This window comes from Semicossyphus pulcher, unplaced genomic scaffold (genome assembly GCF_022749685.1).
Source record: "Semicossyphus pulcher isolate SPU_LCO1_2020_fin unplaced genomic scaffold, fSemPul1.0.p SCAF_20, whole genome shotgun sequence".
Classification (NCBI taxonomy): Eukaryota; Metazoa; Chordata; class Actinopteri; order Labriformes; family Labridae; genus Semicossyphus; species Semicossyphus pulcher.
Genome location: NW_027211694.1, coordinates 734,157 through 863,528, shown reverse-complemented (window position 1 = coordinate 863,528; position 129,372 = coordinate 734,157). Strand labels below are relative to the sequence as shown.

At 44.5% G+C, this 129,372-nt stretch overlaps 6 protein-coding genes and 2 non-coding genes across 9 annotated transcripts; 5 read left to right on the top strand and 3 right to left on the bottom strand.

Moving 5' to 3' along the window:
• The first annotated feature begins 10,691 nt into the window (after nt 1-10,691).
• nup50 (nucleoporin 50) lies at nt 10,692-18,901 on the top strand. Its single transcript, XM_069671085.1, has 8 exons — nt 10,692-10,841; nt 11,995-12,073; nt 12,224-12,307; nt 12,404-12,614; nt 13,973-14,623; nt 15,952-16,036; nt 16,819-16,937; nt 17,966-18,901. The coding sequence occupies exons 2-8, from the start codon at nt 12,005-12,007 to the stop codon at nt 18,163-18,165; spliced, it is 1,419 nt and encodes a 472-aa protein (XP_069527186.1). The 5' UTR covers nt 10,692-10,841; nt 11,995-12,004; the 3' UTR covers nt 18,166-18,901.
• A 4,672-nt stretch (nt 18,902-23,573) lies between these two features.
• Nucleotides 23,574-41,073, bottom strand: kiaa0930. Its single transcript, XM_069671103.1, has 10 exons — nt 40,896-41,073; nt 32,538-32,686; nt 29,662-29,766; nt 29,470-29,547; nt 29,274-29,375; nt 28,067-28,207; nt 27,628-27,816; nt 25,597-25,756; nt 25,271-25,426; nt 23,574-24,070 (listed from the first exon to the last, which is right to left on the bottom strand). Exons 1-10 carry the CDS (start codon nt 41,038-41,040, stop codon nt 24,030-24,032), a joined length of 1,266 nt encoding a protein of 421 aa, XP_069527204.1. The 5' UTR covers nt 41,041-41,073; the 3' UTR covers nt 23,574-24,029.
• Nucleotides 41,074-43,318: 2,245 nt separating this feature from the next.
• On the bottom strand, nt 43,319-49,667 carry fbxo7 (F-box protein 7). 2 transcript variants are annotated; one of them, XM_069671165.1, is made up of 11 exons: nt 49,582-49,667; nt 48,391-48,513; nt 47,966-48,172; nt 47,429-47,465; nt 46,231-46,473; nt 45,976-46,117; nt 45,778-45,861; nt 45,587-45,682; nt 44,734-44,910; nt 44,602-44,642; nt 43,319-44,434 (listed from the first exon to the last, which is right to left on the bottom strand). In XM_069671165.1, exons 2-11 carry the CDS (start codon nt 48,510-48,512, stop codon nt 44,126-44,128), a joined length of 1,458 nt encoding a protein of 485 aa, XP_069527266.1. In that variant the 5' UTR covers nt 48,513; nt 49,582-49,667; the 3' UTR covers nt 43,319-44,125. The 2 variants fall into 2 exon arrangements, with proteins under 2 accessions (XP_069527266.1, XP_069527267.1); XM_069671166.1 differs by having other exon boundaries at nt 47,975-48,172.
• Nucleotides 49,668-50,178: 511 nt separating this feature from the next.
• Nucleotides 50,179-54,284, top strand: rtcb (RNA 2',3'-cyclic phosphate and 5'-OH ligase). The gene is made up of 12 exons (XM_069670925.1): nt 50,179-50,350; nt 51,071-51,149; nt 51,251-51,318; nt 51,401-51,500; nt 51,638-51,794; nt 51,993-52,149; nt 52,263-52,422; nt 52,535-52,710; nt 52,860-53,048; nt 53,133-53,243; nt 53,532-53,651; nt 53,847-54,284. The coding sequence occupies exons 1-12, from the start codon at nt 50,258-50,260 to the stop codon at nt 53,952-53,954; spliced, it is 1,518 nt and encodes a 505-aa protein (XP_069527026.1). The 5' UTR covers nt 50,179-50,257; the 3' UTR covers nt 53,955-54,284.
• On the bottom strand, nt 54,028-66,872 carry xpot (exportin, tRNA (nuclear export receptor for tRNAs)). The gene is made up of 25 exons (XM_069670926.1): nt 66,748-66,872; nt 64,695-64,848; nt 64,295-64,377; nt 64,112-64,168; nt 63,953-64,022; nt 63,636-63,854; nt 63,327-63,511; nt 62,657-62,825; nt 62,107-62,343; nt 61,728-61,766; nt 61,586-61,648; nt 61,375-61,499; nt 61,143-61,287; nt 60,935-61,054; nt 60,750-60,844; nt 60,598-60,667; nt 60,280-60,518; nt 59,904-60,189; nt 59,559-59,748; nt 59,353-59,469; nt 59,157-59,272; nt 59,024-59,071; nt 58,859-58,930; nt 58,544-58,600; nt 54,028-58,453 (listed from the first exon to the last, which is right to left on the bottom strand). Exons 2-25 carry the CDS (start codon nt 64,779-64,781, stop codon nt 58,427-58,429), a joined length of 2,916 nt encoding a protein of 971 aa, XP_069527027.1. The 5' UTR covers nt 64,782-64,848; nt 66,748-66,872; the 3' UTR covers nt 54,028-58,426.
• A 1,121-nt stretch (nt 66,873-67,993) lies between these two features.
• rpl18a (ribosomal protein L18a) lies at nt 67,994-71,400 on the top strand. The gene is made up of 5 exons (XM_069671128.1): nt 67,994-68,045; nt 69,331-69,510; nt 70,438-70,567; nt 70,887-70,996; nt 71,253-71,400. The coding sequence occupies exons 1-5, from the start codon at nt 68,028-68,030 to the stop codon at nt 71,343-71,345; spliced, it is 531 nt and encodes a 176-aa protein (XP_069527229.1). The 5' UTR covers nt 67,994-68,027; the 3' UTR covers nt 71,346-71,400.
• On the top strand, nt 69,126-69,255 carry LOC138599912 (small nucleolar RNA SNORA68). The gene has a single exon (XR_011308745.1). It is a non-coding gene; the product is annotated as a small nucleolar RNA SNORA68 (small nucleolar RNA).
• LOC138599911 (small nucleolar RNA SNORA68) lies at nt 69,949-70,078 on the top strand. Its single transcript, XR_011308744.1, has one exon. It is a non-coding gene; the product is annotated as a small nucleolar RNA SNORA68 (small nucleolar RNA).
• Nucleotides 71,401-129,372: the final 57,972 nt, after the last annotated feature.

Below are 129,372 nucleotides of genomic sequence, written 5' to 3'. Positions count from 1 at the left end.
ACCCCGGCCAGGTCTGCTGCTACATCAGCTGCTACTTTTCATTTCACGGCTCAGCGGTGAAACTCTTGAAGTCTTCTCTGTGGTGGCTTTCGATTCCAAGCTGCTCCCAGTTTTTAAGCTGTGTTTGCTCTGAAAGGGCTCAGACTTTACTTTTACTGTAGCTGCTGCTCTTCCTCTGTTTGTGTTTGAGGCTTTTTATTATATTTTTGGCTTTATTTCTGCAGGGCTACAGCCTGGATTAAAAAGATTCGGAGGTCAATTCAGGTCCCCACAATGCCCCCCCTCCTCCCCCCATAGCCTACTTTTCTATTTGTTTTGAATAAAAGCTTTATTCAATTATATAATCTGTCAACTTGATTCATCCATCTGTTTATGCACATTTTCTTATGTTTTAAATCTGTATGATGTTATAATATGTTGTAATATTAACAAGAACTCTGTTGTACTCAGGTATTTTACTTAGGCCTATAATTTTTTTTTATAATGTCCTCTTTTAAGATTGATAAAGTTTTATCATCACAAACAACAATTATACATAATATTATTTTTAACTGTATAATGTAAATGTAGTGTATATCTGCAAAGTCTGAAAACTCCTAATCAGAATGGAGAATAATGTTTTACTAAACCTACATCGCGTGATGTCATCTTACTTTAACATTTCATTAAGCGAAGGTCCCGTGATATATTTATTGTATGCTACAGTTTATATGAAGACAGCAGGTAAGTTATTTTTCTGTTGATGGATTTCATTCATTTTCAATTACGCTTTAAAGTACAGTGAGAGAAATACAGGCAGAAAGTCAGATAACAGATTTGATATCAGCTGGACGTTAGTTTTATCTTATAGTCCACCTCGGGCCAGGCCTGGACGGGCCATCTGTCAACACTGGCAGAACCCAGCCGCTCGGGCCCAGGCTCGGATCACTCACAGCAAATGTTTAACGAGGAATATTTGGAAAACAAATAACCTCCAGCAGGCTGCTCCGCTGGCTGCAGGGCTTTTATTTTGGTGGTTTATGAGGGAGGCGTTTGTTGACTGTAACAGAAGTCTCAGAATCACAGACAGCCCTGAATACCAATGTGTGACCTCTAATCAGACAAAACTAGGACTATTAATAACCTGATATATAAAACAGAGACCGGTTCTTGATTTCAGCTGTCGGTTTGTTAGAAAAGACGAAAGCAAACACATTTTTTTATAAGGAAACTGAAAGATTACTGCTTTTAAAGCCATTCATGTGAGGCCAGAGCCGACAGCTAACTAAGGATGTAGGCCTACTGTCAGCTGTGTAAGGAAGAAGTAGGCTACTTACCTTAGACTCTAGTATACCAACAGAATCTACTAGTACAGCCTATAAAGTTAGCATAACACTTTTAAGCTAGCAGCCATCCAAACTTAGATTTCAGGTTAAGTGATTAACACACATTAAACTGGTTAAAGTACAACATTAGCTAACGAGTCAGGCGGCTAACCTTTGAGGACATCAGCTGCCAGCAGAATCAAATAAGCAGTGAAAAGTAATAAAACATTACCCAAACCTCTATTCCATACTGTAACAGGCTATAAAGTTAGCATTATATTAGCACATTCAAGCTAGCAGCCATACAAACTAAGATAACAGTTTATGAACCATAATATTAGCTTAGCCAAGGAACCCGTTGCATTAGCAAACTGGCTAAACAGCTATCATGACATGAGCTAACAGCAGACTGAAATAAGTTACCTGACCACCAAGCTAATGTCTTCCATCATCAGCTACTGTTTCAGGCAATAATGTTAGCATAACATTAGCCCATTCAAGCTAGCAACAGGTTATGAAGTTAATATTACATTTGCTTTGCTAAGCAATTAGTTGCATTAGCTAACTGGCTAAGAAGCTATCATCAAGTGACATGAGCTAACAGCCGACTGGAATAAGCTAATTTGCCACTAAGCTAATATAACATTACCTTAGTGTCTGGTATTCCAACATTATCTACTGTAAAAACCATAGAGTTAGCATTACATTAGCTATCAGCCTTCTGAACTAAGAAAGCAGGTCATGAAGCTAACTTAGCTTTAGCATGACTTTAAGAATCAGCAGTAAAAGTACATAAGTACTCTCAGCTTCACAAAGATAAAGAAACACAGATGATAAAACGTTATCAGCACAGACACTCTGCTTACGATCACATCACGCGGTCTCTGTGAGCTCTCTTAAATGGGGTTGTTTCTCTTCTTTATTGAAGGAGTCAGTTCCTTTAAATATTGCACTCCCTGTTAAAGTCTCCTGCGAGGTTGAGAAGGAGAAAGAGGGGCTCTGATTGTCCTTATTGACGAGCTCTCAGTGAGCGATGATAAGCCGCAGGGTTACAGATTAGGAGCTTTTTCATTATTTGTGCTGAATATCTTCTGTTCTTCGCTGCAGTATAATTAAGAGCGGATAGAAAAGCACATAGCCTCAAAGATGAATTAATATGAGGAGAATAAGAGAGTGTGGTAATCTTCAAATTCAGCCATTAACCTTCTCATTATTTCACCACTGAGCTTCTTTCACCTGCTGGCCTCTCACAGTGTGTTTCAGCATTAATATGAGCATGTGTGGTACAAACAGCAGCAGCAGGATGACAGTTAAAGGTGGCCTAATATCAGCACAGACACTCCATCACTATAGTGCTGCTCTGACATTTTTATTCGGTCTTCCAAATGGATGGTTGGCAAACAGCGGCGCAGCGCGCAGACGGAGCAGAAGCCAAGAACAGATCCTTCACTGCTGATGAAAAGATACTCTGACATTTGTAAGGGTTGTGTCTTTGGGCTTATGAGAGGTTGACATAAATGTCAGCCAAGTGCAGTCAGAGAGCTGGCAGCAGACATCAGAGCGGAGGAAACACACACTGCATTCCTCTACCTACAAAACAAAAGGCTGCACATCTGTCTGTACACGATATACGGCTTCACCTGAAACATGAGTGTTTGCACTTTTATGAATATATAGATACTGAATGTACAAACATTTAGATACGCAGATACACCTAACAATACTTAAAGTAAACGGTTCTTATTTATGGTTTTGACAAGTTAGTTTTAATACCTCTTCTTATAATTTCTATATATTACTACTTTCAATACATCGTTTCAATATATAAAAGTGAACATAGCCTCAGGAGAGTTTGAAATTATTCAAATACCTGATGTATTCCCTCAGTAAACATGTTCCTAATGAGTTTATGGCCTCAGTCTCTAGTTTCAAGTCATCTTCAACACAGCATGATGTTCATTTAGTCACTGATGCTCATTGAGAGTCACACAGACCAGAGAGAGGGGAGGGTTTAGGGCGGGGCTAAGATGGCAACGCCCACAATGCAAAGCTCAAGTCTTTAAAGACCTCCATCCTCAAAACCACCTTAGCTGCATGTTAGCAACTGTCTCCTTTAAGAGATGGAAAAGTTAATTACCCAGAAATAACGACATATTTTACGTTGTATAACAAAACGTGAAATCCTCTGAAGCTCGTGTTCATCACAGAACTTATTTCAGGCATCTGACTTCGAGACAGGGAAACAGGAAGTGCAAAACATTGAAACTAATTTTCTGCAGCACTCTGTTGGAGTTAGCTACCTAGCTTTGCAACGTAGTGCTGCATCACACAGGAAGTAACTCTCAGATATGAACAAAAGCTTCTGCTAAATGAAATTGTAATTGTAACATTGTAACATGTCTGTGCTCTGGTTGGCAGTTTGATCTTTTGACAAGACAATTAAACTGAAATGTGTCTGCAGGTGTCAGGCAACATATCAACGTGTGTCCTAAAAGTAGAGCAGTCAACGTTTAAAGTAAGAAAATATTAATGTTCAAAGTTCAAGTAGCTCACAACTTTTAGTTCAGCACTTGAATAAATGTAAAGTAAATGTTCTTCCCCTCAATGTTTGTTTTTGTGTCAGAGCTACGTTAGCATAGCGCCGCTTTAACTGCAGTTTGATTTGACAAATCTGCACTTTAGAAAATGAAGATTAAGCATGTTTGTTTTGAACTGACATGAATGGAGGCCAGTGGGCGGCTGACAGGAAGTAAACACAGAAGCCTTTCATAATGTGAACTACTTCATCTGCTGTGACAGTGTGGTATTAAAGTGAGCATTAAAGTGCTACCTGTATTATGCATCATGTCATTCAGACTAACGGCGGAGCACTAACTTACAGCCGTCTCTCTCTCCAAACACCACCACCCTCTCTGAGTTAATTGTCGCCGAGCTGAGGCGGTGACCCAGTTCTCTCGCTCAGAGCTTCTTTCACTTCAACAATAAATAAACATAAGTTTTTTTTCCTGCGAGTGGTCTCCGCTCGGCTCTGGCGACCAGCCGAGAACATTACCGAGCAATTCTGCAGCACAAAGAAACAGCGCTGCTATTGAACGAGTCGTATTTGAACAGAAATAAGGCGGCTGAGGTCCCATTCTGCCGGTGTGAATGGGAGAAGAATGTATTGTTCGGCAGGAAATTGTCATGTGGAGATAATGTGCTGACATAATAATGATTCTCTGCGTTTGTGTGTGTTAGAAACGTGCAGCGGAGAGTATAGCTCCTGTTTGTTGCTTTCTTTGTTTTGTAGTTTTTCTTTCAACAAGCTGCAAAGAAACATAAAGAAAAAAGTGTGCCTCGTGTAAATGAACATGGAGCAGCGTGTGATTAGACTTCTACAAGCTGCAAAGCAATAATTATCATAATCAGCTGCACAAGCTAACATTTAACAATTAGGTTTGAGTTTCTCTGTATTATTACCGTGATGACATGGAGATATGCTGTTCACAAGCACTTCAGCAACAAGCAAGCGCTGTGGTTGGTTTAAAATGAAAGTAAAGCAGCATTAAATGAAAAGCAGATTATAAGAAATGTCCATTAAACAGAGGAAAGGCAGACGCAGTGTTTGACAGGCTGCAATTTCCTGCAGAAAGTGGAAAATTTAGCTGCTGTAAAACTCATTCTTGGCTCACAACTGAAGCTGTCAAGTTATAACTTTAGAAATTAGAACTCAAGTCATCAATAAGTTCACTGACAAAAAATAAAAAAATACATTTTCAAGAAAAATATGACGATGATGAGCAATAAACCAAAATCCTCTCATCACTAAGGTTAAAAAAAGATGGATGTACTTGCTGTCCAAAATATGATTAGTTAGCGTTAAACTTTTAGTGAATATTAGCTATTCAATTTAATAATTTAACAGGTAAAGAAGTTAAAATAACTTTAGCATGGCTAAGCTATTTGCTATCTAACATGAACCAAGAGGGCATGAAGCTAACATAACATTAGCAGGGCCAAAGTATCAGCTATCAGACAAAAAGGTCACATAGGCACCTAGCTTTCTATCAAACATCAGAACACTGGGGATAAAGTTAACAGAACACGAGTTTCAACCAGTCAATTACATTGTGATAAAGTTAACTTTAGCATGGCGATGCATCTTGCCATCGAGCCTTTGATAACATGAAGCAGATCTAAGAAAACGTTTCAAATTAAAATATCAGGTTAGTACATTTAAATAACTTGAGAAAGGCTAAGCTAATGGCGTCTATAATCACCTGAGCACGAAGTTAACATAACATACTTGAGGCTAGTCACACTAGCAACATTAGCTAACTGGGCCAGCAGGCTGCATAGAGTGAAGATTCAGAAAAATGTGTTTAGCTTTTAGATCTTTAAATTAATAACATTTAACAAAATGTCTAAATGGACATTAGCTCGCTAACCTATCAACCAATACACAGAGGGACGCACTAAGAAAGTAAACAGTGTCATGTGGCTGGCAGTGTTTTGGGCCTCATGACACAGTGACGCTTTAAATTCCTTCAAACTGTTTTGTAATCCACGTTCAGGTGGTGATGCAGCCCTTTGGCAGCAGTCGCTCACTTGCTCAAAGTTTGAGGATTTAACAGGAATGAATTATTAATCAGCATAATTCAATCATCTCAGTCTGATTGTTCTGAACTCCCTTTAGTGTTCGCCAAGCCGCTTCATATTAACCCAAACAGACAGTTAGTAATCAGGCCGCTTTAAAGCGTCTGACGGGCGAGTTCATTCATCACTTGGATATTTCCCCAGGTGCAGGATCAGCCTCACAGCCGGTTATGAGCTGTGATCCGGAGCAGCGGGGAGGAAGTACTCTTAAAAACATCAGACGACAGGCGGGTAATACTGTGAACTGAGGCATTAAACACAGAGTACATGTAGGTACTGCATCTGAAGCACACAGGACTGATGAAATACTGCAGGAAGAAATGATCATTCTTTGGGGTTACCTGCAGATGAATATGCAGAGGCAGTCGGCTACATGAAGCTAATAATACTGCAGTATTTTAACTGTAATACTGTAACTACATAAAGCTGAGAATACTGCAGTACTTGTTCCACAGATACCTTTATTTTTCCCTTTAGTACCTCTCTCAGCCACTAGAAGGCATTAGGTTGTTTTCTTCCCCATACATGAGCCCTCACTCAGAAGTCCATTCAGAACTCCATCTGAAATTTAGACGTTTTTTCCTCAGAAACTCAAAAGGCAGATATGATCCTTTAAGATGTCCTCTAACCTTTTTATTAATGGATACAACATTTTGGATCATTAAGAACATCAGTTCTGCTTCCTTTTAATTTGTCACTGTACTAATTGCTGTCCACATAGCCAGTCAATTAATTCAACCTAATTAAAGCTCCATTTGCAGAAGACTAATTGACACGTAGATCTGTCTGCTCAACGGCCAATTAGAGATGAGATGCATGAAGTAAAATGATGGCAGATCTTAACGATTCAATCAAAGATAAAAAATTAATTAGAGGCAGGAATCTGAAGACCGCTCTGCAAGTACAAGATGAGATTATTAGGAGAGGTTTAATTTTATCTTCACCTTTACACTTGTAGAACAACACACCAAACTCCATACAGAAAACATGTGATTTAAGAGATTTCATTTAATGAGGCTTGTTTGCTGACATCAGTGACAGAAGAAGAGAATGACGACGTAAATCAAAGAAAGAATGAATGAATGAATAAACATTATGTGCAGAACTCCATTGTGTTTTTGTATTAATTTAAGACTCATTGTAAAACTGCCCCCTGTGTTGCTGTTGTTCCTGTGTTGTTGGTGTCTCCTCATCCCACCTGATCATCAATAATCGCTGATGTCCGACATCTCTTCACGCCCCCTGATCAATAACTTATCAGCTCTCGGGGGAGACGGAGGCTTTAATCCCGCTCACACCTCTGAAGTTTGTCCCATACAAACCAGCTCAGAGGACCGGTGCCGACTCGCTCTGAACCCCGCCGGCTGCTCCAGACTTCAGTGGCTCCCTGCTGAGAGAGAGGGGCCCCCACACTGAGCTGAGGGGCCCCGTCATCTAATCAACACGCTGTGATTCGCTCTGCACAGCAGGAGGAAGCCGATTCTGAGAAACCTGCAGACTCTGAAGGGGCCTCTGGAGCACCTGATATCTGCTGTTAGAGGAGATATATTCACATTTATGGTTGCTTCATGTTAGTGTATGAAATGCAATCACAGTTCAATGTCTGCTGTGTTGAGAGGAGGAGAAGGTGTCTGTCTACACACCTGAAGTAAATGTTAGCATTTTATTAGCTGTAACAATCGTTCTCTTTTCTTAACGCAGTCAGATATTTGCATCTTTACGTTTTCTGTTTGTAATAATCTCTCTTGTTAAAATGTCGATCATTTTAAGCAACATTTGCAAATGTGAGAAAAACTATTATGAACTCTTTTGTTGGACGATTTAGTTTTACAGGATATTTTCAAAGTAAGAGTCTGATTCTGTGAGTCTGACTCTCAGTGTTAGCTTACATGCAGATAAAATGTTTACTCTGTTCTACATCTTAGCTTGTTAGCATGCTAGCAATTAGCAGTAAACACATCTGAGAATGCCACCTCTGCAGGTATGTGTTGTGAAACCAAAGCACCGCACACATCAAATATTGATGAAGAGTCAGAGGATCGCTAACGTTATTACAGCTCATCCTCAGGGGAGCGTGAACGATAAACATTTCATCCCAATCTAATCTAAACAGTTGTTGTGATTCGTCCCTCAAACCTTTAAATGTTAGCTTCTTTGTGGTGCTACAGGAAAGGTCAGAGGTCGCCCAGGTCAGCAGGATTTATCCTCCGGGGATGATGAATTTCTGTAAAACAAATTCACAGTAATGTATGGTTTAGTTGTTTGTTAGCATGTTGCTAACGAGGCTAAAACACTGTTAGAGCAGTTAAATGAGAGGATGGCTTGTTTAGTAACACTGTGTGGCTACTTGGTGGAAGGATACACTGTTGTTTGTCAGAAAAATAGATCCAGAATGAAAGTTTGTTTGTTTGTTTTACAATTTTGTTTGTGTACAAATAAAATAAGACAGGAAGTGGACAGTGAGGTTTAGAGGTGCTGGTAGGTGTTAGACATTTGGGCATGAGCAGGCTAGCTGTTTCCCCCTGCTTCCAGTCTTTATGCTAAGCTAAGCTAACTGCATCCTGGAGTTATTAATTGAACTTTAGAAGACACTTATTGATTTCTTGCTCCCTCTTTCTTAACATATTTTATGTTGTGTTCATTTATTTGTTTGTACTTTAGTTTGTGTTAAAGAAACTCTGAAGTCTCACATGTTGATATTTGTGTCCTTGCTTCGTTTTTTTTTTGAGTCAAACATAAAAACGTTGAAATGTGAGAAAATAAAAGTCTGGATTTGATTCGAGCTCCCGTCAGTCGGTGTGATGTGTTCGGCCTCTCTCTCTCTCACGCTGGCCGGCCTCTTCCTTCTACATTATACAGGTTCTCTCTTTTTTCTGCTGCCAACTCTTTCCATTTTCTCCTCGCCAGCTGGTCAAGGGTCTCCTGCTGCCGCTCGGGCCCACAGCTCACTTCCTACTTTCTGCAGCACCTGTTCCTATTTGGCAGAGCCGAGCGGGATGCTGAAAGCTTGGAGACGAGCCATCTGCTGCCCGGCTCTGCACCATTTTACCCCCCGATCCCTCGAGTCCCTGCATGCATCCTGACTTCTCCTCTTTTTTTGCAGCTCTCAAACACACCGAGCTGCTGAAAGACGGAGAAAAAGCTGGACTGGATCGGCTGGAAAATCCCAGAACTGAAATGTAGCTGAAGGGGAAGGCCGCGAGGTTAAATCAAGCAGGACTGGAGGAGTGGAGCTCGTTTAGCTCCTGCAGGTGGATCGACTGATAACTGTCATGTTTCAGCTCAAAGCCTGAACGTTATTCTGACCTGCAGAAACAACAGCTCATTTTGAATGTCTCACACTGTCAGACCGTGTTTATCTCACAAATCAGGGAGGATCAGGGATGCATCTCATCAAGTTACAGATTAAAGATGTTTTACTTCCTAATACGTTGATTTTGTGGGACTATTTCAGACAAAAATAATCTCTTAAATCAAACGTATAAAGTCTGTAGAACAAGACATGAAAAATAAGTCTTGACGGTTTGAAACATTTACATTGTAATTTTTGATGCTTTCATTCTGCGTTTAAGGATTTCATTTGACAAATAGATTTAAAAAATTGGGGTTGATTTTTTTTCATTGTGTATTTAATTTAATGTTTCTGCAAATATCTTTTCAAGAAATGAAAAAAATGTTTCTGTCAGCAGCTTAAACATTTTGGATTATTACCAACATAAATAAATGATTGATGTTGGCTAAATAAATAGAAGGACAGACTGTAAGTGTCTTTCATTTGTGTTTCTTCACATAGAAGCCAGGGAAATATTTTGGCTTCTTTCTATCGTTTTAAATGATCACACTCATTTTACAGTTTTTGAGAAATTGTGCAGAAACTTCATTTAGTCCAACAACTCTTTTAGTATTTAATTAATTAACTCTTTGGAGTATTACTCATGGTTCAAACCCCTGCAGATGCATGTGTGTAGCTGCTGATTCAGATTGCGAACATGTGTGAGAATACGTTTATCAGGAGGGTAAATGAGCCAACTGAGACTGCAGAAGCTCAGAGCCCAGATGTTCTTGTTCTCCCCTCACGAAGGTCAAACTTGCCTTTGAACAGCAGAAGTGTTCACACAGTGAGGAAATACTCACTGTGACTAAAGGTCCTGCAGAGGGTAAAGTACAAGTACAGAAGTTTTATCATCAAAATATACTTGAAACTACAAAAAGAAAAAGAACACTCACTGTGCAGAGGTTATAATGAGTATCTTGTTTCACTTTAAATAATAAATATAAATAAAATATATATCATAATCTATTGTTGATAATATTTTGCACTGATAATTTCAATCCTTACTTGTAATAAATTAGTTAAATAAATACAGCGCAGTAAAGGTAGACAGTAAAGTAAGAGGGAATCATTGAAGTAAAGTACAAATGTCTCCACTTAAGAAAAAGTGCTTTGACCAAACTGCCTCTTTTTTATATTTACTCAAAGTAATAAAAATTCCATTTTATATAAAAAATACATTGATTCAGTTTGTTTCTGCAATAATATACAACACATCTTTTTAATGTTTTAATTAACCAATCATAAATTTAATTTACAGTCGTTTCTTATACGACTTTTAACGAATCTACGTTTTTTCTGTATACTAAGTTTATAATGTATAAATAAATCAGTTGTTATGGACTGCAATTCCCATGGAAACGCAAAGGCTGTGCGCGTGCGCAAAAGGGTGGGGCGCGCCAATCCATGCGGATATACCGCTATGTAAAATGGCGGCGTGAGAGGCTCGTTCAAAACACAGCCGCGTTACTTGAGAAGGAGGCTAGCTAACATTGTGAAAGGATCTGCGTTACGTGAAGCTGCGCGAGAATCATTCAGAGGTAGAGGAAGGAATTGACTTTCCTGAAAAGGTACATCATCTTTAAATCCATCAATAATTTAAATCAGTCTGTATGAGGAGCTAATGTTAGCTTTCAAGCTGTATGTAACATGACGTTAGCTGGTAGCTGCTAACGTGCGGGCCCGGTTTGCTTTTATGCCGTTAACGTACAGTTAGCTCGCCGGCTAACAGCCTGAGGATGGATGCTAGCTGATGGAACTCACTAGAAGGTTATTCATTGTCTTTACACCGAAGAGTTAAATGTTTCATCTGGTTGATCTGACTGTAATCTTAGTTATCACCTGTCTCATCGGTATAGGTTGCTAGCCTGGTAAGGAGAGCTACCTAATTTAAGCTAGGTAACTGTTACCTATGTTAAATTCAGCATGGCAGTTTGTGTATCCGTTGGGTTTCCTGGACAACAAACTGTAGCCGAGTCTTTAATTCTCAGATCACATCGTTACCAGATGAACGAGGTCACTTCATGTTATTGTTACACAAGGGCATCAAATGGATCCCTCCAGAATATTCTCACAACACAGAGCCTGAAGCCACCGGCCTGTTCTGACAGGAAGTTAGGAAATGCTTTGCTTAATTCTGAATTACTTCTAGTGTTGATGTGTAGTCACACAGTGACAGTGTGTAGTATTTCAGTATGAACAAACTTCCCTCTCTGGCTGTATTTTATGCAGCTGACTTCTTATTTTTCTGTTAATGTGTTTTGTTTCTAATTTTCCACTCCGGTAATTTGAGTTAAGAAACCCAGCTGCTCTGTTTACTTCAAAGCAAAGAGATGACATGTTTAAATGTCTTGTTCTGTTCAACCTTAATCTAAAAAACAAAATGAGTTTCAAGTTTACATGAACAGAAGAGAAATAACGAAAACATATTCACACTGAAAAGCTGGAACCAAATAATTTTTTCACCTTAAACTGACCTAATAAAAGACAAAGTGATCATCAGATTTGTTGCGTCTCAGCTTGATAATAATACAGTAATATAAATATGCAACATACACCACATTTAATCCACGTATCGCCAGGATCAGGATGGCTTTGCTACTTCGTAAGGTTGCACCAATTATATCACCGTCAAAGACATTCGAGATACCACTTATTAAAAATACTCTAGCAAGTGTTCACTTTAAAAATACTCACGGCCTGCTAACTGTGCTTCTGTTACAGAGTCGGTGGGATGGCGAAGAGGATCGCTGATAAAGAGTTAACAGACAGGAACTGGGATCAGGAGGAGGAGGGAGAGGAGGTGAGTCACATCAACAATCAGACTGATGCAGAAATAACAAACCTGCTTATCACATCAGCAAACAGTGATTATACTCTGTTAGGTAGAGCAGTCACCTGTTGGAAGACGAGGTCTTGTTAAAGGTGTTGTACCTGTACTCTCCTCCTTCAGGCCGGGACGTTTTCAGTTGCGAGTGTGGACGTGTTGAAGAATCGGGCGATTAAAAAAGCCAAGCGCAGAAACATCGGAGGGGAGGTAAAGCTGTAAACGTCTGCTGATGGTGAAATGACACATCACATTAATGTCTTTCTAAGCGTGCTGTTACCTTCTAAACGCTGTCTTGTGTTTCAGGGGGAGGTGAGCGGAGCCTTCAAAGGGTTCAAAGGTTTTGCTTTGAGCGCGGGGGCGCCGGCGCCGAGCGTGGCCTCGACTCCAACAGCGTTCTCTGGTTTTGGGAACGGAGGAGGATTTAAAGGCCTCGGCGGTCTGACCAACGGAAACAGCATCACTCCGTCATTCAGAGGGTTCTCATCTCTAGCTGCAGCATCCACCGCTTCACCTGGTGAGGAGACGACAACCTTTAGCACCGTTCATTTCTGTGTTATTTTGGGTTTCATGTGACCAAAGGTTGAAGGTGAAGGATGAGTCACATGGGAGTGTCTGCGTACAGGTCAGACAGGCAGAGCAACCGCAGCAGGCTGCTCCTCTGTGCTGCGTCTGTCACTGTTAAATCGACCTGCTGAAGTGTGACGAGTTTATGCTCGACTGTGAGGGAGGGACCTTTCTGCGGGGTCGGGTCAGCTCCGTCTGTTTGATTCCAGCTGTAAGTGGAGATGTTGTTTGCAGCGACCGACCAGCAAGAGTCAGACTTGTGATGTTTGTTTGTGGAGAGCTTTAGTTTCTGTCTGCGTGGATCAGGTGGATCATGACGTGGTCGAGGCCTCGCTCTCCTCAGTTATTTAGAGAGATAGTTCCCTGATTTCCACACGTCGATTGTCTGAGCTGCAGCCCAGAGACACAGAACACCTGAGCAGCCTCGATAAATATATTGATGTTCTGGATATACACCTGCAGCACTCTCATCAGAGGCCTCTCTCGTGAGCGAGCGTCCTTTAAAGTCAGACAGAGACACAGAGTTTTGTTCTGTTAAATATAATTAGAGGCTTAAAAACGCTCCAGGAAACTCTCTGCATGTATTCTTTAGATGAAACATGAAGGATTACTCTGAGCTTTGACGTGTCTCACTGTCCCCCCTGTTTGAAGACACAGGCGTAAATATTCTTCCTGTTTCTTCCTCTCATGATCACAACAATATATTTCAGGGCTGATATCTATTGGTTGCAGAAATGATGATTAATCAATGAAAATCATTTTTACTTTCTGATTTATCGACCACTGACCTCAAATCAGACTTGAATGGATCCCCGGGGCCTCGTTACTCTCGTTCTGTAAGAGCAGAGAGAAATCATGTGAGAAACGATATGTAGAAGTGTGTGTGGTGTGCTCTATAAGAAACGTTAGTATTACTGCTGCAGGATGCAGCGCTGAATGAATGATTACTAATATTAATAACTGATGTTGGAGCTGACGGAGGAAGCGTCTCAGCGTGTTGGTGTGTTGTGTTTCAGGATGCAGAGCAGCTGATTCCTGATCACGCTGATCTCTGGTTTATTTAAAGCTCTCTGCTCTCCTCATCCTGCAGCTCAGTGTTGACGTGTAATGGAGGTGAAGAGCTGCTGTATTGTGTCCCTCCTGCCTCTGTGTCGGGGTGTAATGGAGCTGAATCAGCGGGGGGGTCGCTGCGTTTGTGTCTGCCTGCTCTTTCATTTCATGTCGTCGTGTCGCCTCGGGGCAGGACGGGGGGGCTGCTGAGGGGGGAGGGGCTGCTGTCACACTCACATCTCTCCTCCATCACCTCAGGTCTGACGTTCAACGGCCCCGCCTCCGCTGACATCATGGCCAAGCAGACCAATGGCTCCGCCCCCAGCCCGGCTCAGAGCTCGGGCTCCTGCAGCAGCAGCAGTGTGAGCAACAAGGAGTACAGCCGGCAGCTCACCGCGCTCAACTGCTCGGTGCGCGACTGGATCACCAAGCACGTGAACGACAACCCTCTGTGCGACCTCAACCCCATCTTCAGGGATTATGAGCGCCACCTGGCCAGCATCGAGCGCCAGTACGGAGCCGGCTCTGCTGACGGAGGCTCCGAGGACAAGAAGCTGCCATCCACAGCCTCCTCTCCTCCTCCTGCCTCCTCGTCTTCCTCCTCCTCAGGCAGCAGGAGCAGCTCGGCGGCTCCACCAGCATCTTTGTTCTCCTTCGGTAAAACCACGACAGACGACTCGGCTCGGGAGAAAAGCAGCAGCAGCAGCAGCAGCAGCGTCGGCGTCACGTTTAACTTCGGTCAGAAGGTGGACAGCTCGGTGCTCGCCTCCTTAGGCTCCAAAACAACTCCCCCCAGCTTCTCCTTCTCCTCCAGCGCCTCCTCCAGCACGACCTCCCTGTTTGGAGCTCCTGGATCTGCTGCACCGCTGTCCTTCAGCGGGACCAAGACCAGCGACGCTCAGCCTGCAGGTAAGCTGTCAGGAGAATCTGATGATGTCTGTTGGAGTCATTTAAGGTTTATAATTGTTCAGTCAGAGTCACAGGAAGCAGAGCGAGCTCAACGTGTCTGCAGTTATTCCATCTTTCTTATTAAAAAAGCTGCAGCAAGAAAGTGTCTTCATAATCGAGTCCTGTCAGTCAAACAGTTTCTGCTTTCGGCTTCTGACGGTGAGATGACGGTGTGCTGCTTGTTTTCTTTAACAGATAAAATAATAATAATGAAGTATCTTTGGTTTTAGACAGTGTGTCAGACTGCAGTTTAAAGATGTCACATGTGTGTCACATAAATAAAGCAAATAGTTTGGCAATAAGTCCGTGGAGTCAAAGGTGACGTCTTCAAATGTCATGTCCGACCAGAAGTCCACAAATCAGTTTGCTATGATGGGAAACATTGAAGGGGCTGAAACCTGCAAACAGTTGAGAATGTTTATAATGATCATTAACTTAACTTCCGGTTTTATGTTCACACGACGGTAAAAATGATCAGTTTCTATAAAACTGGATTCAGAGTCAAAAGTATTCAGACAAACTTTCTAAGTTAAACAAGAGACTGAAGCTGTTTCAGGCTGAAAACAAATCGTTGCTAAAATAGTCGTTAAATATTTCCTGACAGACGACTCGGGTCTGTCAGTTAACCTGCCAGCTGTTTCAGCTTAAATCTCATGTTTTTTAAATGAGGGCTGGTTTGACAAATATTCTACACGTTGTAATCGTTCAGCTCAGTCCGTCTCAGATGAATATTTTGTCAGGATTACATCTAATAAATAAATTAAACATAAAATATGAACCCAAACATCTTCAGGTTCCTGTCGTGTGAATCAAACAGGAGATCATCTTAAACCAGACATCAGCTTGTTCAGCCCTCGTTGGGATGAATGGGTGTAAATCCAGTGGTGACCTCTGTCAGGTTGTCGGTGTTTGTCTCACTAACGTGGATTTAATGTTTGTAATTAGCAGAAGGAGATTAACGAAGGTGTCGAGTCCACTGAAGCAAATCAGGATTATCTTCTTTATCCGCTAATCTGAAGATTGAGCCACAAATCAAAGTCGACCGATTCCTCTTTTCTCACGTCAGTCCGAAGCTGAGATGTTTAAAATCAGACTCCCGTTTCTCTAACTCTCAGCCTTAAAGAAGAAATGATCCACATGTGTTCTTGTTTTCTGCCTGAATCTAAAAATCATCTTGTTCAGATGTTCTTCTCTCTGACAGCTGACGTGACGTGCATCCTGTCAGTCTGACTGTGTCCTGTTGGAAAATGTGACTTAATTGATTAATTGATGATTTTGTCGTTTTGTAGACGAGAATGGAGAGGAGGAGTCGGAGGAGCCGCCCAAACCTGAGGTCAAAGAGGTGAAAGAGGACGACGCCTTCTACTCCAAGAAGTACGTCTCACTGTTCATTAATCCAGTATTTAAGTATTGTTCACACAGTGAAATAATCCTTTGTTTTAAACGCCACCTTAAAGCTGAATTTGATGCTGCGCTCAGTCTTTAGTCTGTCACTGAATGTTTAAAAAGATTTCCTCGTATCAAACAGTTGATTAAATCATCTTTAAGAGACATGAAGGGGAAAAACTGTCGACTGTTTCCTGTAGAAATTAAAATGATTCCTGAAGTCAGACAGAAATTTACAGAATTCATTTAAAGATGTTTTGAGCCCTCAGGTTCCTGCTGTGAGCCTTTGTTTGGATCCCACAGACTCAGTTTGATCTTTTGGTTTATAAAAACATAAAAACAAGAACCAAATAATGGACAGTAAATGTATTTAACTTATATGAACACTTAGTTTACTGCTCGTTAGTGTCTGGACTTAATAGAGAAGTGTTAAAGGATGTTAGTCACATTGTTTCACGGCTGTTCCACCAGACTTCATTCAAAAAACCTGAGATTTTAGCTTTAACACTGCAGCATAAAAACATGTCGATATCAAACCTGGAGTTTCTTTAATTATTACTTTTGTCAGATTCAGAAGTTTGAAATAAAAAATAATTAATCTTTTTAAACAAAGATTAATTATTTTTTATATTATTATTTTTATTTATAAATATGAACGTGTTCAGATGATTGTTATACGTGTTGACTTTAAGTGTGTGTGTGTGTGTGTGTGTGTGCGTGTGTGTGTGTGTGTGTGTGCGTGCATGTGTGTGTGTGTGTGTGTGCGTCAGGTGTAAACTGTTCTACAAGAAGGACAATGAGTTCAAAGAGAAAGGAGTGGGGACTCTGCACCTCAAAGGGACGGAGGACGAGAAGACTCAGATGATCATCCGCGCAGACACCAACCTGGGTAAAGACATGCACAGAGAAAACATCAGAGTGTGTCGAAGGGAAACTGGGACACATCGGGTCCTCTGGAAGTTCAGACGAGTTCCGTGTTTTTAAGAGAAGCAGAGGAGGGGGGGTGCTAAATAAAACATCTGAGGAGCTTTGAGGAGGATCTATAAAGAGCTGGAGTCGGTTCTGTTTGAGCTTTTTGTCATCACTTCCTTAAAGCTGATTACAAACCGAGCCTTCGAACAAATCCTCCTAAAGATCCCCAAACACTGAGCTCCATCCGTTACACTGAGACGTTAAACCAGAGGCCACGCTGCACTTTTCATTTTAGCTTTAATGAATCATTTTGTCCCAGAATCAAAAGTCATGTTTAACTATCGAACAGAAAAACACATTTGAGTCAGATACTGTCCCGTCCTCTCCGTCCTCGAGCTGTAAACTGATCGTCATTCATTATTTAAATACACATAAATATGCAGAAATGTTCCAAACACAAAGAAAACTCCCAGACAGACTAAACGGGACGAGTCGTGTGTTTCTGTCAGACTGTGGGAGTCAGCTGAGCTGTGATCCAACAGCTCCACCTGCTGGGCACACACAGGAACTGCTGCCTGCTGACATCAGTGTGTTTCTGACAGACTTCCATGTGTTTAACATCATTGATCCAGTGAGATTAAAATACAGGATGAATAATACTCTCTCTTTCTTACCTGGGTGTGAGACGGGTTCACTTCCCCTCAGCCCAGCAGGTAAACAGTTACAAAGGTGAAGCTGCTCCTGCTGCAGTCCATTAAATCCTGATTGTAATTAATGTTATGAGTTTATTAAACATAACAACAGACAGTGCAAAGAAGGTAACTTGAATATAAATTAAATTAATTTAGACTAAAACCTTTAAAACTACGGAAGCCCTAAGCGGACATGCATCCATACATTTTATGTATTCAGACTTCCAGAGATAACGTTTGTTTTCTTGAACGGTTCTAACGTCAGGCTTTTTTAAAAATGATCCTGATGTCTGACCTTTGTCCTCTTCATCAGGAAACATCCTGCTGAACATCATCGTGCAGTCGTCCATGCCGTGCTCTCGGGTCGGGAAGAACAACGTGATGGTGGTGTGCGTGCCCAACCCGGCCGTCGACGACAAGAACCCCAGCTGCCCCGTCCCCCTCCTCATCCGGGTCAAGACGGCCGAGGACGCCGACGAGCTTCTCAAGACGCTGGAGGAGAAGAAAGGCTGACTTCCTCCTCCCTGAGCTTTTAGCAGATTCACCTGGTCATCCTCCGGACTCATCGCCCTCATCACGCCAGTTTTATCCGCACACACACTCGTAAACACACTTGTACTTAACTCACCCGGTAAATCACTTTCCCTCAGACCCTCACTATAAATTGGTCGTCATACTGTGAAATCTGTTTATTTTGAATCACATCTAAAAGCAGGTCGTCGTCGTCGCTCTCCGACTCGGCTACATTCCTCCGGTTCGACGCTGCTGCTGCTGTTTTTATTGGAGAAACAGAACGACTTCTCTCTCAGTGTTTAATTTTACTGTTTTAATTTGGTCGTCGAGTGACTGAAAGTGTGAATCCAGATGAATTATTGATGTACGATCTTTACCACTGAGTTTATTTTGGGGAACCCTCCGAATAAAAAGGTCCAGTCGATTTGGTTTTACAAATTAAATACTTGCAGTAACAGTTAATTTTTTAATGAACGTGTCGAGGAGTTAGCGTGTCTGCTGAGTGTTCTTGTTGCTCTGGAAACTATTTATTGTGTCAGCAGGATTTGTACTCTCACTGTGTGAATGTTTCCCCCGAAGAGCTTCTGAAATCTGTTCTTTTTATTTCTGTAAACATGGACTCTGTTGTTTTTCAAGTGTCCTTTGTGTGGCCTTCGGTTCGGCCTTCGAGATGAGGCATGCTGTCATCGTCTGAGAACATTTGTAAAGACATTTATTGGGGAATAAAAGAAACAAACCACAACGTCTGCTGCTTCTTCATGACTCTGTTTTACTTTGACTTTCAGCTCCATAAAGAATCTTAACGATCACTTCCTGTTTGGTGGAGCGCCATGAACGTCCTTAACTCTGTTACCATTTAGAAATCAGCCTCTGGTTTAAATTAAACATCCTCCTGAGGGCAGGGACGGGCAAAGGTAAAGTACAGGTGTGCTTATATAGATTTTTATTGAGTCATTAAAATCTAAAGGGTTCATCTTGAAAGCAGGAATGTGAGTGACTAAATTTCATAGTAAAATCTAGTTTTTACATTTATATTCATATTCAAGTAAATTGAATATAAAGGGAAAAGAATCCGTCTGCAGAGCAGGATTGTGATCAGTAACGTTACTGGAAATAATTTAAATAGATTTAAACTGCATGATTAAAATATTCCAGTTTATCTTCTGGAGAGCAGGAATAGGATTGTTAAAGTTAATTGTTTTTGTAGTTTAAAATGCAGTCCAGCTGGTCATCGTCAGGAGACCAAGAGGCCGACCTGTACAGTTCATGGGAATCCTAACAATATAAAAGTTATTTAAATTTCAAGGGTTCAAACTCTGGAGAGCAGGAACAGGATTGGTAAAGAGGGGAATCATCAAAGCAGTTTTAAATTGAGTGTGTAAAACGTAAAGGGTTCATCCTCTGGAAAGCAGATGAGTAACTCGATATCATTGAATCATTAAAATATTAGGGGTTCCTCGTCTGGAGAGCAGGAATGTGAGTTGATTTTAGAGGAAGGTAAATCCTCTCAGCACATTTAAGTTTTTCTTTTCTGGGTGTCAGCACAGGAGGGACGGAGGAGTAACTTAAACATAAAGGGTTCATCCTCCGGAGAGCAGGAATGGGATTGTTTAATTTTATGGAAATCATTGAACTAGTTTAAAGTCGAGTCTTTAAAACGTAAAGGGTTCATCCTCTGGAGAGCAGATCAGTAACGTTACTGGAAATCATTGCATCATTAAATATTAGGGGTTCCTCATCTGGAGAGCAGGAATGTGATGTGTGACGTTAATTGTTTTTGTGGTTTAAGAGACCAGCTGGTCATCATCAGGAAACGGAGGGTTTATTAATGAGTCGGGCAGGAACAGTAAAGGTCGATTAGAATCTAAAGGGTTCATCCTCTGGAGCGCAGACCAGTAACGTAATAGATTTAACCTGAGTAAATTAAGTAACAAGGGTTCATCCTAATGAGAGCAGGAATGGTAAAGTTAACTGGAGTGCTTCTGGAAACTTAAATTGGGTCATTTAATTATTGATCATCTGGAGACAAGGATGGGACGGAACAGTTCAAAGATATACTAAATCATTTATATTTACAGTTCATCCTCTGGAGAGCAGCGCTGCGATCAGTGAGCTCATCCAAATCTTGTCAGTACAAGTTTAACTTTTAATAAATGTAAGTGGAAAGTTTTCCTGAGGGGGGGGCTCGACTAAAATCAGAGTCGTGATCATTTTTTACTTTATCCTCTGGCGACCACGACAGACACATCAGCCTTCACAGTAATGAAGCTGCTGAGACTGCAGCTTCCACAGAGAGAGTGAAAACAGGGAGAGGAGACGAGCTTTTCTGATAATGTGTATTTCAATAAATAAATAGATGTACAGAGTTTATAAAGTAAGCAACAGAAGGATGGAGACTGAGAACATGCACAGTAACTGTGTGTGTGTACAAAAGCAGAGATGAGCTGTGATGGAAAACAAAGTGTTTAACAAACAGGTCGAAAAAGGTTCTAAAAGCGTTTTACAGTGCAAACTGTCGAGTTGCTCTTATCAAAGGGTTAAAGCAGTCTCTGCTATCGATCAGCGTGGATACATTCAGCCGGAGAGACTAAACTACACCGTCGTCAATAACACTGAGGAGACGAGAGCGGCTCGTGGGAACGGAAAGAAGAAGAAAGAAGGAGACATAAAACAAGAAGAAGAAGAAGAGGGAGAAAGAGACGGAGAAGAAGAAGAAAGAAAAGAAGAAGAAGAAGAAGAAGAAGAAAGAGGAGAACAAGAAGAAGAAGAAGGAGAAGAAGAATAACAACAAGAAAAAAGAGAAGAAGAAGAAAGAGAAGAAGAAGAAGAAGAAGAAGAAAGAGAGGAAGAAGAAGAAGAAGAAGAAAGAGAAGAAAGAGAAGAAGAAGAAGAAGAAGAACAAGAAGAAGAACAAGAAGAAGAAAAACAACAAGAAAAAAGAGAAGAAGAAGAAAGAGAAGAAGGAGAAGAAGAAGAAGAAGAAGAAGAAGAAGAACAAGAAGAAGAACAAGAAGAAGAAAAACAACAAGAAAAAAGAGAAGAAGAAGAAAGAGAAGAAGGAGAAGAAGAAGAAGAAGAAGAAGAAGAAGAAGAACAAGAAGCAGAACAAGAAGAAGAAAAACAACAAGAAAAAAAAAGAAGAAGAAGAAAGAGAAGAAGGAGAAGAAGAAGAAGAAGCAGAAGAAGAAGAAGAAGAAGAAGAAGAAGAAGAAGAAGAAGAAGAAGAAGTGCCCTGTGGAACATTGAAACACAACACACAGAAGAACACTGAGTGTGACTTTGATCAGGATGGCTTCGTCTCTGAGTGCAAATAACTGATAAGAAATCAATAACAACAACAACAACAACAGCAGCTGATCTGAGCTCCCGTCTGACTGCAGATCAGTTAAAGAATATTCTCGTTTACACAAAGAGACACTGAAATCTTCAACAGAGCGAGAGACCGATTCAAGGTTTCAGATTGATCGTCACGATTCTGAATTTATGTGAACATGTTGAACATTTTGTCCCTAAAGAGTCCGTCTGACTTCTGAAGACTTGTGATGAGCATTTTCACGACCTTTGTACGTTTGTATAAAATCGACCTTTGACCTGTTGTGTGCTTTCAGTAAAGTAAACATGAACATGAGCAGAAAAGCTTCAGGTTCAGTTTGGAAACAATCATTAATTTTAACTTTAAGCTGCAAACTTTTTTATTCTTCCCATTTTTTTGTTGATTTGCTGAACGTCATTTTATTTATTGTTTTTGTTTGTTTTTCTGTCTCACCAGAAATAAAACAATAATACTACAGATCAGTACAGTGTATCTGACAACTTCCAACACTGTGAAAAATACAAAAAGATATATTTTTAAATTGTTTGAAAAGTGTCTAAAAATATTTGAAATGTTCATCACAAGTTTCCAGAAAGTTCCCAAAGTACAGCCGACTGATCGACTCTGTTCAGAAGAAAGTCAGAGTTTGTTTGTTTGTTTGTTTATAATGTTTTAAGGACAAACAAAAGTCACAGAATATTTCAGCGCGTCAGTAAACTCTCCGTCTCTCTAACAACACATCTACTGTGTGACGACGACTCGCTGCTTCAGCAGGCGGGTCGAAGCGGTTCGACGGTGAGCAGAGATTTCCTCTCCTACGCGCCTGTCCCTTTAAATCGATGTGTGAAGTATTTGTCTACATAATTATTATTAAAGATCTGTTTATTAATATAATGATGCTTTTATAAGTGCCTTTACTCATTTATTACAGTCAGACAAAAACTGTTTGTTTTGTTGTTAAATTTAATTCTTCATAAAAACTTTTTTCCTCAAACTTTCTCATCCTGACGTTTTACAGACAAAGGTGTAATTTTTAAGAATTCAAATAATAAAATTCATTTTATTAGTTAAAATAAGTTTAAGTCGTGTAACACAAATCTTGAATCTTAAAGTCTGTATCTGAGGATCATCGATTCGTCTGTTAGATTTAATTAACTCATTAATTAAACATTTCCACAATAAATTAACTGAATAAAAACTCTTTAAAGATGAAGTTACAGACTTTGGGAACTTTTGCCGGACGTTTGTTCTCAGACGTTATTTTAGTGGCAGTCTGGATCGTGTTGAATCTTTCAGGTGTCTCTGCGTCTCAGCAGTTTAATGATCAGTGACCTCTGGATCCTCGGCCGGTCGCTCCTGACGGTAAAATGCTGAAACGAACACGAGGAGAGAAAAGAGGAGACGTTACAGTTACAGTCAGATTTAAGGCTTCAGGAGCACACAGGGACAAAAACAACACCGACAAACGTCTTCTGTCCACGTGAGGATCCAATCAGGACGCTTCCTTCTCTCACTTCCTGTTTGTGTTCATCTTCCAACACTTTCTGTTCCCTTAAAATCTTCTTCACTTTGTAACTTCAGTAGTTTTTCAAGTCTCTTCCAGTTTGTGAGTCGACAAAAGCCTTTAAAAAGTCAGAGCTGGGTTATTGTGATTTCTGTTAGTGTAAAAACGTGTACAGTACGGGTCGCCACGCGGGTCAGCTCATGTCACACTGCAGGGCGGGGTCGCTTCAACGAAACATGAGACGCTTCTTCAGGTCCCTTCCTCTGTTTGTGCCACATTAGCTTAGCATTTAATCTTTTATATTTATTATTGTGACACAATCTGAACCATGTAGAAAACAGTGATTTAATGTGTTCACCTGTTAGCAAAGCAACGTTCAAGTTAAATACCTGCTTTATAAAAGGTGTTTAAATGTACTTCTTGTTGTTATTGGAGCCGATTATTCGGACAAAATAACCAAACATGAAGATTTTTGAGACTAAATGAGTAACTTGGAAATCAATCTGTCCACGAGTTGACTGGTGTATTTCCTGTGGTAGAGATAAAAGCTCTGACCCCGCCTGGTTAAAAGAGTGAACGGTTTCCTCTCGATAAAAAAAACACTTTTATTTGGAACATGTCAGACGCAGAATCCCTTTCACATCCGGCATCGTAGATATATTAAAATAAAAAACTCCACGAGGTCCACGAACAGAAACAGAACGTGTCGTTAAAAGCAGAACCTTCAGTCAAAGGCGTCTCAGTGAGTAAAGCAGCAGGATATTTACAGGAAACACACATTCGTCACTTCCTCCTTCTCCTTCCGGGTCAGAGTTCAGCCAATGCCTTCGCACACTGAGGTCATGTGATCCCGTGGAGACGACCTGGGACGCAGCGGGAACTGAAAAGAAGAAGAGGCACTTCTCGAATGGCTGGTTTGTTTGTCGTGTTCGTCTCCTCTGACTCGGGGTTTGGTTGTTGTTCTCAGTGTGGACACCGGGGGGCGCTGCTGCTGTGGCCTGATGCAGGAGGCACTTTGTAGTGATGCTCTGAGAGAGTCGGGCTCTGCTATGTCATCAGGATGGGCTTCTGCCTCACCTCCAGGATGTCTGAGGCAGCGGGGAAACACAGAGAGGGAGAGTCAGAGAGCTTAACTAGGTGACTAGTTATTAACCAACTATAACTAACTAGTAACTCACTGACTGACCTTTTAAACAGGAAACTAATTCAGTTAATTAACTAACAAACTTGCTGACTAACACACCAAATAAGTAACTAAACAGTGAAACAGTAACTAACTAACTAACTGATTCATTAATAAACGGACGTATTTAATATTTATCTGACCTAGTAAGCGCCGAACAAACGAGGTCATTAACTTAACAAGTAACTGGTTAATAACTGACTGATTAAAGTAACTGACTTACTATGTAATTAACCCACATACTAAGTAACTAAGTGACTAATTAACACACTACATTGGACACTAACTAAATAAGTTACTGTTTACTTTCTGCATTAACCAACAAAATAACTAACTTACTGATTAATTAACTAACATAATGAGATTATAGTGATTAACTGACAGTCTAAAACACCAAGTAATTAAATTACTACACATGTGACTGGTTAGTAGCTGACTAACTTAACAGACTACATAAGTAACTAGCTGCCTGACTAACTGTAACTAGCTGCTGAACTGACCTCAGCTTCGTTTCCCTGAGAGTGAAACAGAAGCATCGACACAAACTATAACAAACTAACATATCACGCACTAAACTAAACTAGTAACCAGCTGGCCGACAAAGTAAGAAACTACATCAGTAGGTAACTAGCTGACTACAGTGAGTGGTTTACCAGGTGATTACCTAACATACTAAGTAACTACCTACCTGACCACGTCATGAATTTACTGAGTACGAGGACGAGATGCAAACAGAACGAGCCGTCAGACGTGTGACTCAGTAAGTCGTCTGCACATGCTCAGTTGTCTGCTCACGCTCAGATCTTACTGCAGCCCTCAGGAGTGACTGACAACTAGGAGACATTACTTCATCATAACACCGCACCGTGACCTTTGACCCTCTGGCTCGGTTACAGTCACAACGCACACTTTGAATATTGTCGCTGAGCTCACTGCTGCAGTGAGTCCATGTGACCTCTGCTGCAGAGGATTGTGGGTAAGAAGAGCTAAAAAAGCATGCTGAGTCCTAAATGTCGCAGGACGTCCTGGTAGACTTTACAGGCCCATTAAAACATGAGTATGTTAGGAGTCTGGATGTCTGAACAGTCTGTGTGTGACCCCTGACCTGCGGTGATGCGGTGCAGCGGCAGCGTGACGTAGGTCAGGTGAGAGTAGAGCAGGAAGTACTCTTCAGTCCGGTTCAGTTTGAGCCAGGATCCGACCAGAGAGCGCCCGGTGCCCGACAGAGAGCGAGAGCGCAGGTTTGTGGCCGTGTGAAGATCTGAGGCACAGAGATCAGACTTTAGTTAGTCTAAACTGATATCAGACACGTCTTCATTCGTCCTGCCAGCGCCCCCTACAGGCTGCCCTGATCATTACAGTCATGGTGATTTATCTGCTCAGAGAGACCTCCTGATAAAACCAGTGAGACCAGCCCGAGTTCCTCCGTACCTTCGTCGTCCTCCTCCCTGAAGAACTCCTCGCTGTCGTTGGCCGAGTGAGACTTCTTCATCTCTGCGTTTCGGTTTCGGGGCACTTTGCGTCTGAGCGACGGAGAGAAGAAGGAGGGCCGGTTCCTCTCTGGAGTCGGAGGTGTGCTGAACGACGTCACCTGCAGGACGACGACAAATTAAACTACTTCATATTTATTCTCTATTAAATAAAGTACATTTACTTCTATTTCATTCTTTCTACTTCTCCTCCGCTACATCTACATCACTGATTACTCACTTTTCTCCTCCCCCTTCCTGTCCAGTGAAAACACTGCGTCATGTAATCATGCATCATGTGACATAGCTTTAGCTTTATGCTAGCAGAGACAGGACGTCTGAGAGACGACTCCTGCAGGGAGATACAGGTTATAATGAGGCACGTCGTCACACAGGTTTTATGTCCAACAGCAGGGGGCGATATCAAAAAAACTGTTTATAACTTCAGCTGTAAAAACTAAACTGCACTCTTTATGTTCTCAAACTCTGAGAAGTTATTTTGTCAGATTGTTTCTGCACAGAAGAGAAACGCTGTGTTTGACACGTTAGCCCTGTGCTAAAGCTAGCGTGTGGTGCAGCTAGAAATAGCTCACACAGTAAATCTGGGGCACGTTGTTTCATCCCCTCAGGGTCGTATCGTCACATCTGACAGTTTGTTCCAGGAGACGTGAAGAACACACAGCAGAAGCTAACTGTGCTAACAGCTAAAGTTGGTCAGAGCTAAACACGGTGATGTCCTCGGCCTCCAACATCAGCTCTCGTCCGCTGTCACAGAAGCAGACTGAATCCCGTCAGCGGCTTCTCACGTCTCATGTGAAGGTTTTTATTCGTAAATAAAGCAAAGTGTCATTTCATGGTGACCTCCGAGAATCCATCAGACGTCTGTGAGACACATCCAGAGGTCTGGTGATGAATGATTCATGATCCATCCTGCAGCATTTATTATTGATCACGACCTGATTTCGTGTCTTTGTACGGAGCTCATTGAAGCTTCGAGCTGCTCGCAGTCGACTCGGAGCTGCTGAGCTGAACGCTTCCTGCTCGCTTTCTCAGGAGGAAGTGAAATCAACTTCAGTTCACTTTAAAAACTGATGAAATGTTTGAGTTCCTGCTCTGAAAGATCCTCTCCTGGCTGCCAGAAGACAGACGTGTAGATTTCTTTAAATACTTAACAAGATGTTTTTAATAAAACAAACATAATACAAGTTCATGCACGTTCCTCTGCAAACTGGAGGTTTGTCTTCAGTTATATTTGTGTTAAACTTTAAGCAGGCTGAACATTAACTAAAGACTTTCCTGACAGATTTAATGATTCAGTGTTTTATGTCTGCTTTCCTGTTTTTTATAACTTCTTAAAACACTGAAAACAGCTAAAGATGATTTGTGTCCTCGTTGACACACATTGTTCATAATAATATTGTTTGTAACAAAATGTAGCATTTTATTTTATTAGCACAAGCTCTGTTAGCTGCTAAAGCTAGCTCAACTACTGTACGATAGCTGTGTCCCGATTCAGCGGCCGAGGAGCACACTGTCAACGATTTTGGTTTCAGCTCAGTCGAATAGCTCGAGATACACGTGAGAAAAAAAACCTTGAAACAAATTATCCTCAAGTTACGTGACGTTAGTTATGTTAGCTAGTTAGCCAGCTAGCTACCTGTTGCTAGGCAACAGGAGCAGCGTTTGGTGACACAAGGGTAAGGGCGGGGACAGCTGGTGACGCAGACGTCTCAGTTCAGCCTTCGAGGTTTACACAGGTGACAAATGATTCATCCTCTGTAGGTCGTGTCCTTCGAAGGCTGCAGCCTCCGAGTTCAGACACAGCTGATGGTTTTAACCTCGTTCTGCCCCGTTAGTAAAGTTATAAACAAATAGTGGAGCAGAAAGGAGAATCAGTCCCTTTGATATTCAGAGGAGCAGAAGTAGAAAGCAGAAGAAAGTAAATGTACTTTCACCCACAACTGCATCGACTTTACATCGTGTGTGTCCTCACCCGCTCGTGCATGGGTGACACCTGGTCCTCCTCGGTGCCACAGGGGGAGGTGTCGCCTGTCGGCACCCTGCTGACGGCCATCTCAGCGTGACCTTTGCCCTGCGGACCCTTCATCCTCACAAACTCCATGTTGTTGTACTTGTAGAAGCCAAAAGACATCCGCTGGGCCATCTTAGCTGCAACGCTCACCTGAACCGCACACCGGACACACACACACACACACACACACACACACACACACACACACACACATATTCACACACACACACACACACACACTCACACACACACACACACACACACACACACACACACACACACACATTAAGACCCTCAGTGTGGAAATAAAAGCATTAGCATTATCAGGTTGGTAAACATAGCGAGCATGTTAGCACGCCGTCTTCAGCTCACACATCCCCTGCAGGTTGCAGCGTCTCACCCGGTTGTCGTAGACCTTCTTCAGGGCCTCGTAGCGGATCGAGCCCTGGAAGATGACCCCCTGGAAGGTGTTGCTTTTGTCACTCGCCACCAGCTCCACACACACCATCTCCCCCTCGCCCACCGTCATGTCACTGAACACCTACACGACAAATAACATGCATTACTTTACCTGCAGAAGCGTCCCTCGTCTGTCTTTGTTTCTTTTGGCTTCAGGAGCAGAGACTCAGAAAAGGCTGCTAGCCGTTTCAGCTGGCATGGAGCTGTTTGGCTGAGAACACAGTAAGCAGTTATTTCTCGCTTCTGAGCACCAAAAACTGCTCATTGATTTCCTCCCAGGAGAGAAGTCGCTGTGATCTGATGTTTTTTCGCTCCTGAAAACCTATAAAATGAGGTGTTAGAGCCGGAGCTTGTTTTTAAATGGAGTGAAAAAGCGCCGAGTCACACTTCATTACACCGTCCGCATCGACTCGTGTTGCTCACCAACCAGGAGCAAAGCACCGTTAGCTGCAGAGGATGCTGACGGCTCAGAGGAACGGCTTCATGTCTGAAGGGAAACAGCTTTTTTCCACACATTAACTTTTACAACTTGCTCAGTCCGTTTGTTTTTAATAATCACATTTTTTATCCGCGGGCTGTTTTTGTTCCCTTCTGTTAACCAGCTGAAGCCGGCGTCTCATATATCGTTAATGTCAGGACACCGCGCTTCAAATATCTACAAAGCAAAGTATTCAGATCTTTACTCAAGTAAAAATAGAACTATCATCGTGTACAAATACACTGTGCGAGTGCATCAATAGAAAATCAATGCAAATTAGGTGCAGAGGACCGAGTATGGAGCCCTGAGGCACACCAACATCACAGATTTAAGTATGCAACATCTTGTTATTGGTCCTTTAATTACAAGATAGTTGTGGAGCTAATTTTAACTGCTTTGTAGCTTATATTTCAGTATTATATCATAATTAATATGTTATTAACATCATATATGATCAATCTGCAAAGTAACAAAAGTAACCTCATAAATGTTGTGAGGTAAAAAGTACAACATCTGTCCATCGTGTGTAGAGAAGGTTAACTATGAAGTCCAACAGAGTAAAGAACGAGTACACGAGTTAATGTACTTCAGTTTTGTTTAGTTACTTTAGTTATTTATGAGTCTGCAGTTCAGCTCATGAAGGGTTAAAGTAAGTCCTACTGTCAGTCACCTCCTCGAAGTTGTCGATCATGAAGAAGATGTTGGGGTAGCTCATCTTGGACTCCTCTCCTTTGCTGTCCATGGCGTGTTTGCTGGGAGACGCGAACACTTCCTGAGTGAATAAAGAACCACTTCATTAACCCGCTGAGATTAACGACGCCTGAATCCAGTTAATTGGACAGCAGCAGAGTGGCGTGCGGTCCTACCTGACACTTCTTCTTGTGGATGTGGATATCTCCTGCGTCTGAGCGCGTGCAGACCGCACACGTCACCACGTAGTCCAGCTGGAAGGAGGACAAGTTAGAGGTGATGTTAGGCAGCAGCGTACAAACATGCTTTAGTAAATCTCCACTGACAGACTAGTTAAAGCTGTAGCTCTCAGTGTGACGGATGTTCACCTTCTGCAGGATGAGGTTCAGGTAGACGCTCTCCTCCCAGTCGATGTCTGGGTCTCCGAGGCCGGGCAGCTTCTTGGAGTCTCTCCTGTAAACCTCCACCTCCACCTGAAACACAGCAGACGCACTGATCACAGGTCGGCCTCAGGTCAGGTGTGAAGGGACCAGGGCTCTGGAGACTTCCCGTCACATCCGTTTAAAGTCAGAGCAAACGGGGAGCTGCAGCACGTCAGCCACAACAGAGTCCATTATGTGAAGAATCTCTCCTTATTGATCTGTTTCTATGACAACATCAGGAGGATGCAGGTATCAGCTCTGTATCCCAGGTGCTTTTGTTCCACAGCGGCTGCAACGTTAAAGAAGAGCCTCTGAGCTCAGTGCGAACACGACTTCAGCACAACAAACGAGCAGGAAGCAGTTTGTGGCTCTCGCCTCACAAAATAACCAATAATGACAAAGTTCTCCCTGTTATTGATTAATTACACGTCCAATCAAATTCTGTGGTTGAAGCATGAACCATAGACTGTATCAAAGATGGCCGACGCGTCTCCTCCTCCTCTCGTTGTAATTATTTAAAGCCTAACCCCCCCGGAGCGGGCGCAGCCATCATCTGTATCCAGAGTGTGCAGCAGAGATCTCACAGTCAGACAGTTGTGATGGTTTCAGGGTTTCCCGTCTCATGAGCTGAAGGTCAGTGATCTGGTTTTACTGTGGCCACAAAGCAGAACAATGTAAGCCTGGACAGGAAGTGCCCGTCCCTCACAGGGAAGACACATCAAACCTCCATTTGTTTCCTGCCTTTCAGCACAATCAGCAGTTTCACTTAAAGCTGCTGTTCCTGTTGAAGCAGGAGGGTCTGATGTGGAGTCAGCTGCAGCAGAGACACAACACGCTGTGGAGGTGTGACAGGTCCAAACATCTAACATGAGGACATGTTTCATTCACGCTTTAAAGCCAGCACACGGACGTGTGTGTCTGACAGATATGAACACATTAAATATTAAAGTTACAGAGTGACAAGATTATTACTCCTGTTTCACTGCTGCTGTCGGAGCCACAGAGTCCTGAGACGGAGAGTAATAACATCACTGTGATGCCACGCCGGTCCTCAGGAGCACACACACACACACACACACACACACACACACACACACACGCGCGCACACACAGACACACAGACCGACACACAGACAGACAGAAACACACACACGCACACAGTCAGCTGTTTCTCTGTACAAGGAGACAGAGGGATGATGATGATGATGGTGATGAAGATGGGAGCTTTTAACCCCACCTGGATGCAGAACAATGATGTGTTACCATGGCAACCAGGGGATGGAAAGTGATGTAGAACAAAGTACAACAGAGGCCGACAGAGCGTCCGTCTAGACGAGTGTTCAGAGAATGTAATCATAACGAGCAGCGGACAGACGGCGAGTTCGCTCTGTTATTATAAACAATCGACTGTTGGTTCACTTTCATACTTTTAAAGGTTGTAAACATAAACGAATACGCGTCAACAAACCCGAACACAGAAGAGAGAAACATGTACATCAGCAGGTTCTACAAAGTGTGTCTGTTCCTGCTGAAGCCGGACTGTGCCTTAGAAACGCCGGCTGATATGTGAGTGAGGACTTCAGCCGTCTGAGCCGTCAGTCTCACAGGGCGTCATTATGTTTGGCCTTTGTGTCGTCTCATCACGACGAGGAGAACAAAATGTCAGACTGACTGCTGATGATGTTTCACTGTGGCAGAAAGGTAAAACATAATGTTAACAATAAACAGCTTCTCATGTGGAGTCAGCGTGGGTAATGACTAAATCTAATGTGAGATATCTTTCTGATAGAAGTCAGAAACCTCAGCGGCAACATGAAACCAGTTTAACCCGACTGATGAGGAAGTGTAACGTCCTGCAGAGCTGCAGAAACGTGTTAAAGAAACGTTCTTTTCACGTCCGGTAACATCACAAGGATCCCTCTAACGTCCTCCGGTAACTGTCGGAGCCGGACTGGATAAAGTGAACATCAATAACCAGAGGATCTCCTGATAACTGTCTCTGAACGAGATCAGTTCCCTCGGCCCTCCTGCAGCAGACGAAGGCGTCAGCAGACGGTCGTGAAGTCGCATATTTTAGCGTCACATTGAACGTCTCTGTTTCTGAACTCTGATCGACTCTGAGCTGAAGATGTTTCATTCAAACGTTTTGGACACTGACTGTAACTCACAGTGTCACTGGGGACAGATTTAAGTGAATTAAAAAGAAATCATCTTTTTATCAAACCGTTATCTTTTTATGTTTATGTTTATTTAATATTAAGGCCAATATACACGTGATTAATAACCTGCACTGTACAATGCAAATCAATTACAATATTTAAAGCGGACGTTTTATTTTCTTTGAACAATAATCAGGTTGATTTAGGAACCCCACCATGTGGTGTAAATTAATGACTTCATCTTTGAGGCTTTTAATACTTTAGCAACAGTTTTTCACTTCATCTTCAATCTCAGGGCAAATTTGAGATTTCATTTATTTTGGAGGTAAAATTAATCTCAACACATTTAACATACAAAGAGTTACCACACCTGTCACACCTCACACCTTTCCAACGTTTGTTTTTCTTTGACTGAAGCTTTGAAGGACACATAAAAAATTAAAACCTTGAGATGTTCTGAATTACTTGAAGGCATCCGCGATGTTCACCTTAATGTGAGGTGTGAAATAAAGAGGAATAATAAAAGGTCAATTTAAGGCTTTTTCAGTCATATTTTAATATCCTTTATTTCTCTAAAATCTCCTAAAAAGAAAAATTAAGGATTTATTAAGTAACAATGGGATTAACGTCCTGTGATGTCCTTGAATGATAAACGCTCCTCACCTTTTTCCCCTCGGTGTTTTCGGCGCTGACGTAGGCGAGCTTCCTGCGGACGTAGAACAGCATGTCGTCCTGTCGAGGAGCCCACTTCTCCATGAAGTATGTGGAGAACATCCAGGTCCAGAACACGATGCGGTCATCCTTAAAACAACCTGAAACACACACAAACAATAACGTTAATTTCACTATTAAAACACAGCGACAGCCTGAATTATAAACGTCTCCACCATCTCGTCTCACGGTCATGCTTTACTGCTGCATTCAAGTGCTGTTGGAATAATCGGAAAAATGCGATTCTGACTTCCAAACATGGAAAAAGAGATCACAAACTTCTCCTTTAATGTTATGATTTATTTTAGACGCCGTCACCCAAACAAACTCCTGTGGGACTTCCTGCTGTTTTTTCAGAATAAAAGTTCTCCTTGTCGTCGCTTTAACGTCTCATTTCTGGATTATCTTTCGTCCCGAGCTCTCAGAGTTAAACATATTAAAGACGTTCGGACAGTACGTACATTTCTTTACACTCCGATTGCCTTCTTTAGGATTATCTGCACCGTGTCGGGGTTAATTGACTTTTTCAGACTTTACTTTATCAGAGCTGCGAACAGAAGCTCAGAAATAATGAGCACAAAAGACGTGAATCACTGAATATTATATTTTTACTTTGGATGGAAATAAGATGTAAAAGTAGCGGGTTGAAGCTTCTCTATGAGCAGATAAAAGAAGGCTCTGTCATGGAAACAAAGATGGTGTATTGGCATCTGATTTAATTTCACAGGCAGAAATGAGATTATCTTAATCTAACGTTGGACGGTCGGGAGGAACCTTGTTAGCATTGATCAGTTCAGGCTGTGATTTAATTATGGAAACACCTGAGCTGTAACAGAAGGTCATCGTGCTGAAACATAAAAACTCAAACTGTTAAAACCACAGTGATCCTGAATGTGTCAAAGTATGGAAGCCTGCGGCTGCCAAAAATAAAATACTAACTTAAAAAAATTAATTCCACAGTTACGTCCCGAGTTATGAGTAAATAAGAAAACGTTCTTTTGTGTTCATTTTCTTTATGATTGACTTTTTGAATAACAGGCTGTAATTTGCACCAGAAATCGCGCTCGTGCTCAGAGCGATAACTCATTAAAACCTGAACACACAGACATCATGTTCGTATTGTTAGATTCAGTTTCACACTCTCTTAGACGATCATTTTATCTGATGTACGTGCAGAATAACTTTCCATTAATCCACTTAGACATCACATGAGGAGAACACGCCGTACGACTGCAGAACCTGAGAACCATCACGTCTTTACGTTTCTTCAGTTTCACAGTGATCCAGCGGTCGGCCTCTGCACATTCATGGATGCTTTGCAAACACTGGCTGCTTATAGCTGATTCGGCTTCTTCTGATGCCGACTGTGACGGAAAATGATCAACTATGGGTAAAAATAGAGACAGGTAGCTCTCAGCAAACTCACTCACTCATGACAGCAGAACACTTCTTGTTTACATACAGCCAGCTGATTCTGGGAACTGTGCATTAAACTTAGAGCCTCGAAGAAAACAAGAAGTTACATTGATCTAATATAACTTTTAACACTTTCATTAAAGAATAAATGATCATCAATGCTTTATCTTTTGGCCTGACTTTGTCTCCGTATGTCGGATCAACTTGGCTTCTTATACCCGTCAGACTCAGACACTTTCCTCCATCCAGTTATATTCCAATATTTGCCCTGTGGTCAAAACCTCCGGACAAAGAGGGCAACTATTTAAATCAGATTCTGATGAGTAATCCTGACAAAGACTCATCAGCACTAAACTCGTTTTTTCCTCATGAAATATTAAATTCTGTCAGACAGATTTGAAAGAGACTCCTGCTCTCCAGAGGATTATTTCATCTGATTCCAATTACACAACTGAAACTGGAGACTTTCCATCAAACGCTCATCAGCCGTGTGAACATCTCGTCCGGCTGCTGCAACACATCAGCTCCGAGTTCAGGCCGGCAGCCAACGACCACGGCTCTGACTGTAGAGAGAGAGCGACCTCTGGCCCCCGTCCAGTCAGGTTTGGCTGCAGAGATGTTCTTTTCAGACAGAGGTGAGTCAGTGAACACAACCTGCTGGCAAACCGAGCTGGAGAAGCTTCCAGAAGTGTGAAGCCGTCACCGAACATCACATCGTTACGGTAACTGGAAACACCGTCACAGGCAGAGGAGAACCCCTCACTCAGCTTTGGGTCACATCTTATTGGACTGGTTTGTGTTCACTGAGACGGAGAGAGACATCATGACTGTAACCCTCCCTTTGTCCTCGGGTGGTATCCGAGTCTGACTGAACTGTTGTAACTGTAACATTGGAAAATAAAATGTTTATACCAACAGAATATCGAGGCTGAGACGATTCAGTTGGTCAACGAACTCAATGGGTTACTACGACCACCACCACCACGGTCGTCTGTCTTTATGTAGGTCTTTATTAAGCTGTGTGTAGCTGGCATCCTGCTCATCTCCTGGTGTTCTTCCAGAGTGAAGCAGAGCAAAGTTCTGCAGCAGCCTCCCAGACGTTCATAAAAGTCTGTCTCTATTTTTAGCTGCGTATCTCATTTTAAAAATACATCAACTGTGGTCTGAAGCCGGCGAGCTATCACTCATCGTCTGAAGACAGTGAGCCGAATCACCCCGAATCCATGGCTGCCGGCAGCGGGGAGAAACATCATCGGCCACGCTCAGGCTGGTTGTATCTTTCATGACGGTTACATAACGCTCGGTGGGACATCACTGATGCTCTGTCAAAGCTCCGGTGACCTGGATGAAAGGATGAACCAACGGATGGACGGATGGGTGGATGCATGGATCAACAGACACTTCAGTGGTGACGGAGGCACCGAGGTTAAAGGTTAACTCACAGGACTTTTGTGTCACTATAATAAAGATCAGAAACAGAAGATTAAACTCCATCTCAAATCTTTCATGTTTCGATGATGATGGGAGAGATGGACGTCTGACAGGTCGCTTCAAAAACATCAAAGGAGTTTTAATAAAAGAATCTTTCATATATCAGGGCCTACGAGAACCGCCTGACTGACCCCTCACACCTCCTCAGTGACCACAACAACCACCTCAAATACTGGATCACTAGAACCACCTGAAGGACGTCTTTAATGACCCGTCCTCAATGATCCCTAAAATGACCTTTACAACCTTCAACGATCACAACCTCCAGGAACCCCCAACAACACACCCAGAACCTCCTCCCTTACAGACCACTGCAACCTGCAATCAGTGCCCACAAGAACCTTTCTACAGGAGAGATAGAACCACCTAAAGGAACCATAGAGCCCACTCAATGACCACTAGAACCACCGGAGGACCTCTAGAACCTCCCTTGTGACAATCCAGAGCTTGTAAAGACCTGTAGAACTCCCTCTCCTAAAGGAACCAAGAACCCACTGACTGATCAGTGAAACCACCAAAGGTCGTGGACCCTCCTCGAGTTCCTTAGAGTTAGAGAACCTCCTAACGGACCGTTAGAACCTGTTTTCACTCGTCTTTAACATTTGCTTTCTTCTTGAGTAAAACTTTCACAACAGAAGTAAAAAGTGTTTTTTTTTATATTTTGAGAAACTACCTGATAACAAAGTAAAGAACCTTTGACCTCTAGAACCTCCTCACTTATTCTGATCATGTTACCTGGGTTCCTGCTGCTGCTGTAAGGTGACTGACACTCATGTGACCTTCTGTCCTCTCTGTCATGTGTTCAGGGTGAACGAATGAATGAATGAATGGCTCATGTGATTTGTGTTCCGTGTGACGGTGTGAGTTGAAGCGGTGGAACCGATGACGAGCAGCAGGTCAGCCGACAGGATTTATCTTGGAGACGTCAGACGGATCAGAGTTCCTGCAGGATCCCACAGCCGGTTCCCTCATGGCAGAGCCGACTAATCCTTCCGTCACACCGAACACTTCCTGTCCTCTCTGCAGCTCAGAGTGCAGCGCGCTGACATGATGTGGATCATCCAGAGCTACATGACTTTCTGTGCTGTCACACAGCGGTGTGTTTCAGATCTGCAACCGGTCCGACACACAACGAGCAAACTACAGCAGAGCGCGGGTTTATACTTAATTAATTAAGTCATCTTTGCGATTATAAAAAGTGCAATAAAAGTCTCGCTGCAGAGTCCTTCACTCAGAAGGTGACGCGTTCCTTCTGGAACAATCCGACTGTTCACTCAATCACAGATCCCGTCATGGAGACGTTATCGTCTGCTGCTGCCAAAGCTGTAACGTCGTCTACAGTCCGGCCGTAACGTCACATGATGTGACGAGTCAGTCGGTAAATAAGTCAGTAAATAAATCAACAAACCAGGAAGTAAGTCAATATGTTAGGAAGTAAACAAGTATGTAAGTAAGTATACAAGTCAGTAAGTACATATGTTAGTGAGTAAGTAAACGAGTCAGTGAGTAAGTACACATGTTATGAAGTTAACAAGTAAGTTAGTCAGTCAGTACATAAATAAACAAGTCAGTAAGTAAACAACTAAGTAAATATGTTGGTAAGTGAACGAGACAGTCATTCAGTCAGTGTGTAAACATTTAAGATATATTCACAGAGCACCACTGAAGTCCTTCACAATAAAAGCATCTAAAATCAGAACGGCAGAACGGTGCGTCAAAGTAAGAGTTCAACAAAGACAGGAAGTGATCGGCCTCGTTTCGCTCACAGTCGAGCTCTGGAACATCCAGAAACTCCGATTATTTAACCTGAGAGAATTCAAGTAACTTAAAGACACAACTCATCTAAAGTGTTCTCGATAACGACGAGCTTTGTTTTATCCGGACTCTAAAGTTGGAGTGTTTTTGGACAAATCTGCGGTTTGACTCCTCTGGTGGCACGTCGATCTTTGGAATCAAATCAGAGGCCGAGCCGTGACATCCGGCCGTCTGCGTTCGCTGACGTTTCATTTACATTTTTATTATTTAACTGCATTTTCTATCAGATCTTTTACCCACCCGGGCGCCGCCTTCTGTCATCTATACATCCTAACTTTATTTAGTTATTCTCTGTGCACCATCTTCTTCTCCTCTCATCGTCTGTGTTTGAGATTTACAACATCTACAACCTGCTTCTTCACCTTACAGTTCACTTCCTCTCTGAGCTCTTAAACAGCCTGAACAATGTAAACAGATGGGCGACGTCCTGCTGAGGCCTCCGTCTGTCTGAGGTCACACACACACACACACACACACACACATCTTACTGTACTGATGTAGTGAACAGTGACGGACCACATGTAACCTGCTCATATAAAAGCTTTACTGTGGCTCAGGTGAGTCTGAGTCAGACTGTATTAAACATTCAGCAGGTGTGTAATCACTGCTGTCCGTCACAGTGACTCACAGGCGGCTATTTTTACCGTACAGTAACACCATCACACCGCGCAGACGAGCGAGCGACCTGCTCCTATCCATCGATCTGCAGATCTATTCTCTCTGGATACTCTCCACTGATGTCAGTGTATTTATAGATCCGGCTCCAACAGTGGAGGGATACGCTGGTGTGTTGGGAGGTAATTAAACCTGAATCAGTCATGTTCGTCCCTGCGCCTGACTCCTGTTTGAACTGAAGGCCGGAGGAGAGCCGACCAGCTCCCGACGTTCCAGGACGTCATTCAGATTCAAACAACAGAGACGAATAAAACGAGTTAGTATCTAAGAGCTGGTTAAACTGTCTGTCATTAAGTATAAACAGGAACTAGTACAACATTACTATAACTGACAGGAACCAGACTACCAAAATAAAAGTTGTAACAAAGCAGCACAACGGTTTATTAAAGACCTGAGTCACTGTTGATGCTGTCAGATGTGACTCACAGTGAGCAGCCTGCAGAGGACCAACCAAGGACACAGACGAGCAGCAGAAGCACACCTGAGTGATCACAGGAAGCTGAGGCACCTCAACCCTCTACAGACAGGTAGATACATGTTGTTATGGTCAGGTGTTCAGTGAATGCTCTGAGGACTCATCATATAAATCTTCACACGATGACCTCAAAGCTCCAGAACACCTGATACCTGAACCCGTACGTTTCCCTGACCCTCAGGTCTTTAACCACAGAGAAAGAAAAAGTCTTTAAAGTGATCAGAAAACATCTTGGTAACCTGCTGATGAAGCTCGAGTGAGATCATCAGAAGCTCCAGAGGAGCTGCGAAGATTCTTTGTGTTTATTATTTCTTTGTTCTCTTTGTTATATTTCTTAGATTTTATAGATCATATAGTCCGTGGGGGGGTAACCCTGCTCCTGGAGAGCTACCCTCCTGCATGTTTTAGGTTTCTCTGCACTCTAACACACCTGATTCGAATGATCTGCTCGTTATCAACCAGCTGAAGCGTCTCAGGGGATGAAACATTGGAATCAGGTGTGTTAGAGAATCCTGAAACATGCAGGAGGGTGGCTCTCCAGGAGCAGGGTTGCCCACCCCCGATTTATTCCATTAATAAGAATGTTACTGCACTAAAGATGATATTAAAATGACGGACCTGACAGAGAAGAAAATCTGGTTTTTATAAATCAGACAGGTTTTCTGCATAACACGGAACATGTGATCAATCAAATCAGTTACGAACTTCATTAAAAAACAGAAATTTAAGGAAATATTGTTCATACGTATAATAACAAACCCAACAGAAGGACCTGCATGTCTTTACAAACCATGAGGACGTTCTGATGAATGCAGCACTAACCTGGTTCATTCGGAGGCGTTTCATTTGAATAAAACGTTAGTAAAAGTTTGCTGTATGAAAGTGGTCGGTCACTCTCTGAAGGAATACAGCTGTAAGATACAAAGGGACTAACAGCTGTTCTGAGGAACAGATCAATACTTATATATTAGGTTATTAACACATTGGTATTTATTATTTACACAGGAGAATAACTAACTGAAGCACTCTCCTCTCTCCCTGCAGCTGAAGTGTCTGCTGATAAACAGCGGCTGTGATGATGAAGTCATGGCTGTGAACAGAGCTCTATTGATTTCTGCATCAGGACGAACGAGCCACAAAAACAAGCAGCACCGAGACCGTGTGCCGATCTGATCCGGGATCTGATCCGGGATCTGATCCGATCTGCTCTCCAGACCAGGAACCAGACACACAGGAAGAGACGCAGCAGAGCGAAGCTGCAGGACGCTGACCTGCACGACTGCAGCGTTCTGTCAGCTGTGATCAGGACTCGTTACAGTTAACAGAGAAGTTAGTGCAAAGTAAACTCAGCTACACTCACACTTTTCTTTACATTTGTTTTCTTATCTTTGAGCTGCCATTTTTCTTTTTCTAAATAAATGATAAAAAAGTAGAAGGAAAAAACTGATAAATAAGTATAAATAAAGATTTTGACCAAAAAAAGATTCAACTCAATTTGATATTTAAAGGAGCATCCTCAGGAGTCTTTCATCAGTGCATCTATCCTTTCTTTACCAGTGTTAAAACTGACATGTTAGTAGCTCTTAGCTGTGTCACAGTGCATATAAACTGAAGTGTCAGTCAACATATACTTTAAATACTCTGTGCTGAGTGTTCGGGCTGCAGATAACTTATCAGGGCGTCCCAGCTGACAGACTGTATCTCCACTGTGAGCTCAATGAGTGCACTTTAAATGTGTTTGTTTTTTGAGTCAAACTAACCTGACAGACTGTGAACACCAGCGTCAGAACTTTAGTTAGCCTAGCTTAGCATAAAGACTGTAAACGGGGGGAAACAGCTAGCCTGGCTGTGCCAAAAGTTGAATAAAACAACTATAAACCTCTTATATCACCGATCAGCATGTTTAACTTGTTTTATTTAATTAGTACAGAAACATTAAAAACTATTTCTATTAAGCGATAAGACTTTAGCAGAATTTATATTTTGTAAGTATTTTATACATATTTTTACTTTTCAGAGGGAAACACTGAAACAATGTTGAATGAGAGAATGATCTAAAGATATCTGTTATTATGGTAGAATGGTTATAAGCAACATTTTTCTATTTTAAAAAACTTAAACTCTTTTTTCTTCTCTGAACTTATTTTTTCTGATTTGATTTACATACTTTACAGTAGAAACGTGTTCACTGCAGGACTTCTGAGTGTAACAGAGTATTTATACTGTGTGGTATTTGTTCTGGTACCACAGAACAGCTGATATAAAGTAAACCTGGAGCTCTGTTGTCCTCATCACAGGCCCCATAACAAAGACATAATCCTGAAATGTTGAATTAAGAAGCCTGTTGTGTGCAAATATACATAATTGATATTACTATAGAGACCACCAGCACTCTGAGGGCCACACTGTATTAATAAAAGACGGACTGATCCGCTCACCCAGCCCGCTGATCTCCTGTCGGATGTTCAGTCGGTTCCTCTCGTCGGCGATGGCCTTCAGCATCTGCTGCAGGGACCCGTCCTGCTCTCCGTTCTCCTCCTCCGCGGGCCCGACAGCCTTACACAAACCGGGGAAGGACGCCATCTCCGAGCTGGGATCATGACAGTCCGGGCTAACAGCTACCGACGGCACCGGTTCACGGCAGCTAGCAGGCGGCTAAAGAACCGCAGAGTATGGAGGGGAGGAGGGGGGAGACCTGAAATTATCCCGAGGAAGAGGCTGTCAATGCGGCGGTGCAGACCTGCCGGGGGCAGGTACCGGTCTCCTCTGCTGTGGTACCGGAGAAAGAGGCAGGTAGGTCGGGCTGCTGAGGGGGACTCTGGTCCTTCTGTTGTGCAGATCAGCTGGAAACACCCCTCACACTTCCTGTAACAACACGAGGCTTTTAAAGAGACAGAACACCTAAATACAATGAGCGCTGACAGGTGTTACAGCGAGTTCTGTCACCCGGATCATTCGGTGACAGGACCCGGAAATCATCCTATTTAAATACTAATTGACCCCATAGTAATACAGTTTAATCAAATTAAGTAAACCATGTTAAGGTGTAAAACAATTAATGAATAACAGAATAAATAAACTGTATTTTTTAAAATATATTAAGAGTTACATTTTTGACTTATTATCTCATAAGTCATGATAATCTATAACAATGCGTATGATGAATATTTTTGACACACCGGTAGCATCTGAAAATGTGGCTACAGGGGCTTAATCTTCCAAAGTATTACTATAATAACTTAAAAAATATACATGATAAATATAAAAATACTTGATACATTTTGACAAAAAACTTCATGATTTTGACCTAAGAGGGGAAAAAAGATTTTTGTCTTATCTCTTTTATCTAATAATATTGTTTTTTAGTGTCCATGATGAATATAAGAATTCTTGATATAAAAGATTACCAACTTTTTCAAATATGTGATGGAGCAAGAAATTATGTTATTTATTCAAATAAAGTGTTAATATTCATCCAACACACTCGAAATGAAGGTGGGTCTGTTGTTCTCCGGGGGTTAGCGGGTCATGAACCAGACGCACCCCTGATAGCATGCAGTTAGGCGGTAGGAACAAGCGGGAGAGTCCCCGCCCGGCTGGCGAAGGGAAGGAGCAAACATATTAGCGTAGTAGTAGTTGAAGTATGAAAAAGTTTAAGTTTCTATTAGCGTCGACTAAACAGCTAGCTTACTACGGTTCAGGCTAATTTTAACGTTAGCTGCAACTTAGTACATTAAATGGCTATTTAACTTGGAAACGTAATTATTAAAATGTATCCAGGAACGTTACAAAAGAGTTCCAGTGCTTTGTATGAGGCACATTACATTTTAATATTGCTGTATTTACCTGTGTAGTACATTTATGACGGAGCGTTTACATCCTTTGTCAACTGGAACAGGTGTTACAACGATAACTGTGACCCGTTATGTTTTGTGACGCTGAAAACAAACCCTTAATATTTGTGTGCCTTAAAACAACAACATAATTTAACTGTGCAAATAATATATGTAGCGGTAGCACAGTCTAAAGCTGTCACAGGAACTGATGGGTAACAGAATTCTTCTTTACACCGGGGTTGCACCGGCAAAAACGGGACCTCCTCGACCGTGAGACGGGGTGTACAAAACGAGTGCACCCTTTGTTTCGGGACAAAAGATGACGTCATTGTCTCACGAGCTCCTGAACGTGGATGCATTAAGGAAACAGTGGAAACAAAAACGTGGAGTTCCACTTTATTTTTTCGTTATAAGATGATGATGTTGGTCTCTTTCGGCAGCAGACACGATATTCTTATGTGTTTAATGTGTTTAACTCAGGATTAAATGTTGTAAAGACCCAAAGCCCATTTAAATAAACAAAATAATAAGATCTGCCGCTTATTTTGCGTGTATTTGAGTCAAAGCTGATTTATTGTTTAAGGATGATCAAATAAGGAAATAAGAATCATAATTTAAACCTTCGGTCGTAGTAAGAGTGCATACTAGAGCTCACAATGATGGTGAATTATGACAGTGTGACATATGTTTAACTTTTTAAATTAGATTTATTAACTCAAAAAAAATTATTAAATTAATCAATAATTAAATTATTGATGAAGCCAAATATGCAGGTAAACCCCTGAATTTGTACCCCGGGAGTTTGTGACACTATTTTGGTTTCTCTTTAAAAATACTGATTTAATAGAGAGAGATAAAAGCTCAACTTTGGCTTCAACAATCAAAATTATTGTAATTTTTAACTTTTATTTAACAATCTAGTTGCAGTTTAGACCTCTCGTGCTTAGACTGCAGAATAAAATATAGCCGACAGAAACACAAACTAAGGCTAAATGAAAAAGGTATTAAAAAACACACAAACTCAGTTAAATGTTATTAAGTTTTTAATCTACAGAAGTCTTGACGTCAGATTGCTAAGTTAAAACTCCTTTTGCAGATTGTTGCAGCTGTCAGAGCAGACAGCATGAAGCTTCTTCATCATTCTGAGACAATCATCACATTTGTCGTTTAAACAAGAAAAAAAAAGACTTATGATAAAGAGTCCACATTATGAAGCGTTAAGTCTTTTTTATTTGTACTTACTAAACTTGCTATAATTACTCCCCTCTTGGCCTCAGTGGGCTTCCATACAGGTGAGTGCTGAGACTGAAATAAGCAGCAGACTGATTAACCTGCAAAGACGCCCCAGGTGACCAACCCCAGGTGTGCTGTGCTGAATGTAGTTATTTAATTAACCACATCTGAATTATAGAAAACGACAGCAGAAAATAAACTGAAGCTCAAACTAGATAAAACTTTAGATTCTGACGTCTCGCTCGTGAAACAGGACGTAAAGATGAGATCGTTCAGGTGAATGTGTGAATGAAGAGTCTCCTAACAGAGCTGCCTCCTCTCACCTGCAGGTATTTACACAGGATGTAAATGACTGTAGCTGAAACTGTCTGAGTAAAGCTTTGTGTCAGTTTAATTAGAACAGTGTGAACATCACATCACTCTCTCCAGGTCACATCTGTTTCTCTGTGGCTCTGGCTCCACCTATTCTGCAGCATCTGTTGTACTGGACAGTTTTTACTCCCAGTTTACCTTGAACACACCGTCTTCTTCTCTTTACATAAAAAAACACTCGTCTCTTTGAAATCTGACTTTTATTTTTGCAGAAGAAGAATCTTTGATCAGATGAACCCTCGTCGCACGTCTGCAGGTCGCCCCCCCGGAGGTCGGACTCGCCGGAAGTCGCTCTGAGGCCGTCTCTGGAGGTCTCGGAGCGGGTTGATGGGGTCAAAGCGAGGTCCGGGGAGGAAGTCGCGGGGGAGGTTCGGTCTCTGGTCGTAATCGCCCCCGATGATGCCGGGCAGCGGATGGGGGAGGGGGAGGGGCATGGGTTGGAAGATGTCCGGAGGGTTCCAGGGGAGAGGAGGGAGGGAGCGATGGAGAGGCACACGGCGGAGGTCAGAGCGATGTTTGTGGGAACGTTTGTAGAGCTGGAGACGGAAGAAATGCATCACAGTTACATGTGTAACTTTATGTCTGTTCAGAGGACGAACAGGTGAATGTTTGGTCAAACCTGAACCTGACGTCACGACAAGTTGTTGTTGTTGTTATTTACAGTAAATGTAAGTCGTGTTTGATGTTCGTGTTTGCTGCTCACCATTTTCCAGTTGGTGTCTCGGGATCGGTTGGGATCCGAATCTGAACCAAAACAGAGACGTTATTTATTTAGTCATTGATTAACTACATTACCCATAAAGACAGCTAAAGTTGGAGATAGATGTAGCCTCACCTGTGAAGTCTCGGCGGTACAGGTGCCTCCACAGTGTTGAGTCTGTGGTGGCGATGCTGAAGTGTCTGCAGACTGAGGACAGTCTGAGCACAGAGGAGACGTCCAGCAGTCTGAGGACTCTGAGGAGGAGCTCAGGAGGGAGAGCGGCCAGCCCGAAGGCCACGGGCAGAGACATCGCTGGGAGACAACCAGAGACAGAGGGAGGTCACGCAACCAAACCTCACTGTATTTATTGTTGATTTTATTCACTGCTGTATAAAAGCTAGTTTGTCCCCCAAGAGTCTGGTGCAGCAGCTGTTAGCGTAGCCTAGTGCTAACGTCAGTGTTTACTCTTTTTTTAAACGGTTTTATCTTCACAAAATAAAAACAAGGTGATAAACAGATGATAACTGCCAGGTGTAACTGTTGTGTAGCTACAACAAAGCTGATGCTAGCATGCTAATATCTGAGCCAGATTTTAAGCTAGTAGACGTTAGCGAGTTAGCTTAGCAGACGCAGATGTTTCCCCCTCATTATAAACTGTGTGAACACTAATTACAAAATAAAACACATGCACAAACACATTTACAAATATATGTAATGTGTTTGGAAGTTCTGCTAGCTTGTGATGCTACAGTGACTTCCTGTTTACATAGCTAACTGCTCCTGATTGGACAGAGTAACAGATGCTTCCTAGATAAAAATACACACCAAAACTACCACGAAGATAATAATGATCAACAGTCAAATGTTAATAAACCTATAATAAGAACAATAATGTGTTTAAACTGAAAAGGCCTCTGTGCGTGTGTGTGTGTGTGTGTGTGTGCGTGTGCGTGTGTGCGTGTGTGTGTGTGTGTGTGTGTGTCTCTACCGTCTCTGGCTGCAGCGATCAGCGGGTACGCCAGCTGGTCTTTAAAGATCCGCGACAGTTTCTTCAGATCTCTGTACGCTGCAGCTGCACTCTCTCCTGAACAGACGTCACATCAACATTATTATTAACATTATTACATTATTATATCACACAAGCTGTGATGGTGTCTTATGGACCAATCAGAGGCGTACCTGGACACTGGTCAGTGACGTAGCTGCTGGGGTTCAGACTCAGTTTGGGGATCGTGTCGACAGATTCGTTCACCTTCAGAGTCGCTGCAGGAGAACAAACAGAGGGCTGAACATTCAGATGTGAACATGAGCAGAAGAAGACTTTTCCATGAAGTCACTCAGAGCTGAATCTGTGAAGCTGCTGTCTGAGGAACTTACCGTTGATGACGAGCACGGGGCCCATACACACAGACACCACCGTGACCAGGCTGTTCTCACACAGCGGGTGGGAGTACTGCAGTCTGTAAACACCTGCTGACCTCCACCCTGCAGGCATCTCACCTGGCTTCAGCTCACTGCCCTGAACACACACACACACACACACACACAGGATCAGTACACACACTCATATTTAGAACTGCACTGAGGAGCCTCCCTGAAGTCTGCAGGGTGTGCTGCACCCTGAAGTCTCACCTGAGGAACAAACCCAGTCTCGATCATCAGCTGGTTCCCGGCCACCATGACGGCGTCGCTGGGACTCGTAGTTTGGGCCGAGTGAAAGAGGAGCTCGAGGGAGAGAGGAGCCTGACCCTCCTCTGCCTCGCTGCAGAGCATCGGCTCCCAGCTGGAGGACGAAGGACCGGAGGACAAAACCTCACCGGCCCCCTCAGGGTTTGCCGGGTCTGCAGGGACGCTGCTGCTGCTGCTGCTGCCGGGCTGTTAGTTAAAGAGATGTTAAACCAATGAAGCCAGATGTGTCTTCTTTATAATGTCCAGCAGGGGGCGACTGCACTGGTTGTAAAAAGAGGTCTGACTATACAAATGCTCCTCCTCCTCTCCTGATGTATTCCCTCAGTAAACATGTTCCTAATGAGTTGATGGTCTCAGTCTCTAGTTTCAAGTCTCCTTCAACACAGCATGATGTTCATTTAGTCACTGATGCTCCCATTGAGAGTCACACAGACCAGAGAGAGGGGAGGGGTCAGGGACTCAAGATGAACCCAGCTTCATGTATAAATGTATGGGATGTTTTTCTTGATGTTTTAGAGGAAACATGATGGATCACTAATAATAATAATAATAATAATAATAATAATAATAATGATCTACCAGGACAACATCTGAGACCCTCTGGACATCAGAACGATGATGTTACCGATCATCAGCTTCTGAATCAGCTTCGTTCATCAGCACGTTTCGCTTCACTAAAAGCTGCTGAGTTCAGAGTTACAGGTCCAAACAGGTTGAGTCCAACATGCAGCTCATTATTCACCTGTACGCGGGCCAACCACTTTAGCTCTGAATGTTCTGGTGACACACTGTGCAGCAGAACTGTTAAAGCATGCGTGATAATATATCTTCATCATGATCACACACAGAACAGGCTGAGTCCTGGTCGGTTTTTAGCATCAAACTGATTTCCATTAGATTTGGAGAAACGTCGGAGTTTGGTGGAAAGATGCTCATTTTTTAAAAAGTGTCATCAAACAATCTGAGTATTTATTCACATGCTTCGTGTTTAACTGGTATAAAAATATATCATCAAATCATCCAGTTCAAACTGACAGTTTGTTTGACTCTCAAAACTTTTCCATCAGTTTCAGCCTGGACTTTGTTTTTTTTACACTGTGGTGTTTTACTTTAATTAACAGGACGAAGCATTTTCACTCACCTGGCGGGATGTCATGGCGGACGTCTGTCCGGTGTTTCTGTCATAAAAAGAAGAAACGTTTTCGGTCAGACTTTTGTTAGCCGTGTCCTCAGAGGACCAGAGACCAGAAATAAAGTTACACTCAAACTTTATCAGACAGATATTTCTCCCGGCGCTCCCTGCTGCGACAGGACAGAGTGAAAGTTATCTCAACAGAGATTCTTTGGTTCCAACAATCACTCATGTTTAATGAGGTGCATCAGCTGTTTTATCCTCCGTCCTCCCAACACACGTTTATCTGTGAGGGCGGAAAGCAACAGAACTTCTCACAGTCAGAACTTTTTCAGACTGTCGGGCCAAATCTGGTTTTTGTGCATCCGAATCCTTCCTGCTACGAGAACAGAGATATCTGCACCAGCCGATAACAGTCTGTCTCAAAGCTCTGATTCACCTGCAGTCTGAGCGGAGCCTCAGAGGAGATGAGACACGGGTCATACTTTCTTTGTATACATGTATAAAAATACAAAAGATCATGGGAAGAATAAAAACAGGACATACGGCCCTTGCCTTTGGTTCTCTGTGCTGCTGGTGGTCGTGTGGGTGGAGTCTGCAGAGGTGGTGTTGTTGGTAGAGTCAGCGGCTGCAGACTCGGGCAGGAGGACGCAGATCAAATCTCCGGACACGATGCCGCAGGAGGACAGAGTCTGTCCGGTGTCTGACAGAAGCTCAGAGCCGTTCAGAGACAAACTGAACTCTGTGTCTGCGCTGAGAGAGAAACACAAAACACTGATTCATGACGACGTGTCAATGTGCTGCGACAGGACTCTTCACTGCAGAACACCATTTTAATAACAACCATCAATAACAAGCAGTTATACCAACAACATTTTAGTTCAGTTAAAACAGGTTTGATGCTTTACTGTCCATTGAGTTCTTGTTATTTACAGGCACATCTTTAAAAACAGTCTGTGGGTGTGTCTGACCTGAGACCGAGAGAGGACAGAAGCGTCTCCTTGATGTGATCTGTGAGCTCTGTTAAACTGGGTTCTTCTCCTGGTAACTCCACTCTGCTGGTCTGACGCTGGATCCGAACCCGCAGCTTCATACTGGAGAGACGACAAACAAATGTTTTCACAACAAAAGATTTCACTTTAATGGAACGCAGGAGCCTTGACAACAAACAGCCATATAGCATCATGAGCATTATGTGATATTATACTTCTGTTTGAACGAACTGAACCAGGTCTTTATTTGTAGCAGGTTAACTGTTAACAGAAAATGGCAAAAAGTGAATGGAGTTTGGTTGGTAGATTCCTCCTACAAAAGAACATGTTCTGACATTTGTGCATTTCCTTCTGAACTGCTGCTTTCATTTCACAGGAGCGTGCACATACGTGTTGTACCTGTTATTATACCTTGTCCCAACAACACAAACTAAATGCCTTTAGCACCACAGCTCAAAACAGTGCGACACGATTCACTAAAATTTGATAAAAAAATGAATAGAGTTTGGTGGAAAGATGACACTCTTCGAAGCAGACTGCCTTCTCGGTGTTTCTCCTCATGAACTACAACTACCTGAATAAAAATAATCTGCCATATATATCGTCTAATTGTCTACTAGTATGTACAAAGTTATTCTGCCAGAAAAAACAAACTGCATTAGTCTTTAATTTGCTCATTTTCCTGATGAAATTTTTGCTGAAAATGGTACAAAATTCAATCTGAAATGTCCATACTTGAATTAGTGATGAGTCATGGCGCTGTTAGTATACTGCAGTATACTGCAGCTTTGTGTTAGCATTACAATTAGACTGTAATTAGTTGCTTTTTCAGATATTTAAAATGTTCCGTTAACTAACGTTACAAAACAAGAGTTTAGAAGACACATTCACATGGATAAAACAGAGTTAAATCCTCTGAAATGAAATAAGACAAAAATAGATTAAAGAAATATCGCACAGGTCTGCAATAAAATAGGGCTTGTTATTAAAGAAGAAATGTCATGTTTCGTTTTCGTTTCTCTGAACGTTAGCCAGCTTTTTAAGTTGCTGCGTAACACTGAAGCTTGCTAGTTAACTTCATGCTAACAAGCTTGTTAACTGGTTTATTTAACCAACGTCTAAGTGATTAAAGCAGTCAGAGTTATAAAGTTGAATAGAAAAGACACTTACATGATGAAAACGGTGTTTATATCCTGGTTGTTTTATTACACTTCTCTGATAAATCCAACTGTAAACACAGACAAGACCAGCATGACAGCGGCGTCAAAGCTAGCACAGTTTATCATCTATGTCCGTTTTATCTTGTTAGGATTTTCAAAATAAAATGTGAAAATGTCTTGTTAGTGTATTTGAAACGTTAGCCTGAAAATATCCATGCTTTTACGTTTATTTTATTATTTATTATTTGTCAAACCCTTCCATAGAAGGCATAAACCTACTGTATAAAGGAGTGTATTTAACTGATGCTTTGGTCTTTTTATTTTAAATTTGAAGGTCTCTTGCCAAACATCCGGCTATACTTGGATCGTTTCTGTTTAACTTCTTTGACTACAATTACGGCAAGCGAGTAGTGTAGTTTCAGCCAACACTCAGTCGTATTGAATCTACATGAACCTCAAAACACAAACTTCTCTATGAATTTTCTATCTGTAGAGAGCATCTCACGGACGACATTTTGTTTTCCGGTGTAATGCAAAAAATCCTGAGTCATACCAAATTATCAATCGCGTTTTGCTGTCAAACTGCCTTCCGGCTTCCGTACCGCTCTGCCTGTTTGCACTTTGGCAGATAGCCGGTGAAACGCAGCATTAAATTCTATTAATTTAAAACTTTCCTGATCAGAACAATGAGCCGAAGTTATAACGATGAGCTGCAGTACCTGGAGAAGATGAGCAGTAACTGCTGGAGGATTAAAAAGGGGTTCGTTCCCAACATGCAGGTGAGACTCAGACAGACTTTTAACTAGCTGCTAACGTGGCTAGCCGGTTAGCTCACAGAGCCACAGTGACCAATGCAGTCAGTTGGCACATGTTGTCTAGTTACGTAGATTTTAACCAGACAGGGACCCCCTTCTGAATATATGTAAATAATAAGAATAATTCAGTCACATTAATCAGTAAATGATCCCAGAAATCAGCCGCAAACTAAAGTTAACACCTGCTGACGTAGCTCAATGATGTAACCATTAGCTGTAAAATGTAAGCCGAATTAAAGGGTGGATCCTACTCGTATGGAAATATTGTAATATATGTCTTATGTAAGTCTACAGTATGGCTAAGTAGGCATTATAACGAACACTTAACTGTTATTGTAATTGAACTCAGCATAAGATTAACCTGCCCAACACCCCAACACAAGATTCTGATGCAATTTTTTAAACATTTAATGTAAACAAACATTTCCAATGAACTCATCAATTTGTTTATTTTAGCTTTGTGGATAGAAGCTCTACATAGAACAGAAAATATAAAGTTACAGATTCCATATTGTCAACATTGAACTTGAACATTGAATTTTACCTAACCAGGTCCATTAGAAGTTAATTGGATGAAAATGCAGCTCAGAAATGGATCAGCGATTACAAAGTTAATTATAATTGTTCATCGTGTTGTTTGATTATTTTGCAGCTTCACAATAAACTCTTTTGTTTCTCTCTCAGGTCGAAGGAAACTTCTACGTGAATGATTCTCTGGAGAAGCTGATGTTTGAGGAGCTTCGTAACGCCTGTCGAGGAGGAGGTCAGCTGCTCATCAGCTCAACTCTTGATAACAAACAGAAATCTTCACAACAGTTATTTAACATTATTAACATTATTTATTTATTTGTTTATTCTCCTCAGGTGTGGGCGGATTCCTTCCAGCCATGAAACAGATCGGGAACGTGGCAGCGCTGCCGGGGATCGTACACGTGAGGATCAGGCTGAACTTTAAGTGTGTTTTAAATCTGTATCGGCTCTTTTACACTGAAACTGTGGTTAATGTTCCCACAGAGGTCCATCGGTCTCCCAGACGTTCACTCTGGTTATGGATTTGCAATTGGAAACATGGCCGCCTTCGACATGAGCAACCCTGACGCTGTCGTGTCTCCAGGTACGTTTCTGACTTCAGTTTTCTGATGTTTGTTTTGGAGGTGAAACATCTGCCACAGTCCCCCTCTAACAGCTGATAATGATGTTTAGATCTGTGCTGCATCAGTCTCACTCAACAGTATCTCGTCGTTCTTACAGGTGGTGTCGGTTTCGACATAAACTGCGGCGTGCGGCTGCTGAGGACGAACCTGGACGAGGGCGACGTGCAGCCGGTGAAGGAGCAGCTCGCTCAGTCTCTGTTCGACCACATCCCGGTGGGAGTCGGATCCAAGGGAGTCATCCCCATGGGGGCCAAGTAAGGACGGACCCTGCAGGAGTCTGAACCACCACACACTCCCTGTCCACCTGCTCACCTGTGTGTGTGTGTGTGTGTGTGTGTGTGTGTGTGTGTGTGTGTGTGTGTGTGTGTGTGTGTGTGTGTGTGTGTGTGTGTGTGTGTGTGTGTGTGTGTGTGTGTGTGTGTGTGTGTGTGTGTGTGTGCGTGTTTGTGTAGGGACCTGGAGGAGGCTCTGGAGATGGGGGTGGACTGGTCTCTGAGGGAGGGGTACGCCTGGGCGGAGGACAAGGAGCACTGCGAGGAGTACGGCAGGATGCTGCAGGCCGACCCCAACAAAGTGTCCTCCAAGGCCAAGAAGAGAGGCCTCCCGCAGGTATCCCATCAGCCACCAGGATTCTTTGTCTTTTTTAAATGAATTATATGAACTAAAGTGCTGATGTGTGGTGTGTATTTGTGTGTGTGTGTGTGTGTGTGCGTCTGCTGCAGCTGGGGACTCTGGGAGCAGGAAACCACTACGCAGAGATCCAGGTTGTGGACGAGATCTACAACGACTACGCAGCCAAGAAGATGGGCATCGACCACAAAGGTCAGGTGTGTGTGATGATCCACAGCGGCAGCAGAGGACTCGGACACCAGGTCGCCACAGGTACGAGTCTGCACCTCATTCAGCCTCTCAGAGTTCATTAAGTTTAGTTTATTCAGTTGTTAAGCTTTGCAGTAAGATTCTGTGGACCAGATAAAATAATTGTTGTTGACAGATGCTCTGGTTGCCATGGAGAAGGCGATGAAGAGGGATAAGATCACGGTGAACGACCGTCAGCTGGCGTGCGCTCGCATCATGTCTCAGGAGGGTCAGGACTACCTGAAGGGGATGGCTGCTGCAGGAAACTACGCCTGGGTCAACCGCTCGTCCATGACCTTCCTCACCAGACAGGTACACTAGGTTTATGTCAGCATGTGTATACATTGTTTATTCAGTGAAGACACACAGGTGGGTCTCAGATGTTAAGGAGGTCGGTCTGAGTCCGGGTTCCTCCCAGCTCCCCGCTCGTGTCGTCTCACAGCGTCGGCTTTGTGTTTCAGGCGTTCTCCAAAGTGTTCAACACGACGCCGGACGACCTGGACATGCACGTCATCTACGACGTCTCTCACAACATCGCCAAAGTGGAGGAGCACATGGTGGACGGGAAGCAGAAGACGCTGCTGCTCCACCGCAAAGGCTCCACCCGAGCGTTCCCCCCGCACCACCCGCTCATCCCCGTAGACTACCAGGTACTGAACTCAGCTCATCAGTAATCAGCTCGTTACAAAGGCTTTAACTCCTGCAGGAGGCTGATGGTTGTTTCCTGTTCCCAGCTGACGGGTCAGCCGGTGCTGATCGGAGGGACGATGGGGACCTGCAGCTACGTCCTCACAGGGACAGAACAGGGCATGACGGAGACGTTCGGCACCACCTGTCACGGAGCGGTACGAGACTATCTTAGCAGCTTTCTGTCAGACGATCAGACGATCACAGAGAAACACATTAAGGTTTATTTGTATTACTCGAGGAGTTCAGGGGCTCCACAAAAAAATACATGTAACTGACATGAATTCAGTCGGACCAAAACAACCTACAGAAACAATCTGTGTGTTTCATACGAGACTCTTTGATTTAATAAACACATTTCTCCTGGTGCTCGTCTTCACAGTGGACATTATAATATGAGATTATAATTTAATAATGAAGACATAATAATCTCTTGTGGTGTTCAGGGTCGCGCTCTGTCTCGAGCAAAGTCTCGCAGGAATCTGGACTTCCAGGACGTCCTGGACAAACTGGCCGATCAGGGCATCGCCATCCGAGTGGCTTCACCCAAACTGGTGATGGAGGAGGTGAGGAGGAAGTGTTTAACTGTCCCTGCAAATACTCTGTTATCATGTGGAGAATTAGTTGTGTCCAGTTCTTTCTCTCATTTCTTCTTCTCTTATTTCTTTATGCAGTTCCTAAAAGTTACTGATGTTCATTAAACATCTTCTGTATGTAGACGATGAAGACGAGTTATAAATAGTTGCTTTCTTTGTTTTCAGGCTCCTGAGTCGTACAAGAACGTGACGGACGTCGTCAACACGTGTCACGACGCTGGCATCAGTAAGAAGGCGATCAAGCTGCGGCCGATCGCTGTGATTAAAGGATGAAGCTGCACGACGCTGCACACAGACTTTACAAACACAGGACGCCATGAACACAAGAGACTCGTGGAAGGCAGAAGATTGTTGCTTCATTGTTCTTTATTTTCCTGGCGGTCTGGAAGAATTCATGTTGGGTAAAAAAAACAACATTGAAAGTTTATTTTGTGACCTGGAAAAAGTTTTTTTGTGTTTCTGCCAAATCTGTGACCCCAGTAAAGGAGGTCACTTAAAGCTGAGTTCTTACAGTTAAACTAAAGCGATGATTGTTTCCATCTGATTTCATGGAACAAACTTTTGGTTGTGGATTAATAAATAAAACAGGAAGTTTGATGATGATTAGTAAACACTTTATTCGTTCTAACAAAGATTTTTCTTCATATCAAAAAGAAATCCATCAACACATTTAACCATCAATCAACTAATTAATTCCTTTGGCAGGTTTTTCTCCGATATGAGCAGCCGTCAGGTCGCAGAGGATGAAACGATGAAACAGGCTGAAAACGACCTGAATGTTCGTCAATGAGCATCAAACGGAGCTGATATTTAAAGTGGTCGTGGGACATAAACAATAATCTGATGCTTTTATTCCTTTAAAAACAGCTGATGAAGCTTCACTGAAGACAAACAGCTGACTGTTAGTGTCGAGTGAATACGACGATGAAACCATGAAGGACGTGGAGCATTAAAGTAACGGTTCAGTGCACATTCTGACCGCGTGTATTTTAGTGTGCAGACGGTGAGCGTGTTCACAGAGGTGACGCGGCGAGAGTGACGAGAACAGTTCAATATTTTGGTTTTATCGTGCCAACATCTCTCTTACAAACTCTTGTCTGTGTGTTAAGAAAAAAAAGCTAGCATTAGGATGAGGTTAGCCTAGCTTAGCATGAAATTTCCCCCCCTAAAAACACAAACCGATATCTAAACTTCTGCGTGTGTGCAGAATAAACGAACCAGATAGAACGTGTACATCAGTGAAATTTTGTTGTTGTATTTTGAACTTTTGACAGAGCCGGACTAGATGTTTCTCCCTTTTCTAAACTTAATGCTAAGCTAGGCTAACCAAGACCTCCACAGTTAGACACAAAACAACAGATTGAAGTCGTTTGATATTTCCAAGTGAATCCTTTAATCTGTTGCTGTTGTCGTCATAGACAGAATATCTGTTCATCTTTGTGTGTCCAGTACAGAACGAGGATGTGTTTAGCCTAGCTTAGCACAAGGACTAGTAGCAGGGGGAACTGCTAGCCTGTGTAGTACAATAACTAGATGGTGTTAATGTTAAGCAATCTACATGCAGCTAGCATATCCAACATTATTTTAGCTGTTGGTTTCTTGCTGTATTGTTGTTAGCCTGTTGGTAACATGCAAGGACATGTTTAGCCTAGCTTAGCACAAAGACGGGAAGCAGGGGGAAACTGCTAGCCAGTGTAGTACAATTGCAAGATACGTATGGTGTTAACGTTATGAAATCTACAGGCAGCAAGCATATCTAACATTATGTTAGCCATTTGTAGCTAGCTTTCAAGCAATGTTTTTAGCTTACTGGTATTATGCAAAGACAACTTTAGCCTAGCTTAGCACAAGACCAGAAGTAGCGGGAAACTGCTAGCCAGTGTAGTACAGTTACTAGATGGTGGTGATGTTATGCAATGTACACTCAGCATGCCCAGCATTATGTTAGCGGTTTGTTGCTAGCTGTCAAGTATTGTTTTTAGCCTATTGGTTAAGGACATGTTTTGCCTAGCTTAGCACAAATGACGAGAAGCTTTTCAATTAGCTCCATCAAGAGAGAAAAAGCTGTCTTCCTAGCACGTTTAGCAAACGTATGTGTGGAAACAAAAACTCGACATGAACGTTCAGGAGCGATGAGCCACACAGTCACAGGATGTTCATCTTGAATAGACTTTAAATCATCTCGCACAAAAGATATCTGAAGTCGAGGACGAACACAAACCGACTCCATCCTGACAGTCTGAGAAACTATTATAAAATCAGTTAAAGGAAAAGTTTGGTGATATTCTGCATGTTTCTTATTGTCAACAAATCACATGTGCGGAGCCAAACAAAATGTGTATTGATCCGCCACTGAAAATAGTCCCCAACAAATGCACACTTTCCTCCTTTCTGAGTAACTTAGCAGAGAGCTTGTGCCCCGCTGTGTCAGGAAACCCTTTGAAGAAATTAGACCCGTGTCTGTGAGTTTCATGTCGTCATTTATTTAAGATGTACAGTGACTTTAACAGGAAGCAAAGGGCTCGGACACATTTTTGGTTGTAGTGAGATTTGTTCACAATTACAAAAATGTACAATAACACCGAAACTTGTTCCATTAACTTTTCTGCCTGTTCGACCACATCGAACTCTTTCAGGCACTTTCTCTGGAGGTTTTAGGAAAAGGCAAAGTTTGTGGGAAAATATGAAACTTTTAAAGCCAAATAAAGTGAAATCATTTAAACCAGAGTGCAAAGAGCAAGGACCATCACAAACAGTGGAGACAGAGAATGAGGGGTTCTTCTGATGTACAGTGAGACAGAACAAAGGGTCACAACATGCAGAAGGGACAGAAGCATCTGGAGAGTCGAGGGTTAAAAACGTGTACAGTTAAATGTCGTCGTCTTGTGTTGATTGGTTTCGTTCCTGCTCAGCTCCTTCACAGTATTTCTCGCAGTAAAGCGTTGCATAATCGACGAGTCGATCATCCTGAATTGTCACGAAGGCTTCGATATAAAACTCACGGAGCTGCTTCTGTACACCAGCGAATTCAGGTTTCTACACGGGCTGTACACGAGGGACTCCTATAGGTTAATGTGAGGCTACGGAAGCTCAATGGTACCAAAAAGTGTTAGGAAGGAAAAAAAACTCAAATTTATGACACTTCAAGTCGTAACTGAGATTTAACAGAAGATAATTATAAAGGTCAGATGTTGGACTTCAAACAGAATCATTTCACTTCTGCTAATGTATGAGATTTTAAATGTTTAACTTTAAGTCACAATTATGAGAAATATGAATTTTAGTTTCTTATAATTCTGACTTTCTGAGTATTTCTGGGTCTTTAATGAACAAATGACATTTATGAGAATAAAATACTGAGATTTAAAGTTACTATGTCAAAAATATAATGAATCAAATAATATGTAGAAATACTCAAGAATTCTTTTTAACCAACTCAAAAATGTGAGACAGGTCAACATCTTACCGTCTTCAAACGTTTGAAACCTTCAATCACAAATTAGAGAATAAAAATGATCATTTGTCACAATAATGAGATTTAAAGGTCAAAATTATGAGAATGATGAAAATCTAAATTATGAAATTAAGCGTACAGTATAAACCCCGATCAAAATAATTGGGACGCTGTGTGAAAACAAAATCAACTCAAAGGCATCAAATTCAGAATAAGTGCATATTTTTATAAAAGTGTCAAACAGAATCGGCAAATTATTAGAACTGTTAAACTTAAATTTCACACAGCGTCCCAACTTTGTTTTACATGAAATCTTTGAGAAACTTCGTCAAAGTTTATCTTTATAATTATAACTTAAATTTGACTTCGTATCCAACATTACATTTTCTTATTTCTAACTTTCAATCCTTTTTTATTTCCTGGCACTAATGAGCTCCCGTATCATGTTTCCAGATGGGAATGAAGATTAAAAAAAACTAAACTAGGAACTTTATTTACACTTTTAACATCTTATTCTCTTATTTACACTTTGTTCCTGCGTTAGGTTCGTTTCCATCTGAGATCAAAGCAGCTCCAAATATTCGTCATGTTTTACAGGAAAGAAAAATATCATCAAGTCTTTAATTTTATTTTGAAGGGCTGATTTACCGCAGCTCGAGTATCTGCGTCCCATCAGGTAACTAATAGTGGTTGAGATAATACCGATCAATCAGTGGACGTTTGCAGTGAACCTGGAGGCAGATCGAGCCGGGCCGCGAGCACGTTTCACTTCAAACCTAAAACCATCCGTCTGTCAATCAACACTTACAAAATAAATCAATGCCACATGAAAAATAAAAATACACAATTCAGCCCTTATTTTTGTCCATTCTGTGGCAGCAGCAACATCCAAACAAACTCAAACTAGCATGTTCTGAAATGTGGTTTCTAATGTCGAGAGTCGAGCGATCATCTCTCACAGGTGTTCAGGTGGTTTCAGGATAATTACCGAATGTTTCCCGGGTCGCTTCCTCTCCCACTGATCTGTTTTACTTCTAAAAGCTGTTTCACAAAGTTCTCCACGTTTCTGAGCTCCGTAACGTCTCCAGTCCGCGTGGACAGCTCGTCTCATCCGAGTCCGGAGGATCCATCTGTCCACCGACCTGCTTAGACCGGGCTTTGTGATGCATTCACTTCTTAAGTGCAAAAGCAGCTCCTATGCTAAGTTCCTTTTTTAGTTGTAAGTGGCGGAAGTACGACCACTTCCTGCGAAGTGTCCTTTCAGTCCAAAGTGAACTTCCAGTTTTATGTCCTACAGCTTTGCTCGCTGGAAGAACGCCTGCAGGGACAGGAAGGAGAGCGGTCAGCTGATCAGAGAACCACAAACAGGCTGAGAGGCTGATGTTGATCATCATAAACACACTCGTACCTTAATGTAGTTTTTCAGGACTTTGAGGTCGGGCTGCTGAAGGACTTGACAAAGCTCCTGTAAGATAAGATTCACAGAACAAACTGAGATGAAAAGTTTCCCATCAACATCTTAGACCACAGAAGGATTCGACCAAGAGTCCAAACAGACGAGATCAATGTTTGTGCCGTTTTCACCGCCCGTCTCTTCTGTTGTCGAGTTGATTACGAGGGAAGTAAACAGGTGTGTTCTCCACGTGGGCCAATCAGAGGCCTGACGCTAACTGAGTTAATCCTCTTTGTATTCATTTAAAGGGAATGTTTCCTGCTGTCTTACCTGTGAGATTTCCGGCGACACCTGAAGTGAGGGTAAATACTCCTGCTGCAGGAACTGGATGAACTCCGGCCCCTGAGAGAATAGATTATACAGGCATGTAATTACATTCATACATAAAGTGGATAAACTCGTTAAAACATTCAGATTGTGTTGAACAGTTTTTACCCGTTTGAGATGAATCGTTTTCAGCGTGACGGCACACTCCGACAGCGTCTGACAAACAAAACAAGAGTTCACTTCTGTTACTGAATCACTAAAATCGTGTGTTTTTTGGCTGGACTCTGGTGTAGAGACGTACCAGGACTGTCTGAGCGTCTGAGAGGTCAAAGGTCGGTTTGAGAGGAGCCAGGAAACACGCAGGAACGATGTGTTTGTAGATGAAGTCGGGGAAGCCCACCATGCCGTCTTTCCCTCCTGGTAGAGGAACATAAAGACCGATTAGAAACACAGAGGATCAAACACAGTGTGAGCTCTGTGTGGAGGTTTCCTCTCACCCCACAGCTCCACCAGCTTGGAGAGGATGATGAAGCAGGTTTTCTGAGCGATGGGGTCGGGGAAGTCTACGGCTCCCTGGATGATGGTGAACACGACGCGCTCGATGTTCTCTGCTCCTGAAAACAAAAAGAACAACATCATACATGATCTGCATCTGAACGTGCAGTGAATCCTGAATGAACGGACCGCAGATCGTCAGACTCACCCTGATTGGCCATCACCTCGTTCATTCCACTTCCTGTGATGGTCTGGATGAAGGTGAAGTAGCTCCTCCTCAGCATCTGTTTCTCCAGAGCCGCCGCCTGGTCGTTCTCCTCCGCCGGCCGACCCAGCACCTCGAAGATGGCGAGAACCAGCGGCATGAAGACCTGCTGCAGGAAGGGGGACACCTGCCGCTGCCGTGGCAACGGGAGGAGAAGCATGTTAATCAGCTGTCATCGCGCACAGGGAGACCATCAGGTTATAAAGGTGTAGCTTCAGGCTCAGTTAGAAAGCCTTGGTCCCCGTTTCACATCGTTCCCTGCCTCCTGTTTGGAGTTTCCCAGCGTACCTTGAACTTGGCGGTGATCTGGCTGATGAGCGGGATGAACTCCTGCAGGTCTTTGGCCTCGCAGTCCTTGAGCATGTGCTCGGAGGCAGAGGGGACGAAGGGCAGCACCTCCTCCTCCATGCAGATGATCATCCTGTGCAGGAAGGAGCGCACGGAGCTGCGCAGCACCCCCCGCTGGACGGGACAGCTCAGTGCAGGCAGGAAGGTCTGCAGACAGTCCCTGTAGACCTCCGTACAGCCGCACTGCTTCACCGTCTGCTTGTTGCTGAACGCCTTACTGGTCCGACTGCAGACAGAGAGGAAGAGGAGATGAAGAGTTCAGCTGCGGAGGCTGTAAACCTTTTGTTATGCTTTAAAAACGTAAGTCGGTCTTTACCTGGCGAATCCGACGGCGTGGCTCAGACAGTCGGCGAGCGCCGCCTGCCTCTCCTCCTCCGTCTCCTGCGACAGTTTAGCGAGCAGCAGGCGGAAAGCGTCCATGAGAGGAAGCAGCAGACTCCTCATCAGCGCCTGCTTCCTCTCCACAGGACTCTCCCCGTTCACGATCAGGATGCCCGCCGTCTCAAACATGAACAGCTGGTCGTCGCTGGTCAGCAGCGCCGGGTAACCGTTTTCCTGGACAGAGGGAGAGCGCGTTAATACGGACGACTCGCATCAGTTATCATTTACAGGAGAACGCTGACGTGTCACTCACAGGAGGAGCGAGCTCCAGCAGGTCCTGGATTCTGGTCAGGATGTCCTCGATGAAGGCGTTCATGTGTTTACTGTGAACAGAGGATCACAGATCAGAGCTGTTGTCTCATAAAGTTTGTTCAGAGTTTAACGACCAAGCGAAGCTGCACTCACTGCAAAGTCTTGACGAATCTGGAGAACAGGTAGGCCACTCTGCTGCGGACCTTCGGGCTGTTGTGTCTCAGTCCTCTCTGGTCCAGAAACGCCATCTGACAGTGAACACAGCACGGCGGCTTTAAACACGTTCAGTCACACAAAGACGTTCACAAAGCATCAGAAGGATTGGACGTTTCTCTCACCAGAACGTTGGGGATGTGCTGCGGCTCCACGAGGAAGAATTTATCGTATCGAACGACCGTTTCAAAGAACTCCAGAGACACGGAGCTGTGCTGGTAGCTGCTCACGCCGCACGACACCAGCTGAGGAGAAAGATGATCGTTGTTTAGAAACGTGGTGAACTCATCAGACACTCAACAACACATGTAATGTAAGAACCATGTGACTGACCGTCCTCATCATGTCCTGCAGAGCGCTCGTCTTCGCCGTGTCTCCGGAGAAATGAGCGCCGTGAGACGCCGGCAGAGCCTCGCCCAGCATGTAGAGCAGCCTGATGGCCACCTCCACCTCCATGAACGGAGCCGTCTGCCAGTTCCTGAGAGCAGAGCGGACACAGGATGAGAGTCTGTCGGGACAGTTTCACAGCTACAGAATGAACACAGACGTCACAGCGCTCTCTTACTGCATGCTGTTGGTGAAGACTCGTCTCACGGCCTCCAGCAGCAGCTCAGGAGAGACCTGAGCCAGACGGTCCAGCAGCATCTTCAGCTGCTTCCTGTACTCCACAAACATCGCCTCGTCCTCCCCCTGAAGGACAGGATGGAGAAACGTGCTTCAGTCTCACCTCGTCAGCGTTTCACAGACGACAACGAGCAGCTAATAAAGAAACTCACCTCGTTCTCAAAGTTGTACTCGTCGTCATACGTCAGCTTCTTCATCACGGCGAGCATGATGGCCTGAGGTGAAGGAGGAAGGAGTGTGAATCTAAAACAGATTCTTTACATGTGACAGCAGCGTGTATGTTGTTAAACTCACCTCTATGTTGGTCTTCTGCTGCTCTGTCAGCTGAGGGAGCTGCAACAAACAACACGTGTGAACATATTTCTGAGACGACAAAAACATGAAAAACATTTCACAGTTCTTTCGTCTGAATCTCGTCGTGGCAAAATAAGAACGGAAACCCAATCAAGCAGGAGGAGGTCTGGAAGCTTAGATGCAAAACAAAACCATATATGGTCGTCTGGGAAACAGCACACTCTGGTGATAAACACCAGGAGTGTTTACCAGGATGTTGTTCTTGTTACATGGGAAGATAAAGGAGGAGGGATCTTTTTAAAGGTGATTCCACCATTTTTAAACCGTTGCCCAGTCGGTCCTGGTTTCTGATTGGTCCTGGCGAGTCTCCCTCCCTCACCTGTTTGAGGACGTGCAGGTATTCGTAGCAGAAGCCGACGATGTTGGCCGAGATGTCGTCGTCCTCGTGCACCAGCAGCTGCAGCAGCAGCGGCACTTTGGCCTCCACGGCCTGCAGCGACTCGGCCGTGTCCTTCACGTTGCCGGTCTTGGCCAGTTTGGTCCAGCTCAGCACCAGACTCTGACCCATCCCGTTCACCAGCCGAGAGAACTTGGCCAGGAAGTCCACGTCTTCCTCCTGACGGACAGGAAGAGGGACATAAAACATGCTGCTTTTCAGGAAGTGCAGGAGAAGCAGGAAGAGCATGTGACCTCTGTGTGTGAATATAAACATGTGGCTCTGAAGTAAACCTGGAGTTCTAATCTCAGAGACGTTCTGACCTACAAAGACCAGCAACAGAACAAACAACCAAACTTTGACTCTCTGTGGGCGCCACCTTCCTGTTGTTACACAAGATCAACTCATCTCATGGATTCTTTCCCCCTCTTCCTTCAGCGTCTCTCTCGACATTACAAATAAAGTGGAGCTTTGAGGGGGAAGTGTGTCGAACCTGTTCCACGTTGAAGAACCCCGCAGACTGCAGGACTTGGCACAGCGACTCCACCAGCTTGGTTTTATCCACCGGGTCCATTCCTTTATTAATGATTTCAAACAGGCAGTCGCAGGCCTCCTCTCGGAGCTCCTCCACAGACATCTGACTCAGCAGCAGGTTCACGAACCTGAAACACAACAGAGATAAAGTGTGAGAGTCGTTAAAGAGCTCGAGGACTTCCTGCTGCTCGCGCTCGCTCAGCAGAAACTAATCATTCGATTACAAACTGATAAGAGATCAACATTAACTGCTCAATACACCGGCAACTCAACCGCAGGAGCAATGCAACTGAGCGTGTTTTCAAGCAACTTTTTTGTGTCTTGGATGTGAAACTCTTTACACGCTGCAGTTAAATAACTCCTTACTTGACTCTGAGCTAAACAGCTCCCCTTTCTGAGAGTTTCTTTACAAGACTCTGGTGTGCAACTTTTTCCTAAACTTTTGTCACACAACATCGTCCCTCTCGTGAAAGCTGCATCTCTGGATAGTAAGTGCAGTTCCATCCAGAGGACACACTGAGACAGAGAAGGTCGAACCTTCAGTAAAGTGTCGTTTGGGAGCGAAGCCCTTTCACTGTTTATTTCCTGTGTTCCTGAACAGGAAGTCGTTCCTGTGTGAGGTGACTCACCGGTCGTTGGCGATGAGGTTGAGGTCGATCCAGCTCACGAAGGCTCCCACCACCTCCAGACACTGACAGGTGAGCTCCGGGTGGGAATGCTGGTACGTCTGCAGGATCTGGAACCAGGACTCCACCAGGTGAGGGATGCACTGCTCCCGCATCCCGTCTTTGATTAAAGTGTTTCTACGAGTCTCCTGAGGAAAAGATTCAGAACAATTAAACAGAGAAAACTTTAAATATTATCCTCTGAACTCTCTGACAAACTCCAGGATCACTTTGAAGCCTGTGAGGAGGAGGAGGCGACAGATGATGTCTGACCTCATGCGAGTGCAGGATGTCTCTGTCCACCACCTCGGCGTCGATGGCCATCAGCGTCCTCAGGTAGATGTCGACCCCGTGCGGGTTCAGACCCACCAGGGACAGGATGTCGAAGAAGAACTTGGGCCACAGAGTCAGATACTCCATGACGAAGGTGAGGGCGAACACCTGAGCCGCCTTGTTCCTGATGAAGGGCTTCTCAGGCTGAGCGTTCATCAGCTGAGACGAGGAGAAGAGACGGAAAAACAACATCTGTATAAAAAAAAACATTTCTCTCTGAAGCTTAGGGGGGGGGGGGACAGGTACTTAGACTGTACCTGACACTGGAGCCACTTCATCAGCGTCTCTCTGATGAGCTGCTGCTGAACTGCACTCAGACCAGCGTGTCTGCAAACACACACACACGGGGTGAGATATGAGATGATCAAATCATCAGTAAAGATAATGAGGCAGAACCTCGTCCTCCTCTTCCTCACCTGAACTTTATCTGATGCTCCAACACTTGGAAGCAGAAGAACTTCACATGGTCATCACTGAAAAGAACAGATACGTTTAAACACTCAAACATCAATCAGCAGCTTTAGGTTGATCAGATCACCTCGTGTGACATCATTTATCTGCACATGTGGATCATAACACTTGGTGTGGGAGTGACTCACTTGTAAATCCCTTTAGCGAGAGCCTCTGCACAAACCTCCCAGGCATCCTGAGACTCCTTCAGCTGCTCAAAGTATGCCATGGCCTGGAGACAAACAGAGAACACACCTGAGATTCATTTACTTTAAAGAGCACAATCACAACATGTCACAGTCTGCTTCCTCACCTTCACACCGAGTGTTTAAACTACAACATCAGACCAGAATCTCTAATTATAAAGTTATTTTTAAACATTAAACACTTCTGCTGACGCGTTGATAAAAACACACTTTATTTTAGAACTTTGTCTCAAAACTGAGTTGTGGTCTTTATGTGACATCCACAATCCTCTATAGGTCCCTGTTAGCTCCTTATTAGTACTCTGCAGAGTGAACACATCACAACTATAAAGCAGCGCGTTACCCTCTGCCTGTAGCGGGCATCGGCGTTCGGGTTGAGCCCCAGCAGGGCCTGCTCGTCCATGATTGCAGCGACAGACTGGCAGGCCATTCGTGGGTTAGCTTTCCTCCAAGGCAGGTTCTTTCCTCTCTGCTGCTGTCGGGCAGATTAATCTCATCTGGGCGAAGGAGGGAAACACGGGGTTAAATATACTCAGAGATTTCAGCTTCCTTTTCTGTCTTAACCAACAAAGAAGAGCAGATTTAAGAGCCTGAAACCAGTAACAAAAAGAATCACTATAAAACTTTTCTGTCAGTGTTTTCAGCTCTGAGTCACAGGCTTCTCTAGCATCATCACGTATCCACAAAGTGTTTTCATGGTACATTAAGCTTTTGTAAAAACAGAAACTTTTCCTCTTAAGTCAAACGTAAAAACATCCTAGATCTGTTCATCCTGACGTTTCCACTTAGCTGTATTTTGTGGCTTAATCAAAAACATGCATAAAAACATGAAGACAGAAACAAACCAACCGAACAATATAAGCTTCAGAGAGGCAGAATTAATGACAGAACTGTTGTACTGTATGAAAACTTAAATCAACTCCTGAAAGATGAACTGATGGAATCTTAAAAGGCCTGAAGGTTGTCAAACTACATTTCTTACAGTCTTTAAAGTATCACCAGACTCCTGCAGGGTTTTATCCTCTCTGTCTGCTGCACAATAAAACAACAAAAACTAAATCACACACGCCGGAGAATCTGCATCTTATTTCCTAACAGCAGATTGCACTTTCAAAGATATCTCAATAATCCTACAGATGTCCACAGTTTCCTTAAAAGGTCTACAAGAGGCAAAACTGTGACTTTAGTCATTTTCATGGCCTGCAGATCTTCTCTGCTGTGTTTGGGCCGTGGACACTTCAGCCTGTCGGATCATTATTTTTAGGGTAACAGGAGACACCTGTTGATTCCCAAAATGCAATTTAAAGAGCAATCTGCAGACAGGTCAGTGAAAGCAATGTGATATTTAATCTGAGGTTTCCATGGGAGCTAACTGTAGCTGCAGTTTGTTCTTCTCGTGTATTTGCGTTCCTCTCCAGTCACAACTGGACACATCTGGTTCTCTAAAAGATCACTTTTGGATGTCTGAAATCCCAGAAGATTATTTAACGAAACATGTCCCTGTTCTGAAGTTATTTACAAAATAATCAAAATATTCCACTGCACGACAAAACATTAACACATGTCTGTTTCCCATCCAGGTGACCAGCACCTAGTGTTTTTGTCCAGAGTACTGCCTCATAAACAGAATATCTTCCATCCAGGTGGTTGTAGGAATGTTTGGGGAATCTGGAAATACTTTCAGAACAAAATGTTTAATGATATACAGTTACATTTGAAACAAACTCATGCTTGGCTGTGTATATCCAGTGTGCGTGTGAGAGATACACTGACAGGCTGCTGGCCTCCTGTAACGTGCTGTGAATAGCTGTGTGAATGAAAATGTGGCACCCAGGTGAGCTCGTGAGTCAGCGCTAGTTTGTTTTGATGGATGCTTCAAATGCTTTGAATTTGACAAATCCGCACTGACAGCTAATGCTACCTTTGATACTGTATTGATAGAGGATGGACAATAAAGGCTGACAGCTCAGTCATTATCAATGTGCGTACATGATGCAACACAGAGTCAACACTTTTAGCCTCCATGTCCTGTTTATAATGCTAACACTATAAAGAAAATACCTCCACTGAGTATTTTAGTGGTTAAATATCGACATAAATCACCGGTGTTGTGGGTGATGATGCGACCTGCAAGCCGGGCCACTCCTCAAAAAGTTGACACTGCGGTGCTACAGCTAACAACTTCTCTCACATACAAAATAGCTGACTGCTGCTAACTCTAGCTAGCGTTAGCCGGCTAGCTTCTGAGCTCGCCTCCTGTCACCATAACCCAAAATAAATCACACAGTCATTACACCGAAGCTTAAACTAACGGTGAAACTGGCAGTTTGACAGTGAATACAATCAGTCTTAATGTTGTTTTTTCATTTTTGTTAATCACGTCACGGTAACGTTACCTGCTGATGTCTCGCTCGCCTCAATCACATCATCGCTGTGAAAATCTCACGATGACAAACTCCGCTAACGTTAGCCGTTTTCAATCAAGCTTAAAAGATTAAAAAGACACGGAATAATCCAGAAAGCTCACCTTACTGAAAACTTAATTCATCAAGTGTTTTTTTTCTCTCGTCAACTCATCGCGGAGCCGCAGAGAATTCACCAGAAACGAAGCTGCATGTCGGTTAGACTCACCGACACACGACAGAAGCAGCGGTGCGGCGTGTCCACTCCGTTAACATCCGGGTTACTGCCACCGGAAGAGATTCACTCATAAATCTGACTAAAGTCTTAAAAAAGTTATCAGAATGTTGATTATTTCAAGATAAAATATTCTTTTCCATTTTTATTTTACAACCGAGCATTATATTTTAAATATAGCGTGTATTTATTTGTGGACACTAAAGAATAAAGTCATATAACCAGAGATTACCTGGGTGTTAGCTCACGTTCCAGAAAATGAAGTTAGCTTCAGATTGGTTTGCAAACCCATGGCGCAAACTAGGGGGTACTTCAGCCTATTAATTTCGTTTATAGCTGTATATAGAATAGCAGATATAACAGTTAAAGCCCCGACTCATCGACCTTTGTAATTTGTGAAGACCTAAGAATGGGTCATAAGCAGCCTACATGAACTCAATTTAAAACTATACTTGAGTTTTGATCTAATATGATTGTACACAAAACACTGTACATTGTACACTGTAAGTTGCTTCGTACCAGCTGATCTTCAAATTGAATAAAAGAAAATTTAAAATAACAATTATAATACTAATATTGTATTAATGTTTGTGTGTGAGTGTGGGGGCCTAAACTCTAAATAAGGTTTGATGTGGCATTGCTTCATGCTATGTCACAATAAAGATAGAGATTAAGTAAATAGAAGACAAAGCTGCACTAATGAGCATCATTGTGCAGTACAATAGTCACTATCAGTTTTTCACAACTATATATGTTCTTTGGAATATCACTGCTGCATTAATATGTATATTGCATTTTGCTTTTATAAATGTCTAATGTCTAATGCCAGTAAAATTTACTCCGATATATCACAATATATAATATAATATAAGATTATCACTTAACCCTTTTGCTTCCGAATATGAACCCATCTTCAGGCAGGTTGAAATCACTCTGTAGCACCGGAAGTCCCGCCTCCTCCCGGCCCTCCGTCCATTTGACGTGTGGAGGCTCCGCCCTGCAGCTTCCTCTTTTACTGTGGCAGTGAGCGAGAGACACCATGAAGGCGTCCGGCACAGTATGTAAAACCTTTTATTTACCGATATTTCCGTACAACACTCGGACTATATGAACTAATGTAGTTACATAACGTTATGTTTGTCTGATTTATGTGTTAACGTTGCCAAAAACTCCAGTTAAAAGTGATAATTTTACTAGTTTTCGTCCCAATGCTTTTGCGGCTACAACATGGCGTCCGCTGGAACTACCATGTGGACGACGGTGAAATGGGACGGTGTGTTACAGTTAGAGCCGTGAACGAATTGACGAGTACTCCTTAAGAGTATAGAAACATCTCTAGCTCCTGGGAGAGTTCAACCCGAGTATTTATCGCAGTGAGCTGTCAGATTACGGTCCGTGTGATTACTAAACAGCCAGCGCATTTAGCTAATGTAGCTTCTAGAGAGCTAGCTTACGTTAGCTGCTAATAATGTGGTGCTATGTGTTTGACATCAACGTGCACTTTTTAACACTGGACACGTAGCTGGTTCTCAGTTAGTTAGTTTCATCAGAAACGGATCGTATACAATTGTTTCATCAGCTTTGAAGCGTTAAAGTGCCTCATGTCTGTGTCTCATGGTCGGGTTAGTCAGTACTGGGTGGACTTGCAGAATACTTGCTATTTGAAGCAGGCTACCACACATGTCCGTCAGACACAAACAGGCTGCATCTGTGGAGGTTTAATTAATGCAGGATTTTGTGGACAAGGACGGCCTCCCTGTTTTTTAGAACTGCTGTCAAAGTATAAAAGCTCAAAGCTTTTCCACTAAAATTGGGATTGTTATACATCAAAACTTGACCATAAATCACACTAATCTATTGGTAGTTATCAAAATGCACAACTTCTCACAGCAAAAACCCTCGCACCTTATCTAAATGGAGGATAAAGGGTGTGAATTATTTGTCTGTCTGTATCTGCATTTTCTTAATTTTGTAGGTCCATAAAGTCTTGTGAAAAGTTAACAGGTGTTTCTCAGAATCCAAGATAAACACATACTTCAATCCATCAAGTGCCTTTTAAATGATCCCTCCACCAGATCCCCAATAGAATCATTATGTCCCATCTCTTCATATTTTAAGTTTACGACATGTCACCACGTCTGCACCCAAACCCAAAGCTCATATCTGTCCGTGGTATGATTTTGTCTGGTGTGCAAACAGAAAACGATCCTTGTCGCCTTTCTCTGACGCTGCCGTGCCTTTGAAAGTGAAATCAAGGGTCAACAGGTCTTTGAACGCCTCCTCAATTAAACTTTAATGCGTTGCACTTGAATTCTAACGGACCCTTTTATTTTGTCTCACAGCTTAGGGAGTACAAAGTCATAGGGCGTCTGCTGCCCTCTGCCAAGAATCCTGCCCCCCCTCTCTACCGGATGAGGATCTTCGCGCCCAACCATGTTGTGGCAAAATCCCGCTTCTGGTACTTCGTGTCCCAGCTGAGGAAGATGAAGAAGGCCTCCGGAGAGACCGTCTACTGTGGCCTGGTACGTCTCTGACCCACATTGAACCGAGGACAGGCTGGGCTCATGTGAGCTTCTCTCAGGAGGAGGTGCTGCTGTGTTTCTCGGTTCACAGCATTTATGTGTTGCTGGTAAAATCTAGCATTTTCATATCTGTGGACAAAGATCAGATCTTTTTTTCCTCTATCAAAAGTCTGTCCGAAAAGACGTCTCTCTGCAGTTTAACCGTGTCCTGCAAGTTTCAGTATTTATGTTGTTTTGCTCTTTTGTTTGTCTGCAGACTTTCTTGTGTCTGATTATCTGTTATCAATATTTATTTTTCTTTATTGATGAATCTTTTAGGCATAGTGCTCATTTTAATGACCAAAAGTCAAATATAGAGCAAGAACAGTGAAACTGTGCGCAGCTTCACTGAAGGACTGAACTGAAATACAAAGAGGCATCCGAAGTGTCGTCACCACGTCTGCACCCAAACCCAAAGCTCATATCTGTCCGTGGTATGATTTTGTCTGGTGTGCAAACAGAAAATGATCCTTGTCGCCTTTCTCTGACGCTGCAGTGCCTTTGAAAGTGAAATCAAGGGTCAACAGGTCTTTGAACGCCTCATGAAAACTCATTTGATGTGTTGCAGATCTGCATTGTACTTTAGGGTTCCCCTTGAGTCTTAAAGTTGCACTCTAATACTTTTATTAGATTGTGCTGGTGCTTTCTTTACCGACTAGAATTTGGTAAAAAAAAAAGCAGTTGAATTGACTTAAAAAAATTCAGGCTCATTTAGAAATGGTGTCAGACTGCACTCGATCTCAGAGCTCTGCATCGTTCCTGTCTTGGCTTTCTTTCCTTGATGTGCAGAATCTCTGAAGTGTTCGCTGTACGTCAGTCTGCTTTCTCCAGTTTGCCTCTACTGAACGATTAAGTGTGAAATAACATCACGATGTTGTTGTGTTCCAGGTCCACGAGAAGACCCCCCTGAAGGTGAAGAACTTTGGTATCTGGCTGCGTTACGACTCTCGTAGTGGCACCCACAACATGTACAGAGAGTACAGAGACCTGACCACCTCTGGAGCTGTCACTCAGTGCTGTGAGTACCCAACACACACACACACACACACACACACACACACACACACACACACACACACACACACACACACCTCGTATAACACCAGATGTGAACACTTAATCTGCTGACCAGTAATGCTTGGATTGATGAGCGTGTGATTGGATCATTTGCAGCATGCTCTATTAAATAACGTAGAGATAAGTTTCCTCCCTAAAATGAGAGAGTTTAAATCCTCCTGCAGGTTTAAGAGCATCTGTTCTTAAAGCTGAATATAAAACGTGTTTGAAGTTGTGCGCTGAAGTCGAGTGTTTACCGTCGTGTGCCTTTGTGTCTTCAGACCGTGACATGGGAGCTCGCCATCGCGCTCGTGCTCACTCCATCCAGATCATGAAGGTCCAGGTGATCGCTGCCAACAAGTGTCGTAGACCCGCCATCAAGCAGTTCCACGTGAGTCCTCACAGCCTTCATATCTCTGTACACATGTTTAACGTTAATGAGCGGGTCTCTCTCTGGACCGCCTCCACGTTGGGCGGCTCCATTCTAAAAACCCGACAGACAAACAGCCAGCCTCCTCTTCCAGATTTCCAGCTTCCATCTTCAAACCTGGCGGTTCTGAAACTGGCGACAGATGGTTTAATAATGATGTTTGAAATACCTTAGTGTCACACCTGTCCTGATTGTCTCCTCTCTGATGCTCCCGCAGGACTCCAAGATCAAGTTCCCTCTGCCCCACAGGGTCCTGCGTCGCCAGCACAAACCCCGCTTCACCACCAAGAGACCAAACACCTTCTACTAAAAGCATTGTTTCATTTTGTGCGGGAAAGAATAAAAATAATCCAACTGAGAAAGAAGCGGCTTGTGTTTTCTTCTGTCTGTCGTCGCTACAAAATGAAATGAGCAGTAAACTGACAGTAACACAGGGTCAGAGAGACTGCAGACTCGTTCACTCCTACATTACATATCTGAGGGAAACACTTTAATGTCCTGTCTGATGGCTTATTGAAGGACACCATACATATACAGCCGACACCTTCACTAACTTTGTTTGTTCCCATAATCAGTCACGACTTTTGAATTCACACTGACCAAATATGTTCACCATCATAAAGTGTTTAATTCCAGGTTTGTAAGTGACTAAACACAACATGTTTACAGGACAGTTTTACCTTCAGAATAAGGGTGAGGAGCCATCGGTTTTTCATGTCTGTTGTGTAGTTGCCTGACCTTTGACCCCCTCCTAGCTTGCAGACATGAGGCGTTGGTCTCCAACCTGATGTTGCAGCGTTTGTCCACACGGTGGCAGTGTTCTCTAAGACATGAAGGTGAAACAGCTGACCAAGTGAACGTGAAGAAAACAAGTTAAAGAGGTGATTTTCGGTTCTTCATTTAAACATGTTTAAAGTGAGGTTAAAGGTCATGAGCTCAGGTCGAGTCCACTGCCCGTCATAGTTAACTTCTTAAACAGTTTGATCAGAGCTTCTGTTCATGTTTTCCTACATTATAGTTAAAACATCCAACAAGCACCTGGAACAACTCTTAAAGAAACGCATCGAACTTTAGATCTCTGATTCTTCAGACGTGTTTTTAGATCTGTCGACAGAAAAACGCTTCAAGCTCGAGAAAACTAAAGTTTGATCTGAATATGATCGTAATTAAATCTATTTAGACAAAACAAAACATCAGAAGATATTGTTACGTCTGTATTGTCTGATGTTTTGTAACACAAAATTAAAAATGAATCATAGCCTGCACCGGGCTAGTTAGCATTAAGCTAAAGGGGAGTGTATCTGTGTTTCCATGATCGTCTGATCCCCGTCTTAATATCCTCTTAATAAGACACATTGAAGAGAATTTCTTAGCGTTGCTTTTGTAACAGGTAAATATTTAACATGTTTTTCTGTGTTAAAATGTTGAAATGAGCAAATAAAAGTTTATATTTGAAACTCCTTCAAGCCTAAAATCAGTGGGCTTTTCTTGACTTTAATCAATGATATCTCCACAATGGCTGGACGTATTTTTACCATTCAAACTGCATTTTAAACTGTTTGTTTCTCTTCTTTTTTGCAATGTAAACTTTCCTAATCTTGTATGGTTTTATTGAACACAGGACCCTGGGAAAATAAGGACGACCCCAGCCCAGCTCAGCCTCACAGAGCTGCTGTAGTCTGAAACCAGATGTTGTTAATTATTGTGCATAAAGTCGTGTATAAATAAAGTTATGAGTTGGACTTTTTCCCAGTGGGCCAACATGTTTTTTACCTGCAGATTCAGTCAGAAAGCGGACGCTCATTATGAGAAGCAGTCTGGCTCCTGACGAGGCAGCGTTAGGGAGGAGGAGGAGGAGGAGGTGCTGAGGGAGTGTGATGGGAGTGAACTGGGCGTGTGTGGAGGAGACGGAGCAGTGGGTGGCTGCAGAGAAAGACCTCACTCGGTGATGGAAAACATTCTTTTCAGTGAGTCACAGTCGTAAACATGTAAAATCATTACAAATACATGAAGAAAGTCGTCTGAGCTGACGGTATGTGCCGCTGCGTCCAACACAAACAGCAGAAAAATGGGACTCAAACCGCTGATTCTGATGCTTAATTAAATTCTAATATACAGCCGCATGTTTATGAGCCGGATCCAACTATTAGCGCGCGCTTAGCTGCAACTTTTTCCATTATTTGTGCGGCGCTCTTTAAAGGGCACTTCTGACAGGAAACAGGTTACAGCCTCGGAATCAGCTCCACACAAAGACGCTCAGTATGACCGGCAGAGTTTTACTGTGGGAATTAAAAGAGTGTTTAGAAATATATTTTAACGTTCTCTACATAGTTAAAGTTTAAGTTCTTCCCAGTGGAGCTCATTGTGGACGCCGAATCGCCAGAAAACTGCAAGGCCGTTAAAAATAACTAGAGGTGCTTTCTGCCTGACATTAATGTTTGAAATACTGTCGACTTCTCGCTGTAAGTGAAACACGCTGCATGACGTACGGGCCGGCTAATGGCTCCACACACAGAGCCACACAGAAAATCACTCTTTCATGTTTTAAATCTGAGTTAAAAGAGCAGCAATAATCAGCTCCTGGTGTTGAAGCATAATTATTCTGAGTTTGGTGCCAAAGAGAAAAATCAGCAGCTGAATCCTTAAACCCGTTTTTAATTCTGTTAAAGTGAGACTGCAGAGTGAGCATCAAACGTGATGCAGACAGGAAACATGATGAGCGTCTCAAAGGACGCATTGTTGTGGTCCAAGTACCAGTTGTAACATGTGTACAGTACCGTTACTTTGTTCTACTTTGTGCACTTCTATGTGTGCTACCTTAGTTTCTACTTTACTTTGTTACTTTATTTGGAAACGATGCGAGTGTAAAGTTCCCGTGTGAGAAGAGGAAGGCCTTTCACACGGCTCACGTTTGTTTCAGATGCACTCGGTCAGATGAGGAGAAGAGTCGTGGCTTTAGATCAATGACGTTATAACATCAGTAAAGTGGAAGTGATGTTGGTTATTTTCTTTACATACGTGACAAAAGTAAAGATGTCATTGTTGACTTTCGGTCTTAGACAGGACTTGAACTTTGACCCATCCATGGTCCACCTGAAGTGGACTTCACCGCTCATTAAACTATATTACAAGACTTTAGAGGACTCTGAGGACCAACAGGATCCTCATTGACCAGTGGCATTGTTTTTGTGCAACTAAATTTAACCCATTATGTGCCACATAAGATACAACCATTTCATGTAACTCAGTGAGACCACACAGTCATCTCAGTGTCATCATGTCACCGTGTACTTCAGCAGGATGTGTGGAAGATATTTGTCAAACCTGAAAGATTGTAACTGTAAAATAGTCACAGTAAGATAAAGTAATATCTAGATGATGCCTAAATAAGATAATGCCTAAAAATGAGGTGTTGAGGAGCACAGAGTCCGGTTCTGGTCTGAGTGAGTTTCAGGAGTTCCCTCTGATTTATTTGTAGACGTATTTCATCAGGATCCACGGCGGTCAGAGAAGTCGACAGTCCTCACTCCTGCCACCACACGTCTCCAGAGCAGCTTTTATAATCACATTTCCCACAATGCTCCTCTCCTCCTCCTCGTCCATCACCAGGTTAAACCCCCTCTGTCCTCGTCTCTACCTGCCTGCAGCATCCCGTCTCTCTGACTCTCAGTCTCTACGCTCTGTGGACTTTGTGGTTTGAGGTTTTGCCACTCGGTGCCCGCTGAGCGTTCTTGGATCATCGAGGATCCACAAAGCCTCCGGACCGCCTCGGGCCATCGTCCCCGGCCACAGAGCAGTAAACCTGGCAGAGAGCGAGACCAGACTGTGGTCAGGAGTCTGTGTGAGAAGGATCAGAGCTACGAGAGACGTTATCAGACAGGAAGTTAAAGAACGGTTCACAAACACACTCAGTGGAAAGCTTTAGTTGTTTTTTGTTAGTGGAAACAACAAGAACTTTTAGTGGACGACCTTTGACCCATCAAGGATTATGTTGCAGCCGTTACAGCCTGTTTCACTGCTGCAGCATGAACACATCTACTGAGACACTCACACACTGTTTGTTCCTTTTTTAGTCATTCAGACCCAAAAAAATGGAAAACAAAGTCAACTTTTCCATAAAGCTGTGTAACATTATCAAACTGTAGGCCTTTAGTTTCTGCTCACAGTCACCTGGAGCTGTGAAATCATCTCTGTAACTGCTCCTGGAGGTCAGGACTTTCCCTCATGGTTTCCCTCCACAGAAATAAGACAGAGCAGGTCTGAAGCACAGAACCACCTTTCTTCAGAGAGGAGTAACAGCCAGCTCAGCTATCGGGAGCGTGGCAGAATCCACAACCTGCTGACTCAGACTCACAGCGTTTGATTGACTCTCTTTAAGTTTGCCCAGTTTGGCTCCTGGAGGAGAGCGGAGCGGGGACGGACCAGGACTGAACCCAGACCACGTCTACGTTCGGCTGCAGAGGAATGTGCTAAAAGCTCCGTCCTCACCTGCCAAACGCTTTCCCCTCGCATTAATGTTTCTGAGAACCTCCCACGAATCTTCGGAGCTGCCGGAGCCAAGACGACATGTAATCACAAAGATCAACAAACCCTTAACAGCCTTTATAGACGATCAACGAGAACTACTGCAGGATGGTTTTATAGAGGGGGAAGCACACACCCGAACAGGGGCTGTTATGGAGGCTGAATTATGACCTGATGCCCTGCACAGTCAGGGCACAACGCTTTCTGAAGAACCATCATCCTTGTTCGGCCTCTCATTTAGGGACGGGGTTCGTCCACACGTCGCTCCGCACAGAGACATCGTTGAGCTCGTCCTCTGGGATCTCTGAGTCCTGGAGGATCCTGATCCAACGGTCTCCTTGAGAGCGGCTCACCCTTCCTCTCCGTCGTACTGAAGCATCGTCTGTAAAGATGCTTTGAGAAACAACTTCTGTCCAAACAAGCAGCAGACAGGATACTGTTATTCATTATATTGTTACGTAACCTTTTCCACCTACTTTACATACAAATTAAATGTTGGTGTTCAGTCTTTGTGCAGCCATGCTCCCTCTGCAAGCTCATGTTTTTGGTGACATGTCAGCTGGGTTACAGAAACACTACAGGCCAGATTTCCATGGGACCTGCTTGAAGCGTGCAGCATTGGAACCCACTTACATCGGTAAGCTCAGGTGACTGCCAGGTGCTCTTGAAGTGGGAAGCCACTGGGATTACTTCAGACACACTCACACTGACTCACAGGCTTATATTGGATTAATATATTCTATCTATCTATTATTGTAATCTAATAACAGCATTATAAACTCCATCCTCGGCTCAGTGCGAGTGTGCCCGATGAAATCCCTGTGGTTTCCCTCTGTCGATAATCAGTCCCTCCAGGTAAGTTGCTAAGTCGCCACCAAATGTCACCAAACTTAGTTGATATTCAACATATTGATCCCCTGAGGTCTGTGATGTCGTGTATACATCTGAAGGCATCTTTTACTTATTGCTGATGTTTGTGTCGTCACTGATTTCATTGTACAGTGAGATAGTAACCCCCTGTCTCTCATCAGTGTGTGTCCTGTGTCAAAGCCCCAAAACATCACAACTTTCACTGCAACTTTTTTAAAAAGCTGCTGTAAAATCAGGCAGTTTGGGCCTCAACAATCACAGAAAATCCTGGACTGTAGCACTAAATCATGATAAAGGTTATCTCAGGACACTTAACATTTGAAACTGTACATAATAATAATAATAATAATAAGGGACCTAAACCCTACATTATATTTCATGTTATTTTGTAGACATTAAGAGTTCAGGTGTTTCCTTTGTTTTCATATTTTACACTACAGGTCAGAAGATAAAGTAACTCCTCCTGTAGTTGTATTAAATGAATCAGGTGCGTTCCCTCCACAGTCTCTCTCTGACAGGTAGACTGACCCGCCTGCAGCAGCTTCTTCTTCTTCTTTGGTGGCCTGGAAACCTCCGTGTTGTTGTCCAGCCTCTCTCTCTCTCTGTACTTCAAACACTGCCCGGTTGTTCTTGGACTCTCCGGCTGGATGTGTCCCTCTCCGTGTCTGTGTGAGAGCCGTTAATCACAGCGGAGGATGTTGGTTTAAAGACGGAAACGGTTAAGTGCAGCTCGTTAATCCCATTAACATGCGTGAAAGTGTGTGTTTGTTCTGCTAATTGGGCCGAATTATTCAATTTGTCCGTTTTGGAGATGGTGTTTGGTTAGCTAATTTGTGGAGGACATTTTCCACGAAGAGAAGAAAGACAGAGCTGCTGTCTGCGCCGGAGTTCAGAGAAAATAAACCAGATCATGGAGACAGAAAGAGGAGCTAAACGTGGTTCATGTAGCGTCTGAAAGTGGCACAAATAGGTCTTATAAGTAGACAGACTGGCCCTGATGAAAAGATGACGGAGATAATATCACAAAAGCAGAGAATATAACTGCATGGATATTTATATGAAAAGAACATTCCTCTCAGAAGTAAAATATATTATTTGTACATGAATGTGTCTCCCATAAGAACAACTTATTACTTGGCAAAAACATTTACTACATGGCGTCTCACAGGCTATTTGATGTAATCAACAATAAATAACAACTAAGTGATTTACAACAGTAGTTCATACACAAACATGAACTTTATTAACACAAGCCGCTATTTTAAGTAGTCAAATTAAGTTTAAATAATGATTGATGGTCGATTTAATGTTAAAAATGTGAAAAATGCGCCCGCGGAATTCTGGGTTATTTGATTACGGACATGCGCAGTACCGCGCACACAGAAGACCGCTAGCTAGCGAAGTTTTTAGACAGCGGCTACGTGAGAAACTAAATGGGAACAAAGACCAACGTGGGATTAAGATGTGGAAATATAACAACTTCATTCAGCGAGAAGCGCGGCGATCATCTACGAAGTAAGTTAACTTTTTTTTATGGTAATGAACCGACACCCCCGTGATTTGTGTAAATAAGCCCAGGGCTACGACGCCCACCTCCACCTGTGCGTGACAGATACATCGCATCAACACTCAGTTTGCCCTAGTTAAGGACTATCATCTAGATATAGACTTTAGAAACTCTAATGAAATGTAATATTGCTGGTTTAATATCAATATGAATACCAACAGATACTTTTAACTGTCTATTAAAGACGAGATAAAGATAAAATGAGATAAAGCTTTATTAATCCCGAAGGAAATTACAGTGCCACATAGCTCCAAAAAATACAGTACAATGCAAATAATACAAAATGCAAACAACAACTCAAATATAAGTGAAAATATAAAATGTATAATATAAAAGTTGGCAGGAAGTTATGGTGACAGTTAAATTGATAGTAGTATTGACAGTTATTACAAAGTAAGAGCTTCTATTGCACAAGATTATGAGTTATTAAGAGTAGGGTGTAACATGGAAAAAGAAGAACTTCTAGAAGATGAGCTGAATGTGAGCTGTGCCTGAAGCCTGGTTCATACAGTCTCATCTGTGTTACGGTGCGCCGCCACCGATATTGTTTTCATCTGTGTTACGGTGCGCCGCCACCGATATTGTTTTCATCTGTGTTACGGTGCGCCGCCACCGATATTGTTTTCATCTGTATTACGGTGCGCCGCCACCGATATTGTTTTCATCTGTATTACGGTGCGCCGCCACCGATATTGTTTTCATCTGTATTACGGTGCGCCGCCACCGATAATGTTTTCATCTGTATTACGGTGCGCCGCCACCGATATTGTTTTCATCTGTGTTACGGTGCGCCGCCACCGATAATGTTTCCATCTGTGTTACGATGCGCCGCCACCGATAATGTTTTCATCTGTGTTACGGTGTGCCACCACCGATAATGTTTTCATCTGTGTTACGGTGCACCACCACCGATAATGTTTTCATCTGTGTTACGGTGCACCACCACCGATAATGTTTTCATCTGTGCTCCGAGGCGTTCTATTACTATGTTGTTTTCATCATAAATGCTCCAACAGATTTTGTGTAGCAGATCAGCTGCTTTGGTCTGTTGTCAGGTCTCCTGTTCAGTCAGTAATTATTACATAGTAAGTATTACATTAATAGATCAGACAGATGATCAGATGGTCTGACTATGGTCATTTCGTGCTTCCTGGTTCTTAAACCTTGTGATGATGCTGTGCTGAAGTCTTTCCCTCTCGGGCTGAATGTGGTTTCTGATGCTGAGAGGTAAAAAAATCTCTCCTGAAATCAAACTCGGAGCCAATCCCTGCGTCGTGTGCAGTCACTGTTCACATCCTCTTCATCACAGACTCACAGAGACACACACTAACACACACTGACACACACTGACATGTTAGCTCACCAAACCACAGGCTCTAAATACCATCAGGGACTGATGCTGAGTGTAATCCTGCTCCGGGAGCCAGATCCCAGATCAGATGCTTCCAGTCCTGCTGGAGTCCAGAAGTCTGGTTCAGGGGCCTCCGAGTGTTAACAGCAGTGATGAGGAAGGAGCCAGATCTGTGAGAACTTGAGTTCATTTACTCTATTCTGAAGCTGCGTTCATTACATCTCAGGTACATTCACCAGCACACCTGAAGTTTATACAGGTGTTCAGAGCCAAAATAAAACCACAGCTTCGGTGTTTCTTATGAATTGACCTTTTGTTCATGTTGGACTCTTCAGCTCCGTCCTGCTGGTCTTCATCATTTCACCCTGAAATCACATTTTGATGTTTCAGTCTGAGAAGGCGACTCTGAGTCTGTCAGTGACTCAGGCTTCACGTCAGAGAAACTAAAGACAATCTTTGACAAATTCACACCTTTTCATCGAGTCCGAGCAGACGGCTGTAAACATGGACGCCTCTGGTTCCTGTCTGTGCTCAACGAGCTCCTGTGTTCCTCTGAGACATAAAGGATGAGAGGTTACAGCCTGTCCACCCCGCACTTCATCATCCTCTCAGCACTGGACCAGATGGAGGCGATGAAGGTCTGAAACCCGACACACTCTGGACACTGTTGGTTTGGACCTTTTGGTGTAATATCTCTGGTTGTGTTGACTTGCAGCAGGTCAGAAGTTCAGCCTGAAATGCTAGCAGTGCTTGCTAACGGTTACGTTTGTGTGAGCGGAGGTTTCCATCGTTTATTTTCTTTGGGAGAGAATCGCTTCACGGTCCAATTTACAAACTGTCGGACATGTGTAAGTTGAACTCCATCGTGACTACAGTAAGCTAGCAGAGAATCAAGTTTATATGTTTACATGTAGTGCTCGTTGCAGCCTCTAGGGGGCGCCAACAAGGTCCCAAAAATACAATAATCCAAACTTGTATGTTGTATGTTTAATGAAGGAAATAATAACACACAGTATCAATACAAGAACCTTTAAATGAAGGATTAACTTTACAGCGTGTTCACAACAATACATGAAGTACGATTAGTTTGCAGAAGACACCAGAGGAGATAAATGTGTCTGAGGCAGTTAAACTAACCGTTGACAGTCAATAAACTCCAGAGTCAGTCTGACATTTGGTCCCACAGCAGGAGGAACCATCCATCCTGAACCTGCTGATTGATCCTGACCGATCCGTGATCGCTGCTGTCATCGTTAACGGCTGCAGATTTATGTAATCGAGGATTTGTGGTCCTGCTGGTGTTCAGCGGTCGTCCTCCTCGTCCCCCTGCGGGTGCACTCAGTCACAGTGAGTGATGAACGACGGAAACAAGCCATCCATCCTGCGGGGATCCTGTAAAACACGTCCAGGGACGGGAGGCGGGAGGATGGCAGGTGTGAGGACTGCAGGAGCTTTGTGAGTGAGGACGTGAAGAGTTCAAAGAAGGTTCAAAAACAATCACACAGTCTGAGTTCTCTCACGGCTGCAGCCTGCAGAGCTGCGAGCCGACTGAAGGACTCGACTTTAACAAGTCACACAGGCTCATTTTCTCATAGACTTCTATACAATCGCACCTCTTTGGCAGCCAGTGGAGTCGCCCCCTGCTGGACATTAGAGAGAAGAGGTTTAAGACACTATTGCTTTCATATTCAGGACTTACCATGACTCTTGTACGTATTGTCCCTGAGTGGACTCGTGATGTGATTCAGTCAAAGAAATCGTCTGGAGTCTTCCTCATCAGTCATCAGGACTGAAACCTCCTCGTCGTGTGTCTGTCTTCGTGCGGTTCTCTCTGGCTTCTTTTCTGAACACGATGACATGTAGAGTCTCAGCATCCTGGAGCCGCGGCCCGAGCCTCTCCCTGCTCACAATCAAAACAAGGAAGAGGATCTTTCAGCGCTCACATCCACACCCAGAGAGGGACACCCGAGCCGGGGTGGATCACACACACGACCAGCACGTCCTGGAGCCTGGAGGACGTCTGGGAGAGCACACAGAGTTTACAGATGTGATAAAAGGTTAGATCTAGTTTAAAGAACAAGATCCTGCTGCTAGACTCACTCAAACACAACATCTAAACTACAGGCTGTAAGTAAAGATGGCCGACAGGACGGCTCCCCACTAGTGAAGCCGACCCTCTCTGTCGCCCCCTGCTGACTGGCTGCAACATCTTTTATTCTTTTATTACACGGCTCAGAAAGTTGGAGGCTTTGAAAATGTTGATGTGATTATATTCACATGAATTATATTCTCTGTTCTCAGCTTCTCCACGTTGAGGATTGTCTGCTTTTCTCTGTTTTATATTTCAATTAACCGAATGTGTTTACAGTTTACAGAACACAACGAGACACCTGAAGACATCAGCTTGGACATGTTATAGATGTGAACGATCACCTCAGAGACTCTTAACTAAACACAGCCGTCTTCCTGCTCTCAGGTATTTCAAAATAAAACACACGTGTCAGATGAATAATTCACAGATCACAGAGTGTGTGGAGAAGAGTAAGGACCCGGCGGGTAGGACGGATACAGACAGATGCCGAACACACGTTCTTATTTAGTTTAATAAGTGATGTCATGAACTCGCCTGAGGGAGGAGGCGACGGAGCAGCCGAGAATAGAACGACAGCAGGAGTAAAAGCAGGGCAGGCGAGCTCATCAGGAGGAGGAGGTTTTATTCTGAGCCCTTCGGATGTTTAGGAGGAAACGTCTCTCAGCCGTCCTCCCTAATGGACGCCCCCTCCCTCCCCTCCCCCGCCTGTTATCAGAAAGTCGGTTTGATTTCTAGTAAAAACTTTATTTGTCTTCAGCCTCGAGATCAGACGCCAATCTGAGGACAAATTACTGGAACTAAAGATCATACCATCAGTGTTCATAGACACAACATGTGAGCCCCCAGGCCCCTGCAGCATGACAGTTATTACCCTGACACGTACCCTGACCTCCCCTACTACAGATGCATATCGCAGCCTCCTCACCAGGCGTATAAAGAGCAGCGAAACAGGTAAGATAGAGGTGAAACATTATATGTAGTATGCTAACATAGCATGGTAGGGCTGTTTATCAGTGAGATAATGTACTCCATAACAACCTGCTCACTCTACATTACCCTGCTTATTACACGGCTACGTACGAGGCCGGCACGATAGGAGAAGATTTGTGTGATTGCATTGTTCAGTTTCAGGCAGCAGCTAGCTAAAGCAGACCTGCTGACCTTTGACCTCTGCTGTGTCAGTGGGTGTAAACCTGCTGTACGTGCCTGTCACAGTGTTTCCAGATGGGTGTGTGACCCCAGCTGTCATCACGCTGCTCTGTGCACTTGTATAAATAGACTCCTTATCACCTCATCAACCAATCAAATCAGACTGTTTACCATGATGTCATCCTCAGAGGGGTATTAATAAAGTTATTCAAACGTCCTGCAGGAAGTGCGGCTCTGCGCTCACCTACTAAATGGCGGCCTTGCGTAACTTCTTCCACATGAATGTTGTTGTACGCGATGACATCACCGCTCGGGTGGACAGGTGGGGACAGGTGGTGAGCCGGACAGGAAGCAGACATCTGTGGTTTCTCAGTGACCCATGTGGACCAAACCTGGTTCACTTTTTGTTCCGTTTTGAGGCAGAAAGACGTGAACATGAAGCAGGAAACATGCAGGTGTTCAAAGATTCATGTGTCACAGTTTGATACGGAGCGACGACGAGAAGCTTCCTGCTCGTTTCAGAGACACGGTGAGGGAACAGGAAGAAGAGCTGTGCTGCAAAACGTTTGATTTAAATTATTAAGATTCCAGATGGGGACTGGCATTACAGAGCTGCTGCTCAATGCAGCACAATTCTTACTATATTCTTTACTATATGATACCATACTATATAATATCATACCTGTCACAGGTATCAGCTTGCGTCCAGCAGTCAGAATCCAGCAGCATCAGCGCTGAGCACACAAACAGCAGCTTCACCGTGTGATGTAACTGCAGCTCTGCTCCACAGCAGGGCGTTGAGCTCTGTGACGTCTGCAGAGGATCCCCCCGCTCTGCTCGGGACCATATGAATGAACGAGTGTTTCTGCTGGAAATTGTTATTCTAACCACATACATAAGTGTTTCAGGGCTGTGATGGAAAAGTAATTGGCGCAATTATAGAGGAGGGGGACATGTGTCAGAGGGCGAGGGGCTTTCCCAGAACGCAAAGTTTCCTCTGCAGAGATCTGCAGCCGCTGCATGGAAACAACACGCTGACATCTGACTTCATGTGGAGAAAACAAAGAGGGATATGAAACATGATGTCCGGCTGTGACAAGGCGACCAAAGTATGGTGCAGCTGAAGGTTTATCGGTTTGATCAGTGCGCTCGTCTCTGACCTTAAATATGTTTTAAAACATGTCGAGAAAACGCAGCTCAACCAGAGTCCTGTGTGTTTTAGAAAGACAGTTCGTCTTAAGCATGTTTGAGTCAAAGCTGCATTTTTGAAGTCATATTTTTTGTTATTCAGTTTTTTTCATCAGATTTACCTGAAGGTATCAAAAGCTTTGACATTGCCCCAGAAGATCGCTTACTAACTAACCGATAGATGCAGCAACAGACCACTAACGCCTGTTCTGCAAAGTTAAATCCCTGTTTTTCTGAATGGAGTCTGGTGTGTGTGCAGAGAGCGATGTAACGTCTGTGTGTGGTTAAAACAATCATCTTCCTCTGTAACAAAAAGGTCTATCTCTGTAGGGATCCTTTCTGTCATGTTGTCACACACTTAGAATAACAATCTGAGCCTGTCAGTGGAAACAACAAGAACTTTTAGTGGACGACCTTTGACCCATCGAGGATTATGTTGCAGCCATTACAGCCTGTTTCACTGCTGCAGGATGAACACATGGAGCCAGAGCCGGGACGTCAGACTGAACGATGGTTGTCCCAGTTTGCAGCCACGGCTTCAGAGAGACGTGTTTTCCTCAGGTACAGACTCGGTTCAGAGAGACGACATTAAAAGCTCATCATCTCTCTGGAGGAAGTTTGTTTTTGTTTTTCAAGCTCTGTCCTCACCTATGATTGGTTTTCCAGACTCCTCTCCCGGACAGATGTGGTGTTTATAAGGCTCAGTAGTTGACCTTTGACCCCACTGTAGTCTCAAAATAAACCCGAGAGGCTCAATAACATCTGCGCTGCAGGTCCGGATCTGGCACCTTTTACTGTGGGAGTGTCAGAGGAGGGAAGTGAACCTGATGGGAGACGTTACAGACGGACAACAGCTCTGTCTTTGAGTGTTGATGCTGTGAATGTATGCTCCTTTGAATGGAGTCGTGTGGTTCCACTTAAACAACACAGGGTCGTCGGTGTAAAGTCGAGTCCGGCTCAAGTTTTCGATGCCTGACAACATCGACTGTTTACCTCACGATCATCGTGAACAAAGATCAAAGTACAAGTTAAGCTGTCGCCCCATCTGTGACTCTTTACAGGCTTCATCATCACTCCCTCTGGACTCTTCATATTGTGTTCTTTTCCTTGTACAGCGCGCCCCAAACTCAGCCCTGCTGTTTGAACACAGAGCCTGTCAACTGGTCCAATCTGACATGTTCAGTTTGTGTTGGCAGACGTGTCTGCTCGTCCTCCTGTTCAGACACACCTCCATCTTACCTGTAACCAACATTTGTCTTGTATAGGGCGGGTTTAGAGGATGTTGAGGCCTTTTTCTGTGAGAATCCAAGATGGCTGCCGCAGAGGAAGGAAGCTCTGAATCTGCTGTCGCTTCACTATTAAACAAACCGGACGGTCGTTCATGTTGTGTACAAATAGTAAGTGTTGGCAACTCGATCCCGTCAGGCACAACGTCTGTTTATTATGTGGACAAAGGAGCCGTATGATTGTTGGACCAGCTACCTAGCCTAGCAGCTGCTACTTGTGTATTTTGTTGCTCTGATTAGCCGTAGCATCTAGCAGCATTTTGGTCTGCACCTGTCGATGACACCCTTTGAGATCAAAGTGTGACTTGTGTTTGATGTGGCTAACAGATTGAAGCTAACAGCTTGCATCAATGTTCGCTCGCTTGTTGTCTCTTCACTGTGTTGCAGACAGCTCCATATCTTAGCGCTAACTTGTGAGCACGTCAAACAGCTGCACAGATGTGGCTAACTGTGTTGGATGTGATGACATCACACAGGTGTGTGTATGCTCTGAGGTTAATGACGGTTGATCTCCTGCAGCGTTTGTTTATGTTTTTGACCGTTATCTCCAAATCTGCTGTTCACACTAATTCCATTGGTTTGCTCGTGCAACTCCACAAGCGTCCTGATTGGCTGTCAGACCCCCAGCTGCTTCTATTCCCAGGGGCCGCCCCCCAATCAGCAGACAGGAAGTAGAACCTCCTGATCATTACGGGCCTCTCCGGTTCTTTCCGCCTGCATGTGGTTCTGATTTGGACAGAAGTGTTTTCATTGGCCGGTGGCAGCGCTCAGTTTCCTGTTACAGACGCTCTTTTGTGCGTCGTCCTCTCCACTTTTATTTCCTCCAACATGGAGGTAAGAGGCCGCGCGGCGTTTCTTCGGCCAGCTAATTGGGAGCCACTTTAGCCCCCCGCCCCCCCGCTCGTTATGACAGGGTTAATGGCTTTAGTGAGAGGGTACTTTTTACTGGTGCTGCTGGTCTCTGCTGGGCCTCAGAACCAATTACAGTAATCAAAGCCAATATGTGGATCCAGAGAGAGGAGCCACATGTGGTGGTCCAGGTGTAAACCGGTCTATGGAGGCTTTCTCCTGCTGCAGAATAACTCCTGTGTGAACCATGTTTACGCTGCGGGGTCGCTCGCCTCCCCGCGCAGGTAAAAACCTGCGAGCAGCAGAGTTTTGTTAACGTGTTGATAAGAAGAGCTTCAAACACACGGCGTTCTGATGATCCAATCATCACACACAACGATTCACTGGACCATTGTGCAAGCTGCTCTTTAAAGTCTGCATTGGCCCGAGTGTTGATACTGGATGTGCACAGTAACTGGTGAGAACGGACTGTGTTCACCATTAACCCCTTCAGCTCTGTGTGTAGTGTTTGTAGCACAGTCACAGTCCCATCACAGGTGGTGTTTGACCATCTGCACACGATTCAAATACGCGATAATCAGATAAAATGTGATCACTGATGGCGTCCTTCTTCACGCGCAGGTCCTGGTCAGTCTCTCAGTGATGTCATGTCAAACTAAATTTAGCTCCTTGTTGATGAATGAGCTCCTTACGAGGTGTTTCCCCTCTATAAACACTCCTCCAGGTGGAGCGTGTGATGAGCCGTGACGCTCTGGTTCTGTGTCTGTCTTTAAGAAAGAAGGTCGGGTTCACCCAGCAGAGGTCGGCCCTCGCCCCCGCTGTGAGACGGTCTCTGTCTTCTCTCTGAGGACTCGCCTGTTAAAAAGCTGAAGCTCCATTAAGACAAATAACCGTGTGAGGGGCTGCAGGAGGCCACACAGAGCGCGTCGGGGCGTCCAGCAGCCTCAGGCCGAGCTGGAGGGAAAAGCTATCCATCATGACACACCTTTAACCTGCTGCCTCACAGCTGCTGCTCGCACACGGACCATGAGGTCAACACCTTCTGGGCGTGAAGACACAGAGGGACAGATGACACCTGAAGTTCACCTTGTCCTGGACGCTGACTGTTGATATGTAGCTAGCTTTGAGTAACATTAGCCTGTATGCTAGCACCGCTCTGCTGGTGTTTGAGAACTTACCTGAAACCTGGGTAATGTCACGAGCATGTGTTTGGACTGTGGGAGGAAGCCACGCATGCACGGGGAGAACATGCAGACTCCACACAGAGAGGCCCACTCCGTCTGCACAGGGAATCGAACCAGGAACCTTCTGGCTGTGAGGCAACAGAATAAACGTTACAGAAGACATCAGCTCCACTTCCTGTCTGAGTTTGTAAGTTACAGATAAAAGCTCTGAGCTAATAAAAGGTCAGCGTCTCCTTCAGCTGTGTGCAGCTCACTGGTGTTTCTCTGGTTTCACTGCCCTCTGCGTATAAACAGCTCTCAGTGTGTCTCTGTGCTGTGTTAATCCCCCCTCACCTTTTTATATCGATACCTCTGAATGAGTTCCCCATGACAGCGCGCTCTGGGTTTACATGATAAAAGTCATAAAGTTCAGTGTGTCTCTGACGGAGCGGGGCGATCTGTGTCGGGGGACGAAGACGATGAGGAGACTGATGTGAAAAGCAGCGACGTGGGCGGATTCAAACAACCCGTCTCACTCCAGGACGGAGCTGAAGAGGTGCGACAGGCCATCAGCAGCGTCTGCGGACCGTCACCTCACACTCACTTACTGGCTGCAGGGACAGCAGAGACGCTGCTCTGTCCTGATCCGGCTACCTGTCCAACTATTCCACATATTCACCATCATGCTGGTGATGTTAGCTGCAGGACGGCTCCCGGCTGTCTGCAGGGGCTCAGACGGACTTCTGGGAAATGAGGTATTCAGAAGAGGTCGGGATTAAGGAAGAGACAATTGATAAGTCACCGGGGAGGCTGCGGAGGACGTCCAGCGGCTGATCGTCTTACACGAGCTGTGACGGATGAAGAGCAGAGCGATGACAGAGGGGGTCTTTGATACTCGGCTACAATAAAAATGCAAAAATGGAAATTTAAGAGGCACATCATGACATTTGGGAAAATCCTCTGGTTAGCTTCCCAGTTTCCCAGAGTCAGAGGAGAACAGATCCGTTTACTCTGCCCAGAGAGAGTCCAACCATCACTTTAGCCTAGCTTAGCACAAAGACTGGCAGCAGGGGGAAACTGCTAGCCTAGCACAATCAGAGGGATAAAATGTTATTCATTTATTTAGCTACATGTTTTATCTTGTATATTGAGTGTGTTGTGTTTACTGAATCACACATACAAACAGGCAAAGTGTATGAAATGTTGTTAGCTTAGTGTAGCTAACCAGTGCTGGGACAGGTTTAGCCTAGCTGAACAAAGAATTGAAGCTAGCTAGTGCGTCATGATCAATAAAGTTAGCTTGTCCAACATTTAGGTGACAAACTGCAGGCAGCAAAATCACTTCCTTGTTAGCTACTTGATGTTTAACTAGCAAAAAGCTAACTTAACCTACATCATGCTAACTGTTTGCTAACAGGAAACTCCAGCTTCCTCCTTCAAAATAAGAGTCCTCCTGAAGCAGACCTGTCCTCCTCCTCCTCCTCCTCCTCCTCCTCCTCCTCCTCCTCCTCCTCCCGTCACTCAGCAGCCGTCTGGTCGACTCTTCTTCTCGGGTCGCTGCAAACTGAAACCAGCGCTGGAAGAACAAGTCGAGCATGTACGCTTCAAGCGGCGTCATGAAACCTGAGCTCTTAATTTTACCAGTACAGAGCAATAAAGTGGTCCATTAATACCCCCCCTCCACCACCTCCGCTTCCCCTCGTCTCTGTCCTTTCTTCTTCTCTGGCCCGGGCAGCCGCCGATGGTTTTTCCAGCGTGAGCCTCCGGCCAGCAGCACCTTTGATCGGGCTCATCTGCGCGTGTCCCGCTCTGCGCACTGTTTCCCTGCAGTCGTCCAACCGAACGTCTCGATCGGCCGCGCAGAGATGAGGTGAGGGACTCCTGCAGGCCGCCCGGGGCTCCAGCATCCACCCCAAATGCTTTTATCAGCTGCTGAATGGGACCGAGTGAGCTAATATATAACACGCAGTGCTCCTGACTCTGTTTACGGCACCTCTGCTCTCAGCTGCCGCTCACAGAAACGCTCCACAGCTTTTATTGGTCCTGCAGGAGGAATCGTCTTTTCCACTGGCTGCTGCCTTCAGGACTCAGAGGCTCAAAGATGGGGTTAGTCTCAGGCTCAGGTACGCTGCACGGCTCAGGTGGAGAATGTTGGCGTCTGCTCGTCACTGTGTACCTGTTCCTCCCTGTGCAGGTGTGTTAGTTTGTTGTGTAGAGAAAACAATGTTGAACGTAGTCGGATGTGTCACATTCATGGAGGAGGTCATATCACAGAGACAGACAGGGTTACATTCATTTCCATGGAAGCTGTTCACCATTCAGGAGAGTTCACCTGGCGCACCTGTGTGTTCAGGATAAACTCCACATGAAGCAGGTAAACTCGTGCTTCCTTTGACCCCGCCCCCCTCCCCGCTCCGCCGCCTCATGGAGAGAGGAATCACTCTGGATCACACGTACGACACGTTTACGACCTCGACATTTGTCACACACAAAGTTCCTCCTGAACTTTAAGAGTTTTTCCAGCTGAAGTCTGAGCGGAACAAAACACAAGCTTCACTGTGTGAGCGACGAGGACGGCAGCGCCGAGTCCTTTATCTCTGACACAGACTCAGCAGGGATCAAACCGGCTTCATGCGCCCACTTTTCCATCGTACCCGTCTTTTCCACTCGGTTGTGGAACACTTACAGCCGGACTGAGAGCAGGGTCTCTGAAACACTCCAACAGCTGCAGATGGTTCAAAGTGACGAGGTCCCTGAGATCGTTCACGGTGAGATAACGTGAGGAGCTGCTGTAAGACTCACAGAGGACGCACAGACGCTGCGTGGAAGTGGGCGGACAGCGACGCAGTGATTGTTTAACTTTATCAAACACTTCACCCACTCAGAGAGGATGAACCGACCGTTTTCATGGAGCTCAACGCCAGACGAACACATGTGAACACTGTGGTGTCCTTAAGTCACTGAACAGTTTCACGTTCACTCTCAGGACATGAAGGACGCTCGTTTAATCTGTTGGTGAAGCTGCTGATGAGGCCCGAGGCTCGCGGGTGTCCGATGAAGCGGATCAGAACAAGAAGGATCTTTACACGTGTGAATAATGAAGCTGATTTCAGTCGTGTTTCTTGGAATAAATAAAGATGAATCAGGGAATTGGGTCATAATGAATGTGCTTATGTAACCGTCCAGTGAAGAGCATGAAGTCATTAAAAGAACTGATTGTTTTGAAGTAAAGCCGAAGCTGCAGCGGCCTCGTGTTCTGGCTCCACAGTGTTAACGCTCCTTTAAATCAAGGAGCCGAAGGAGCCATGAGATATTAAAGATGTTTTTAAAGAGCAGGATGTTTAAACTCGTCCAGCTGCCCCCCCACCCTGACTGTTGTGTGACCTGTGAGCTTCACTCGATCGTTGAGTGAAATCTTCAACATCTCGTTTCCTGCGCTCACGTCTCCTCGTGACGCTCTGACCCCGAGAGGCCTCCACGTTCCTCCAATCAGAGCTGACAGCCGCTCGGCCCTCAGCCGACGACTTCCTGCTCTGATGGAGGCCGTAAAGAAAAGAGTCCAGTGTTCGGGGGCTGAGCGGGACCTCCTGTCAGCCGGAGAGGGTCGGCACACAAACAAACCGTTTGGGTTTCACGTCGAGTCGCTGCAGCTCTGAAGGAGATCCCACAGAATCCTGCAGAGAGGAAGGAAACACGGAGGGAGCGAGCGGGTTGAGGTGAACGGGTCGTGAACGCATGAATGGGAATATTTTTCTGACCCGGCTTTAATTGAAAACACACATCGTCCCCGACTTCACAGAAGCTTCTCTGGATGACGACATGCAGAGAGGTGAGGCTCAGGTGGGCAGCAGGAGGGCTGTGTGCAGAGCTGCAGTGAAAGTACGAACACACCTCTGTTAAAGAGCTGCAGGGCAGGTTCAAGTCCTGCAGGTAAAACCTCACTGATGTTAGAGTTCATACATGCAGGTGGAACACGGTCGCTGTCTGTTCCTGCTCAGAGAGGTGGATGCGCCCTCTGATGTTAAAGAACGATGTATTGATTCATCCGGTGTGTGAAGTCTGCCTCCTCCGCCTCCTCCGCCTCCTCCCCCCTCTGTCGGCTGTAGCTGGACCTACATGATGGAGGAGGCTTTGTGTTGAAGGAGCTGCAGATAAACTCACCTGTAGAAGTTTAGAGTCCTCACTTCCTGTTGGGAAACACCCTGACGATCTATCTGCAAACTTTCCATCATTAACAGCTTCAACACCAGCGTCTCTTCACATTAACGCTGACATTAGGCAAAAGGTCACGACCCCCCCGGGTTGTTAATTACCTCGCAGGAGACAAAGAACGATGTAAATTAAAGAGACATTAAAGTCAGGGCTCTACAGGTGTCTGCTGTCTCATCTGCACCTGCAGACAGGAAGTGAACCCCCCTCCCTCCCCCGCTGTTCGCCCGGCCTCATGTCCACAGATTCTCCCCCGTTGATTAAATGTTTGCTGAGAGGTTGACAACATGTGAAAGTCTGCAGCAGTGACTTCCTGTGTTAATCAGTGCGAGGCGTTCAGGGTCCATTAGCAGCCCAGGAGCTGTGAACTATCAGCCGCCACGAGGCGGGGGAAGTCCGCGGTCTGTGGGTGCTAATTTGGTCCCGAGGGGCCGTTGGTGAGCGTGACGAAGATGTGGAGTGAAAACCTGTTTGTATGAGTCAACAGGAGGGGGGGGGGGGGGGGGGGCTGATGGCATTTAATGTTTTATCAAAGAGGCTGCGTGGGGTCCTTTGTAGTTCGTCTGATCACTAACAGTTAATTCAGTTTAATAGTGATGTTAAATCAGGACGACGACAAAACAGCAGCTTCTGTTTAAAAGAACCATAAACACGCTGCTACAGGTGAAACACCTGCATCCAAAATAAACAACTACTACTTTTCATGTTTTAGGTCTGAATGACTCACAGACACAAACAGGTGTGACTGTCTCCAGTAGATGTGTTCATCCTGCAGCAGTGAAACAGGCTGTAACGGCTGCAACATAATCCTTGATGGGTCAAAGGTCGTCCACTAAAAGTTCTTGTTGTTTCCACTGACAGGCTCAGATTGTTCTTCTAAGTGTGTGACAACATGACAGAAAGGATCCCTACAGAGATAGACCTTTTTGTTACAGAGGAAGATGATTGTTTTAACCACACACAGACGTTACATCGCTCTCTGCACACACACCAGACTCCATTCAGAAAAACACTGATTTAAGCTCACAGGACAGGAGCTGCTGGGGTAACGTTGCCTAAAACATTTTTGTGTCATTGTGTGTTACCTGAATGTGGTGTTGGATCTGAACTAACCATATAAAGCCCCACAGAGGCAGCATTAGAGCAGCAGCTCCAGTGTTCTGAAAGGTAAAATCACTGTTTTTGTCAATGGAGTCTGGTGGCTTTGAAAACAACAACAGAACAAGAACTGATAGTAAACATTTGATTGGGCTTATTTGCTCCACAGGATTATGTTTCAGGCTGTCAGCTGAAGAAATCCACTGGACACATTCAGAAACTTCTGATTTGGATCCTAAAAACAGGCTCAGGTTAAAACAGAGGCGGCGTCTTCCTTTGAAATCAGAACGTTCACTTTGTTCCCACTGTTGAAGGACGTGTGGACGCTGAGAGCGTCCTGCAGGTGATCAGGTGGAATCAGATCTCTTATCGAGCTGTTTGTTGTCGGAGGCCCGGCTGCAGGACTCTGTGCACCTGTGGCCGCTCCGCCTGCAGCCTGTTATTGGTCTTAAGACCCGTGGGAGGCCCGAGCCGGTCCCACCCAGCCTTTCCACCACCGGGGTGTGCTGATCCAGATGTCAGCGCATACCAGCACTACAACAAAGAGAGCAGGATTTACCTCCAATCCCCCGACCTGTTGACAATAGCTGCCAGTGCTACTGTGGGAATGTGCTGTGTTATGGTGAGACCCGTCAGCTCCGGAGGCCCCGCAGACGGGTACGGGCCTCCTGATGAGCTGGACCCACCGGGCATGTAGAACTCTTTGGTTCTGTCATTTAAAGTATGAAGATGATTCCTGAGATGTATTCTAAAAACGACGGTCGCTCTGATCGCCTCGCTGTTATCAATATAATCACCACAAGAGCTCTGTGTTGGGGACTGTTTTAGCTAATGTTAGCATGCTAACATGCTAAACTTAGATGGTGAACATGGTAAACATTATACCTGCTAAACATTAGCATATTAGCATCGTGTTTATTAGCATGTTTGCAGGCTCAGTTTGAGAACAACCATCAGTGATTGGTGCATCCTCTGTGTGTGCGTTAGGCTTCCCTGTGTGTGCGCCCCTGCCGATGTGTGTGTCCCTGCAGGTGCACATGGCCGCTCGGAGTATGTTTATGTATAGGGGTGGGTGTGCTCTGGGAAGGTTTCTGGGTTGATCTGTCCAATCTGTGATACACTGACTTACTGTCCTGGGAAGGGAACTCCGGGCCCTGATCAGCCGGCTTTAGGGCTTAGCTCCTCTAATGTGCTCCAGACTTGAGAGGCAGCCCGGCCCTCCAGAGGCCGAGAGCGAGGCCCCAAAACGCCCCATCAGCACATCCAGAGCCTGGCTGCTCTCCAGATGCTCCAAACTCTGCACCTCAGGTTATTTTCACAGGAGTCAGATCCCAAAGAGAAGTGTCCTCTGCAGCTGCTGGGAGGAGGTGAGAGCAGAGACTGTTAGTTTACACTGGATGATAATTAAAAAGGAGATATCAGAGAGCCGGGGGCGTCGGAGATAAGACGTTACAGACGTCTGATCTCTGTTGCTTTAAAGCTGAATCTCAAAGTTACTTCTGACTTAAAGGCCTCCATTCAAACTCCTTTAGAAGCTAACGTGAAGTTTTGTCTACTAAACACTTTGTGTTCAAGTGAGAAACATGGCGACTCCAGGTGAGAGTTACCTCAGGTACAGGTGCTGTTGGGTACCTGCAGTTTGGAGTAACTGTGGCCTCTGTATGTGTCCTGTAAAGATGGATGCACTTCAAGCCTAAAAAATAAAGCGAACTCTGAAGCTCCAAAGCTGCAGTTCCTCTGGTGTCCACTTGAGGCTGCCTCCAGCAGTGAGTCAGTCCCCATAGAGCCCCATGTTAAACTTTACAGCAGAAATAAACATGTTTACAGCCTGGTACAAGACCTCGTGGGTATCCATCCTCTTGTTTGAATAGGGTCGCCTGTGGCTCAGAAAAACCAAGATAGCGTCAAAATATGAGACTTTATCAATGTCAAATGTTTTTTGGATGCTTTTTTGAGATTGAATAGCAGCCAGACATACAGAGAGACATCAAGGGAACACCAAAACAAAAACTCCCTCCATCTGGAAAATAAAAACTTGCATCCGGGCGATGAGTTCTTGTAGCGTGCGTAACCCAGAGTCTCAGTTTTCTGGCTGAGTGTTTACGTCGTAGAATAATTGACATTCACGTTAAAGATCAGAGCAGTGATCTCTCAGGCCACAGCAGCAGCTCAGTGCAGAGGTGGTGTCGTGGTGTGTCGCGGGGTCAGAGCTGTGATGTGAAGCACACTGTGAGGATGATATCCTGAACCCTCGGGGCGAAGCGCTGAACCGACACTCACCCTTCATGCTGTCTGGAGTCTGCATGTGTCACGTCCACTTCTTGGAAGACGCTCTCTATTTTAGGAAGAGATAAAACCTGTGGGCGGCTCGGAGGAGACAGACGTCCTCCGCTGGAAACTGAATCATCCTCAACGTGTCCAGAACGTCAGAGATGATTAACTAGCCTGATTTATGACATCATTACTGTCGAAGGGAACCTATCTGTTGTTTAAGTGTCTGAACTCATCCAAAGATCCTCTGTGAAGGAAGATGCTCCACTCTGCAACACCAATGAAGTTTTTAAGTTGTTTAGACTCAGATCCAGAGAGGGGACCAAACACTGCCTCACACCATCTGTTGCTCAGAAAGAGAACTGTAGTTTAACTGAGACAGAACAATACGCTGAATCTGTCCAACAACCTGCGAGTCTTTTTGTCCCTTTCCACACGTAAGCACGCCACATCCGGACTTTGTTATCCCCGTGTGCCTGACAAAGGACGAGCAGTAAATCAATCTGTCCTGCTGGTGAGCAGGAGCTAAATATCATGGATTCACTACAGTCTCGTGTGTACTGTAAGAGCAGCGGGGTCAGGTGTGAGCATGTGTGCCCTTTGTCCACACGTCCCTGTGACACGGTCTGATCGCAGCGCTGTGACATTTAAAACGATCGTCTTCGTATGAAGGCGGGCGGCTGCTCGTGTCACTGAGCCACCAAAACAACAGGATGAATCACCAACAATGACCCTGACTGACGTTATATATAACCTACTGTACCACATGAAAACAGCTGCAACAGCTAACTGAATGTTAACTTTAAGTATCCATTAAAAACTAATCAGCAGGGATGTGTGGTTCAAAGTAAAGGAGCTACCTGAAGCACAAACATGAGTTAAAGGACATCATCACACTCTCAGGTGTGCCTCTCATCAGCTCAGTCTCTGGCTAACGTTAGCTTAGACATGTCGCCCGCTAACTTTAACAAAAGAGCGGCAGCCACCAGAACAACAGGACAGAATGAAGAAAAAGTTTTACTAAACGAGTCTCAGAGTGAAGGAACTTTATTTACTGAGTCATCTGACCCCTCAGATTGACCTTTGGGACCCCTTTTGGGAGTCCGAACCCCCAGATTGGGAACCCCCGACCTCTAAACACCATCCAGTGTCTCCTGTCAGCTAACGGAGTGTTAGCGCTCTGACTGCGTCATCATCCGTCACGTCGAGTCCTGTTTGCCCTCAGTCAGTCACATGTGCTGTTCCTGCTGGTTCACCAGAGATGTAAAATCATTTCTCCCCAAACCACCGAGTGTCTGTGAGAGACCGTACAGAGTCTCCGCTCTGATGATGATCAGAGGACTGAGGAGTCACTGCAGCGTTTGTTTGAACAGAAGAGAAGCAGCTAATGTGCGTCTACAACAGCTAAATTAATGAATTGTAATTTTGTTCTTTTTACAATGAACTGTTTTTGCTTTTCCACATTTACACTAAAAATCTGAAATCATTAGTTTTTGCACATGAGCAGCAAGTCCAGGACATCACACACATCTAACGCTCTGCTCAGCGTGTCGAGACTTTTCACAAAAGTTTCAGTACAGCTGTGTGCACTAGCTTTTTATATGTTAGCTGCAGTTAGCCCTGCCTCCGCCTGTGTGAGTACACTCTTCTGTTATATGGAATAAGTTTTAATTTAGTCTCATATTATTACATTAAGAAACTGAGACGTGAAGAGGCTGCATCAGAATTAGCTAACATGTCAGCTTTAACATAAAGGCTCTGACCTTTCTTAGGTTTGCCAGTGAACCCTAACCTGTTAGCTAACTTTAGCCCTGCTTCAAACTGTCGGACGTTTCCGTCACATGGACGAGCCCTCCTATGTCCCAGGTATGGTTAGTTAGTGTCCCAGTTCTTGCTTTGATTTCTTCACTTTTAACCGTTTTTATGCAGCACATAGAATTTCACAGCTGAAACTTTAGAGCATGGTGGAGATGCTGTTTCAGTTTTTATTGAGCAGCTCAAACGTTTCTTTCTAAATGTTTTTACAGACATGTTTCAGAGCTCGGGGACCTCGTGACCTCTGGCTGCAGCTCTCTGCAACGAGCAGCACAAACCAAAGGATCCAACTGTGAATGTCCTGAAAGTAATTTAGGACTTATTGTGGACGATCTTTGATCCTTTAATAGTGCCAGGTTTACTGCTCATATTAGAGTAATAGCGTTGAGATGTTTAGCTGGATCTGTGAGCAAACACAAGTGTGACTCAGTGAGAGTTTGTCTAAAGCTGCAGCTCTGTTTCCCAGCGTGTGTGTCAGAGCGCTGTGCCTCTGTGCGGCTTTAAGAAGGCCACGTCGTGGAGATCAGCAGGCCCAGAGAGCCGCAGAGATGCTGTGGGTGTGGAGCGCGGGGGTAACACGTCCTTAACCTATCAGGCTGATGAACACTTGGACTGCTCACCTAAGAACTGCTCTGTTTATTGGTTTTGGAGAACCACCCCGGAGTCCTTGAAGCGGTTCCAGGTGCTTCGATCGGGTCTGAGAGGACGAGGAGGCAGCTTACGGAGAAAGTGATGACACAGCTGAGACTCTAACGCTTTAAGGAGGAAGGATTTCACAGAGAGGAGAGATTTTCATGCTTAAACACGTCCGATTCTTTAGCTGGTTCCCGCTCGTGCTGAACACACAGATCCACATCAGATGCTTGTCCGAGGTGTGGTCCGAGTCCGACGTTAGATTGAACTGAATGAAAAGAGACTGGACTCTAAGAGTTTCTCTGAGACCCGGGCCTGTTCCTTGGAAACACTCGACCTCCTCCCAGAGTTTAAAGATGAAATGATGTCATAAAGAATTATATAACTTCGCTCTCAGCGGATAAACTCTGAATAAATCAATAAGCACCCAGTCCAAGGATTCAGATAAACTTAATAAAGAGGCTCAGTGAGACTTCCTGGTTCTGATCCGGAGGTCAGAAACATTATCAGCGTGTAACTGACAGAGTTTGTCCTTTGGACCGCTTCATACAGACGATGAAGAGCGTACGGTTTAAAACTTATTCAGTGTTCATGTTTTTAGTGGTTCAGAACAAACTCCATTTCCCATGAGCTCTAGATGCTGGCAGGCCGAAGGTCATCAAGCTGTCACCTTTGCTCCACCTCTTGCATCATTAGTTGTGTAACTGTATCTGTTAGCTCGCGTGCTCAAAGGGAACAGATACATTATCTACTGATTAAGCTAGCTCTGACTGTTAGCAGGCTGCGCCGTTAGCTGGCTAGGTGTAGCCAAATGATGCTAGTGAATAAAGCAAACGACCTCCACAGAGGTGGGAAACATTTATCTGGAGATGAAGAGAACTTACGGAACGCTCTGCCTAGTCCCGCCCTCCTGCGCTGTGATTGGTTCGGACAGTCGAACGGTTGAGCACTGAACGTTCACCCAACAGACCGCTGCTTGTTCAGGTGAAACCAAACATGAACGCTGACTTATTATTTAACCCAATCTGTGATCTTTTCCCAAACTCATCAATCACAGCCGGACCAGCTTCCCCCAATCTAGCCCTCATTGTTGAAGGAGCTAGCTAGTTAGCATTGTACATGTAAAGCTAGCTGGGTTTGTCACGTCATGTGAGAGTTACCTGTGAATTACCTTTAACCGTCTTGTTTATATGGGATGTGATGTCGTCTCATGTGATCATGTGATCATGTGATCGTGACGGGGATGGTCTCCAGGTGTCTGATCGTCTGTAAGCAGCTGGGTCTCTCAGCATCTCCAGCACAATGTTCTGCAGGCCGACAGTGTTCTGGTTCCTGTGGGCTCCTCCAGGCAGCAGAACCAGGTTCCTCTGGTGAAATAAACCAGGATGTGATGTGTTCGTGCCCAGCACAGAACCCGGATACTTAGAAACCCCATTAAACCCTGCAGCTCGTGTAAACACACTCATGTCCTCATGAACGATAACCAAACAAACATGGACGCCTCACGACAGCAGAGTCTTCTAGAGAAATTAACTTTAATAAATGTGGGTCGATGCTGAAATGAAACTTGACAATATTTTAAACAGGTTTTATGTCCCATATGTCCCTCTCTCTAACGAGCCTTAAGCGTGGCACGAGTCCAGAGGAAGTGTTCGACTGATGAACTTTCTGCAGCCATAAAAACGAGCGGACTGCTTCTGTGAACACACGACGGGTCAGAGCACGACATCAAACTAAATGCTGTTAAAGAGAATGATCCTTTAATGTGCTGAAAAGTAAATCACATTAATGTCCCGAGGAGTAAAACTTTATCAAAACCAATAAGACTGACGGCCAAACGGGCCGAGTCGGGTCCAGGCTGTAAAGTTCCCGCTTGGATCCGAACACCAACAACATTCCTCCTCAGCTGTAAACTCTGTCCAGTATGAAGTTTGGGGTTTTTCCCACTTTATGCATTTCAATGATTAATTATGAGCTGCACAAAAGAGCTGCAGCCCTCCAAGCCGCGGTTTGAGTTTCCTGCATCAATACCTCTTTGATTCAGACAGTGGCTCTTTATAGGAGCAGATACTGTTCCTCAATAAAGGAAATGTTTGCCTTGGCCTCGCTGGAAAAGGCTGACTCCCTCTTCCTCCTCTGACAACCTCCCAGGGAATGTCAGCGTCTACATGACACAAGGAGAGATCTCGCCCTGCTTCATAAACCGGATACAGAGAAATGTTCCTGTGTGGAAGGAAAAGGAGGCTTCAAAGGGCGGAGGGTTTTAAACTGTGGAGAGAATGACCACACGCAGCAGACCCCAGACCTGCTGAGCAAACAGCCGCTGCAGCGAGAAAGCAAAGAATTACTTAATTCTCCACTTAAAACATAAACCGTGAAATGGATTATTACACGAAGAAGAGCTAAATTACACAAGTATCAGGTCGCAGCAGCTCCAAAGCTCCCGTCTGATTACTTAGAGCTGCAGCCAGCGGACAATTTACACCCGCTCCATATATTTACTCTGTATACGTTTCTCTGTAATGGTTCCCATGCAGGCCGGACTCAAAGGACGATTCAGAGCGTCGGAGCCTCAGACTCCCACAGAGGGCCGTTCACCGCCGCTCGGCAGCCTTATCTGAGATCGCATGTTGAACTGCAGCAGCAGAGGGTAATGTACCAGAAAGGGAAAACATTGGCTGAAGGTCTTCCACCATAATCCAATTTCATGTTCATGTGCAGCGCGGCCAAGAGCCCGCTCCCCCTCCGCAGCTCCTCTATACGTTTCCTCCCTGTGTCGCCTCCTGATTTACACGTGGGACGAGTGAGAGGTGAAAACACCGACCGCAGCGACACGAGAGAGTCTGCGGACAGAACGACTTTATCTCTGAGCTGTGATTGACATGAGAGGTGTGATTAAAACCTCAAAAACAAACTTCTTCACCAGCAGATTCTAGCCTATCATTATTATTAGTATCTCAGGGTAGATATGAACATGTAGATGGCTGCGTTAAACAATATGAATCCCAAACATCTGGCATGAGTCTTTATGGAGCTGCAGTAATGTAATACAGTAAGTAGTAATAAATCAATACTGGTCTAAAGTTAGTGTCATTGATCCGAGCCGTTGTGCAGATACTCCTGCTGTGCAGCGAGGCCGGACGAGCCCTGGATGCTGACGCAGGTGATTAATACCTGATGGCCGACAGTGACGAGAGCTGGACTTGAATGCAGCTCACCTGTCTCTCTCCTCGCTCCTCATCCTGACGTCCCGCTGATCTCATCCAGCTGACTGAACGACTCCGGAGGAAACAAAGAAACACAAACAATGAAACAGAATCTGAGAATGTTTGGCCGCGCCGCTCACCTCCACATATGACCTACTTTTACATTTTCCCTGGCAGCAGCTTATCTGCGGCTCGGGAACACGGTGCTGAAATGTATAAAAGACATCGCCGGCCAACAGAACCCGAGATTCTGCTGAGAGAAGCTTCGTTCACCTGCGAACTTCAAGAGGAGCGATGGCAGCTGTCCAGTGATTGGACGGCTGGGCGTCAACATCCACCAAAGAAAAAGAAACAAACTGTGAACTCACCTGACCTCTGCGTGAATATGACAGCTGGAGAACAAAGACACCTGTAAAACCTCTTTAATCTCACCTCTTTCATCCATACGAGCAGTTTTATCGAACGTAGTTAAACCAAATCCTTTTTTAGCTTCGTAGCTTAGCCTCCGTCTGTTTATATGATGTCACAACCTTGGACCTCATAGCTTTAACCTTGGTTTGATAACATGATATCACATCCAGGGCCTGTTAGCTTTAGCCTCAGCCTGTTAGCATTTGACACATCTTTGGACCTGTTAGCTTAAGCCTTAGCCTCAGTATGTAGCATGATGTTACACCTTTGGAACTCTGTTGTGTCTGTTAGCATTATATCACAACCTGTATATAATCACCTGTTAGCCCCACTCTGTTACCAGAATCATTATCTGGGACTTGTTAGCTTTAGCATTTGTCTGTTAGCATGGTCACAACTTTGGACCTGTCAGCTAAGGCCTTGATCTCTTCTGTTCGGCCTGTTAGCTTAAGCCTCTGTATGTTAGCATGGTACCATGACGAGACATGACAACATGAGCCAGTATCACGTTACACCTTGGCTTCGTACCGTTAGCTTCACTGTTTACATTTGGCTATAATCAACATAGTTCGTCATAAAACATAAGTTAGCATAAGTTAGTATTTTACTAGCAACAATGTTGGTGAGACAGCAGGTAAAGGTTAGCCAGCTAAATGTAACTTAGCTATGCTAAATGGATCAGCCATTGTTTTTTATATTTCCGTACTGTTAGCTGGTAACGTTATTAGGAAATGGCAAGCTAGCCAATTTTCTGTCAAGTTAGCCCGTCTGGATTATTAAGCATTTCCTTTTTTGCTGTGTTAGCTAGCTAGCAATTTGACTATATTGAGCAAGCTAACGTTGGCTAACAGTGCCCCCTCCATGAATCCAATAACCTACCAAAGTTGAACTTAGTTTCCCCCGATGTTTGTCACTTCCTGTTTGGACACAAAGACTGGATAAAACCTGCTTCATGTTGTTTACGTTAGCATACTCGATTCTTTTTGCGCTCTCCAGATCCGGAATTTTTCCAGAGAAAAACACTAAATTTTAAAAGTGATTTTTACATGTAAATGCGTCACATTGTACCTCAAAGTAAAACATTACTTCATGATCATAGCTACACAAAACCAAGTCCATGTTTTCATGTTAACTTTTGCGTTTTATCTTTTGTTGTACTTGATGAGTTAAACTCCTCAGGTATGTATTTTTAATCTCTCTGTGTCAGTGTTTAAATCCTAAAGGTCATGACCCTGTCTCTGGATGAAGAAATGTGACTTTCTTCAGTAAAACAAACTCTCCCTCTCACCGGGAGATGCCTGCTCTCTGAATGAGTAAAGAGGGTGGTATGTTAAAGTGCGCTCTGATGTTTGGGGATGTGATTCAGAGATTGGGAGTGCAGCTCTTGGCCCTGTGAGCCGCTCTGTGAGGCTGCATGCATCAATGTATTTACTGTTCTCCTATGTCAGTTTGGAACAGCGAGGCCACCAGCGACCCGCCAATTTACTGACATCACCGGCTAAATAATACCACTTATGAGAATACAAGCCCCGCCCTGAAGCTGGAGCCGGCTTCCCTGAGCTTAATTTAGCTCTGAATCACTGCAGCCATTATGAAAAGCTCTCAAAAGTGTATTCATGGCTCGCTCCCCTCCAGCATCTTACCGCCTTTTTCCACCAGCTCCTCACTTCTCTTCACCCTGCTGAGTCCACACATCGTCACCACAACAGAGGCGGCCTGCAGAGGGCACGAACCACCCGGTATTGTGTTTTCATTCAGCAGTGGATAGTGACTTATTACACTGACTGAAGCACTTTACTCACACACACATTCAGAGTACCTGTACTGTACTTTTTACTTCTGCTCCACTAACACTTCTTCTACTCTTTACTCCACCATATTAATCCCAAGATTAGCAGTCTGTTAGCATGATACTATGACCTGGGAGCTGTTAGCTTAAGCCAAAGTCTGTTAGCATGATACTATGACCTGGGAGCTGTTAGCTTAAGCCAAAGTCTGTTAGCGTGATATCATGACCCAGGTCTGTTTGCATGAAGTAATGACACAGAGTTTGTTCTTGCCTCCGTTTGTTAGCGTGATATCATGGAATCTGTTAGCTTTAGGGTCTTTTAGAACAGTGTGATCAGGGACCCTTTAAGCTTTAGCGTCAGTCTGTTAGCAATATATCATGAATTCTGACCTGTTAGCTTAAGCTTCAGTCTTGTTAGCATGCTATCATGACCTGGGACCTGTTAGCTTTAGCCTTTTTTATGTAAGCTCTCGTCCAAGTCTTTTAGCAAGATGAGACAGAGGAAATGCTCCAAAATAAAACTACATTGCACTTCCTGTTTTTCCGTCTGCATGTCTGCGTGTCGTCATTAGCACAGCACAATAATCAAGGATTCCTGCTTAATGAAGCGACTGTCTTTAATGGACACGTATTAGGTGCAGAGGGTTCAGGTTGATCCAGTCGATCACACACGCTGCAGGTGACTCAGTCTGACTCTCAGCAACATGACGTCGCCCTCGGAGACGGACCACACAGGCTGAGAGACGGCTAAAGAGAGCAGAGAAGAAGAATGTCAGACATCTTTCATCCGCTGATGGAAAATCAGGTCAGTGAGAGGAAGAGTGTTAGAAAATACAAAGTATGAAGGAGAGTCGCTGAGCGGACTGCAGCCGGTCCCACAGGATATATACAGAGTGTGTGTGTGTGTGTGTGTGTGTGTGTGTGTGTGTGTGTGTGTGTGTGAGTGTTAAGATGTCACTCAGACTGATGGAAGAAGAAGAAGAACCAGACCAATGAAAATACCCCAAACTAACAAACATGGTTTTATTGTAACAGTGAAAGTAAACTCTGCTGCGTGATAAATACCATCACTTTAATGTCTGTCTTATTCTGCTGCCATGTTTAATGTGGTTGAAGCAGGAATGTGTCTGTGTGTGAATCAGTCTGAATTCATTTAGAAGTGAAGACGTGACTCTGGCACAAGAGGCTACCTGCTGTCTGCTGCTGCTTGTAGAGCCTACCTGAGCCTGAGTGGTTCACACTGTTATCTGATATAAGCTGCTAACGTTAGCATGCTTTCTCTACAGCAGGAGCACATAATGACTTTAAAAGCCAGGAGAACATCACCTCAGTCAGTTAGCGACTTGTTAGCTTCAGTTTTACTCTGTTAGCATATTAACATGACCTGTGACCTTTTCACTTTAGACGATCTGACACGGGACCTGTTAGCTTTAGGTCGAGTCTGTTGGCCTGAAAATTTGATATGGAACATGTAAGTTTGTAGAATGATAAGTTTGTTAGCATGATAATCTCATACAGGACCTGTTAGCCTCAGCCTCATCTGTTAGCATTATATCATGATCTAGGCTCTGTTAGCTTTAGCTTCAGTCAGTTAGCCTGATACCATGACCTGGGACTTATTCGTTTTAGCCACATTCTGTTAGCATGATGTTATTACTGGGGACCTGTTAGCTTTAGCTTCTGCCTGTTGGCATGACATGATGACCTGTGACCTTTTACCTTTGTGCCATATCGTAAGGAACCTGTTATTTTATCCCCTGTCTGTTAGCATGATAGTTTTCAGCAAACTCATGGAGCTTAATTAGCTCAGTTAGCTAGCGAGCTAAAGCTGGCCCTGAGGCGCTGTGTTTACTTCTGTGTGAAATGAATGAGTCACAGTTTCCTCACAGGTCCTGTTGTGAATCTGTCCCTGTCATTGTAAAGTAAACACGCTCCACATGAAAGCATTAGCTTTGACTGATTAGCTTCAGTAACTCAGCTTCCATTTGCTGTTGATGATGAAAACAGAACACTTAGCGCTGCTGCTACATGACTGATGTCCTTAGTTCAGACGCCGACCCCTCATCCTTTCATCACCCTGAGTGAGAGGGAGAGAAAGAAGCTGGTGTTGTTTGAGAAGTCTTTTAAAGTCTCATCTTTGAAGCAGATGTGACCCTGCAAACACCGAACACTTTCCACCCGTCCACCTGAATATTCCCCCGAGGTGCATGCAGCTCGGGGGAATATTCAGGTGGACGGAAAAGAACATTCTTCAAAATCACAAACTGAAAAGGTGTTGGAGCAAAAGCCGCCGCAGTGGCATTGTGGGTAATCCCGGTTTATTTAGACTGGGCTTGTAGGCCATTACATACCAACAGAGCCTCCTGGCACAGGGGACCACATCCATCAGGCTGCAGGCTCGCACTGATTTAATGTGTTATTGAGCTCACCTGAAACATTTGAGCTGGATCTGAACTGTAAACCACAAAAGCAGCTCTCTGTGCAGCTCCTCTTAAAGCTGTGAAACTCAACAGGATGGTTCGAGGCTGATAGCTGCATGTTTAGTCTCAGGACGAGGGAAAGTAAAGACGTCCATTCTGACAGAATAAATGAGGCTCCAGGATTCAGAACAACTCTCAGAACCAACTGTGAAAACGTGGAGGTGCCCCGGGAGGTACCCTGGCAATGTAGAAACCTGCAGTGTCTCTGAGGTACTGTTCCAGTGGTGAGATCGAGACCCAGTGAAAGCTAGTGGCCATGCATCGTGCTAATGGGTGCACTGCTGAGCCCTCTGTGGTGGAAAGGCCGGATGCTGTCGGCTCATGGGGCCCATCCAGTGGACAGAATGAAGGCAGAGCTCTCTCGGTGGCGTGTCTTTGTTCACACTGTGTTTAAAACTAAAATCTAAGTAGATTTGAGGGTTAATGTTTGGAAGTGCACGATGTGTGTGCACCTGTCATTCATCCTCTTTGAAGGATGGCAGGTGGACAAATAGTGTGGGGAGGAAAGGTGTGGCATCCACCTGGATACACAACCTGACAGCTGTCCAGCTCCCCACCATGTCCTTTAAATGAGCTGACACAGAAACATCCACATTGTTCTCTCTCCGTATGTTTGAAGCTCGCAGTAGGAACGATTCAAAGCTTCAAATATTGTAATAAATGTAAAAACAAAGAGAGCAGAATAAAGCTGCGGCGCGCTCGCTCTTTGAAGTGGTGGAAATCAGACTCAGTGGTGCATTTACATCTTCCACGGCCGTCGCTTGTTTGTCTTTTCGTCGCTTTAATCCCGAGCCTTTCTTCATCTCTGATCCTTACAACAACAGCGGCTCTGAGAACTAATAAATGGAAGGGTTTGATTTCCGTCGGTGCTGCCAAACACCACAGGCTCACCTTCACGGTGCAGGGGTCAGGAGGGAGCGCTCGGGCCCCTGAAGGCTGAGGGTCCGGGCCAGGGGCCGGGGGAATGTTTACCCACGGGGCGTTCCCTTATTGGTCTTATGTATCGGTGCCGGGCGGGGAACCATAACAGATAAGCACAGGGCGAGCTTCTAACCCGGATCATGTCCGAGCAGCTCGCTCTCTCTTGTTTCTGCAGGCGGTGGGAAAGTCGTTCTTTAACCTGTGAGGTCACAGCTCTCTGCAGCGGCTTGTTCTCATCGTGTTGATCAATGAGTCAGAGCCTGTCCAACATCACAGATCAGCAGCTGAGGCAACACATCGATCAGGACGCCAGCGATGTGCTGCTTCCCTCTGATGTCATCTGAAGATGTCGGTTTTAAACTTCACATTTTATAGCCGATTCTCTGCGATCAATACGACCGCATGACTCGTTACTGACCCTCACCAGCCCCGTTGGACGTCCTCTGTCGCCTCCTCTAACCCTCCATGGTTGTTTCTTTGTCCTGTGAGATCCCGACTGCTCTCTTCAGGTGGACGCTGCAGCGCTCATGTCGGGCTTTGTTTCCTCCATCAGTGAATCCAAAGTCGGCTCACGTGTGAGATGAGCAGCTGTCTGTGCGTTCATGTCCGCACATGTTGCTTGTTGGACTTCATGTCTGCACCCTCGTCTTATATGTACATTTCTGCTGCAGCCTTCATGTCCACGAGGGAGTAATAAAGTCATGTGAATCCTTTAGAGCCACGTTAGCTTCCCCAGCGACTGCTAACCGCTCACAGTCCTGTCATCACTAACAACAGGAAGTGAAGCCGTCAGACATCAGACGGGACAGAATCACGTCTCACATCCACACTGAGACTCTGTTTGAACGGCCTTCACTGAAGACGGTGAGACTCTGTTATCCAGGGAGGCAGCAGGGACGTCGTGCTCGGCGGCTCAGGCCTTACACGCTCGTTTACTTGACCTTTAACACGTGACCACCTGAAACTCAGTTTCCTCTCATCGGCTCGTTGTCCTCGAGAGATCAAACACTGATGGTGTTCACGCTCACATGGTTCGGCCGACACCTGAAGTTGCTCGATGTCTTTGATCCTCAGTCTTCATATATTTTTCCCCTTCAGCTTCCTGAGTATTCATGCTGGTCTGTTCACAATTCTACTTCCTGTTTGTCTTAAAGGGACGGATCCCTCCTCTTTGGCTCTCACTCTTCACCCCCCCTTCACATGCTCTCAGCAGCTCTGATATTAAACTGTTGTTTAGTTTCCAAAGCGTTCCTGGTCGCTGACATCAGCAGCGTCCATGAGAACGAGAGACGGTCCATCGATGGGCGGGTCCGTGAAGCATTACCTCACGACTGAGCCGAGGCTTTCAGAGACGTTCGTCTGAATCCATGAAATCGTCTTTCGGTCCGAAGCCAAACGTGTGCTTCGTGTTAGAGCCGAGACACAGAGCCTCTGAGAAACGCTCGCAGGCGTCACGAGCAGAAAAACAAACGTTCACCTCCGTCTCTCCTCAGACAGGTGGAGCGCTCTCCTCCGCCGGCCTGTTGCTCTTTCACTGAAGCTGCTTTGTTTTCTCCAGACGAACATCAACACGGGTCCTCGCTCCTCCATCAGGAGCTTACGTAACGCTGAGCTGCGAGAGGAACCGTGAGAACAGACGCTGCAAACACAAACAGATAAATCATCTCATTAATGTCTCTGTTTGTCTCTCAGCGACAGCAGCTTCATTTGGTTTTAATGTTCTGCAGACAATAACAGCATGACAATAAGATAAATCTGCACCCCGAGGACAGAGTCAGTGTGAGCGCCACGCCCACCAACATTTAGGAAGACTTGTTTCAGTTCATCAGAGAGGCTGCAGTGTCAGGCTGCAGGAGCACGTCTGAAGGCGAAGGTAAAGGTGAGCAGAGAATAACGTGCAGGTCAACTTCACAACCGAGTTAAAATGTGCCGTATCGCAGCTTAAATTCCACCAGCAGCAGAATAAGATCTCTGAGAGTAACTCTGTGATCTGTGTCACATGCTCAAAGCTTTCACATCCAAACATCCACGTGGACGAGAGACAAACAGGAGCTCCTCCAGCGCTCCACGTCTCCGGACTTCTTTAAACACCAGGAAACAAACGCTTCTCGTTTCGCTTCAGCTCACGTTTGTGTTCGTCTGCTGACGACCAGTCGAGCTGCAGATCACTCGCTGCTCTTCCAACAGTCTGTTTTACAATCTGATCATTCACCGTCAGGAAACTTCAAGAGTGAAAGAAGCAGCAGTCACATGAAAGAGGTGCCAAATCCGCCCTCATCACGTGATTCACCCGACCCTGAAAACCACCGAGCGTCACATCGTACTCGATGAAAATCAAAAATATCATACTTGCTCTGTTTGATTGTAGTTTTTAAAGTCATCACTATGACGACAGGAATCAGATTCAGACTGTAGAGACGAACTTCGTCTTGGCTCCCGACAGCTGATCACAGTCGTCTCCTTTGAGTCTAAAATTGTTGTTGTTAATGTTTATTTTAAACTTATTAAAATGGAACATCAAAGACTTTTGGGGAAATGTTTCCTCTCTTGCAGTTAAGGGGCGGCTCCTTTACAGCGTTTGATTGACAGCAGCTTCCAAGCTACATGTGTACCTTTATGACACTGCATCCTTCCTTTTATCCTTCCTTCCTTCCTTCCTTCCTTCTCATGGCTTCTCGTACCTGCTGATACCTTCACATGAAGTTCGCAGTACTTGTACTCGTCGTGCAGTACTTTCCTCCCGTGCTGTTTCCTCCATCTCCGTCCACATCTGCTGATAAATACCGCTCCCTCCGTCTCCTGTCTGAAGAATGTTCCGGTCGCTCCGAGCGTCCTGAGCTGCTTTCCAGAGGATCCGTTTATTTGGAAAAGACACATCAGGAAGTGAGAGTCCAAACAAAGTCCAGTGATTGTAAATGTGAGCGTGTCTGTGGGCGACCTGCTCCCACCGTCCAGACGAGGCGTGGACGGAGGGCCGGTCAGACGGAGGTCTGCGTCAGGTCAAAAACAGACTCTTCAAAGCTCGCAGGAGGTGTGTCACTGTTTATTATGCCACCCAGGAGACACACACACACGCACACGCACACGCACACGCGCACACACACGCACACTCACACACGCACGCACGCACACGCACACACACGCACACGTACACGTACACGCACGCGCCCGCACACGTACACGCACACGCACACGCACACGCACACACACGTACACGCACACACACACGCACACACGCGCACGCACACGCACACGTACACGTACACGCACACGCACGCACACGCACACGCACACGTACACGTACACGTACACGCACACACACACGCACACGCACACACACGCAAGCACACACACACACACACGCACACGCACACGCACACGCACACACACGCACACGTACACGTACACGCACACACACACGCACACGCACACACACGCAAGCACGCACGCGCACACGCACACACACACACACACACGCAAGCACACACGCACACGCACACACACACACGCACACGCACACGCACACGCACACGCACACGCACACGCACACACACACACACACATACGCACACACAGCAGACCAGTGGAAAAAGTACTAAGTAGTAAGATTATTAACGTCCATAAGAGGACCCTTCTAACACTGAGCTTTCCCTGATGAGCCTCGAACACACCACGGACCCCGGGGTCAGACGAGTGAACGCTTCGCTCTGAGTGACCCTCGTGGTCTCCTGAGGATGACCCAGGTGTTTAAAGGTTGAAGTCATTTTGAGCCCCACAGCAGACAGGAAGTGAGCCGTGAATGTTTCAGGTGCTGATCGTTCGTCTCCTCGGGCTCTGAGATGCCGCTGAAAGTTTCCCGCTCTGATGACATCATGACCTTTCTTTGACCTTTTCTTTGTGTCTGACTTTAACGTCACACAGACGGAAACGAGCGGCAGAACGACGGCTAACATTTGCTTTCGGCAACAGTTGGCCTTCTGCTGCCGTCTGAGCGACATCCTGAGGGTCCTGAACGCAACACAGAGGCACGGTGACGGAGTGGGACGAGACAGAGAGACAGACGCTCAGACGCTCGGTCTGAAAACGTTTCTTCTGCTCGTCTCACTGGAACGTTAACGTGAACAGACCTGCTCATAACATAATGTTCTGAAGGAGTCTCACTTTGTTTACGTCCCCGCTGACAGGCTGAGGACGGAGGCGAGTCGCCTGCACGGAGCTCAGGTCGTTTCTTTTGTGCTTCTGAGAAATACACTGATATGTTCTAACTGCTGCTGATAGGACACAATCCTAGGACACAATCCTAACATTTGTCAGATTACGGTGGTCCATTTGTTGGGTCAGAAAGGTTTTACTAGAACACTCCAGGTGCATTATGGGAATTCTTTCCATTCTTGACCTTTTTGTCCCTCGTCAGACCCCGTCTGTGTTCCTGTAAGTCGCCTCGCCTCGTTAAAAAGTTCAAACGTCTCAGAGTGAAGAGGAGCACACACACACACACACACACACACACACACACACACCTTCTATTTTTAGGATCTTAACCTCATGAGACGTCGAGTGAGAGGTCCCCCCCCCACCTGACCCCCCCTCCTGTCCAGATGTGTTTCCCATCACAGTCCAAACAGATGTTCTATTTAAAGACGAGGGTTCACCTCTCACACCTGTGTGCGCTGATGAGAAACATCCTCCTGAGTCAAACTCTGACATGTTCCGACGTCTGAGAAACACCCGGAACAAAAGAGGCTTTTATCTTTATTAAGTTTGATTGATCTGCTCGTGATGTTTACTTTGAGTCTAATACAGACAACAAACAAACAAACAAACAACATGTTGAGTGTGTATGAACCTGAGTCATCAGAGAGACTCTCTGCGGTGTAACGTGCAGCGCTGTAGGTTCTTCTAACATCTCTCAGTGTCTCTGTCTGTGTTTCTGAGCTTCCTTTAATCACACTTTAAAAACTGCTTCACCTGTGGATCCATCACTGAGGCTGCCTGTTAAAGCTGTTAGATATACCTGATGGATGGACGGATGATGGACGGATGGATGACGGGGATGTTGGAGTTTAAAATGCTCCGCCCGTAGGAAACTCTGCTGCAGATCAAATCAAGCGCTCTGTGTTTCATCGTCTCGTTTAAACTCCAGTCGTCTTTTTGAAACCGCGAGCGTAAACACACTTCTCCCTGCGCCCCCCCCGTCTGACCAACATGCCCCCGTCGTGTCAGAAAATCCTCCTGCGGTCCAAAACTCACAGCCGACCCACCGCTGGAACAAACCCGAACACTTCCTCATTACATCGTAAATCAGAGAGTCAGAGAGTCACACTGAGGGACAGGAAGTGATCTCTGTGTCTGTCAGAGACGGGAGCATGATGCAAACATGTAGGGAGGTCTCACTACGAGCAGTATTCCTGCGCTCAGCACACACGTCACATTTAATGGAGCTGTCAGAGGAGCCGAGGTGTGGTCAGCAGCCGCTTTCCAAAGAATTACTCCTCACAACAGAGGTGGTATTGTGTCGACCGCCGGGCCTCTGAGAAGTAGGTGAAGCACACGGGGAAGTACGAAGAACACGACGCGCAGAACTGTTTATACTGAGACACAGGAAACCTGCCCGAGCCTGCAGGAGAGTCGACACCAGCTCATCGACACAAACACGAGATGAAGATGGAATCAGAGCAAAGGCAGAAAATCGAATCAACTGTAAATAAATATGTAAATAAAACAGTAAAAACATAAAAGGGAACAAAAAGGAAGCTTAAAAAATAACTTTAAATAAAAGAAAATATGAGACAGACGTGACAATGAGGGAAGAAAACCTGTTAATAATGTATAAAATATAATAAATAAATAAATAAAATAAATATAAATAAATTATTTATTATTATATTATTATTTATAAATAAATTTAAAGTGTTAATTGATCATATTTTAATGAGTGATTCATAGAGAGAAAATCAGACCCTCAGAACTGCTGTTCGGGCCTCTCTCCATCAGGGGGCGCTGTGCTGAGGTGAGTCTGAGCTTCTGGCCTCTGAAATGAAATTACATAATTCCTGGAAAGTTTTGTTCAGTGGTGGTGGTGTGGAAAAATTAACGACGGCTCCCTCCGAGTTATTTAAAGAGTCCATCAGAGATACAGACGCTCCTCACTCTCTTCAAGGAGTCTGCAAGGACTCCAGACCTGAGGAGTTAAATCAGAGTCGGGTTTTACAGCCGACTGGCCGACGTTCAGGAGAGAGGACGCCTGAGCTGACCTGAGGGAGTAAATAAAGCAGTGTATGAAGAGGAGCTGCTCCGTCACAAACAGGCTGCAGTCAGAGACAGAAACACCTCCTGCAGGCTCAAAGCAGCCGTCTGTGAAGCTGCAAACTTCTTCTGACATTACTGAGAGAAGTCACAACTTTATTGTCCCACACAGTAACAACAACAACAAGCATCAAACACAGAGCAACATAACAATATAAACAGTGTTAGTGTTATGATCCTTTCTAGCCAGAAACAGCCGGGATAACGCTCTCCTTCAAAGCCACCAGACTCCATTGAAAAAAAGCTCACTTTTACCTGGATGAACAGCAGAGGAGCTGGTCTCTCGCTGCATTGATGAGTTAGTTAGTTTGTGCTGTGTTGCATCTGAATTCACCATTTAAAGCACCAAAGTGACACAACAATGTAAATAAATATATATAAATACACATGATTGATGCAGCAGCTCCTGTGTCCTGTGAGCTTAAATCCCTGTTTTTCTGAATGGAGTCTGGTGTGTGTGCAGAGAGCGATGTAACGTCTGTGTGTGGTTAAAACAATCATCTTCCTCTGTAACAAAAAGGTCTATCTCTGTAGGGATCCTTTCTGTCATGTTGTCACACACTTAGAAGAACAATCTGAGCCTGTCAGTGGAAACAACAAGAACTTTTAGTGGACGACCTTTGACCCTTCAAGGATTATGTTGCAGCCATTACAGCCTGTTTCACTGCTGCAGGATGAACACATCTACTGGAGTGCCTGTGAGTTATTTAGAGCCCAAACTGTGTAATAATTGTAATATGTAATGAGTGTGCTTTACGCCCTGATGTGCACAGTGGATTAAAGAGCGACGATCAGCCTGCAGCAGCACCAACACAAACTGTTGCTTCATGTAAAAGTTCCCGCTGCGCTCCGCTCGCTCCTGAACTCGTGTTACCAAACAAACAAACATCTGATCACATGGAGCCGCTGCGGTGTCCCCGCCTGACACACACAACACGCATTACAGCATGCAGGGGGAATTCTGCCCCGGGGGGGGCGTGGGGGGAGGACAGGTACGAGAGGTGTGATGCGCTCAGACCACACAGAGCCGACACACTCGCACTGCACGATGCTGAAGTTTCCTCCTGTAAATATTTAGTGCTGTGTGTGTGTGTATGTGTGTGTGTGTGTGTGAGCCTCAGGCCTGCTTTAATTACACTGTCAGCAGGCTTTCTTTCATGTGGTGCATACCTGTCTGCAGGTATCTCTGCAGGGGGAGGGGCTGGTCTTTATGAGCCTGCTTCAGCCTGAGGAGGAGGAAGTCCTCCGATCTGTCACACGTCAGAGCCCTGCGTGAGGACGTCGCTGCTCTTCTCTTACACTCCAGGATTTCATCATCATGCTGTCATGTTGTTTGGACCTGACTCTCCATGTTTCCACAGGCTGTGTCTCCATGGTGACGTCTGTTTCCTCCTGTTTGTGTGGCTCGTGTTGTTGTGGTTGTCGGTGTCCTGTTTCATATTTATTTTGACTATTGAAATATTTATTGATAAACGCTCCTACGTCGTTTTTTCCTCCTCTTTGATTCTGATCTGTTCCATGTTTCTGGCAGCCGTTGTGTTTCCCTATCTCATGTTTCGCTGTGGTTTTGTTGTACTAACAAAAGCCTTGCTTATGAGACGATGCCGCCATGTTGGATCTCACCCAAAGAGAGTATTTAACCAAAGATAAGATAAACCTTATTAATCCTGAGGGGAACTCCAGCTCGAGATGCCTCAAAATTACCGCACAAAAAAGGGGAAACAAAATAACTGTGTCCGAACTCAGGAGCTGCGTCCTTTGAAGGACATATCTGAAGGCCGATCGCGTCACAGCAGTGCGTCGAAGGCTGTCCCATTTGGTAAGCTCCTTCAGATGCGGACGACTAACGTGTCCTTCTTCTCCCAGCCAGGAAGGATCCATCGGGTGCATCCTTCACGGCCCAACGTATCCCGAGGTTCAGGGACAGACGGCAGACACTCAAGCGGCCGAGGAATACACTTTGAACTGTTTTGGTTTCAACTCAATGACGGACTTTAAACAAACAGGTGAAGTGAACCCACGTTCAGAAGGCTGCGGCAGCGTCAGCCTTGTGACCTCATCATGAGTTAAAAATGCACCAAACAACATAAAGCTGAAACTAAAAGGAACAAAAGTGTAACTAAAACTTGTTCACGTTTATATCCACTGACGCAGGTTGTTCCCTGCTTCTTTCAAACTTCAGGCAGAAGCAGGTCCAGGTTTCTGCTTCCTGCCATGAAAGCAGCTTGTCGTGGTCATGTTGAGTATTTCTCCTCTCCGCCTGTCAGTCCTGAAGTGATGAATTATGGGGGATAAGTGGAGGCCGACAGTGACTGACCACAGGCTCACTGCCGCAGACCAAAATGACAGAGGTCATAAAAACCTCGGTGTCAGAAATAAAAGCTGCTGCAGCCACAGCCGACACTCGCTCACATTCACTGTTACTGCTGAGACTTTTATTGTGGCGGGACGACAGACACGGAAGAGATACAGGAAGTGATACGTGATGTTTGTAAATGATGAACGGTGAGTCAAAAGGTCACTTCCTGTCCGTCCTGCCCTCAGACAGTGACGACGACACGTGATGACACATACATGGAAATGTGTCAATAAGTTTACCTCAAGGCATGATGGGAAACGCTTCAGACAGTGTGACTAAACGTGAGGAGTTCTTCTTCTGTGGTGTTTTATGGATCCCAGCGGAGGTCGACTCATGTTTTACTGTCAGTCAGGATGAACTGAAGTTCTCGTTGTTTCTACTCGGACCAGCACGCACACACACACACACACACACACACGCACACACACACACACACACACGCACACACACACACACACACACACACACACACACACACACACACACACACGCACGCACACACACGCACACACACGCACGCACACACACACACACCGTTAGCTGCAGGCTAACAGATCATGAATATAACATGTTGATGAGATCATTAATAATTTGACTTCTGGTTTATTTTAATGTTCATGATTTTAAACTTTAACTGAAGAGTTTAAACAAAGATTTAATTTGTACAAAGTGTTCAAACTTTGGTGATGAGTTATTATACTGTAAATAACGTCCACACAACAGTGTGAAAACACTGTGTGTGTGTGTGTGTGTGTGTGCGTGTGTGCGCGTGTGCGCGTGTGTGCGCGTGTGTGTGTGTGTGTACACAGTCTGAAGACAAAGACACGTCTTCTCTCTGCAGGAGCAGAAATCATCATCATCATAATAATAATAATAATAATAATAATGTTCTGAGGAGGAAACGTGTGCTTATGTGACGCTGAGCGTTTTGTGTCTCCTTCTTATTAAAGAGAAAACACTGTAAAGGCTGCTGGTGGTGAGAAGAGTTTCTGTCTGTGTGAGGATCAGAAACACTCACTATAAGAACATTACAACATGCTGCCATTTAAATGGTGATACATTATTTTAATCAAGAAAACTTTTTTATTTTGAGGGAAAAGTCAACATTTAGTCACCAGGAGAAGAAGATGTTTAAATAATGAGAAAACAGAGTCTGAATATTTACCTGTAAAATACATTTAACAATATATATAAACTAATGCTTCGTCCAAATGTTCTAAAAGAATCCCGTGAAAGATTAAGTGATGATTGATAACGAATGTTACCAGCTTAAAGTCGTTATTAACAATAAATCTGAATATTATCAGAATAAAATAAAACACATTTTAAGATGAGCAGGTTTGAGAAAGACGTCATCATCTCAGTGTTTTTATAATTTAATGAGAACTCAGTCAAAGTGATGTATCAGATAAACAAGAGAAATTATAATAAGAGTGAAGCTGTTTTATTATAAAGACGTCCTTTTCATCAGAGTCTTAAAAATGTGACTAAACATCTGAACAGTCGGAACGTTAAAAGATGTTCACGCTCCGTCCTGATGAACAGATTGTTCTTAAGAATGTGAAACATCAAAAACTTTTCTTACAAAAGAGGATGTGGTTCATTTCAACCCCAAACTTTCTCTGTCGCAACACAAATATTCAGGTGTGTGCTAACCTACCTGTGACCTCACCTGAGCTCTGATGTCATCAGGACCCCTCCCTGTTCCGTACAGAGGAATCGGTTTCATCACATCCGCTGAGAGCCGTCGACACCGTCAGTGTGTGGACGGGATGTTCAGCTCAGACGTCATTAGCAGCAAGTGTTAGCCTGCAGGACGTGTTAGCCTCCCTGTTATTATGTGAACATCATCAGCCAATCAGACGCTCCCTGAACATCAAACACTTTCACCTGACAGCTCATAATCACCTGCACACACTGTTCAGAGAGCGATCCCGGGTGTGTCGCTCAGCTCACAGCGAACAAAAGGAGCATTCAGTCTGACGTGCAGGTATGAATCAAACCTAATTATTACCTGCTCAGGTGAGGCTGCAGAGGCGCTATGTAAATGTAGCCAAATCCAGTAAACACCAGGATAGAGCCTCTAATGTTAGCTTAAACTGTGATAGCGTCCGGGACAATGAGTATAACTGCAGGTTATACAAGAGGCTGACGGAGCCGCCGTGATGTCACTCTGCGGTTTAACACCATTATGAAGCCTCACAGTTTGGGACTGTGGGACTACGTATATCTCCGTCGCCATCTTGGTTTTCTTTGATCTCATGTGGATGAGAGGGTGGAGCTGGAGAGGAAGGAGGGGCGAGGGAAACAGCCACAGATTATCTGTCTGATATTTACATGAACAAATCTCCAAAAGGCTCCAACAGCACAAACACGGCCCAGAGGTTACGTTCAGTGACTGAGTTAGCTGAGGGGACACCTAGCAGACAGCTAGCAGCTCCCAGCTGTCACTCAAAGAGGCCACGCCCCTAATGCTGCATCACTTTAAGCCTTAATATAATGTAAACAGGTGAGCTGTATAAGGATTCTCCCCGTACAGTTGTCATGAAGAGAGAAATGAGCTATAGAGACCCAAACTGTTTTTTGTACCAGGCTGTAAACATGTTTATTTCTGCTGTAAAGTTTAACATGGGGCTCTATGGGGACTGACTCACTGCTGGAGACAGCCTCAAGTGGACACCAGAGGAACTGCAGGCTTGGACACATTGGCAGTTCCAATCCTGAAAGGAACTCTGAAATCATTCCTTTAACTGTACAAAATAATGTAGCAAGTAGTATGCTAACTTTTGTTCTCAGAAGTAACGTTAGCGTTTCTACTTCAGGCAGTTAGCCAGGTATGCTAACATTAGCAGCTAATGAGAGAACATACAGAAACACACTGTGCATTCCCTTAGCTCTTTAGTTTCTGTTTAACAAAGATTAAAAACTCGACAACAAACACGTTGTTAGCGTTTGGAGGCCTCTCCAGAGTCGCAGCTAAACTTTCCTTTTGCTAGGGAAGAGCTGACCTGGATTTGTCACTTTGGATTTGTCATACAACGATGCTACTTACCTTCACTTTCTGTCTCTCTCTCCTGGGTGGCAGAATATTTAAGGAGGATTAAAGCTGTAATTTGAGGCTTTGGGATGAATTTGGTGTCCACGTTGCTGCAGCTTTCATAAGCCAACATAAGGCCCGCATTCCTTTCCAGTGACTTTAAACAAAAAAAGGGAAATTTCGCCCTCATTTTTATTTCTTGGTGTCGTAAGTAATCGTCTTTGTCAGCTCTAAACCTTTTTAAAAGGCTTCCAAAGTTTGCAGCCACATGTTTCACATTCAGTCAGAGCCCCCCACAGCCTGCGTCTGAGCTGGAAGTCTTCACAGTTTAACATTTCAAAAGGCCCCAAATATTCACCTTAAAAAACTCTGCACAGATTCCAGCGTGTCCACCAGTGCAACACAAGCAGATATACCTGGCCTCCCCGCAGCTCGGGTCCTCTGTGTTTGAGGTGATTCAGAGAGTGTGAGGCCCGCCGTGGGGACAGGAAGTGGAGCTAGAGCCAATGGAGCGCTGATTTACGGGCTGATGAGTTGAGGAGTCTCCTCTGGGACCCCAAACTCTCCAAGACTGAGAGGATTAGTTTCTTTCAGGAGTACTCTCTATAATTAGGCCTGCATCTGTACTCAGGCTGCTCGGCATGCTGGGAGATGTAATTTACTGGTGTGTGTGTGTGTGTGTGTGTGTGTTGGTATAAATTCTCACAAGGTGTCCAGTAAAACAGCTCTGATGGAGCCAACGCCGGAGAGACCTGGAACAGAATGACTGTGTTCACTGGCAGAAGCTGTTAGGTAACCGCTGGGATTACACAACAATAACATCAGTATTAAAGCTGCATATAGGTCTTTTCTGGGGGGACATGACAGTCCAAAACAAGTTGAAACCAAACCTTTTTACATAATATAATCCTATAAATTACCTGTGGTTAACACGCTGCAGCCAGCAGACACAGAGCAAAGTGATGTATTGGCTGTGAAATGTCACTTTTCATCCAAACCTGATTCAGCTTTTTAAAAACACACAGAAACACATATTTAACATAAAAACAACATCGCTGTAAGGATCACTGAGAACTTCGTGTCCACGCGTCAGTTATCAGAGCTGCAGAGAATGAGGTCAAAGAACTGAAACTAGCTCACAAAGAGAAGCCCGCTGAGCGCTAACAGGTAGCATGTCACATTAGCAATAATGCAGTGTACATGTCACACTGTTAGCTTTTAAAAACACACACATCATGTGCACTCCATTTAATTGTCTTAATTTTTAGAGCTGCTCAGCAGTCAAGTAGCAAAAAGAAGCCTCATATTAACTAAGCTAACTGTTATGTGGCTATGCTAGCTAACAGTTTCCATCTACTTCTATTGCTTGTGCTAAGCTAGGCTTAAACTTTTTTTCCTGTATGATTAGTTGGCTCCAAATAGCTTATTTAGGTGCCACAAAGGCTAAAAGCAAGGATGGATAAACTAGCTGTGGACACCTGACATGCTAACATATGCTGGCTGTTTTTTAAGGTGCAAACGGCTAATTTACAGCTAGCTACATACATTGGAAGATAGCCTTAGCTCAAGCCCCTCTGCTAAGCTAGGTTAAGTAGGATTGGTGACTATAGATGGCTAACTCACAGGTACTACTAGTAATAATAATATAGCTAGTTAATCACAATGTAGTAAACTGGTTCATAACTTCAGCTAGCTAGAAGAATCTAACATTAATTATGCTAGCAGTTTTATGGTTACAGTTTCTGTCTACTTCTATTGCTTGTGCTAAGCTAGGCTAAAAGCTTTTTTTCCTGTAAGAGTAGTTGGCTCCAAATAGCTAACTTATAGGCGCAGTGAACAAGAGGACAAGCTAACCGTTTATTTAATAGCCTAAACTAGCCGTGGACACCAGACTTTGTTTATGCTGGCTGGTTTTTAGGCTGCTAACAGCTAATTTACAGCTAGCTGCATACAATGAAAGTTACCATCTGCTCGAGTGCTCGTGCTAAGCTAGGCTAAACCTTTCTTGTGTAAAATTGGTTGGCTAAACAGATGGCTAACTCACGGGTAACTTACCTATGATAGCAGCAGCTAATGATAATGTACTAAAAGTGTGACATCAACGAGCGTTAAGAGACATTTATTATGCTAGCAGCTTTTTGGCTACACTGGATAACGGGTTCTCCCTGTTTCCAGCATTTATGCTAAGCTAGGCTAACCCTGCCCTGGCCCTGAAACATCAGACTCTGGGTGAGACTACAGAAAGCACATTGTCCTTACTCCACCTTCTTTCCACAGCTGTTATGTAACGGGGGTTCAAACGGGACAATCAGAGCGATTGTGTCCTCGTGAATTAAGCAGCATGAGAAGCGTTCTTCGTGAGTCAAGAGAACCAGAACATCTATTTTTAATAAATCCACCAATCAGGACGCCCCGTCAGTCTGCCAGAGGCCTTCATTCATAATAAGAGCCTGATTGTGAAACCTCTTTGAAATCATAATACAACAATTTGCTCCTTAGCGCTGATCCCAAAGCAAACGTTGCACATGCAGAGCAGACTGAGGCTGATTGTTGTGTGGATGTGGGCTGTGTGTGCGCTCCCTGTGTGGTCTGTGACTCCTCTTGTTTTGTGGTCTTTCTGCTCAGACTATTGTTACCAGCTGAATCACAGAACCTCTTTGTGTTTGCTCCGGACTCGTTTGCATGAATATTTAAGCCTCTTTTGTGGTTCGCTGCGTCGATCGCTTTGATTCACTGCAGAAGAATGTGGTGAAAACAGGCCTTTAATATCAGAAGACGACAGGTGAGTGAAGGAAACAAGCGCGTCGTTTATAGACTCACTCAGCGTGTGTAAAGTATTCATGCGTTCATCATCAGTGGTGTCCTTTAAGATCAACATGTAGCAGTGATTGAACATAAGCAGCCTCACCTCAGGTGCTATACAGACACACGTTAGTTACTTTGTTTCTACTGAAATATTCAGCTGTTAAAGCCGACGGTGCATCTTAACAAAGAAGTCACTTCACTCAATTCTGAAAGAAATGTGACGTCACTCATCCCACTCAGAAATGTTACTACGTTACTACGTTACTACGTTACTACCAGTGTTCTGACCGAGTCATCTTTGCTCAAGTCTCAAGCAGGTATCAAGTCATTTTTTCTTGGGCAAGTCAAGTCAAAGGTTATGTTGCTTTGATGTTGCGTGTTGCCATAGCGACGTGTTTGACTGACAGCCAGTCATCCAATCATGATAATCACATACAGGGAGGTTTTTGAGTCGTCCAATCACAAGTCCCAGTTTGTGCTGCGTACATGATAGACAGAAACCTGACAGTTTTATCATTTTATATTTAACAGCTAACATTCACACTTGATTCGAGTCATCGTGCCTCAAGTCAGGTCAGGTCTCAAGTCTTTTATTTTTTGTCAAGTCATGTCAAAACAGTGACTTGAGTCAACTCGATTCCAAGTCAGCAAGTCTCAAGTGCACATCTCTGGTTACTATGCCTGCAGTTATCTTTGATCTTCAGTCTCTTTTGGGAGAAGGAAATGTGTCCCACCCTATGACATCACATCTTCTCGTATTATCTCGTGTTGAAGTCCATCATATGGCATCTGTTTTATCGTATTGCACCATGTTGTGTTCTATGGTATCGTTTGGTATTGCCTTAGATTGTAGCATATTGCACCATATCATATTTCATGGCATCAGATTGTATTGTAGCTTCATAGTGTAAGGTCCAAATATACCGTGTTAATGAGGTTACACACACACACACACACACACACACACACACACACACACACACACACATAAAGTCTGCAGCTAAATGCACTTTTTTATGATCACAATAATAAAGTAGGACTCAGATCTGCGTCCCCACTCGGAGGACAGCTGCAGCTCAGTACCAGCTCTGCAGCGCGTCCTCCTGTGCAGGTTCAGGGGCTGCTTGTGTTGCAATCCTTCTGTGCGCTGAGCCTCAGTGTTGCTGCTGTCAGACTTTCACTACATCATCTCTTTGGCTGCACGGCTCCTGATGACACTGAAGGATGGTGTGGAAACTCCCAGCTCAGGCTGAACTTAATACGTCTAAAAACAGCTCCGTGTTTGGACACAAATAGACGGCGAGAATCACCCCGAACAAGCCCAAAGAAAATATTGATAAAGTCCTTCATGACAAGTTTACACCTCATCACAGGGTGGATTCCCGACCGCAGCCGCTCGTGAAATCAAAATAAAGATCCGCCCTGTTTGTCGCTACCTGAACGCAGCAAACACACACGCACACACACACACTCTGCACACGTCTGAGGGACAATCGAGGAGTGCTCGGAGGAGAGAGAGTTTCAACTCAAGCTTTATTAACAACACTAATACAAACAGTGTGTTTGGTTCAGAGCCACAGAGACAGAAAATGTTCAAGGAAAGGAAGGAGGGAGGGAGAAGAAGGAGATAAAGAAGGAGACAAGAAAAGGACTAAAATGCATGAAATAAAAGTAGGGGAGGAAAATATCAGGAAAGTAGTAAAGATGGAAAGAGAGGGAAAAAGAAAGGAAACTAGAAAAGAGCAAAGGAAGAAAAGAGGTAAAGAAGGAAGGAAGCAGAACAAGGAACCAATAAAGGAAGTGGAGAAGGAATGAGGCGGGTAAAAGGACACACAAAGCAGCAGAAAAGAGGAAGGAAAGAGGAGAGGAAACAAGGAAAGAAAGAAGGAAAAAACAAGGGATTCGATACAGATGATGGGAAGCGAGGAGGGAAGAAAGAAGGAAAGAAGAAAGGAGGGAGAAAGTGAGACAGAAGGACAAAAAGAGGGCGGCTCTGTGAGAGTGATTTATGTAACAGTCGTTCAGCCGTGATGAGACGACCGTCAGCTCGGAGACGAGTCACTGTGAGCGACGATGTCATGCTAATGGTCTGACGAGCCGCGTCACGTCAGCAGGGAGGATGATGGAAGGAGAGAGACGGGTTCACGAGGTCAGAGGTCAAACAGCTGGTCACCACACTGAGTCTGCAGTAAATAGGCGACAGTGTTTCTCCTCTGTATAAACTGCTGATGCCTTTGGAAGCTGAGGCTGCTGGGAGTGCAGATATACGTATATCTGAAGTGGGCGTGGCCACCGTGATGTCACCCATTGGCCAGATTGTCCAAATGAATTTTCCACAACTTATGAAGAATCTGCTGCAGCTCAAGTTGGAGGTCAAATCAGCTGTTCATGCAAACAGGAACACATTCTGTGTGGATGTCGGCGCCCCCTGTGGACAAAGTGTGAAGTGTAGAATGTGAGCAGGGACGCGGATCTCAGGCGTGGCACGTGTTCTGCTTTCTGTTTGCACTACGCTTGTAGTCTCAGTAATGTTGACCAATCACATATCAGCAGGCTGCGGCGTATGCAGTAAGAACAGTCCGTGAGGAGAGCATAAGCAGGCGGAGCCTAATCCTCCATGATGACATCACAGCTCCATCAGCGACCTGTTGACGATTTAGCTTCTTTTCAATCTCTACAAACAGACATCTGCATGCTAACAGCTAACAGCTAACATCTGTGCTAGAGCTGAATTCAGCTTGGGATGAATTCCCTGACACACTGTCACTACAGCCACTCAGTGCTCAGATTCCCCGACGTCCTCGAATGCATCAGATGGCTCCGCCCTCTGTTTGACAAACGAGCATTTTAAATCCTTCTCCTGGTGGGGACAGACCTGACAAAGCTTCATGTTGTTCCTAATCTGCATCATGATGTTGAGCTTTAGCAAACTGAGGAGCCGTTCATTAAAGTCGATCACAAGAGAATCTGTGTCTGTGTCAGAGCGGAGGAGGAAGTCGTTTATCTCTGACCGCCGGCTACACGCCGCGGCACGTTCACCGCCGTTCACGGATCCGAGATTGGAGCTGGATCAGGTTAAACCAATCCAGTCTTACTTTGAAAAACCAGGACAACAGGAAGCTGTGTGAGCTGGATCATTGTTACCTGGCTGAAAGCGACAGAGCGACAGAGCGAGTGTTTCAAAGCGTGCGTTATCATCGTTTCAGTCTGAACCAACAGCTCCAATACATCCTGACTTCGTCCTGAGCGCTCGTCGGTATTTCCCTAAAGAAGTGAAATAACAACGTGTGAGCGGTGACCTCATGTGTGGATGTTTTGGTTCACTGTGTCTTTCATGTGGTCGACCTTTCCTTTGTGGGGTGTGATGCACATTTCAGCCTCCAGGAGCCACATGAGTTCAGATAAAACGCTTCAGTAAAAGTGAGCCTGTCTAAATTTATCACAGCTTTGTTTGTTTTTTCCTGTTTTCTTTACGAGCTGTTTCTTCCCCCCGAAGCTTTGTGAGGCCGATTGTGTTTTTCAGAAGAGGCGTGGCAGCGTCTCGCTTCTTTTACGACCGCGAGGAGACTAATTTGACTTAAAATGTTTTGTCTACTTAGCACTTAAGAGCGCGGCTCTGATGACTAGACAACCCGCAGGATGGAATTACAAAGTCGACCACAGAAGAGCTCGGGGTTATAAAACGTACAGTCTTCTTATTGCATGGAAATTCATCCCACAAACATCAATTATTCACTGTTTAAAGAGCGTTCCTGTGCAGTTACATCACATTATGAAGCACACTCCAGTTTCTGTTCAGTGTAAATGTAACCCCCTCAGGTGACAGCGCGTACGGAGGCTCAGAGGTGCCAGGAGATTCATGTTGGATACAAACAGACTGATGGGTAATCAGCCGGTCCCTGTGCTGACCTTTGTTAAACATCAGACGACCTCATCACGTGTCTGTGTTTAAACTGAAGACAAGAAGCCAAAACAAGAAACTAACCTGAGAAAAAGACGATCAGATTCTGAACCAGGGGTCCAAGGGAAGAACAAAGTCTGAACGAGTCAAAGTTTATGACTTTACTTTCACATTTTAATCATAATTATTTTATTCCAGCAAAGATTTCTCTTCCTGTTTTCTCCCGGCAGGAACGAGCTTCCGTACTTCCTGTATGTTTAGTTGCTTTATAGAAACGCTCTCTGCCTCTTAAACCTGAGGACTCACAGTGTGGCTGTTTGTGTCTGTGCACATTAAACTCTGTGATTCTGACTACAAACACACACTTGTGGTTTGTAATCCTGTTGACCGCAGAAGTTCTCCGGACCCACACAGTCATGGCAGACGTCCAGTTCGGCTCACTGGGAGCTCTGGGATTCTGGAAGGAGTTTCCCTGCGACATGCGTCAGCCGGTGGGCCGAGGGAACACGCCCTTCTGCAGCGCCGGTTGCATCACGGCGGCTGTCAACATCAAACGCCCGCGTCCCTGCTGCAGGCTGCGTGGGCGCAGGCGGCCGGCCGGCGCTGCATGACACATCCAGAATCTCCTCCGAAACACGGAGCGGCTCCGGAAATAACACGATGCACGCCGCGTTGCTCCACAGGCCACAAACCAAACAAAGCTTTCACATCTCTTACGCATTGTTGGGCCGAGAGGAAAGAGTGAGAGCTGCAGCACGGGCTGCTGTATATTTAGCAGGAGAACATTAAATATAGACGCACGGCCTACTGTGATTCCTCTTTACTCACAGAAACACCAGAATAAACGGCTGTGCGTCAGTCGCAGAGGAAACCCTGCAGCTACGGAGGCCCACACAGGAAAGAGTCACCGTGTTCACCTCTGCAAGCCCACAAAAACACAACGTGAGGCCGCGCTGCACTTTCCCACAGCCAGCCCGACAGCAGCGATGTGGTGGCTGATGGGATACCTGGCTGCAGCCGCTCTGCAGGAGGCGAGCAGCTCCGAGAGGTAATGTGCATTCCAGCGAGCTGAGCGCAGAGCGTCGCTTTGAAGAGGCCTCGACCACAACAGACAGACCTCAGGGTTTGAACCAATCAGGCCTTCACGGGGGGAAAATAACCCAGATCTCCCTGCAGAGAACACAGAACACCTCCTGAAACGCTCACAGTGATTATGCAGTGTGGTCCCCCGGACGTTCAAGAGCACAAGAACGCAGAGTGCAAATTACAGAAAGGTTTATGCATTTTGTTCCACTCGTACTTTAGAACAAGATGCAGGGATGAAACTCGCTCAGTGAAAGGACGGAGCTGAAGTGTGACCACTGGATCCTTTGTGTTGTTAACGCTGGTTAATGTTTGCCTTCACAGTTTGGTTTATTTCACCACCTTCTGTCTGCAAGACGACAAGAAGCTACTTCTAAAATGATTTGTTTTTTGAATGGAGTTTGGTTCGTCCCTTTTCTGTCTCAGGACATCAAATCTCGACGCTCTAACTTCCACAATCTGAGACGTATGATTCGTATGATTCGTCTTCCCATCCAGAACTTTGCATCTTTACAGTGACTGTGTACGTAAACTTTTTGTTCTGAACGCACCATCAGGATGTGTTACGCTGCTTTGCTTCATGAAAGGATCTGAGCCGTTCCTCCTCCGCTGAGACGCCAGATCAGATTAACATTTCGATCGTTTGTATGATGCAACATATTGAGCAGCTTCCCTGGACTCTGAGCGCTGTAACGACCTCAAAGAGAAGAACCAGATCAGTGATTTATTCCATCAGACAGCTCTGCATGAGTTCACTGTCTGACCCAAGCTGCAGCATTAAGCTCCAACAGTCCACATTAACTATTAGACCAGGGGGAAAATGAGAGGGGGGGTATAATTGGAGGGACCTCCCCGCTGCCAAACATGTCAACATGGCTGTTAAAGTTCCAGATGTCTGAGCTTTGATCCCCATTTATGTGCCTCACCTTCCCTGATTGTCTCAGAGGCTGGCGATGAAGTTTTCCTGCCTGCCGGCCTGAATCTTCTTCATCCAGAGCTCGGCCTCGTCCTGCTTCCTGCCTGTGAGAGCGCTCAGGACGACTCTGCGGCTAACATGTTGAATTTTTACTGTTATGACAGGTCGTAAAGCACATCCACTCAGGTACCTCATTTTAGAGACTTGACACGAGTGTTTCCACGCTGCTGCTTTGAGTCTCAGAGGCAAAGATTCAGCTTCAGCAAGAAGAGCAGAGAAAGCTCTGAAGCGTCTCATGTATCGTCGGTGTATGGATGGATTCATCTTATAAAAATGAGTGATTGCTCTATGACATGCTAACGATAGCTTAGAGCTAAAACATGCTAACATAAAACAGACCGACCCGGACGCAGCAGCACAAAAACATCAGAGAAACCAGCGTCCACACGGGAACGACAGTCAGCTTATGGATGGACCTCTGTTTGGTTTTGTAAGCTAACGTTAGCTAACATTAGCTCGCTTGCTAATGCAGACAAATCAATCAAATACTGTGCAGACTCAGAGGATGATCTTGGCTAGCTTGCTGTTACAAAGCCACCAACACCACATCCATGCAGTGTAGCAAACTTACAGCTAGCTGGATAACGTTAGCCTGATCCCATTACCATTAGCGCTAGCAAAATAGTGTCTGAGTGGATATGCTAGTTGGTTAGCTTTCCAAATGACTTCACATGCTAACGTGATCTATCTTACAATGATTAGCCAACGTGATCCGACCAACATGAAGCCGCTTCAACGCGCTGACTGTCAACGGTTATGGTCAAACGCTCAGGATGCTAGCTAGCTTAAAAAAATCAGTTCTGTTACTGCATTTAAAAAAGTAGTTAAACTTTAAGTACATTTAGAAGCTAATGCTAATTTATTTACCTAATTTTTTTAGCATGTAAACAAAACAAGTTACTTGCTAACATTTAGCCTATAAACAACGTTAGTTTAGCTTTTGTGTGAGCAGTGAACTCAGACTGGGTTCATCTTTACCGTGAACATCTATAACATAAGTCCCGCTGACTAACAGATGTTTGACCCATATTACTCATCTTCACCGTCTGCTGAGGCTCAACCTGAGGCGAGCCAAACTCACACCACTGATTCATGCGTTCAGCGCGGTCAGATGTTCCAGGAGAAAGTGTCACTGCGAGCGCTGAGACGCTGAATGAAGGACGCGCTGTGTTTCCCTGTGATAGGCATGTTTACATCTGAGCTCTGTGGAGGTTGATCTTTCATCTTTGACGTCTGAAAGAGAGAGTCATTTTTAGTCTTTGGGATTGGTCGTGTCTTCAGTCTCGAGGCGTCACTGCTGCCTTCATCTCCCTCATCAAACACAGAGACAGAGCGCCTCCTCCTCCTCCTCCTCCTCCTCCACCTCCCTCCTCCTCTCAAAGCTTCGTCATTTTCATTTGCCATCCCAATTTGTTTTGAGGCTGCTAAGGCATGTCTTTGGTTTGCCTCAGTGAAGCTGTTAACACATAGCAGATTTTTACACGCTGCCATTAAAAGCCACACTCTTTAAAAAGGCCCGTTTTTATTTTTAGCGTGTCTCTGCTGAAGAAGAAAAAGGAAAAGTGGCTTTGGAGAGGCTGAGCGCTTCAGAAGGGACTGCCAAAGGTCCGCTGAAACTTTTACAGCTGAGCAGCCAAATCCTGCACTTAAGCCGGACAATCCCCCATTATGAGTCCGTCTGTAACGCCACCGGGCGCTGCACAGATGCCCACCCACCTTCCACCGATTACGCCCCCAACCTCCAGCCCTCCAGCTCTGCGCTGAGACAATGTAATTATGAGAAAATGCTCTAAAACTTAAAGCAGACGGGTTTTTTCAGCAGCTGGCAGAGCTCCGAGGCCCCTCCATCCACCCACCAGAAACCCCCCCAAACCTCCACCCAGCTCCACCATCTGACACCCAGACTGGGATCCAGTGTCGTGGGAGCAGCGACAGTCTAATATGTGGTCAGAGTGACCGCAGAGTGTGTGAACCGACATATTCTAGTGTTTAACTTCTGACACCAGAAGATAAACAGGCGAGAACCACCGACTAAACTTTCCAAATAAACGAGTCCCCAGCGGGCCGTTGGACTCTCTCTGTCAGGGATCTGAAACTGTCAGAGCGCCGAGCTGCTTTCTGTCTGACAGAAGCGTTAAATACATAAAGACATATTTATATACGTGTGTCTAATGTTACTTTATTGTATCTATTGTCCTATATCACCTTTTATTTTGGTAGCTTTACTTCCTGTTTTGCCCTTTAACTTCCTGTTTACATCACCAGCTAAACAGACTTTGTTAAAGAAACATCTGAGTACATGAAGTCAGTGCAGAAGGTCCTTAAACCTGCATTCTCTCTAATGTCCAGCAGGGGGACTGATCCTATAGAAGTCTATGAGAACATGCTCCTCCTCCTCTCCTGAGTTATTCCCTCAGTAAACATGTTCCTGATGACTTTATGGTCTCAGTCTCTAGTTTCATTCATTTAGTCACTGTTGCTCCCATTGAGAGTCACACAGGCCAGGAAGAGGGGAGGGGTTAGGGCGGGGCTACCTGTGATTGACAAGTCGCTACCATGGCGACCTGAAAAATGTCTTGTTCAGTGTTCGGTTGTTCTAAAAGACACGCTGGCGTCATTATTATCTTTATACATCTTACAGTTATTTTAAAATTGTGGATCCATGTTGTTGATGAAGCTGCGTTCAATGACAGCCTAGTGTTTGCTAACCACTCGCCCTCTCCAGCTCCGCCCTCTCGTCCAAATATGGTCACTTTAGACTCCAAAAAACCAAGATGGCGACGGTCGAAACCCCAAACTCTGAGCTTATAAATGGTCGTCTACAAAGCACTGGATGAGGTCACCGTGGCTACGTCCACTTCTTACGCCTAGGTCCTTCAGTGTAAAGGACCGTAGACTCTTACAGCTAGCTTAGCATGCTTTCTGATTAATTAACAACACAACTGGGATCCTAAAGCTGGTAACAATAGTCTACGAGTTACTGTTAGTTTCTTCTCCT

Bases quoted from the DNA above. Each gene is read 5' to 3' on its own strand.
- nup50 (XM_069671085.1), top strand. From the start codon at position 12,005: ATGGCGAAGAGGATCGCTGATAAAGAGTTAACAGACAGGAACTGGGAT. The intron at 14,624-15,951 runs GTAAGCTGTCAG...GTCGTTTTGTAG, and splicing joins CAGCGACGCTCAGCCTGCAG to ACGAGAATGGAGAGGAGGAG. The intron at 16,938-17,965 runs GTAAAGACATGC...CCTCTTCATCAG, and splicing joins CCGCGCAGACACCAACCTGG to GAAACATCCTGCTGAACATC.
- xpot (XM_069670926.1), bottom strand. From the start codon at position 64,781: ATGGCCTGCCAGTCTGTCGCTGCAATCATGGACGAGCAGGCCCTGCTG. The intron at 64,169-64,294 runs GTGAGTCACTCC...TGTTCTTTTCAG, and splicing joins CTCGCTAAAGGGATTTACAA to TGATGACCATGTGAAGTTCT. The intron at 61,649-61,727 runs GTGAGTTTAACA...CCTTCACCTCAG, and splicing joins AGCAGAAGACCAACATAGAG to GCCATCATGCTCGCCGTGAT.
- fbxo7 (XM_069671165.1), bottom strand. From the start codon at position 48,512: ATGAAGCTGCGGGTTCGGATCCAGCGTCAGACCAGCAGAGTGGAGTTA. The intron at 46,474-47,428 runs GTGAGTGAAAAT...TTTAACTAACAG, and splicing joins CCGCCATGACATCCCGCCAG to CCCGGCAGCAGCAGCAGCAG. The intron at 44,643-44,733 runs GTGAGGCTACAT...GTTTTGGTTCAG, and splicing joins GTACCGCCGAGACTTCACAG to ATTCGGATCCCAACCGATCC.
- rpl18a (XM_069671128.1), top strand. The intron at 69,511-70,437 runs GTACGTCTCTGA...GTTGTGTTCCAG, and splicing joins AGACCGTCTACTGTGGCCTG to GTCCACGAGAAGACCCCCCT. The intron at 70,568-70,886 runs GTGAGTACCCAA...TTGTGTCTTCAG, and splicing joins TGGAGCTGTCACTCAGTGCT to ACCGTGACATGGGAGCTCGC.
- kiaa0930 (XM_069671103.1), bottom strand. From the start codon at position 41,040: ATGGCGTCCTTCCCCGGTTTGTGTAAGGCTGTCGGGCCCGCGGAGGAG. The intron at 32,687-40,895 runs GTGAGCGGATCA...TGTGTGTTTCAG, and splicing joins ACAGGAGATCAGCGGGCTGG to GTTGTTTTAAGGATGACCGC. The intron at 24,071-25,270 runs GTCAGGGGTCAC...CCGCTGCCTCAG, and splicing joins GCTGCACCGCATCACCGCAG to ACATCCTGGAGGTGAGGCAG.
- rtcb (XM_069670925.1), top strand. From the start codon at position 50,258: ATGAGCCGAAGTTATAACGATGAGCTGCAGTACCTGGAGAAGATGAGC. The intron at 52,423-52,534 runs GTACGAGTCTGC...TGTTGTTGACAG, and splicing joins CGGACACCAGGTCGCCACAG to ATGCTCTGGTTGCCATGGAG. The intron at 52,711-52,859 runs GTACACTAGGTT...TTTGTGTTTCAG, and splicing joins TGACCTTCCTCACCAGACAG to GCGTTCTCCAAAGTGTTCAA.